Consider the following 144179-nt stretch of genomic DNA (forward strand, 5'->3'; position numbering starts at 1 on the left):
TATTTAGACTGGTTTATGGAATGAGTTTAGCTGTGGATGTGTTCCGTGTGATGCTTGGATGATGAAGTTTGAATTTATCTGTTACAATAAACGGCAAAGTTGAGGAATAAAGTTTAAGAGCTTTATTTTCCATCAGTAGAAAAAAATTTTTTTGATGCTGGTCAGACAACGTTGTTTAGACGCGTTTGTTGCGTCATATGTTCGGTTGCAAATATGTGATTGTAAATTTTAATGGTGGTCGGACCCACCTATGTGAAGCTATCCACAATAAGGAATAGCCACAATAGTGGAATTTGCGGTTTGCCTTCAAAATAAAGCTCTCTATGAAAGTTATGCAAATTAATACAAATAGCGGAATCATGGAATAGTTCATGCTAAATAAGGTTGGAATGTTATATAAAATCAACAAAAGACAATAATTTGTTAATTTGACAATCTGTTGAAATCACACTGGATGTATTAGACTTTAGAATTGCATTGGGGGCATACTTATTTCACTGTACAGCCTTACCTATGGATTGTGGATCAAGTCTACTCAGTGACACCCAGAGAACATTAGCGTTGTAGTTCTTATTGCGGGATTCTGAAACTACTGTGAATTGAGCCACATTTATTGTACCAGTAAACCTACAATGTGTATTGAACACTATTCCAGAGGAAAAACAATACATGTTTTGGAGTCTGATAACTCTGAGGAGGACTTAGGGGAAAAAAGCACTTGGGTACTGAGTAGACTGATACTCCATTTCATTGATCCCCATTCCTAAGGTAAGGCTGTACAGTGCAATATGAATGTCAATGGGGAGGTGATTTCCCACAGTCAAAGTCCCGCAATAAGAGCTACAACGCTAACATTTTTGTAAACTCTACACAGTTGTGTTCTGTGGGTGTTACTGATGTCGTGTCTTTGCTATCGTTAAATTGAAGACTTATAGTTTTTAATCATAGATTCCTGTAATTAGGGATTACGCGATCACTTGAGTAATAACGTAATTAATTAACTATGAATTCGAGGGCACCAGGGAAAGTTATTAGATTACAAAGTTATAATTTCCCAATATAACCTTTCAGATATTTTCATATCTGATCAATAGTCTTCTAATTAATGATTTATTTACTCTACCTCACGTCAGTCTCATTCCAAACGTCGTAAATCGTTGATTATCTGCACGAACCCAGTCTTCACTATGAGTCATCCATACAACAATTGTCTTAAATCATTTATTTATTACTAACTAATTAATTCACAGAAATGCATAAACAAACAAACAAACTTAAAATAGTTACATGAAATGATGGGAGCAATACGCCCTAGTGGGCTGAACCGGCATGGCGGCTGTTAGACAAAGGGAAAATGGCGTTCGACTAAGACTTCACTACAGAATCCATAATTATAACAATTGACATGCTATTCCTTTACACATGAACGCTCACTCATTCGGGAACAATTGCAATCAATATATATATAGTTACGCTCGGTGTGTGTGTCGTCTTGATCGTTGGAGAGAAGTTAGTTTCTGTTGGAGTTATTGTGGAGAGTTCAGAGTGACATTCGTTATAGAATGGATGTTTCGGCGGTTGTCTTTCTTCGCGTTCAATGATACCGAATTCCTAGCTGCAGACTAGTAGTCAATATCAAAGACTTGTTCTCATTCGTCTTAAGAGTTTAACCACGTGGTATGGTTAAAGATTCAGCAATGGTACTTTAATTAACCTTCGTTCTCCTCCTAATGGAGAAAAGCATGGTCTAAATCAGGGGTGTCAAACTCATTTCGCATCGTGGGCCACATACGGCCTAGGGAGATGTCAAGTGGGCCGGACCATTAAAATTATACCATACTCTGCTATAAATAACCAAAATATCATGTCTTTCCTTTGTTTTGGTGTAAAGAAGCACAAGAACATTAGGAAAATATTGAAATTTAATGAACTATCCTTTTACAAAACATTTCATGAAACACCTCATATTTCCTTAGACAAATGTGCAATTTACTTTTATCATTCACAAATATGCATTGCAACTGATCCCACTGATTGTACAAAGGCACAAAACTTTCATTGGTACTGAAAAATATAGTAATGCACTTTAAGATTAAATGAGACTTTTAAAGAAAGGAATTTTTAAACCACTTACACATACGCATATAAAATCTAAATGTAATCCCTGCGTACACCTTACAAACTAAGGAGAGTGATTTTAAATGTGTAATGAAGAAAGTGTTCGCCTGTCCTGTAAATCTGTAAACTTCATACATGAAACATACATACACATACAATACATACTGAAAATTTATGGAGTTGTATGAACAGTAGAATTCCATCACACAACTTTTGTTTTGAAGCTGCTGACTAACATTAAAGTGCACATTTTTTAAATCACCACAGTAAGGATTCATCTTCACAGAGCTGTATTCTTTCAATGCAAACAGTATCTAAGGCAGCATTTTAAAGGTACCGAAATACCGAAACTTGTTGCAAACACACCAAGCACGAAGGTTTTCCGTGCATCTCTGTAAATAAATAGGACGTGGTCCATTTTTCTTTGAAAATTCTACACTCCTTATCTACTTTTCTCCGTTTGGATAACGACATTTTGGCTAATGAGGGTGTAGCGGAGAGGTAGAGACCAAGGTATTAACAACGTCGTAACAAGCAGCAGATGGCGCATTGATACCGTCTGCTGTTTTCAGTCTGTCTCAGTGATGCGGCTTGTCTTCTACTCTGATGGAAAGAGTGCGCCCCTTAGCGGATAATCCATGAATTGCAGCGAATTAAAAATATTAATTCCATGTCTTTTATGCATTTTTTCCACTTTCAAATTATCCTGCGGGCCTGATCGAACCTCCTTGGGGGCCGGTTCCGGCCCGCGGGCCATATGTTTGACACCCCTGGTCTAAATGGTAATTTCTTAAAGTTGGCTTTTATTCAGATAGCAGAGAGGGGTGGTCCCATGGTCTCTGACCCATACTGGGCTCAGGGCGGTCCTTGGATTTAGTTCAAAACAAAAAGGTATTTGTATTCTTCTTAATTAAACAGTCCAAAATCATATTACACAATTATACAAACAGTATCATACTCACTCATTCATTTTATACAACAAACAGATGTAAACCTCATATCTGAGGTTATTATTTAAACAGCGGTATGGTAATGTAGCCAACCTGTCTCTCCTGAGTTTCCCACATGGGGACAAATGGACATGTTAATAGCTGGACTCTTCCCCCGATAATCCATACCTCCTCCGGAACATGAAATCTGTTCGTACCTCAAGTTCTGTGAGGTGGAAGAAAATTCCTTTGTCCTGAAAGTTTACCCTCTCTCTTAATACTGTTTGTGGTGGGGAGATTCTCAGGAATTTACGACATCTCTCTGTGATCACCGCATGGGTTGTGGTGGAAAGGGAGAGGCAGGGAGAGGGGGATGGGGTTTGCACAGTGGTGGGCCGTCAGGGCCTGCAAGGCCTTCTCTGCTGGCCTAAACATCATCAGAATATATATATTTTTTTAAATATATTTTCCCACAAATATGTATTAAATTATTCCCCAGAGTAAGAGTTATACTCTTCATTTCATAGCTTTCCTCTTGGTTGCACTGCTTCCAGCCCCAGGTTGAGATTTGGAGGGCTGGTCTTTACGTTAGATCTTTTATCCCATTATATTCAGCCATCATGTGTTGCCAGGGGTCTAAAATCTGCCCTCAGGCCTTCAGAATCAACAGTGCGGGCGCTTGTAGCTTAAAGTGAATGGAAATTAAAATTTTGTGTCAACCAATCAGCTTTAGAGTTGGCTATTGTACGCCTGCTGGCTGGCTCCAGTGTTACACAGGAGCCAGCTAGCAGGCGTAGGGCGTCCACGTCTTTTGATTGGATTACCAATATTGAGAGGCAGGTCCTATGGGCAGGTCTATGCAGATCTAGGAAACTAAATTTGATAAACGAATTAATTCGCGTTCTACTGTTTTTTGAACCCACACTGGCGGAAGGAGGAGAAGATATCGATTTGGTCGAGGATATAATTATAACGCCATTCTCAAGACGAACTTTTCAAGAAAAGTTAGACATTGTAAGGAGAGGTCGCCCGACGCCACAAAGCCTGTCACAGGCGGGAAAGGGGTTCGTTCGTTCGCCACTTTCAAAGTTTCAACTATGAGCGCTGTCAATAGCTCACAGGCTCCGAGAAGCACTGCAAACTGTACTGCTGGGAATGCCTATTATTTGCAAGTGATCGATTTGGTGTTTGGAGCCACACTGGCTTTGCAAACTTGAGTTGTCTAACCAAGGCAGCAACGAGACACCAAAGTACGGCTGGGCACTTACAAGCAATGGTGCTTTTGAAAACGTTTGGGGACACCAGAGTGGAGCTACAGCTCTCACTCGTCCTGCGTTATGTGACGGACACGGGAGTCAAGGAGCGATTTATCCGGTTTGAAGATGTGACAAGCGGCAAGCGAGCTGATGACATTGCCGCTCTTATTTTTCCGTTTCTTGGAGGAAAATGAATGTAGTCTGGATAAAGTTGTGGCACAGTGTTTTGATGGCGCAGCAGTCATGGCATCTGGACTCAATGGGGTGCAGGCTAAAGTTAAGGAGAGGGCACCGATGGCCTTATTCATTCACTGCTATGCACATCGACTAAATTTAGTACTGACTCAAGGAGCCTCAAAGCTTAAAGAATGCAAGGTCTTCTTTGCCAACCTCAATGGCCTTGCAGCATTTTTCTCACGATCCCCTAAGCGCACGCAACTGTCTAATAATCAGTCTTTGGTGAGTAGGCATACAATGCATGTTATTTTTTATTAAATGTGTATGTATGTTTCGCATTTTATTTCGTTAATATTAAATAGCCTATATATTAACAAAATAAAATGGCAAATAGCCTATGTTGCAAATTATTTGTTTTCTTTTATTTTCAGTGAATAGTTATGTGTCTTTATCATCACGGTGAAACTGCTTTGGGTGCGACAATGCGCTGTTTAGTGAACACACTGTATTTATTTTTTGGGGGACTTAAAGCTCAAAGTTTGTGGACCAGAAATGGATAGAAGAAGAATATTAATATAACTCTGTTGCACTCGACTATGTTCTTGCCTATTAGTTGAACTGTACTGTATTGTACTCTTCCCCTGCAATTCTCTGAAAAAAATGTCAATTTCAAGGTGACGCAACGCCTGGTTATACTGCGTTTCTGTCTAAATGTATAGTGTCTAGAGCCATGGGATCTAAATGACGGTAATAACAGGTGGATTAATTCGGGTGGGACTGTGTAGGACCTCACTGAAGGCCCAGGCGCCAGGCCCACGGCACGCTACTGGGTTTGCAGTACCCAAGCAGGCAACATCATGACACTGAGTAGACCGATACCACATTTCATTGCTCCGCATTCCAACAATCCAACCATGTTTAACATTATCTAGTCTAAATATGGCATGATTCCACCAATTGTAACCTTCTGCATCACTTTCAAAGATGGACTTTATTTTGAAGGCAAACTGCAAATTCCACTATTGTGGCAAGTCCTTATTGTGGCTAGCTTCACAACACATAACCCGCTCCAGTCAAGCCATACTAGCCAGATGAAGCTAGGTAGCAGCTTATTACGTTAGTTTTGGGCAACAGGGTAAAGTATCTGGCTAGCTAGTTATTTCAATAGGAGAACAACAAGTGGCTACCTAGCTAATACTTACTAACATGAATTCCTAAACCATTGCTAAGAATATTGAAAATGAATCCAGAGTCTACTGTTCATTGTTTTTAGGCTGGTTGCATTGGTGCTAGCTAGGTACCAAGCTAAAGCTAGCTAGATACCCTAGAAATTTCTAATAACATCTGTATCAAAGATATTTGCATACATTTTTGTATGCTCGTTTAATCCTGATCTAATTTCAAATGCTCACACGGCCATTTTCCCATTCGGTCGAACAAATAATGCCTCATTACCAACGCGGTATTGTACAGCTTTGACAGTGAGCGTTAATACAGGGCTAAGATTGAATCATACTACACCGGCTCCGACGCTCGTCTTATGTGGCAGGGCTTGCAAACTATTACAGACTACAAAGGGAAGCACAGCCGCGAGCTGCCCAGTGACACGAGCCTACCAGACGAACTAAATCACTTCTATGCTCGCGTCGAGGCAAGCAACACTGAGGCACGCATGAGAGCATCAGCTTTTCCGGGAAACAGTGTGATCACGCTCTCCATAGCCGACGTGAGTAAGACCTTTAAACAGGTCAACATACACAAGGCTGCGGGGCCAGACGGATTACCAGGACGTGTGCTCCGGGCATGTGCTGACCAACTGGCAGGTGTCTTCACTGACATTTTCAACATGTCCCTGATTGAGTCTGTAATACCAACATGTTTCAAGCAGACCACCATAGTCCCTGTGCCCAAGAACACAAAGGCAACCTGCCTAAATGACTACAGACCCGTAGCACACACGTCCGTAGCCATGAAGTGCTTTGAAAGGTTGGTAATGGCTCACATCAACAACATTATCCAGAAACCCTCGACCCACTCCAATTTGCATACCGCCCCAAAAGATCCACAGATGATGCAATCTCTATTGCACTCCACACTGCCCTTTCCCACCTGGAGAAAAGGAACACTTATGTGAGAATGCTATTTATTGACTACAGATAGGCGTTCAACACCATAGTACCCTCAAAGCTCATCACTAAGCTAAGGATCCTGAGACTAAACACCTCCCTCTGCAACTGGATCCTGGAATTCCTGACGGGCCGCCCCCAGGTGGTGAGGGTAGGTAGCAACACATCTGCCACGCTGATCCTCAACACTGTTCACCCACGACTGCATGGCCAGGCATGACTCCAACACCATCATTAAGTTTGCAGACGACACAAGAGTGGTAGGCCTGATCACCGACAACGACGAGACAGCCTATAGGGAGGAAGTCAGAGACCTGGCCAGGTGGTGCCAGAATAACAACCTATCCCTCAACGTAACCAAGACTAAGGAGATGATTGTGGACTACAGGAAAAGGAGGACCGAGCACGCCCCCATTCTCATCAACGGGGCTGTAGTGGAGCAGGTTGAGAGCTTCAAGTTCCTTGGTGTCCACATCACCAACAAACTAGAATGGTCCAGACACAACAAGACAGTCTTGAAGAGGGCACGACAAAGCCTATTCCCCCTCAGGAAACTAAAAAGATTTGGCATGGGTCCTGAGATCCTCAAAAGGTTCTACAGCTGCAACATCGAGAGCATCCTGACTGGTTGCATCACTGCCTGGTACGGCAATTGCTCGTCCTCTGACCGCAAGGCACTACAGAGGGTAGTGCGTACGGCCCAGTACATCACTGGGGCTAAGCTGCCTGCCATCCAGGACCTCTACACCAGGCGGTGTCAGAGGAAGGCCCTAAAAATGGTCAAAGACCCCAGCCATAGACTGTTCTCTCTACTACCACAAGGCAAGCGGTACCAGAGTGCCAAGTCTAGGACAAAATGGCTTCTCAACAGTTTTTACACCCAAGCCATAAGACTCCTGAACAGGTAATCAAATGGCTACCCGGACTATTTGCATTGATAAAAACGTGATAAAGACAGTGATAAAAACGTAATCTGTTTCAGTAGCTATAGTTAGCTAGCTAGTTACTAGTATATAGCTGGGTGTCATGTAAAATAACCCTAATTTGCAGTTAGCCTTCAAAATTAAGGTATGTAATTGACAGTGATGCAAAGAGGTGATTTCCCAGTCAATGTCCCGCAATATGAGCTACGACGCATATATTCCCGTTAACTCTTCACAGTTGTGTTCTCTGGGTGTCACCGAGTAGACTGATACCCCATTTCATTGCTCCACATTAACACTCCAACCATGTTTAACATTATCAAGTCTAAATATGGCATATCATAACTGCCATCGATAAAAGACAATACTGTTCCGCCGTATTCATCCACCTGGCCAAGGCTTTCGACTCTGTCAATCACCGTATTCTTATCGGTAGACTCAACAGCCTTGATTTCTCAAATGACTGCCTCGCGTGGTTCACCAACTACTTCTCAGACAGAGTTCAGTGTGTCAAATCGGAGGGCCTGTTGTCCGGACCTCTGGCAGTCTCTATGGGGGTGCCACAGGGTTCAATTCTCAGGCCGACTCTTTTCTCTGTATACATCAATGATGTCGCTCTTGCGGCTGGTGATTCTCTGATCCACCTCTACGCAGACACCATTCTGTACACTTCTGGCCCTTCTTTGGACACTGTGTTAACAAACCTCCAGACGAGCTTCAATGCCATACAACTCTCCTTCCGTGGCCTCCAACTGCTCTTAAATGCAAGTAAAACTAAATGCATGCTCTTCAACAGATCGCTGCCCGCACCTGCCAGCCCGTCTAACATCACTACTCTGGACGGTTCTGACTTAGAATATGTGGACAACTACAAATACCTAGGTGTCTGGTTAGACTGTAAACTCTCCTTCCAGACTCACATTAAGCATCTCCAACCCAAAATTAAATCTAGAATTGGCTTCCTATTTCGCAACAAAAAATCCTTCACTCATGCTGCCAAACATACCCTTGTAAAACGGACTATCCTACCCATCCTTGACTTCGGCGATGTCATTTACAAAATAGCCTCCAACACTCTACTCAGCAAATTGGATGCAGTCTATCACAGTGCCATCTGTTTTTTTCACCAAAGCCCCATATACTACCCACCATTGCGACCTGTATGCTCTCGTTGGCTGGCCCTTGCGTCATATTCGTCACCAAACCCACTGGCTCCAGGTCATCTATAAGTCTTTGCTAGGTAAAGCCCTGCCTTATCTCAGCTCACTGGTCACCATAGCAGCACCCACCCATAGCACACGCTCTACCAGCTATTTTTCACTGGTCACCCCCAAAGCCAATTCCTCCTTCGGCCACCTTTCCATCCAGTTCTCTGCTGCCAATGACTGGAACGAACTGCAAAAAATCTCTGAAGCTGGAGACTCATATCTCCCTCACTAGCTTTAAGCACCAGCTGTCAGAGCAGCTCATAGATCACTGCACCTGTACATAGCCCACCTATAATTAGCGCATCCAACTACCTCATCCCCATACTGTTATCTATTTTGCTCCTTTGCACCCCAGGATCTCTACTTGTACACTCATCTTCTGCACATATATCACTCCAGTATTTAATTGCTATATTGTAATTATTTTGCCACTATGGCCTATTTATTGGCTTACCTCCGTTATCCTACTTCATTTGCACACACTGTATTTAGACTTTTTCTCTTGTATTATTGACTGTATGTTTGTTTATTCCATGTCTAACTCTGTGTATGTGTTGCACTGCTTTGCTTTATCTTGGCCAGGTCACAGTTGTAAATGAGAACTTGTTCTCAACTAGCCTACCTGGTTAAATAAAGGTGAAATAAAAAAATAAAAAATTAAATCTAATTGGCATTCACATAACTCAGGTTTTCCACGTGGACGGGGATATTGGAAATGTAATCAAAGTTTACTGGAGGACAACTTACTTTTACCTAAGTATCTAAATACTTTATAACTGAATTTTTCCATCATAATATAGGATCAGCAAATCCCGTTATTGTTTGGGCGACCTTTAAATGTACCTTCAGGGGTCATTCGATTCAATATTCATCAATAATAAAAAAAAGCAGTTTCTGGCTAAAGAGACTAGACTAACAAGGGAAATCCATGAACTAATAGTACAGGTAGATAGCAATAAAAATGATACTACAGATACAAAATAAGTTAGAGGAAAAACAAAAAGAACTTGAGGAACTTATTCAAGAACGATCTAATGTAATCTATTACAAAAACAAAGCAAACTGAATGGAATATGGAGAAAAATGCACAGAATTCTTCTTGAATCTCCAATGCAGGAACGCTAACAAAAATAATTTGCAGAAACTCATTACTGAAGACAGTCATCTATGATTCTCCGAATGATATTTTAAAAGAGGAATCTAATTATTTTAGGCAGATGTTCTCTTTTCCCTCTCATCCTTTCCCACTGAATGAAGATTATGGTATGGAATTCTTTCCAAATAATATAAAAAATGGAAAATGAACAAATGTACAGAAAGATCAGTGCGAAGGCCAAATTAGAGTGGAAGCACATTTTAAGGCTATTAAATCCTTTGTCTGGAAAAACCCCAGGGCTTGATGGCAAGTATTTTTTGATATACTAAAAGCTCCATTGTTAGATTGTTTTAACTACTGCTAAAGAAATGGTAGTATGTCAGGTACTCAGCAGGAAGGCCAACTCATATTTGCCATCTAAAGACCCAGTCTAACAAAAAAACTGGAGGCCCCTTACACTTCAATGTTGTGATGCAAAAATACTAGCAAAATGCATAACTCTCAGAATTAAAAGGGTTTTACCAGGTATTGTTCATCCTGATCAGACAGGTTTTTTTACATGGACGATACATTGGAGATAATGACAACTACTAGAAATAATAGAACATTTTGAAACATAAGAAGCCAGGAATGGTATTTATACCATTCATTTTGAAAAGGCATTTGATAAAGTAAGCCTGGATTTTATTTATAAATGCCTGGATTTTTTCAATTTCGGTAAATCTCTTATAAAATGGGTAAAAATAATGTATAGCAACCCCAGGTGTAAAATAGTAAATAACGGCTACTGCTCAGAGTTTTGAACTGTCAAGAGTTAAACAAGTGTGTCCGCTGTCACCATATCTATGTCCTTGTCCGCTGTCACCATGCTTCACTGTACAGATAGTGCCACGTTTCCTCCAGACGTGACACTTGGCATTCACGCCAAAGACTTCAATCTTGGTTTCATCAGACCAGAGAATCTTGATTCTTATGGTCTGAGAGTCATTAGGTGGCTTTTGGCAAACTCCAAGCGGGATGTCATGTGCCTTTTACTGAGGAGTGGCTTCTGTCTGGCCACTACCATAAAGGCCTGATTGGTGGAGTGCTTCAGAGATGGTTGTCCTTCTGGAAGGTTCTCACATCTCCACAGAGGAACTCTAGAGCTCGGTTCAGAGTGACCATCGGGTTCTTGGTCACCTCCCTGACAAAGGCCCTTCTTCCCCGATTGCTCAGTTTGGCCGGGCGGCCAGCTCCAGGAAGAGACTTAGTGGTTCCAAACCTATTCCATTTAAGAATGATGGAGGCCACTGTGTTCTTGGGGACCATCAATGCTGCAGACATTTTTTGGTACACTTCCCCAGATCTGTGCCTTGACACAATCCTGTCTCGGAGGTCTACGGACAATTCCTTCGACCTCATGGCTTGGTTTTTGCTCTGACATGCACTTTCAATGATGGGATCTCATATAGACAGTTATGTGCCTTTCCAAATCATGTGCAATCAATTGAATTTACCACAGATGGACTCCAATCATAGTTATAGAAACATCAAAAGGAGCTCAATTTTGTGTCTCATAGAAAAGCGTCTGAATAGTTATGTAAATAAAGTATTAAAAATTTCAATTTTTTATAAATTAGCAAAGATTTCTAAGAAACTGTTTTGGCTTTGACATTATGGGGTGTTGTGTGTAGCTTGATTAAATAAAAATCTCAGCAATTCTAGAAAAAGGCTGTAACGTAACAAAATGTAGAAAAAGTCAAAGGGTCTGAACACTTTCCGAAAGGGCACTGTACATACATACTGTACACAGTAACAGCCAAAAGTTTAGACACACCTCTTAAGGGTTTTTATTTTTTACTATTTTCTAAAAAAACCTATTTGACTAATAGTGAAGAAATCAATACTATGAAATAACACATAAGGATGTAGTATTCAAAAAGTGTTAAACAAATCAAAATATGAGATTCTTCAAAGTAGCCATCATTTGCCTTGACAGCTTTGCACACTCTTGGCATTCTCTCAACCAGCTTCAAAACGATAATAGCCATTTACTATGCTACAGAGCATTAGAATGCCACACACTTTATAATGCAACCGCAACCTGGAATGCATTTCAATTAACTGGTGTTCCTTGTTAAAAGTTAATTTGTGGAATGTATTTCCTTAATGTGTTTGAGCCAATCAGTTGTGTTGTGACATGGTAGGGGTGGTATACAGAAGATAGCCCTATTTGATAGAAGACCATGTCCATATTATGGCAATACAGCTAAAATAAGCGAACAGAAAATGACAATCCATCATTACTTTAAGACATGAAGGGAAGTCAATTCGGAAAATTAAGAACTTTTGAAAGTTTCTTCAAGTGCAGTCGCAAGAACCATCAAGCACTATGATGAAACTGACTCTCAAGAGGACCACCACAGGAAAGGAAGACCCAGAGTTACCTCTGTGCAGAGGATAAATCCCTTAGTTACCAAACTCAGAAATTGCAGCCCAAATAAATGCTTCACGAAGTTCAAGAAATAGACATCTCAAAATCTACTGTTCAGAGGAGACTGTGTGAATCAGGCCTTCATGGCTGCAAAGAAACAACTACTAAAAGGACACCAATAGGAAGAAGAGACTTGCTTGGGCTAAGAAACACAATGGACATTAGACCAGTGGAAATCTGTCCTTTGGTCTGATGAGTCCAAATTGGTGTCTTTGTGAGACGCAGAGTAGGTGAACGGATGATCTCCGCATGTGTGGTTCCCACCATGAAGCATGGAGGAGGAGGTGCTTTGCTGGTGACACTGTCAGTGATTTCTTTAGAATTCAAGGCACACCTAACCAGCATGGCTACCACACCATTCTGCAGTGATACGCCATCCCATCTGGTTTGCGCTTAGTGGTACTATAATTTGTTTTTCAACAGGACAATGACTCAGCACACCTCCAAGCTGTGTAAGGGCTATTTGAACAAAAAGGTGTGATGAGTGCTGCATCAGATGACCTGGCCTCCACAATCACTCGACCTCAACCCAATTGAGAGGGTTTGGGATGAGTTGGGACTGCAGAGTGGGGGAAAAGCAGCCAACAAGTGCTCAGCATATGTGGTAACGCCAAGACTGTTGGAAAAGCAGGTTGTGAAGCTGGTTGAGAGAATGCCAAGAGTGTGTAAAGCTGTCCATGCAAAGGGTGGCTACTTTAAATATATTTTGATTTGTTTAACACTTTGAGCACTACATGACTACATAGTTATGTCTTCACTATTATTCTACAATGTATAAAATAGTTCAAATAAATAAAGACCCTTGAATGAGTAGGTGTCCAAACTTTTGACATGTAATCTGTCTATCCATCTACAAATTCACTTTTAACACCACTATAAGCCAAACGGCAAATGTTAAGGTTTAAAAGTGCAGAACTAAATCACAATCTGTGAGAGGAATGTCAAATTAAAACATTTATTTCTGTGTAAAAGAATTCATAAAAAAACTGAGCAGCTGATTTGTACAATCATAGACATGGCAACGAAGATATTGGGTCCCATTTTGACAGCTCTAAAAATGCAGACAGTCTACAGTATAACTGCAGCAGGTCACGATTTATAAAATTTTGAAAAATAAAAAACTTTTTTTTCTTTTAACAATATCCAGAGGGCTATCATTTGTACAATGTAAGAGTGCATACACTTGATGCAAGCTGCGGTATTCAAAATAAGTTTGAATCAAGTGCCATAAAAGGTATATGATCCGTAATTACGGTAACATCCCTGCACATGTGTGCTGCCAAAATGGCGCCTCCTGCATTTTAACATTTACCATCTTACTATCTGCCTTAAAATTAGATATGTTAGTCAACTCACAGCAGGTATTGTGGGTTAAAGCTTAGAATATTGAAAATGTGTTGCTAAAACCTGTTTCCTTTTCTTCCCAGACGCACACATTGACAACATTATCAGGCTAGTACATAGAGAAAAATATGAAAGGGTTCCAAGCAGGTCCAGAGGAAATGTGAAAGGCTTTACAGTGAGTGAGGCAGTGGGTTGGAGCTCGACTCTGGCTCCACTGTATACCATGCAGTATTTACAAAATAGTCTATATCCATCCAATTGAGTTGTGTTCAACCATCTCCAGCCACCCTCTTATCTTCTTCCCTATGGATTCTCTCTCGCACTTTGTCCGAGAGATCAGGCTGCAGGCAGTGGACGACGGAACAGCAAGATGTGGGGCTCTGGAGGGAAAGAGAAAAAGAGAGGAAGAGTGAGTGATTGTGAAGTTTAGAAAGTGAATGGAAACAAAAATGGCAGGTTGTATCCAATATATCTGTCCTTCCTACCAAAGTATGCACTAGTTTACTTCCCTTCACTGATTTGAAAGAAAACTCATTCTAGCCCATACCTACAGTGCCTTGCAAAAGTAAGCAAGGGGCACCACCAAGCAAACAGCACCATGAAGACCAAGGAGCTCTCCAAACAGGTCAGGGACAAAGTTGTGGAGAAGTACAGATATGGGCTGGGATATTTATAAAAAAATTATAATAAATTTAAAAAATAAAACACGGAGCACCATTAACTCCATTATTAAAAAATGGAAAGAATATGGCACAACAACAAAACCTGCCAAGAGAGGGCCACCCACCAAAACTTACAGACCAGGCAAGGAGGGTATTAATCAGAGAGTCAAAGAGACCAAAGATAACCCTGAAGGAGCTGCAAAGCTACACAGCGGAGATTGGAGTATCTGTCCATAGGACCACTTTAAGCCGTACACAGAGCTGGGCTTGTCTGAAAAGTGGCCAGAAAAGAGAGATTGCTTAAAGAAAAAATAAGCAAAGCAAACACATTTGGTGCTCGCCAAAAGGCATGTGGGAGACTCCCCAAACATATGGAAGAGGGTTCTCTGGTCAGAATGAAACTAAAATTGAGCTTTTTGGCCATTATGGAAAACGCTATGTCTGGCGCAAACCCAACATCTCTCATCACCCCGAGAATACCATCCCCACAGTGATGCATGGTGGTGGCAGCATCATGCTGTGGGGATGTTTTTCTTAGGCAGGGACTGGGAAACTGGTAAGAATTGAAGGAATGATGGGTGGTGCTAAATACAGGGAAATTCTTGAGGGAAACCAGTCTTCCAGAGATTTGAGACTGGCACGGAGGTTCACCTTCCAAAAAAAAAAAAAGTAACACGAGTGGTTTAAGGGGAAACATTTAAATGTCTTAGTCAATGGCCTACTCAAAGCCCAGACCTCAATCCAATTGAGAATCTGTGGTATGACTTAAAATTGCTGTACCCCAGCGGAACCCATCCAACTTGAAGGAGCTGGAGTAGTTTTGCCATGAAGAATGGGCAAAAATCCCAGTGGCTAGATGTGCCAAGCTTATAGAGACATACCCCCAGGAGACTTGCAGCTGTAATTGCTGCAAAAGGTGGCTCTACAAAATATTGACTTTTGGGGGTGAACAGTTATGCACGCTCAAGTTCTTTCTTTGGGTCTTATTTCTTGTATTAAAATAAAAAATATTTTTGCATCTTCAAAAAGTGGTAGGCATGTGTAAATCAAATGTTACAACCCCCCCCCAAAAAAAAAAATCTGTTTTAAATCCAGGATGTAAGGCAACAAAATAGGAAAAATGCCAAGGGAGTGAATAATTTCACCTCCAATGCTTTCAGATTTGTGGGAAGTAGTGAACAAAAGGAGATATTATTGGGACTCACCCTAAGTCATATTGTGGACACCTGATAATTATTTCATGTGTTCTAGTAGTCTCACGAGGTCATCCTTGATCCTTCCAAATATCACATTGACTCGATTATTGGAAATCTGGAGAACTTTAGTATTGGATTTGAATGGGAGCACTGGCTGTTAATGCTTACATTTGTTTGGCCTCAGAGTGGAATTTAAGTTTCCCTCAGGAGATGCATTAACTTATGTATCCTTGTTTTGTCTGTGCCTCTTTTCCTGAAGTTGTACAGAATGTTAAGTAGCCTGTGTTTACAAACACCACCAACGCAAAATGTTATTGGTTGTGGCAACAATGCTCTACTCAAAATTACAACCAACTAATTGCAGCATTTCCCAAAAAAATGGAAGAGGCAAGTGGAAGAAAGTAAGGAACTTGTCTGCCGGGCCTGCATTAAACACCAAAATTGGCTAAAGAAAATAGAAACCCAATGGGATGAGAGGACAACGATATAGAAAGTTGGATACCGCCCTACTTTTTAAATTTATCATTATTACCAGAATGTTAACCAAATTTGCACAAGTAATAGCGAATTTCCATGGAGGATGCTAGCAAAATTTGCTTAGGAGCGCAAATGAAAATAAAACAAATTGCAATGATAGGCAATCCAGCTCATAGTCAAACATATATAGGTAGGAGCTACAGAATGTAAATGTCCAAACTCACCAAAAATGACAATCAAATGTGAACGAGACATTGTGCAAATTAAAGTTGACAAACTTGTCTGAAGGAAAAACAGTAATGCCTCTGGAGCCGCATGTGTACAAGCTGTCTTTTTGGAATCTGGAGTTGCTAGGGCAATGGGTCTGCCTGCTCTGAAAAGTGGAGCAGCAGACGGGTCTTGAATGAAAAAAAAAAAAATGTTGCTTCATTATATCCACATAATTTCCCTGTCTCATGATGCCATCTATTTTGTGAAGTGCACCAGTCCCTCCTGCAGCAAAGCACCCCCACAACATGCTGCCACCCCCGTACTTCCTTGTTGGAATGGTGTTCTTCGGCTTGCAAGCCTCCCCCTTTTTCCTACAAACATAACGATGGTCATTATGGCCAAACAGTTCCATTTTTGTTTCATCAGACCAAAGGACATTTCTCCAAAAAGTACGCTATTTGTCCCCATGTGCAGTTGCAAACTGTAGTCTAGCTCTTTTATGGCAGTGTCTCCTTCCTTGCTGAGCAGCCTTTCAGGTTGTGTCGATATAGGACTCGTTTTACTGTGGATATAGATACTTTGTACCCGTTTCCTCCAGCATCTTCACAAGGTCCTTTGCTGTTGTTCTGGGATTCATTTGCACTTTTTGCACCAAAGTACATTCACCTCTAGGAAAACAGAACGTGGCTCCTTCCTGAGCAGTATGACGGCGGCGTGGTGTATATACTTGTGTACTATTGTTTGTACAGATGAACGTGGTACCTTCAAGCATTTGGAAATTGCTCCCAAGGATGAACCAGACCTGTAAAGGTCCACAATTTATTTTCCTGAGCTCTTGGCTGATTTTTGATTTTTCCATGATGTCAAGCAAAGAGGCACTGAGTTTGAAGGTAGGCCTTGAAATACATCCACAGGTACACCTCCAATTGACATCAATTAGCCTATCAGAAGCTCCTAAAGCCATGACATAATTTTCTTGAATTTCCCAAGCTGTTTAAAGGCACAGTCAACTTAGTGTATGTAAACTTCTGACCCACTGGAAGTGTGAATTAGTCTGTCTGTAAACAATTGTTGGAAATATTACTTGTGTCATGCACAAAGTAGATGTCCTAACCGACTTGCCAGAACTATAGTTTGTTCACAAGAAATTTGAGGAGTGGTTGAAAAATGAGTTAATGACTCCAATCTAAGTGTATGTAAACTTCCGACTTCAACTGTATATATCATTGAAGAGTGTAACTGTCTTTAGGACAACTGTTTTTTAGTAAAGATGTTTTTAACGTAATATGTAATTGTTGTACTGTATGTGTGTTTATAGTTTGGTTTAATAATGTGTTAGTGTATGTAAGTTGTTTTGTCTAAAACGTTGTTCCCCTTGCTGCAATTGGACCAGGTCTCTCTTGGAAAAGAGATGTTATCGCAGTGAGAAAAACCTGTATAAAAAGGTTAACAAAAAAAGTTAAAAAAAATAGAGGCAGTTGTACAGGTAACTCATCCAAAAGGGATTTGACTTCTCAAACACGCCAGCAAGTGAACACTATAGGATGCCCCATCTCCTTATTAATTAAGCCACTTAAGGGAGAAAAAAATTATAAATGCATAATTAATGTCTTGCTGAGTTTTGTAAACATATCTTGAACGCTTCTTGTAATTTCTGCCCAGCATCAGACTAATTTTGTGCTTCAGTTGCACTTCACACAGATGAGCAATCACAAATGGCCAATTTTATCAGCAGAAAGCACTCCGACTGATGTGTAGCTACTTTTCTCCAGTACATTTCTCAGTTAAAATGCAAGAATAATGTAGCCAACTTTGCTTAAAGTTAATTCTATGTAAAACAGAAATGATGGCCATGCATTGTTTTTGCAAAAAAGACCTTGCCTTATTGTTCGCTGATTTATGTGGCTGCCATCCAAATGGCAGCCGCGTGGCACTTCTGTTGTGATCTGATGAAAATGAAGCCATTTTCTGCAGAATGTGTTGCATTAATGTTCTGTGAAGAAACATGGTAGTTGCGCGCCCCTGATCACTCAATTTAACCTGATCACTCAATTTAATCTTTTTAAAAAATTCTGACTTTCGATATAAAAACGCAACCCGTCAATACACAGCTGGATTCACCTGCTCCTGCATTCTCCTGCTGTACTATTTACAAACAGACGTGACAGGCTCAACTTCGGTTAGCTTTGTAATGTAAAATAATATGACGGGTGAAAAGATCAACACGATCTGCTTTGTCTCCCAATATATTGCACAATTTGACAGCGGGTATTTACTTAAAAAGTAGCTACAACTATAAAATTGTATTAAACTTCAAATTAATAGTTTCAACGGTATTGAAAAACATACCGTGGCTATAATCAAATATACTGCCCAATCAGGACTTCATTCTTTGTGTGAACGGTCTCTCTAATGATGCACATAAGGCAAGCTCAAATAAGTTAGTGTGACACCCAACCATATGTTCAATAGATGCCCTGTCTTAGCCAACTAATATCTGTGTTTTAACATCATGGCTGAAATGCTTGAACAACGTCTTGTTTTCAGGTGACAGACAAGAACAGATTTGTATTTGGAGACAAAACAGTAGGAGTCAGACCTCATGATTTGCTGATGGCAAGAGACCAGTATCAAAGATAGCAAGTAGCCTATAATACAAAAGGTCAATCCGATGGAGGCTGAGCACCATCTTGTGTTACAAACAGGGATCTTTGAGCTCAACATGAATGTACTGTATTCTAGGGTTGGGCGGTGTCAACCTTTGTCCTAACATGATTATGTACCTATAAAAACATTGTGATATACGATGCCATCACCACTTTTGTCCAACCCCCAATATTTTATATAAATATCAAAAAACCTGCTAAAACGCAGTTGGGCTTTATCGTGAAATCGAAAAGCAATTGGAAGACGAAAGATAATGTTGAAAGCCTGGGCAGAGGCTAACCGCAAGAATTTGCAAATCTTCTCTGTGTCAGGGGCATAGGCACTGGGGAGCAAGGATCACCCAATCAAATTAAGCAAACAAAAATAAAACATTTATGACCTTTACTTGTCAGTGTTTCATAAAGTACATTGTCTTTTTACCTAAACATGCAAACACAAATCAGATAGAATTCATACAGGGATGCAAACTTATTTTCTTGCACTGAAACATGCAAAGAAAATCCCTGCTAGGGGGAAATGCAGGTTAACTAATTAAACAGAGAATATCTACATGATCAGTCTGTGTGTAAAATAAGTGGTTCATGTGAACCTAACTCAGCTAAAAAAAAATTAAGAAAGCAATCCAATGTTATTTGTTGCCTAGACTTTACTGAAAATGACACTCAAGTCTTGAGAAAAACACATATTGCAGTTAGCCATGATAACCTTTATAATAGAACGCGTGTGACCACACACACAATATATAAATATTGCACTTGGGGAAAAAACATCTTAAAGTAGAAGTAGAATGAAACAGGGATTCTATTTTTGCTCTATTATAGTGGCCACAAGGCTACATGTTCAAAAATAACATTCACACGAGTAAAAAAATATATATAATCCTCACACACACACACGTTACTGTCAAGTTCAACACAACAAAAATATCTTTGGGCTACACTGCACATTATTACATTGTACACTTTCTGCCTGTGGACATCTGCAGCAGAGCATAATACCCTTTGTTGGCACAATTGATCTCTTTCAGGCAGAGTGTACACCTGGCATACTCCTTTTTATCCACTGTATTGAAAAAGTGAGAAAGAGGGAAAGTGTGTAGTGTTTCTGTCCCCTCTATAGTGGCATCCAGCTTAAGCCAGGCCCAGCTCCAGCTACACTTGATCCCTGAATCCACTTGTTTAACAAGCAGCGCCTCATTTTCACCTAATTCTGAAAATTAACCACATACTGAACAGATGGTGGTTAGTTCGTAAACTAGTTTCACACAGATTGCCAGGGTCCAGTAAGCAACTAACGTTAACATGTTATAACTTGAGGAACGGCAAGGAGTCGTATACCAGTTAATAATAGTGAATTGGTTAGGTTACTAATGTTAGCTCATTTGCTGTTGTAACGTTAGCTGTCTGATTTTATTAGCAAGCTAATTTTCACACCATAACTTCTCAAATAATTGAGTTTATGTTGGCTAATGTTGTTCAACATTTCTCTGGCTAACTAACGGAGAATTCGATCCAGCTAGCAAAATACTTAACTATGCTAATACTTGTTCCACCACACTTTCTCCCTCAACTCAAACTTTCCAAATGCCAGTTGTTTTTCGGTTACAGCTCATGAAGTACGCTTCATCACCTACTCACTAACGTCTCCATGGTTAGGCTTCTCACCTAGCGTTACCTCTTCGTTATCGCTTCCTTTCCAGAGCGCGTGCTGATACTGTAACTAGTAAGTTGGTTGACTCTTCGTTCTTAAGTCGTGTGCTGCGCTGCATGCTGTTATGTTAACGATTGGCTGAGCCTTGGACACAGCCAGTATTACTCCAAACGCACATCACTCGTTCGCTTACAGCCAGTAGTGATCCAGAAATAAAAAGCCTGGAAATAAAATGCATTTTCCATTGATCTACACATCCTACCCCACAATTAAAACATAAAAATGAAATAGTTTGGTTGGATAAGTGTCCACCCCCCTTGTAATTGCAATCCTAAATTAGCTTAGATGTAAAGAATCACCTTCAAAATCACAATGTTAATTGGCCTCCACCTATGTTAATTTGAGTGATTCACATTTTCAGGATAAATTCAGCAGTTCCTGTAGGTTCCCTCTGCTGGGTAGTGAATTGCAAAGCAAACATGATCACCAAGGAACTTTCAAAAGAACTCTGGGACAAAGGCATTGAATATCCCTTGGAGCAGTGTCAAGACTATTATTAAGAAGCGTAAGGTATATGGCACCACCAAGACCCTGCCTAGATCATGCAAACCCTCCAAAACTGGATGACCGAGGAAGTAAGAGACTGAGCAGAGTGGCTACCAAGTCCAATGGCAACTTGTGCAGAGTTATAGGTTTTTATGGCCAAGGCTGGTCAAAGTGTGACCATATAACAAGCACTCCACAAATCTGGCATGTACGGCAAGAAGGAAGCCACACCCACACTACTCAAGAAAGCCCACCTTGAATCCCGTTTGAAGTACGCAACAAAATTGTGGCAAAAGGTTGTGAAACTTTTTGGCCTAAATGAGAAGCGCTACATTTGGCACAAAGCCAATACATTACCTCTACAGTGGAGCATGGTGGTGGCAGTATGTTATGGGGATGTTTCTTCTGAAACGGAAGTTCACCTTTCAGCATGAAACCGACCCAAAGCACCCAGTCAAAAAGGTACAGTGGAATGGCTATGGAATAAAAAAGTAAATGTCCTTGAGTTTCCCCAGTCAGCACCCAGACCTAAATCCAAGCCAAAATGTTTGGCAAGACTTGAAAATTGCTGTCATTTCCCAAGGAACTTGACAGAACTTGAACAGTTTTGTAGAGAAGAATGGTCAAATATTGCCAAAACTAGGTGTGCAAAGTTTGTTGAGAGTTTGTAGCGTCCAAACTATTATGACCGCTCTATGGAAAGGGGACACTCACGAACACGATGTGCTCCGTTTTGCACTACAGTCCCCACAAGTGTCAGAAGTCAGTACAATCGATGTGCCAACCTCTGTTTGGTAGCGTCCGAACCATTTAAACAAAATAAATGGGACCCCACTGTGGAAAGGGGATATTCTTACGAAAATGATGGCGTTCTCCGTAACACATTTCAGCAGCCTGTAGTGCCACTTCCGGAGAGGATGAGGCCTAATAGAAACAGTGCGTAATGACTGCTGCAGTACTTCAACAACTACAGTGGCAAGAACAGTATGTGAAACCTTTGGAATTACCTGGATATCTTCATAAATTGGTCATCAAACTTGATCTGGTCATCTAAGTCACAACAATAGACAAACAGTGTGCTTAAACTAATAACACACAAATGATTGTATTTCTATATTGAATACATCATTTAAACATTCACAGTGTAGGTTGGGGAAAGTATGTGAACCCCTAGGCTAATGACTTCTCAAAAAGTGAATTGGAGTCAGGAGTCAGCTAACCTGGAGTCCAATCAATGAGACGAGATTGGAGATGTTGGTTCGAGCTGCCTTGCCCTAATATATATATATATATTTTTTTTTTAAACAAAAGTTTGCTATTCACAAAAAGCATTGCCCGATGAGAACCATGCCTCGAACAAAAGAGATCTCAGAAGACCTACGATTAAGAATTGTTGATTTGCATAAAGCTGGAAAGGGTTACAAAAGTATCTCTAAAAGCCTTGATGTTCACCAGTCCACGGTAAGACAAATTGTCTCCAAATGGAGAAAGTTCAGCACTGTTGCTACTCTCCCTAGGAGTGTCCGTCCAGCAAAGATGACTGAATGCTCAATGAGGTTAAGAAGAATCCTAGTGTGTCAGCTAAAGACTTACAGAAATCTCTGGAACATGCTAACATATCTGTTGACGAGTCTACGATACATAAAACAAAACAAGAATGGTGTTCACCCAAGGACACCACGGAAGAAGCCACTGCTGTCAACAAAACATTCTGCACGTCTGAAGTTTGAAAAAGTGCACCTGGAAATTTTCTGTGGACAGATGAAACTACAGTCGAGTTGCTTGTAAGTAACACACAATACTATGTGTGGATAAAAAAAGGCACAGCACACCAACATCAAAACCTCATCCCAACTGTAAAGTATGGTGGAGGGAGCAACATGGTTTGGGGCTGCTTTGCTGCCTCAGGGCCTGGACAGCTTGCTATCATCAGAAAAATGTATTCCCATATTCCCAAAAATGAATTCCCAAATTGATCAAGACATTTTGCAGGAGAATGTTAGGCTGTCCGTCCACCAATTAAAGGTCAACAGAAGTTGGGTGATGCAACAGGACATCAACCCAAAACAGAAGTAAATCAACAGAATGGCTTCAACAGAAGAAAATACGCCTTCTGGAGTGGCCCAGTCAGTGTCCTGACCTCAACCCGATTGCGATGCTGTGGCATGACCTCAAGAGAGCAGTTCACACCAGACATCCCAAGAATATTGCTGTACTGAAAGAGTTTTGTAAAGAGGAATGGTCCAAAAATCCTCCTGACCATTGTGCAAGTCTGACCCACAACTACAGAAAACATTTGGTTGAGGTTATTGCTGCCAAACGAGGGTCAACCAGTTATTAAATTCAAGGGTTCACATACTTTCCACCCTGCACTGTGAATGTTTACACAGTGTGTTCAATAAAGACATGAAAACGTATAATTGTTTTGGTGTTATTAGTTTAAGCCGACTGTGTGTGTCTATTGTTGTGACCTAGATGAAGATCAGATCAAATTCTGACCAATTTATACAGAAATCCAGATATTTTCAAAGGGTTCGCATACTTTTTCTTGCCACTGTAGGTAGGCACATCATAGTGGATTACATAAAATTGATATTTATTGCTAAACGAAGGCCGGTGCTCTCTGGTGTGTAGTTATGTAAAATAAAAAATACCATAAGGCAAATAAAGAATGTATAATATCAGGTGATCTTTTTGTGGTTTACTACCTTCTTTCAGACACCCAGCTCCACCAACACCTTTGTCAACAAAACATTACTGTACCCCTATCACATGACTTTACCCGTGGCGATTAATAAAGTACTACTATATACACTCTTAAATTCATTTTACCATTAAACCTGTTCTTATTAGTTCTTAGTAGTTAGTTATTTACCCCCTTTTGAATACCCTACTACACAATTCACCCTACGCTACGCCCTTGGTTACTGTTGCAACCTTGGACATTTTCCCCGGAAGCAGAATTCCCCTTCTAACCACTGGTGAAATCGCCTACCAATGATCTCAAACCGTTTTCAAATACACAGTGAAAGTAAGACAGACTACCCTTGCGTATCAGGAGACTCTCTGGTATGTTGTGGTGGACAGTCATTACAATTGCTTCATGGGAACCTGGTGAAATGAAGGTTGTAGTGGGGCTAGGCACTGGATGGCTCTGAATGAATGCAATGTCAAATAAATCAAATCGCATGTCAACATGCAGCCAAAGTTACTAACCACTTTGAGCTAAGAAGTGCTCTGAAATTGTATCCTGATGTCGGCAGCAGATTAGTTGACTTCATAACACCTTAGCTACCATACGTTTAGGAAAAAAAAATACGTTATATTAACTGTCTAGCAAGCTAAAGTTAGCAACGTTGGGTGGTCAATAAGACAGAGCTAGCAAGCAAACAATGCAACAAATGTATAATTTCAGACTCGAAAAATAAAACATCAGTAGGCTCTGCATTTCAGGAATCACAGTAGCAAGTACCCACCGTGCACTGTTCAATTAATTATCCATTTAAATCAATTGGTTTTTAAATGAACTCTCCGTTTTTGTAATGACGCAATGGCTTTGATGCGTTTCAAACGTGAGCTTGTCCAGGATATTGGACTTCATGAGCATCCATTTAAGAGCTGCGATTTGTTGTCCAAAAATTCTGGGGCATGGCTTAGCGAAGGGTCAATAGCATCTGCTATTTTCAACCAATGTTTTTTTAGGTGGTGGAACAGCTTTAATATTGAGGATAAATTGTAGCTTCCATCAATGTAATTGTCTGCATTTCCAATCCCGCATTTATTTGAGTAAAAATATAAAAATATATTTGAGTAAAAATATATAAATATATTTGAGTATAAATATGAGTGTAAATATATTTGAGTAAAAATATATTTGAGTATAAATATATTTGAGTATAAATATGAGTATAAATATATAATATATTTGAGTATAAATATATAATATATTTGAGTATAAATATGAGTATAAATATATAATATATTTGAGTATAAATAAATAAATAAATGAACATGTATTTGATACACTGCCGATTTTGCAGGTTTTCCTACTTATAAAGCATGTAGAGGTCTGTAATTTTTTATCATAGGTACACTTCAACTGTGAGACGGAATCTAAGACAAAAATCCAGAAAATCACATTGTATGATTTAAGTAATTAATTTGCACTTTAATTAATTCCAAGACTCGGCATGTGGAAAAGAGGCACTCGCTGACTTTCAGTCGGACTCAGGAGGCGTGCACACCACCCACGGCTTACGAGTATGTTACTCGCTAATGTTCAGTCTCTGGATAATAAAGTTGACGAGCTCAGGGCAAGGATTTCCTTCCAGAGAAACATCAGCGATTCTAACATACTCTGTTTCACAGAAACATGGCTCTCGAGATATACTGTCTTGGTCCGTTCAGCCAGTTGGGTTCTCAGTTCATCGTGCAGAAAGGAATAAATATCTCTCCGTGAAGAATAAGGGTGGGGGTGCATGTTTCATGATTAACTACTCATGGTGTGATTGTGATAACTTACAGGAATTCAAGTCCTTTTGTTCACCAGACCTACAATACCTCACAATCAAACGCCGAACCTTACTACCTCCCAAGAACTCTCTTCGGTTATAGTCACAGCCGTGTATATCCCCCCCCTCAAGCCTATACCACAACGACTCAAGGAACTTCACTGGACATTATTCAGACTGGAAACCACATATCCTGAGGCCGCATTTATTGTAGCTGGAGATTTTAACAAAGCAAATTTGAGGAAAAAGTTACCGAAGTTAACACATTGACTGTAGTGCTCACACTGCTAAAAACACACGACCACTGATACTCCATCTTCCAGGATGCCTACAAGGCCCTCCCCCACCCTCCCTTCGGCAAATCAGATCACGACTTAATTTCTCTCCTCCCTTCCTATAGGCAGAAACTCAAACAGGATGCACCCGTGCTAAGGACTATTCAATGGTGGTCTGACCAATCGGAATCCGCGCTTCAAGATTGTTTTGATCACGCGGACTGGGATATGTTACGGGTAGCCTCCGAGAACAACAGACAAATATACTGATACGGTGACTGAGTTTCAGGAAGTGTATAGGAGATGTTGTACCCAATGACTAGTAAACCCCACCTAACCAGAAACTGTGGATATATGGCAGCATTCACCCAAAACTGAAAGCGCAAACCATCGCATTGAACCATGGCAAGGTGACTGGGAATATGGCCGACTACAAAACAGTGTAGTTATTCCCTCCGTAAGGCAATCAAACAGGCACAACGTCAGTACAGAGTCAAAGTGGAGTTGCAATTCAACGGCTCAGACAAGAGGCGTATGCAGCAAGGTCAACAGACCATCACGGACTACAAAGGGAAAACCAGCCACATCGGACACTGACGTCTTGCTTCCGGCCAAGCTGAACACCTTCACCCGCTTTGAGGATAACACAGTGCCACCGAAGCGGCCCGCTAGAAAAGACTGTGGGCGCTAGTTCTCCGTGGCCGACTTAAGACATGTACGCGTGTTAAACATCGCAAGGATGCCGGCCCAGACGGCAGCATTCTCAGAGCATGTGCAGACCAGCTGGCTGGTGTGTTAAGACATATTCAATCTCTCCCTATCCCAGTCTGCTGTCCCCACATGCTTCAAGATGTCCACCATTGTTCCTGTACCCAAGAAAGCAAAGGTAACTGAACTAAATGACTATCGCCCTGTAGCATTCACTTCTGTCATGAAGTGCTTTGAGAGACTCGTCAAGGATCATATCACTTCTACATTACACCCTAGATCCACTTCAATTTTCTTACTGCCCCAAAAGAACCACAGACAAAGCCGTCGCACTGCACATTGTACAAACATCTCAAGGATGATCAATGGAAACAGGATGCACCTGAGCTCAATTTCGAGTCTCATAGCAGTGTCTGAATACTTGAGTAAATAAGGTACTTCTTTATCTTTTTATAAATTTGCCAAAAGTTAACAAAAAAAACTTACCTTTGTCATTATTGGGTATTGTGTAAATTGTTGGAATTTTTTCATTTCAATGTAATACATTTTAGAATAAGTCTGTAACATTACAATGTGGAAAATTGGAAGGAGTGAATATTTTCCAAATGCACTACCGTTCAAAAGTTTGAGGTCATATAGAAATGTCCTTGTTTTTGAAAGCAAAGCACATTTTTTGTCCATTAAAATAACATCAAATTGATCAGAAATACAGTGTGGACATTAGTCATATACAACATTAACATTGTAGCGGGAATCGGCAGATTTTTTATGGAATATCTACGTAGGCGTACAGAGGCCCATTATCAGCAACCATCACTCCTGTGTTCTAATGGCACATTGTGTTAGCCTTCTAAAATGATAGCTAATCCAAGTTTATCATTTTAGAAGGTTAATTGATCATTAGAAAACCCTTTTGCAATTATGTTAGCACAGCTGAAAACTGTTGTTCTGATTAAAGAAGCAATAAAACTGCCTTTTTTAAGACTAGTTGAGTATCTGAAGCTTCAGCATTTGTGGGTTCAATTACAGGCTCAAAATTGCCAGAAACAAAGACATTTCTTCTGAATCTCGTCAGTCTATTCTTGTTTTGAGAAATTAAGGCTATTCCATGCGAGAAATTGCCAAGAAACTGCAGATGTTTTATTGCGTCTTTAAAATCAGAACAGTTTTCAGCTGTGCTAACAATTGCAAAAGGGTTTGCTAATGATCAATTAACCTTCTAAAATGATAAACTTGGATTAGCTAACAATGTGACATTGGAACACAGGAGTGATGGTTGCTGATAATGGGCCTCTGTATGCCTACGCAGATATTCCTTTTTTTTTTTTTTTTTTTTTTTTTTTTAAAAGCCGTTTCCAGCTACAATAGTCATTTACAAGTCTACACTGTATTTCTGATCAATTTAATGTTATTTTAAATGGACAAAAAAAATATTTAAAAGTGCTTTTCTTTCAAAAACAAGGACATTTCTAACTGACCCCAAACTTTTGAATGTTAGTGTGTGTGTGGTGTATAAATAAAAGTTTTAACTATTAGCCTAATGCACATGCATTCGACAGCGAGATAAACATTTAGCGCTGCTTTGGTGGAATTAGGTCTGACCTACAATCCGCTCTTGCGTTCCGTAGGCTATATAACAATTGTTGAAATAGGCTACAGCAAATAGGAATAGGCAAATGACTCAGAATGTCAGTTTTACACTGCTTGGCACCAGTCAAGTTATATATAGGCTAAACCATTGTCAGTCACATCAATGTCGTCACAGTCGACGATGGCTGTCCTAACCCATCGTAATATCGCCCAACTTTAATCTATTCATTAGTGCAAGTCGTAGCAAACCATAGCAAAACATTTTGCAACGAAAACCAATGTATTATTGGACAAATGCAGGTAGGTCCATTTCAGCTCATTTACTTCCAAGTGAATACACCCAATGTTACATTTATTTTTTTTATTTTTTATTTTACCGTTATTTTACCAGGTAAGTTGACTGAGAACACGTTCTCATTTGCAGCAACGACCTGGGGAATAGTTACAGGGGAGAGGAGGGGGATGAATGAGCCAAATGTAAACTTACATGATGGTTTGTAAAGCACAAAGTCACAGAGAATTAATTTGGCAACATGAGCTTTAAACATCTAAGGAGCAGCACAACCTAATCACCATTATTGACCCAAACTCAAGACCTGGGTACAAAATGAATCCCCCAGGTCAGAGATAGTTCCGAGTACAGTAAGCTACAGCGTTTGTATAACTCAACATTATGCTGCTGTATTCACCATGTCACCCTGCCTACTGTACTGATAAACCCCCCATGGCTATGCACCATAAGCACAACTGTAAAGTACAGTTCAGTGTTGTATTCCTCCATAGCCTATATGTTGCTGTATTCATCAGCACTTCACTCTTTCTACCATACTGAGCGTCAACACTAATACCGGGCTCAACATTAACTTTTTTAGCCACTTACAGGTCTGAGTATTCACTTGACAGAAAGCTGAAGTCACTCTCCTCGTCACCATTTTTTCCTATCCCCTCTTATTAGGCCTAGGCTACTATATTCATTTTAGGTAGGTTACACATTTCTAGAATATGGAAATAGGCCTTGGCCAACTACGCATCATTTAATTCTTCACTTTTCCTCAGCTGTTGCCTAAATTGTTACTCTTCATTCAATTTTTCCATCTTGGTATTGTTTGCTCAATTTCACTTTTTGTGGCCTATAATATTTGTCATTCAAAATACATCTGTGAATAGCATAGAATCTGACTTCTAAAATTATTCCCAACTTTAGGACATTAAAACATAGAAAAGTTTGGAAAATACTGTTCATAATTTGTCTTAATGCTGATGTTATTTTAGTTATGGAGCTGTTGTCTTATGCCTTGCTCAACTGTAAGGTTTGTAAAAATGTCAATTTTTTTTGGTCCCTCTCTTTAGGCCTCCCATGTTTGAGATGTCCTAGAACTCTGTTAGATGTATTTGTTCATGAAATAGTGCAGCAGGAGAACTCTACCATGCATTGAACTGAATAGGTGGCTTAAGAGGCCAAGTTCTATATCAAATGCAGAGAAAATGTGGGCTTCTATAAACAAGACACCTAAGTGTACAATATAAAAAATATACTGCGGCTATTGGCTCAGATCTGAAAAATAAGAAAAATAATTTGCCTGGATATTTTGCGCTGCTTTGGTGTGACTCTTAGCTCTGTCTACATTGTTCTCTTGCTTTGTGTAAATAACATTTATTGAAATAGGCTACAGTAATATACGCTTTTTAAAAATCAGAACATCAACCATGCACTGCCCCGCCTGATCCAATTATGATTGGAGTAATTGTCTGAATGTGATTTTTTTGTCCATTCCGACAACTGAAATCTACAGTGCATTCGGAAAGTATTCAGATCCCTTCACTTACACTTTGCTATTTTACAGCCTTATTATAAAATTGATTATATTAAATCTACACACAACCAATAATGAAAAAGCAAAATCATTTTTGCTCATTTATTAATAATAAAAACATTAGTACCTTATGTAAATAAGTATTCAGACCCTTTGCGATGAGACTCAAAATTGAGCTCAGGTGCATCCTGTTTCCACTGATCATCCTTGAGATGTTACAACTTGATTGGAGTCCATCTGTGGTAAATTCAATTAATTGGACATGATTTGGAAAGGCACAACACACACACCTGTCTATATAAGGTCCCACAGTTGACAGTGCAAGTCAGAGCAAAAACCAAGCCATGAGGTCGAAGCAATTGTCCATAGAGCTCCAAAACAGGATTGTGTCGAGGCAAAGATCTGGGGAAGGGTACCCCAAAAAAATCTTCAGCATTGAAGGTCCCTAAGAACACAATGGCCTCCATTCTTTATTTAACCAGGCAAGTCAGTTAAGAACAAATTCTTATTTACAATGACGGCCTACCAAAAGGCAAAAGGTCTCCTGCGGGGACGGGGATTAAAAATATGACAAAACGCATCATGACAAGAGACAACATTACATAAGAGACCTAAGACAACATAGCAAGGCAGCAACACAACATGGTAGCAGCACAAAACATGGTACAAACATTATTGGCCAGAGACAACAAAGTTCAAGGTAGACAACAATACATCACACAAAACAGCCACAACTGTCAGTAAGAGTGTCCATGATTGAGTCTTTTAAGAGATTGAGATAATTGTCCAGTTTAAGTGGTTGTTGCAGCTCATTCTTCTTAAAATGGAAGAAGTTTGGAACCACCAAGACTCTTCCTAGAGCTAGCTGCTAGACCAAACTGAGCAATCGGGGGAGAAGGGCCTTGGTCAGCGAGGTGACCGAGAAACCCCAGAGTTAATTTGTGGAGATGGGAGAATCTCTGCAGCACTCCACCAATCAGGCTTTATGGTAGAGTGGCCAGACAAGCCACTCCTCAGTAAAAAGGCACACAACAGCCAGCTTGGAAATCGCCAAAAGGCACCTTAAGTACTCTCAGACCATGAGAAACAAGATTCTCTGGTCTGATGAAACCAAGATTTACATTTTTGGCCTGAATGCCAAGCATCACATCTGGAGAAAACTTGGCACTGCTCATCACCTGGCCAATACCATCCCTACGGTGAAGCATGGTGGTGGCAGCATCATGCTGTGGGGATGTTTTTTAGCGGCAGGGACTGGGGGACTAGTCAGGATCGAGGGAAAGATGAACGGAGCAAAGTACAGAGATCCTTGAAGAAAACCTGCTCCAGAGCGCTCAGGATCTCAGACTGGGGCGAAAGTTCACCTTCCAACAACCCTAAGCACACAGCCAAGACAACGCAGGTGTCGCTTCAGGACAAGTATCTGAATGTCCTTGAGTGGCCGAGCCCGAGCCCAAACTTGAACCCGATCGAACATCTCTCTAGAGATCCCTCAAAATAGCTGTGCAGCGACGCTCTCCATCCAACTTGACAAAACTTGACGGGATCCGCATAGAATGGGAGAAAATCTCCAAATACAGGCATGTCAAGCTTGAAGCGTCATAAAGTGCTTCAACAGAAGTACCGAGTAAAGGGTCTGAAAATGTATGTACGCGATTAATTTTTTTAATGAATTTACAAAAATTTCTAAAACTTTTTTATTTTTCATTATGGGGTATTGTGTATATTGAGAGGGGGAAAAACTAGTGAATCCTTTTTTGAAAGGCTGGAACGTAACAATGTAAAAGTGAAGGGGTCAGAATACACTATGTTCTGGGTGCCCAACTTCTTTATTTTTGCCTAGGACAAGCCTTAATGACTAGCCCTGTAAAATCTGTCAGTGACTGTCAGTGTACCTGGTTGATGGATCATGTAGTGTATCCAGCCTTGACTCTGCTGGACGCCCAGGTTCCTCCACTCAGTCTCTGACATCAGATGGGTCTTGGGCACACGCTTGGCAATGTCCTTGGGCAGCATCACGTGCCTACAGACAGTGGAGAAATGGAATGGTACTTTACGTTGTGTCAACATCACAGGGCTGGGAAGGAAGATAGCTGCCAGGCAAGACGTGTCAATACTAGCTATATAGCTAGATCAAAACCATTTTGGAAGAAAGTAGTACCGTCAACTTACCTATACTCAAATTTCTCATCATCGTATTTGTCAGAGTAATATATCTGCTTCTGAGACATGATGCCAACCTGAAAGACAAAAGCAATCAGTTTAGTTAATAAAGCCCAAGGAAGATGAGTGAAGGAACGGATTAGTGGCGAACAAAAATGCAAAAAAAGAATAATGTGCTCGTGGAATCTAGTAAATCCATGCCTAGTTCCAACTTTTGTGGTTGGAGTGAAGGTTTTGGACCGATGGAGTTACCCGGGAGATCCATTTGACATCTTGATGAAAAGCACTGAGGATAACAAGTGGGCTTATTTATTTTTTGTGCGTCTAAGGAGCATGCTTTGAACAAGATTTCAGATTGGAAGGTGTCGTGTGGATCTGTGAAGGGCGCCTATCAAGGGGGTTCTCTGGAGTGGCGCTAAAAGTGAGTGCAAAGGATGTAACTGAAAAAGTAGCTGCAGTTGTAGCTGCAGTTGTAGCTGTATGGTGGCTGGAGAGAAAGCCCACTCATTCATTATTTTGGTCTTTAAAAGAAGTCTCACAGGTATTTTTGGGTTGTGAGATATCCTGTACAAGACATCGTGCCCAAATCCACGTAGTGTGACAAATGTAAAATATTTGGACGTGTCAATTGTATGTATAGGGGAGGATTGTAGTATGGCAGTTGAAGCGAAATACTGCAATTGTGGTGTCGGACATGCGCCCTAATTCCTAAAGTGCCCTGTTACGTGAAAGCGAGAGGTGACAAGAGTAAGCGCTGCTCAGCGCGTCTCCTATCCAGAAGCAGTCAGAAGAGGAACGTTGAAGAAACCATGTTAGTTAGAGACCAGGATCCTGGCATGTTAAAAAGGTGGACTTTGTATTGTTTATTGCATTGGTTATAAACTGCACAGTGCAAACAAAATAGTAAATCCGAGAAAATAGACATTGTTGCGACTGCAGCTGAAAGGTTAGGGACTCAGGGATTTTACATTAGAGGCATTACAAGGAACTATGACCGAAGGAGTGGGATGGGTTTATTTATGCATTTCTTTGTTTTGTTGCCATGTTTTTTCGTTCACTACCCATGCAATAGGTGGCGGCAATACACCTAGTCGGTTAGTCTGCCAACAAACCACATTGAAGTAAACGCCAAGAGAAGGCAATAGAAATAAGACATTAATTACAGGTTTGTCAGATCAATGCCCCTGCATAGCGCATCATAAACTAAGGTAGCATTATTTAGCTAAGGCGACAAGCTGTGGCTACTAGCTAGCAAACAAATCTAGGTCAGCTATTTATGACTACATCATACTATGTTGGACACATTACATTTTTAACAAAGCTTTAAAAAAAATAAAAAGTAGTTCAATGCATCCGCGGTGGAGCCCAGTTTCAAAATATTACCATATCCCAGCTGCATGCCGTAGTTTTGAAGTAATCATGAAAAAACAGGCCTTATTTTAGGGCATTTTTCACCCTGCCAGGGTGATGTGAGCCTGGACAGTGTATCTCGTCATCAAACCGTAGACCAGAAATAGTCATAAGTTGCCATTATTTTCCTACTTCCTCGTTATGCAGACATAAGCACACCTGGCACCATTGAGGTGCGGATGTTAACTTTCTACACGAGTTATTTTTCCAGTTTCGTCTTAAGAGCAGATTGTAGTGGTAAAATAAAAAGCGATACATTTTTTTGATGCCATTTACGCTAAATGGAATTCTAAGCTTCACTCCAGTCAAAACAGGCTCTGCGAACGTTCGACTCCATTAATTTGCTATGGGCTCGCGCTAGTGTTACAGCTTAGCCAACGTTCTTAAAGACGTTTTTGAGCCTTGGGTGAATTTTGACACGTTTTATTGTCCAGCCTAATTATACATAACTAGCTACTCATGTCAACCGTTGACTGTTCTAGCTAACATAGTTCTAACAAAATGCCATCCAACAACTGTTGAAACTAGCTAAATTAGCTGGCTAACTACTCTAGTTAACAATAAAAATGCATTAGCTAACTACTATAGCAGGCTTAGCTAGCTACTAGCTTTGACAACACATGTAAAGCACAAATCACCTTTATCCACGTGGCTTGTTCCAAATGATTGTACTGGTGATTTCCTAACAAGAATCTAGATATATCACAAAATAACTGTTGTTTGTAGAATATAGTCCTGCTTCTGATGTGGTCGATTGACCTTTTTCAAGTTTGCTGCGAGTTTCCCTCTCTAATGTTAGCTACTGATCCGGCCTTTCACCATTCAAAAAGCCACCGCTGCTTTTCATTGGTCAATCCTCTCACAGAAATGATCATGTGATTTACCTCGGCCCTGTTATTGGTTAGAATCTCTCTCTATTTATATATATAGATAGAAAGATATATATATAGATATATATATATATAAATGAGGAGGTTCGATTAATCCAACGATATTAGATAAACGAGATACGAATCCCATTGGCCAATGAATGGAGGAATGTATAACGCCCCACCCAGCAGACTGTCGACAAATCATCATGCTGCGTCATAAGGTTGTAGTGATGGGCATTTCGGTTCTTTTCCGTGAGCCGGCTCGTTCGGCTCAGCTCACCAAAAAGAGACGGATCTTTTGGCTCCCAAACGGCTCTTTAAAAAAATATATGTTTTGTATTTTTTCAAGTCAAGCACTTCAGAGGGTAGTGTGTACGGCCCAGTACATCACTGGGGCAAAGCTGCCTGCCACCCAGGACCTCTACACCAGGCGGTGTCAGAGGAAGGCCCTAAAAATTGTCAAAGACCCCAGCCACCCCAGTCATAGACTGTTCTCTACTACCGCATGGTAAGCGGTACCGTAATGCCAAGTCTAGGACAAAAAGGCTTCTCAACAGTTTTTACCCCCAAGCCATAAGACTCCTGAACAGGTAACCAAATGGTTACCTGGACTATTTGCATTGTGTGCCCCCCCCCACTCCTCTTTTACGCTCCTGCTACTCTCTGTTTATCTTATATGCATAGTCACTTTAACTATACATTCATGTACATACTACCTAAATTGGCCCGGCCAACCAGTGCTCCCGCACATTGGCTAACCGGGCTATCTGCATTGTGTCCCACCACCCGCCAACCTCTCTTTTTACGCTTCTGCTTCTCTGTTCATCATATATGCATAGTTACTTTAACGATACCTACATGTACATACTACCTCAATAAGCCTGACTAACAGGTGTCTGTATATAGCCTTGCTTCTCTTTTTTCAAATGTCTTTTTACTGTTGTTTTATTTCTTTACTTACCTACACACACACACACACGTACCTTTTTTCCCCGCACCATTGGTTAGAGCCTGTAAGTAAGCATTTCACTGTAAGGTCTACACCTGTTGTATTCGGCGCACGTGACAAATAAACTTTGATTTGATTTGATTTGATTAAGCCCGTCAGTGGTGACTCGATGAAAGATTTTTGTACTTTATGCCGTCGGGAATTCTCAATTGGCCATGGAAGGGAGAATGACCTCACTCAGCATGCATCCACAGAAATGCACAAGAAGGCCACGCTAGCTAAAGGTGCTAGCAATATCGGTGCATTCTTCGAGACGTCTACTGCGGGAAATGACAAAATCACGGCAAGTGAAGCCTCGCATGTGTACCATACGGTTAAACACGGACTCGGCTACAACGGCACCGACTGTCTTGTTAAGCTCAAGCTCAACGGTGCTTTGTTTCATGACTCAAATGTTGTGACGAAGGTGCACTTGGGAAGAACGAAAGCGGAGATGATTACAATGAATGTTTTAGGACCGAAGACTGTGTGGGATATTTTGGATGATCTGTCCCCGACCGAAGGTGAGCCCGTGTATTTCTCAGTTGCCAGTAATGCCTCAAACAAGGGAAATAGAAAGACGTTTCCAGTGTGTGTGAGATATTTCTCTGTGTCTGATGGAGTGCAGTGCAAGTTACTTGACTTTTATGAAGACAGTGATGAAACTGCAAATGGCATACATCAAGCTCTGATGAACTGTCTGGAAAAGCATGAACTGGATATTAGACACATCACAGCCCTATGCAGCAGATAATGCCAATGTCAACTTTGTAAAACACCTATCCGTTTACCAGTTATTGAGCAGTGCCAACAATCGCATTCTGAAAGCGAATTGCCCAGCTCACATAGCTCATAATGCCTGCAAGCACGCTTGCGATCAGCTGTCAGTGGATATTGAGACAATTGTTTTAATGATCTAAAGCCACTTCTCAGTATCTGCTTCCCGAAGAGAGGAACTGCGTGCATTTTTTGCCTTTGTTGACATTGAGTGGCATGAAATTCTGCGATATGTTTGCACACAATGGCTCTCTCATCATCCAGCTGTCGATCGTCTCCTGCAAAGCTGGCCAGCTCTTACTTCATACTTCAGGTCCATTGGGGAGACCTGTCCTGTGGCACTGAAGAGTATTTTTGAGTATGAAGAAAAAAAAGAAGCTGCTGAGATTTATCTGTGCTTTTCCCACAACGTGCAGTGTTTTTAACCAACCCGTAAAAAAGCTGGAGGAAACAACACTCTGCATCACAGATGTTTTACGAGGAAGTCCAAAAGTTCAAAATGAAGATGCTTCAGCAGAAACAGGACAGCTTTTTTGGATACCAGACCAAGCAGCTGATGGACAAACAATTGTCAGCACAAAGGTCCAAGCAGCAACATGACTTTGTGAAGTTCCATGACACTGTCATTACATACATTGACAAGTGGTTTGATTTCTCACCAGAAAATGTAATGGTGAGACTAAAACCGATCGGCCTCTATGAGGAGCTCTCCTTCACTGACCTGGAGCAGGTGGTGGTTGCCCTCAAAATGACAGAGACAGTCAGTATGGACCAACTCTATGAAGAGTTTTGTGCTAGCCGGGAGGACATACAGAGCCAGACAGGATACCACAAAATCCACCAGTGAGAAGTGGGTGGCAGTTTTCCAAAACCTAGGGAAAGCCAACTTGATCAACAAGCACAGAGCTGATCAAAAATGTACTTCAAATATCTGTGAACTGTGATTTGTCATGTATGTGATTTGTCATGTAAGGACTTCTCTCTGGCTATGCAAAAGGACAAAGGACTGCTTGAATCAGTCGAGCAGCAAAAAATATCCATGGAAAAAGTAGACTTGGTGAGTGACTCATGCCCCTCTTTTGCATTTGAAATGTTTTTTTGCTGTAGTGGTCCAAAGTGATTTCTTTGATCATTTGAGGTTTATTCACATAAGTTTACATAACGATAGTTTTAGTAAAGCTATAGACTAAATGGAATATAAAAATGTTTTGCCTTTCCAATTGAATGAGAATATTCACTGTATATTCATTCACACAACACCATGCCCACACCGCCGTGGCGCCGTGCACTGGCACGCTGCCTTTTGTCCCTTATTTGGTAGTGAGACAGTTGGCAACCCTACTCCTCAGCCAGAGCGTCCAGTGTGTACACTCCAAGAGCGAAACGCTCTGAATTTACAAACAAACAATCTGACAACGCTCTGATCTAGGTTGCAATCAATCAAATCAATCAATCAAATTTATTTATAAAACCCTTCTTACATCAGCTGATGTCACAAAGTGCTGTACAGAAACCCAGCATAAAACTCCAAACAGCAAGCAATGCAGGTGTAGAAGCACGGTGGCTAGGAAAAACTCCCTAGAAAGGCCAGAACCTAGGATGAAACCTAGAGAGGAACCAGGCTATGAGGGGTGGCCAGTCCTCTTCTGGCTGTGCCGGGTGGCGATTATAACAGAACATGGCCAAGATGTTCAAATGTTCATAGATGACCAGCAGGGTCAAATAATAATCACAGTGGTTGTCGAGGGTGCAACAGGTCAGCACCTCAGGAGTAAATGTCAGTTGGCTTTTCATAGCTGATCATCCAGAGTATCTCTACCGCTCCTGCTGTCTCTAGAGAGTTGAAAACAGCAGGTCCTGGACAGGTAGCACGTCCCGTGAACAGGTCAGGGTTCCATAGCCGCAGGCAGAACAGTTGAAACTGGAGCAGCAGCACGGCCAGGTGGACTGGGGACAGCAAGGAGTCATCAGGCATGGTCCTAGGGCTCAGGTCCTCCGAGAGAGAGAAAGAAAGAAAGACAGAGAGAAAGAGAGAGAGAATTAGAGAGAGCATACTTAAATTCAAACAGGACACTGGATAAGACAGGAGAAATACTCCAGATTTAACAGACTGACCCTAGCCCCCCGACACATAAACTACTGCAGCATAAATACTGGAGGCTGAGACAGGAGGGGTCAGGAGACACTGTGGCCCCATCCGATAATACCCCCGGACACTGCCAAACAGGCAGGATATAACCCCACCCACTTTGCCAAAGCACAGCCCCCACACCACTAGAGAGATAACTTCAACCACCAACTTACCATCCTGAGACAAGGCCGAGTACAGCCCACAAAGATCTCCGCCACCCTGTCTGCGTCATATCAAACAACGAGCATCACATACACCGGGAATCTTTCCCCTCAGCTGGTCAACTTTTATATTTACTGCTACCCAGTTATCACTCATTGGTGCCCTTTTCTTGAGAATGAAACAATTCACTTTTCTTGCCCCCATTCGTTTTACTCCGAGCGCATTATCCCTCTGACCAACAGAAACACAAACAATTATCACTTGGCCACTAGACCACTTACCCTCACCGATTCCACATTACTCAACTCTTTTTTTTCACCCACGTGAAACCACAAATGGATCAGCCAAAAGGCAAGAGTCCACTTTATCCATAAACTTCACTCCTACTGTCAATGACTCATCTTATTCCTGATCCTCGGTGTATATACCTCGGAAAGGTGTGGAAAGGTGTGAGTGCTACTATATTTATAGACATGATATTATTCAACCTTTATTGAACTAGGCAAGTCAGTTAAGAACATATTCTTATTCACAATGACGGCCTACCCTGGCCAAACCCTCCCTTAACCTGGACAACGCTGGGCCAATTGTGCGCCGCCCTATGGGACTCCCGATCCAGGCCGGTTGTGATACAGCCCCGGATCGAACCAAGGTCTGTAGTGACTCCTTTAGCACTGAGATGTAGTGACTTACACAGTTGCGCTCAAATCAGTGACCGGCTCAAATCAGTAGCCTACTAGTTGCATTTACAACTTGTTCTATTATCAATTGATTTGAGCCAGTCACTGTATGGCTGTGGATTGACTGCATTGTTTGAATGGAATGTTTGCATTGGCAGTTCATTTGAAAAATGTATGGTATCATACCTCTAAAACTGGCTGGCTAGCTAGCTAACACACATAGAGTGCAGATAAATTCTCCACATTCATTGTTTTACACTATCTTATCACACCACTGGCAAACCATGGTTGACCAAATCCCTGATCAACATGGCTGACCTTTCGACCGTCATAAGGTTCATGTAATTCTAGTATTCTAATTCCTAATTCACTGTAAATCGGGTCTAACAGTTCGTGCACATGTGCAGGACGTCAAATCAAAGGCACTCCTTCTGTCACGACTTCCACCGAAGGTGGCTCCCTTTCCTGTTCGGGCGGCGCTCGGTGGTCGTCGTCACCGGTCTACTAGCTGCCACCAATTCCCTCTTCCTTTTCTGTTGGTTATGTCTTATTGGTTTCACCTGTTTCTCGTTTGGGGTTTGGTTTAGGGCTATTTAAGCCTGTTATGCCCGCCTGCTTTTGTGCAGGCTTGTTTCTCTGTTCTGTTTTGTGGATGGTATTGTTTGTATTTTTCCGGACTGTTTGTGTCCTGTTTTGGGCTGGTCATTTATTCGCCTGTTGTTTTGGCATGAACTTTTCTCACCGGAATAAATACAGTTTTCCTTAAACCTCTGCTCTCTGCGCCTGACTCCGCACCCACCACTCCTAGTTACGTAACACCTTCGATGTAAAGTTGTTTTGTTGAAAATGAAAATGTGTCAGTTTGTCATTTTCATGAGGTTGGAGTAATTAAGACATTTGCTCAAATGTGGGTTGCCTTTTTTAGATTCTTTGAAAATGAACAACTAAGGAAGAACTTCACTTCTCTCATTGACTTCTCAAACTCCAGAAGCAGACACTCCTGACACTCCTGTGACCAACCCAGCTGTCACGTTCGTTGAATGGAGGAGACCAAGGCGCAGCGTGATGTGAATACATTCTTCTATTTATTAATGAAGAAACACTAAACAAACTATACAAAACGAACGTGCCGCTATATATAAACAAGTGCAGACACAGGCAACTGACCATAGACAATAACCCACAAACTAAACTGGAAAATGGCAACCTAAATAGGATCCCCAATCAGAGACAACGATCAACAGCTGCCTCTGATGCCACCATAGACCTACATATGCCTAGACTAACTACACACACCTAGACATACATAAACCCTATACAATACCAAAACCCCATAGATATATAAAACCCCTAGACAAGACAAAAACACACATGCCACCCTCGTCACACCCTGACCTAACCAAAATAATAAAGAAAACAAAGATAACTAAGGTCAGGGCATGACACCAGCAGTCTCTTCTCGGACCAGGAAATAACCTGGTTATGCAAACTCAACTAGGGGAGACCTAAAACAATAGGGTGCGTGGGGTTGTCTATAATCAAGGAGGTGATCTGTTCTGAATGAGTGTCCTGGGTCAACAAAGAAATAGGAACAGTAATGCGATGTACGAGCTCTGTCCCTATTGGACGATTATCCAGGGCTCGAACCGTGCTTCTACACCTGCATTGCTTGCTGTTTGGGGTTTTAGGCTGGGTTTCTGTACAGCACTTTGTGACATCAGCTGATATAAGAAGGGCTTTATAAATACATTTGATTGATTGATTCTCAGGGAATTTAACGGGAAAACACTAGTTGATTTGACAGACAAGGAGAGGAGACCTTGCCTCCTACCTGGGTTAGCACAGGAGAATTCCCTGGCTTGTCACCTTCTCGCCTCCTATGGGGATAGAGAACAAGTTAGGGAGAAGTGACCCCTTTCCCCACAGTAGAAGCAGAGGCCAAGATTCCTCCTTCTCCTATGCTCTGCCTCGGGCATACGTGCCGAGTCCGCATCCGTCGGCTCTGGCCAAGGAGCAGGTGTAGCCATGGACTCTGGATTCCTTGCAGGTTTCCTTCAGGACCGCAGGAGGTTGTCCAACCGGATCGCCATGCTGATGAGCTGGTCAAGTGACAAGATGTCATCACGGCAGGCTAACTGCAGCTGTTCCTCCTCCCGCAGTCCGCTGCAGGAAAACGGTGACCAGAGCCAACTCGTTCCAAGCCACGATGGTCTGGAACTCCAGGGAGAACTCCAAGGCGGTCCTAGCTCCCTGGTTTAGTAGTAGACACTCACCCTCTACTTGTCCCTCCACAGGATGATCAAACACAGAGCGGAAGAGGAGGGTGAAGCGCTCGTAGGACTCGACCTCGGTTCCACCCATCTCCCAGACCGCGGCACCCCAGTCCAGAGCCCATCCAGTCAGTGCCGAGATGACGGTGGCAACCCTGTCTCTTCCGGAAACAGCCTCAGCGTAGCGAGCGAGGTACAGGTTGCATTGTAGAAGGAACCCCTTGTATCTTGCTGGCAAGCCGTCGAAGCGCTCCGGGAGGGACAGGGGTATTCCGCGGACCGGCTCCGATGGAACGCAGGTAGGTCGTGGTGTGGGAGTTGGTACCGGAATCGGTGCTGGAGACTGGAGGGACTGCACATTCCGCTCCAATGCGCTGATAAAAAAATCTGTGCATGGTGACGTAGTACACACAAAATGTACTTTTCCGCTTAAATAAAACTTTTAGTATTGCATGCACATTTACTAAATGAAGAAAACCTATGTTATGCATGTATGTAATTGTCTTTAAAAAAAGTATTTGAACACAAAAGTCATGCATCTGTTACTTTCTGAAGGAGCACTAATGGTATCATTTTATACATATATTTATAAGATAGTCGAATGGACCGCTCTAAGTCCTCAAAGATGGAAGTCAGGCGGGAGGAGGCGAGATCTGCTGTGACCATTCTAGCCAATGAGAGGACACGTACACCATTTAACAGCAGGCCACAGAGAAAGATAGGACTCATCGGTGGCAGGTAGCCTAGTGGTTAGAGCATTAGACTAGTAACTGAAAGGTTGCAAAATCGAATCCCCGAGCTGACAAGGTAAAATTCTGTCTTTCTGCCCCTGAACAAGGCAGTGTTCCTAGGACGTCATTGAAAACAAGAATTTGTTCTTAACTGACTTGCCTAGTTAAATAAAGGTAAAATATAAATAAAATCGAGATAGATATAGGCTCCATTACAGTCTGTGATAGCATGGGCAGTGCCATTGAGGTTATCTCCATTTTAAAGTGGTCAATTATCTTCTTTTTCATTGGCTGATTGCTCCCAACTTACAGGAATCCCCAACCAGTTGACTACTTTAAAATGGTAGAATCCTTCAATGGCAATGTCCATGTTAAATCAGGTTATAGCCATGATGAGTCCTGTATCTCTATGAAAATATTCTCCCTTTTATTCATAATCTCATTATGTAGACTAGCCTACGCAAAGCCTTCCCGCACTGTATCTGCCAGCTGTTGGCTAGAGCACACGTGCCAAGACGAGTAGGCACATTTACTATTTAACGCAACAGTTTTCGTGACAAAACTATCGGTAGAGTTAAAAATGTGATGGAAACACATTGAACTTTAGATTTTTATTCGGTATATGAACTTAAGGAGGTCAAATGTGGTTTGGGATGAGATTTCATTGTTACAATAAATTACAATAGGCCTACAGGTTAGACAGAGACAAAACTGTACAGTTTATTTTAGAATCTGACGAATGTAGGGGGCAATAATGAAACAGATAGACAATCTCATGCAACAGGGTTGAAGTGGGATAGCCAGGCTGGAAGTCCCGACAAATATAGCTCACTGCAAACACGTCAATGTAAGGCTGGTTGAAGTTGCCTCCCCTCCCGTATATAATGTGCGCATGCAAGCATCTTATCATCCGCGAAGGAAGGGTCTGTATCCATTACCTACCACTTTCACCTGCGCGCGTCAATCAAGCAGTTTTCCTGACACAACACTTCACCCTGGTTGGCTGTTCTGTTTGAGGGAGGTGACGCAAACGGCCATATTGACATCCCATTGGAAAAGACAGTGTGAAGCATTGGAATGACGCAGTTTGGAATTCCCACATTTTCCGATGTTCACGACAGGAAAGCTGTCTGTAAAATAATACCAGGACTAATCGAGCTAAAACAGTGGAATTGAAGTGAAGTACGCGGGGTAAGAACATGTCTAATATTACTTTGGGGAAATTATTTTGTGTGGTCAACGCTATTGGAAGCGGAAGAGAGAGAGGTTAACTGTGGTAGTGATTGCATTCTGCCTTTGTTTACCATGGTAAGCTGATCAAAATATGCTGCATGTGTCTAGAAACATGTATTTCCTTTGAGTTTGGTGTCATGACTTCTACTCTTATTTCACCTCTCGCGGGAGCAAACGGGGACAATTCATACAACTGAAATGTAAGCCTCTGGCTAAAAAGAGAACATGTCGTCCTGGTTTTGTCGAAGACTAATCCTTGTTTCGCTACCAAGCTAACAACTAGCCTCCAGCCTAAGTTCCAACTGGATCTGACTTTTTGCTCATATCTGAACGGCACAGATACGATAGATGCAATTTAGGCTACAGCGTGAGGCCCTAATCAAGCAAGAATTAGTTTAGTTTATTAGGAGCCTCATTAGCTACTTCACGTGCAGCAGCTACTCTACCTGGGGTCCGCATAAAAAGTACAAATATTTTTGTTATTCTTTTAAACTAGGCAAGTCAGTTAACACATTCTTATTTAGAATGACAGCCAAGGGACTTTCTGAACTGCCTTGTTCAGGGGCAGAACAACAGATTTTTACCTTGTCAACTCTATTTTTACCTTGTCAGCTCAGGGATTCGATCTAGCAACCTTTCGGTTACTGGCCCGACGCTCTAAACCACTAGGCTACCTGCCGCACCATGAAAGCACAGAACAGTAATAGACAAGATATGACATTAAATAAAATACAGTTGAAGTCGGGAAGTTTACATACACCGTAGCCAAATACATTTAAACTCAGTTTTTCACAATTCCTGACATTTAATCCTAGTACAAATTCCTTGTCCTTAGGTCAGTTAGGATCACCACTATTTTAAGAATGTGAAATGTCAGAATAATAGTAGAGAATGATTTCAGCTTGTAGGCCTCTCCAGGTCTTACACCCACTGTGAAATTTGGTGGAGGATCAGTGATGATCTGGGGGTGCCTCAGCAAGGCTGGAATCTTTTGAAGGACGCATGAATCAAGCCACGTACAAGGTTGTCCTGGAAGAACTTGCTTCCTTCTGCTCTGACAATGTTCCCCAGCTCTGAGGATTGGTTTTTCCAGCAGGACAATGCTCCATGACACATCCAGGTCAATCAAAGTGTAGATGGAGGATCAAGACCCTGTCATGGCCAGGCCAATCTCCAGACCTGAACCCCTTGAAAACCTCAGGAATGTGATCAAGAGGAAGTTGAGCTGCTTGAATTTTTGCGCCAGGAGTGGCATAAAGTCACCCAACATCAATGTGAAAGACTGGTGGAGAGCATGCCAAGACGCATGAAAGCTGTGATTGAAAATCAGGGTTATTCCACCAAATATTGATTTCTGAACTCTTCCTAAGTTAAAACATTTGTATTGTGTTTAAAAATGAATATGAACTTATTTTCTTTGCATTATTCGAGGTCTGACAACACTGCATCTTTTGTTATTTTGACCAATTGTCATTTTCTGAAAATAAATGTCTATTTTTATTTGGGAGAAATGTTGCCAGTAGTTTATAGAATAAAACAAAAATGTTAATTTTACCCAAGCGCATACATATAGATAGTAAAACCAGAGAAACTGATGTGTGTGTGTGTGTGTGTATGACAGCAAAAATACTGTTTACACACTTCATATGTACATTTTAAAATACAGTTTAAATTGGATCATTAGAAATAGGAGAGGCGCTGTGATACGATATGTTTTTAAAGTTAAACTTGATTTTTGCCTGAGTAACCTCTTGTGCCAGACCATTCTATTATGACATGGCTCTACACATAACTAAGCGACACATTAAATGTATTTTTGGTGTGGGTACCGTAAAGAAACCCATAGTGGCGTGTCTGAAGTATATGCAAATAGATTATACAAGTGAGAATACAAAAAAGGATCAGTCTGTTTTTAAAATGGCCACTCCCTCTATCGCGATTCACTAACTATGTTTGCCAATGTTATCAATGTCTCTACATTTTTGCAATTTCTTACTTTTTGTAGGGAGTATAGGCATTTGTGTAGGTTACAGATTACAATTATTGCAGCTGGCGTTTAAGGTAGGCTATGCAGTCTATTTCTCAGATGGTTTTCTTAATTTCAAGTTCTTCACTGTAGCCCAACAATTGACATTTTGGTGTAATTGAATTTCTGATATGTTGGTTTGAAAAATGACTTTTCCAAAGCCGTGGTAATATGCTGTCGTGATATTTCTTCTCTACGGAGATACTTTATTAGGCCTATATGAATAGTTTGTTCAATTGCATAATGAGAACATGGTGCAAGTATATATGTAGAAACTGCAGACATTTTAAAACCACATAATGAGTTATTATTGGGTGATTCATAATGACATTTGTTACATGAGTCAGTGAATCTCTGTCATCTGCAGATAAGTTGTAGTTGCTGTGCTGAGCATCAAGGGGGCAATGTCTGACAGCAGCAGCACAGGCAGCAGCCGCAGTGGATCCTCGACCAACAGTTGGACCATGCTGTCCCCAGAGGTAAGATATACACCAGGGTTTCCCAACTGGTGGCCCCAAATTGTTTTATTTGCCCCCCCCCCAAGTTTTCTGAGCAAAAATAAGTACAAATAAAATACTTTTTGTTTCATAGTAGGACATACGATTGTAATAACACCAGGAAATCGGCTCCAAGTGATTTTAATTTAAGAAATCTGTTCCCAAGTATTCCCACGAATAATAGTGACACATGATTGTATACAAATGTAAGCAAGGTTTAAAATGATTGTTTTATGCAAACATTATACTGTATCTGTTTGGCCTTCTTGTAGTCAATTTGCAGTCTACAAATTATTTGTAATTGTGTTCCGGCCCCCTGACCATCCACCCAAGAACAAATCGGCCCGCGGCTCAATCTAGTTGATGATCCCTGATATACACCCTGTACCAACCTATGGTGTGCCAGCCAGACCTGGGTTTCAAATACTTAAATCTATTAATTACTTTGCCTGTTTGAGCTTGCCTTGTTTAATAAATCGATACTAAAGTCCCAAAACTGCAAACCCCGCTTATGACACTCCATGCTAGTTCTAGCAAATCTCTAGCCCAATGACCACTCAAACCTGCCCAAAAGGCCTGAAAACTAGTCAATTTTTTTACACTGCAAGAGAGGAGTTGCAGCATTTATCCAATAAACCCTTTTTCCATAGCATTATCGAGCCAATTAGGAAAGAATATCAACGAAACTTGTAACGACTTCAGACCCAATTTTTGTTTTATAATTTGAAATAAATCCCTTTTCTGCATGTGCATTTTGAAAGTATTCAGACCCCTTCACTTTTTCACATTTTGTTACGTTACAGCCTTATTCTAAAATGGACTTAAATCTGGGGGGGGTTTCTTCTCCATTATGACAAAGCAAAAACAGGTTTAGAAATTTTTACAAATGTATTAAAAATAACACTGAAATATCACAATCACATAAGTATTCAGACACTTTACTCAGTATTTTGTTGAAGCACCTTTGGCAGAGATTACAGCCCCGAGTCTTCTTGGGTATGACACTACAAGCTTGGCACACCTGTATTTGGGGAGTTTCTCCCATTCTTCTCTGCAGATCCTATCAAGCTCTGTCAGGTTGGATGGGGAGTGTTGTTGCACAGCTATTTTCAGACTTCGCTCAGGTTGGGCCACTCCAGGACATTCAGAGACTTGAGTGTCCCTAAGACACTCCTACATTGTCTTGGCTGTGTGCTTAGGGTTGTTGGCCTGTTGGAAGGTGAACCTTTGCCCCTAGTCTGTCCTGAGCAGGTTTTCATCAAGGATCTCTCTGTACTTTGCTCCGGTCATCTTTCCCTCGATCCTGACTAGTCTCTCAGTCCCTGCCGCTGAAAAACATCCCCACAGCATGATACTGCCACAACGCTTCACCATAGGGATGGTGCCAGGTTTCCTCCAGATGTGGTGCTTGGCATTCAGGCCAAAGAGTTCAATCTTGGTTTCATCAGACCAGAGAATCTCTTGTTTCTTATGGTCTGAGTCTTTAGGTGCCTTTTGGCAAACTCCAAGCGGGCTGTCATGTGCCTTTTTTACTGAGGAGTGGCTTCCGTCTGGCCACTCGACCATAAAGGCCTGATTGGTAGAGTGCTACAGAGATGGTTGTCCTTCTGGAAGGTTCTCCCATCTCCACAGAGGAGCGCTTTGTGTGACCATCGGGTTCTTGGTCACCTCCCTGACCAAGGCCCTTCTCCCCTGATTTTACAGTTTGGCCGGGAGGCAAGCTCTAGGTAGAGTCTGGTGGTTCCAAACCTCTTCCATTTTAAGAATGATGGAGGCCACTGTGTTCTTAGGGACCTTCAATGCTGCAGAAATGTTTTGTTACCCTTCCCCAGATCTGTGCCTCAACAAAACCCTGTCTCGGAGCTCTACGGACAATTCCTTTGACCTCATGGCTTGGTTTTTGCTCTGACATGCACCATCAACTGTGGGACCTTATATAAACAGGTGTGTGCCTTTCCAAATCATGTCCAATCAATTGAATTTACCACAGGTGAACTCCAATCAAGTTGTAGAAACATCTAAAAAATGATCAATGTAAACAAGATGCTCAATTGAGTCTCATAGCAAAGGGTCTGAACACATGTAAATAATGTATCTGTTTTTTATTTTTAATACATTTCTAAACTTGTTTTTGCTTTGTCATTATGGGGTATTGTGTGTAGATTGTTGAGAAAAAATATATTGAATCCATTTTAGAATAAGGCTGTAATGTAACAAAATGTGGAAAAAGTCAAGGGATCTGAATACTTACCGAATGCCAGGTGGTCCCGTGTGGCTCAGTTGGTAGAGCATGGCGCTTGCAACGCCAGGGTTGTGGGTTCATTCCCCACGGGGGGACCAGGATGAATATGTACGAACTTTCCAATTTGTAAGTCGCTCTGGATAAGAGCGTCTGCTAAATGACTTAAATGTAAATGTAATGTAATGAATGCACTGTATATATAAATCCGACAGGAGAGTTTGAGTGAAAGTTGGACAGAGGATCTCAATCTCTGCGCAATAAATATTTGGAAGAACTTAAACGGATGTTAGTGTATTTTCTGGCAATTGTGCCAGATGTTAAGCCTACACTGCAAAAAGTCAGCTCTCAAAAACAAGAAAAACGAGCAGTAAAATGGGGGAAATATTACTTAAAATAAGCAAAATTATTTGCCAACAGAACAGGAAAATTTCACTTGCCAGGATTTTTTAAAACAAGTAAAAATATATAGTCTCAAAGAACGCACAGATATCTTTAAACTAGTCCGGCCAGTCTAAAGACGAGATATAATAATTATTTTCTCAATATGTAGGAAAATGTGCTTAAATTTAGCATCCAATGCTCTTGCAATCGTCTTGAAATAAGGCTATATACCCTGGAATTTACAGAAAAATTGCATATTGTGCTTAAAATAAGTAACCCTCACTAAGATAAATGTACTTGTACTACTAGAAATGAGATTGGCTTGCTTAAAGAAGGAATGAATCTCATTTCTTTTCACTTTATTGAGTATATCCAGAGGCTGATATGTGCAGAAACAAAGGATGCAAAAACAACAAATGCCATTGGTGGTCAAGGTGAAAATGTAAGACCTATGGCAAGATAACAAACATAACCGTGCTTTAAACCTTCTTATAATAAACAACAAACGCCCTGCCTATTTATTAAAGGTTATCGGTTCCCGGATCGGCCGATACAAAGTTCTGTTATCGGGACCGGAAATGAAAAAATTGTATCGTGCAACCCTAGTCAGTAATGAACTTTTTCCACTCGGCCATAGCCTTTTTTATATGAAGAAGTCATGTCCTGGTTGTGGATGGCGTATGTGAGGTAAAGGTGTAATAACACGCCATGAGATACGTCACGCTGGCATAGATGTCCTCTTTTGGGAAGGTCACCACAGACATGGTTCCAATGGCCAGTATGCAGTTGGTTTCGTAGACAGTCACGACAGGGCTGAAGAGTGGTCTCGCCTGAAGAAAGGTGTTGGGGTCTTCTGCAGACTGACACACACACACAAAGAGCAACAAAAATTACCTAAAACAATTCACACTCTTTGTATGTTATGGTTAAGTAATGAAAATTCTAATACATGCACACATTTCTTACCTCAAGGATGTGAAGCATAGCCTCACTTGCATGTCCTAACTTCTTTGGAGCCACAGGTGATGGGAACATGTCTGGTAAAGCCTTCATCATGGCGATTGAGTGCTTCACTGTTAAACTAAAAGTCTAATTTGATTTACTGCAGCCAGTTATTGAAACAAACATTAATACTTTCATGGGAACATTAATACTTTCAAGTTCCCTCGATCGAGGATCCGCCGGAGTTCATCCATAACCTGACACACACAGACAGACCGAGACAGAGTCTTACACTATCTAGCTGGAGGCGTAGGAAGCATTAGCCTGGTTACTACCAGTCCGAAATTCTCGCGAGCTCACTGTTTTACATTTGGCCCGAAGTAGTTTACCTCCGTCCCTGCTATGGCTTCTCACGCTGCTCAGTTCCCACACCGTATCTCATTTGAGATTTGGTCTGGTGTTAACCAGGCTAAGGAAGCATAGGCCTACTTAAAATGAATACATTTGCTTACATGATCCAGTTCTCTGAAGCAGGGATACGCTTGAAGTATCTTGGTAGGTCTGTCCTGCTCCTTGGTAGCATCAGAGTCGATGAAGGCACGTCTTGCTTGGAATTCAAGGTCCAGGAGCTGGGAAACATCCTTCTGGTTGGGTCTGACCTTGGTTTTGTACATCTCCTGTAGAGTTTTATGTCTTGTGGGGTTTTATCTAAACCACGCCCAGTCTCTACTCTGACAGGCCGGCTCGGAAGTGGGAACTATCTCTGTCATGAGTATAATATACTATCTTTGTCAGGAACAAATCAGTTCTCTGTCTTATCCTGCGTGATGAAACATTGAACCCGTATATACGGAAATTGTATTTGCCATTTATTAACTTTTGAATTAAACAATTATTTTAACCAAGTTCAGGTGTGATATTGTTCCTATCTCAGTTGAACCTTCGCAGCCTTAACAGTCTCGCCTGGTTCTGTAGGCTCTCAGTAGTTTCTCATGCCAGAACACATAATAAATAATTTGGCTGCCAGGTATCCAATAGGTCCCAGAGGTGCCTGGTCTACACAGGTCTCATTCTTGACCCTGTATAAGACATAGATTTATTTAATGGTAATTTATAAAGGCAAAGAACACCACACTAACAACAACCTAACAGCAAACACCAAAACGACTACATCTTTAGATACATGTATTGTAATGGCCAGGAAATGCTTCTTTGTTTTACAGGAAACACTGCCTGCATGGTTAGATTAAATGTCTCCCAAATGTCAAAATCTAGCATTTACTCATGGTGAAAATGAGAGTCTCCAAATGGTTCTCCTTCTGAAGAAGTGCTCTGGCCCGGGAGAGAGATCACATAAATGCTCAGAGAGGCAGGGCAGCATGTCTGTGCTTATATTAGCAGCTGAAAAACACATTTAACCGCATGGTAAATAGTTAAGTAATTAGCAACTAATACATAGTTTATAGATGCAAAGTGTCAGGTTGATATAGGTTATGAGACATTAGCATACTGTCTTCCCTTTTCCGTTAATGCAGGAATGATTTACCAAGCTAGCTACTGTTAGCTAACAAAATTAGACTACCAGTATATCATTAACGTTGACGTTAATTACTTTAAACCAAAAGATAGTGCAAGCTAATGAAAATAACTTTAAAATTGACGCCCATATTGAAAATCTTAGTTACATTAATCTTTGCTTGCCTCGCTAAGATTGTAGACAATGACTGACACGTCAATAATTTAGCTTCGCCGTCTTTGGCGCCCTTTCTATTTATTTTCTATTGTCAACAGAAAGGGCGCCAAAGACGGCGACGCTAAATAATCGACGGTGTCAGTCATTAGGGCACATTTACACCTTAACACTATTTCTGGCAATAAAGCACTATCAATCGAACCAAAGTTCAAGTGTTTTCAATAAATGTCCGTTCGTTCAGTTAACTTCTAACAGTCAACGTTACCTAGTTAAAATTAGCATGCTAACTTGGTTTGCCAACTTTCCAATTCAAATTAACGTTAGCTTGCTAAGGAGAAAGGTAGACGGTATAAACATATTGACATTACCTTTTAACACTGCGGTTGATATTTGATCCATGCCCGGATATGTGTAATCCATTCCATCTTCATTCATGGTGTTAGATGACTCAAAGATTTGGACCGTCTTTGACTTTTTATTTATAGGCCTCCCTTATGTAGCTAGATAATGTGACTGAGTGATGAATATAAGCACGGCTGTGATTCGGTCGTAGGTACGAGGCCATAGGCCGAGTGCTGAAGATAATAATCAGTGTAACAGTACGACCTCGAGTGTGATGTTGCTTTTATACAACAGTTCTACAAACGCCATTTATTAGTTAACAGTAATAAGCACTAAAAGATTGATTTGTTTATTTGGCTCTGCTAACACAACTGGGCTGGACTGTTGCCAAGCACCACAAACATTTTCCTGCACACTAGCTTGCTACTTTGTGTAGGTCTACACACGTTACCGTCCTCCCCTGATGACCATTCATAATTTAACTCAAATGTTAGTGGAAATATGTTCATCTTTGCGGTGCGAAGTTTGTTAACTATCTAAGATAGATAACAATCGTTAATGTAATTAACGGTTACTAGAACACCTGTAAAGCGGAGTGATACATGTATAGTTAAAAGTCCGTGCTGTTACACTCTACTCCAATCAAATTACTTGGTCGTATTATAAATACCTGTGAACATAATTTTTATGTTACGCTCTTTTCATCGAAAGCAGTGGGACCGTTTTACATGCGTTTGCTTTTAGTAACGTTCAAGATGCTTTGGCGTTGCGTGATCTTCTGCGTTTTTATTACTTTTTCATTGAAACTGTTGTTGAGCCATATCAATAGGTTGCACAGTCGCAGCCCTGATTTCTGGTTGCTCTGTGGTATTGACGGATGCACTGAGAAATATAGAGTGTACAATTCCTTCTATCATCATGTAAAGAGAAGACACCTTCAACACCTACTTGAAGGCACCCGACCAGGTGAACAGCCATCGGAGGAAAGCCAAGTACCACCGGAACAAGTAAGTAGCTAGCTAGGATTTGTTCTTTCTTCTGGATTTAAAAAAAATCATTTTAATGAACTATTCGATTATTTTAGCTATAATGGCTAAAGCTGGGTTAATGTGAAAATAATCAATGATAAATGGGAACAAAACACTTAAAGCTCTATTGGTGAAACTAAAATACAATTTCAAATAATAATCTGTTTCTTTGATATGCGGTACACAGGACAACATTCAACCCGATCAGCTTCTAGCTAACTCCAGCATCACTGATCAGCAACTCAATACACCTGACTTGGATGAAGGGCAAAGGGGCATTGACCAACATGGCGCTGTCACAGTGCAACAAGTAAGTTACTCGGTCGGTGGCAATCTACTGAAATTGACCATATTTTTTTAAGTACTTGGCTATACTAATAGCATTCATAGTCTTCACAATCACTTCTGTCACAAACATTATACTTGTCATGAACTAGTAATGTCCAGCCTGCACATGTCAGGATAGAACATTCAATGTCAACTTTTTTTTTTAGGATCTGACAACACATGCCAATGCTTTTGTGATGTGCCAGAGCCAAGCATCGTCTCACAGGTAATATGCTTTTTCTGAGCAGAGCATAGCATTTGGTTTGTTATATTATGCAGAGAATCCTGTAGTGGTTCAGTGATGGTTGAGTTCATTCTCAGTGCTAGGTTGTCCACCTTACTATTGTTGATCCCTTATGTTAAGGAATATGTCATAAGCATAAGCAATTATACATGGTGTGTTCCAACCTCCATGAGCTTTCTCTCTCTCCTCTCTCACTCAGAAAGGCGTGAATGACATTGTTGCTGGGGTACAGCAGTATCCATGATCACTATTGGACAACCTCAGGAAGCAGATGGAGGGAGTGCTAAAGAAGCATTCAGGAAGCACATTAGGTCAGCTTGAAAAAGATGCAATGGATATATTTGACAATTTCATTGACCCCTTTGCTGACGTTGCAGCAACATTTAGACAGGACAGTGTTTTTAAGAAGCAGTTCAGCTGTTTGGACGCAGAAGAAATTCCAATTGCTCGAACCAGATGCAGGATGAAATGTAGAGGCTCAAAATACTTTTTCATCAAAGACAAATTATTTCATTATGTACCATTAGTCAAAAGTCTAGAACAGTTCTTATCACACCCAAGGATTGTGTCTATGGTTGAAAAGGGACCCCAGATGTGCAGGGAAAGTTTTTTTCATGACATTGTTGGTGCTCTTCTAAAATCACATCCCTTTTTTTCAGAGAAACCAAAGGCATTGCAGATGGTTCTGTACATCACTAGGATCCTTTGCCTCAAACAAGTTAATGGTGTACTACACCCTAGGAAATATAAATCCAAAATACAGGTCAAAAGTGGCTGATATCAGGCTACTTGCCATGGCTAGATCAGCAGACCTCCGTCAATCTGGTGTGGATATAATATTGAATAGAATCAAGGAAGACATGGATGCATTGTACAGTGGGGTTAAAATGCAAACTTAACGGCGAGAGAACGATTTATGGTGCCATGGCCTCTCTCTGGAGACACCCTGGCACAACATGAACTATCAGGGTTCAAAGAGGCTTTGCCTACAGTAAGTGCAGACAATGAGTGTTCTTTTAAGGACATGCAGTCACACTTCAATGAGGATGCATATTCTAAAAGGACATTGGAGAAGCATGTCAGACAGTGTGATGAAATAGAAAAGGCAAAGACGGACTTGCTTCGCAACAGCCTAAGAACAACCTATGGGATCAATAGAAGGAGCAAGTTAGTTGAATTCTCAGCCTTTGATATTATACAACAAACGCCGCAAGACATTATGCATGGAATTCTGGGGGGCATAGCCCCATTGGAAATCAAATGTGTTTTGAATCATCTTCTTGTGTCAGGACAGATTGATCTGGACTCAAGTGATTTCTGCTATTCTTGGTTTCCCTTATTCCCCTCTAGATGTTAGAGATCGGCCATCCCCAATTTCTGTTAGTACATTAACGTCAAGTGGTGGTAAACTAAAACGGTCATCTGGGCAAATGCTTCCTGCTAAGGATATTGGCATTTGTTTTGGAGAGTTTGGAAGCCAGCGTTCGAGGGCCCCTTGACTCTCCGGATGATACGGACTGGAGACCTGATGGGAAAATGCAGTGTCTTTAACACGTCTGAGAACAGTTTTGACAAAGTTGGTTCCCTGATCAGTTTGGATTGCTTTAGGGAGTCCAAACGTAGAGAAGAACTTCACTAGTGCCTTCACCACAGTCTTAGCCGTTATAGTACTGAGGGAGATAGCCTCTGGGTATCGAGTAGCACTGCACATTGTAAGTACTGGTTACCTGACCTGGCTTTCGGCAACGGACCTACAAAATCGATTTATCACTCGTTCAAACAGTTCCCCCACCACAGGAATCGGGCAGAGTGGCGCACGAGGAACTGTTTGATTCGCTTTCCCAGTGAGTTGACATGTTTTACAAAATTAGACCACGTCAGACTTCAAACCTGGCCAGAAAAAATGTCGAAGGACTCTGTTATAAGTCTTCGTGATCCCCAAATGTCCGGACCACGTCTGGTCATGGGCGAGTGACAGCACTTGCTGTCGGAACAGTGTAGGAACAACCACTTGACACACTTCACTCCAGTCACTAACTGTTATGAGCTGCCCATTTACGCATCAAAAATCCTGCTTCCATGAAGTCGGCGGTCTCCCTAGTTTTAGCCTCCTCAGTGGAAATAACCGAAGCAAAACACTTGAAGACTGTCTCCCTTTTGACATTCAATCACCACCTTGGGGGTGACGAACAGAATGTCATGTAATTGGTGCGCGATTTCACTTTCCCCTGCCTTAGTTTTTACGGGGGTAAAAACCGTCTGCATTGCAGAAGGAATACTTGGGGCATTGTCTTCTACCTCAACATTCTCAAAAATGGAACTAGACAAATCCACCACATCTCCGCAGGAAAAACATGGGGAAATGCTTGAACCAATTTATCATCTGTAGTTTTGATTTCTGGCTTGTCTACTACCTCTAACACAGGAGTGACGTTACCACCAGCGATATCATTCCCTAGTAGCAATGTGACTCCTTTTACTGGCAGTGTAGACACTACACCAACACGGAAACATCCTGATACCAAGTCTGACACTAAGTGGACCCAGTGTAATGGTACAGGTACGTTTTTTGTCTCTATACTCTGTAATATGACATGCGGGCCACAATACGTTTCAGGAGACCAGGGTAAAGCATCAGTAACGATTACGGACTGCGCCACCCCGGTGTCTCGTAAGATTTGTATGGGCTTTTGATCAGCTTGTTCTCCAGTTAAGATATGTCCCGGGTTCAAATCCCAGATGAGCCCCCATTATGTTACGCACGCCTCTTGGAGGAGGGAACGCAACACCCTGGGAGTGAAAGAGGTATGGGGTTGCAGGTGCGGGTAAGGATGGCAGAGAACTTTACTGTTAACAGGGAATGTATTTCCTTCACACGGTAATTTGGGGAAAAGGGGCTGGACGGAACCAAAGCAAAGAAAGTAAATGTTAGTCCTCTCTCCTACCTTACCTGCCTACTCACTACTTACCTAACCTTAACGCCACCTGGCGCGCTAACCAAAATACAGGAGGTGGTCTGTCCAGGTCTTACCTAGTGTGCATAGACAGAGTACACACTACGGGTATATGTATGCCCACAGGCCTCTTGCCTAAGCACGCCCAAGGTGCCTTCCCCTTCCCCCCTGGGAACAAATGAAATAATTACTAACTTTAAAGTGAACAATTTCAATAATCACAAACGCAGTCCTTTTGGCATACACATACCTCAGCAGGACCGGCTACATAATCCTTTACAGACAGAAACCGGGGAACATAACATATACACACATACACAATTGATAATTGAGCTAATAGAGATTGCACAGATAGTATTTGCACCTGTTCTTTCCATTGTGACTGTCTAGGTTGAAGTTACTCATTGAAAATCATTTGAAGCATTGGAAGGAGCTTTTTCCAGACTGCAATGTTACACCTGAACAGCATTATATGATACATTTGCCATCACAGATAAAGTCATTGGGTCCATTGGTGTATGGGTCCACATGTGTATGCGGTTCGAGTCTAAACATTGTTTCTTTCAACAATGCGCTTCCAAGCTCAATTGGAAAAAAATATTTTCAAGTCTTTGATCAATCAGAACCAAATATATGAAGCTGCCAAAATGTTGACAGTTCAATTCACCCAATTCTTTTCAAATGAAAGGGAGATGGGACCTGTATCAAAGGTTGAAGGTCTACAATATTCATGTGGAACATTGAGGGACTTCCTAGGTTTCAATGAAGTAAACCATGCTGTATCAGTTAAATGGCTTGTAAGAAATACATAACTCAGAAGTCCATGATCTTTGCAAAATAATTTGGACTGGTCAAAAACATATTTCTTGTTGATTCTAGGCTTTTATTGTTTGGAATATCAACCATTTCAAATGATATGCTTTGATAGAAACATCATGTCTTTTCAAGTTGAGGTCCCACACCTTGCACAGGCCACTGAGTTAGCGGATGCTGAAAAGCTGGTTGATTTTACCTCATATTACACAATTAGCAACAAGAGCCAAACTTATGTACAAGTCAAATACCATCTTGGGGCTGTAATACAATTGTACAACAGTTCAAATGACTCATAGTGTGTTCCCCAGATATGAAAAGTGTACTGTCTTTGTTCTGTACTGTATTTTGTCTACATGATTGCTGTGCTGTGTGTAAGATTGACAATAAAACAGTGAATTCCATGTGGTCATTATCTGTTCTTAATATGTGAAGCGATGAAAAGGATAAGATGCTTGAAATAAGAAATTCTGACTTTGACACAGCAGTTTTGTACTTGTCAGTGCTGATCAAACAGCTTTATAATTCTAGTTTCAAGCATTAAGTTACTCGGAACCAGTAATACAATCTCAGTAACAAGTTATATCTTATTAAAATAATAAAGGACAAAAAAAGCTTGAAACAAGTGAAATGCTCTAACATAACTGCCTGGTAAGAAGACATATCTTGTCAGACAAAAAACACGCATATATTGCCTTGATTTAAGGTATTTTATCTTACTTAGATTTCAATTTTTGCAGTGTATACAAACTGTTATAAATGGCTTGTTTGACCCCGATAGGGCGAATATGTAAGCTGAATGATTTAGCAGCTTGCTTAGTTCAAATTGACATTCAACATGAATAGCAAGGCGGTTTCGAGGTAAGTGCTTGTCGCCCAGTAACCTGCTGGTATAGGCTACTGAGGATGGTGGTGTAATTTTAATCAAACATAAATAATATGGCTAGGAACTGAATTTGCTTGTCAACAACAGCCAGTGTTTTATACATTTTTTTAACTGTAACCTAATCTGACTGTTACGTCAATCTAATTGTTTTCTAACAACTGATCGGCAAATGCGATAGAGCTTTGACGACTTCCAATTTAATTAACGAAACACGGCCATTAATAATTGCATATAAGCAAAGGGCTACAACAACAATAAACTGAAGTTATAGACTATTTAAATGGCACACATTGATTTGAGATGGCTCAGGTAATGGCATCATTTTGACATTTTATTGGATCAAATGATAGGCTCCAGTAGCCCACAATGGCATATAAATGAATAGGCTACAGATGCAAATGTATCATTCTCCACATTTTAATGTCAGTTTCATTGAGGACTTTTTCCTCCCATAACAGAAGCACGCAAGGGAGTTTCGTAACTTCCATTTCAAATGTACAGCCCCTCGAGACCCTAGAACTGAGCATGGGTAAAACACTCCGCTTGACACGGCTTATAAGCAAAGTCGACATTGGAATGGAATTGAAACCGCCTCCGAGCAAATGTATCTAATGCGCCCATAGTCGTTTCCCAGTGCTTTGTCGCTGTTATTTCTTGATGCGCATCAGTTCTAGGTTGTTAATGTTTTATGGAAAATTGGTAAAAAAAGAGGTCTCCGTAAGGACAATCTAAATGTCCTACAACTGGTAAGAAGTTCTCACGATTGCACGCGCTCTGCTCTGTCGTCACTCACGTGACTAGTGGACTCGGCTGCCTGTTGCAGCGCTCTCAACACACTCTCAGACAAGCCCTCCCCATCAGGCCCACACAGACACAGCAACAGCCTGCCTCACTGCCTTTAAAGAGAAATGTCATAGCGGCTGCAGTGCAACTTAGAAGTAGCCCAAAAACCCGCAACCAATACAATTTCACCCACGACATTGTTTTTCAAAGTAGCCCAATTTGTGGGAAACCGTGGCCATGGCAACCCTGCTCCAGGCATACTCGAGCAAATGCTCAAAAGTATTTGAAATTGAGGTCTGGTGCTGACACCTTGCCAAATGTTATGACAAAAGAATAGGCTGATCACCTCAACACAGCATTTGATTCAATGCTGTGAGTTTTTAATTAGATTTCCACTTTACCCACATATTCTGTATCAGTGGCAGTGTGAATGAATGAATGAATGGTGAGGTGAATAGACAAAGGTTGAGTTGACCATGAGAACCCTATGCCCTCAGGAAGCTGCTGAGAGCGTGGGTCCAGTGGATGATGGGACTGAGAGTCTTTGTGATGTCCCTAGTCTGTCAGAGGAAGTCACAGGTACCTGATCTCAATCTTACACTGACACTTTCTCTATGCTTTCTGTGTGGATTATTCTCTTATTGTCCAAATGTATGGATGTTGCATAATGAAGTTGTGTGGATGTTATTCATGTTATGTTATTAATGTTTTGTTGGATGCTGTTCCAGGGGCCACTGTGGAGTCTAAGCCAAGTGACCCGGAGACTCCAATACAAACAGTTCTGTCAGAGGAGGGCCAACAGGTCTGTACTGTGAGTCCCTGATGAACACATTGCTTTCTGAGGGTATCGTTCTCACAGCATGATCTTTCATCATACAACGTTCAAAATGGTGTCTTGTGTTATATGGCATAGGATGTCTATGGTTATAACTCGTTATTACCAATTACTATAAAGGGTTTGTGCATTTTATTCTCCTCTGATTCCCAGGTTTGCCAGGAAACGACTCCTGATATCTGCGAGGGCCCTGTCCCTTCCATCCCTACCCTGTTAAGCCCATCCCCGTCTAGCCATGCGCCCCTTGACCCTGACCTGGCGAGTCAGCCTGAACCCCCCATCATCCATGATATGGTAACCAGCTCCCCCACTGACAATGAGCAACTCGCAGCCATGCCCTTTGTCACTCATGTCGACCTGGTTGTGCCACTGAATGTTCCCTTCACAGAACCACCCCCAGAGGTTGAGCCTGAGTTAAGCCCTGTCCCTGAGAGCTCCAACCTTGTTACCCACACTGTTCCAGGCCCTGTACCTGAGAGTTTTGCCCTAGAAACTAGTGCCGAATCTGACATAAGCATTCACAGAGACTCTGTCACCCCAACGGGCTCCCAATCTGACACTGTCACTGATATTGGCCCCCTCCCAGAGAGCTCTGAGGAGCCTCTAAGCCCTGCCCCAGAACCCCATGCTGCTCCAGAAAGCCCAGCCCCTGATGGTCCTCCTCCAGAGACCATTGGTTCAGAGGAGTCAGCAGAAGAGCCAGCAGTGGAAAAGGAGGAGACTGAATTGCCTGAAAAAGTGACTGATATACCAAAGGAAGACGGTATGGATTTATACACTAGGTTGGAAATCAGAAAACATTTTCTGAGACATGGCATACAATTAACACTAGAACATCATGGTTTTTCATCCTACAAGTACCTGATAAAGAATGTTGTCTGGTGTCCCCTTTAGTCTACGCATCAGATTCCCCTACTGGGTTGTAATCAAACTGAATAAATACCATTGTACAAAATAAAAATTTGATTGAATGTAGTTATGTCTTAGGAATATTTAGTTTATATTGAATATTTGTATATTTTGAAGTACATAACATGCACGTACGAATATGTTCTGTATTATTCTACAAAGGTCTACTGCAACACGTTTTATTTGTACATTTGATGAGTAATAGAATCCTATCCAGTTAAAGAATTTGCCATGAACACCAATGGTTGATAAATAATGCAAAACAGACATGTGAAAGAAAATCAACATCAGAATCAGATGAAGACCCCACATTGTCATTGCCATAGTCGATTTCAGGCTCAGTATCCGAGCCTCCATCCGACTCCAGCTCATCCAAATTCAAAAAACACATGGGTGTTAACACACCGCGACTCAACGAACAGTTACAAAAACAAAATTTGCGTTAGAATTACACACAAGATATATCTACATTCAGAGCATTCTACCATCTAACACTTTTGTATAAAATTTTCAATAGCTTTAGTGCATGATTTTGTTTAATTTAGCTTATCATCGATCTTTCTGTTCTTCTCTTCTGTCCCTCTGCTAGAATCTCCCAGTAGCTTTGACTTTGGAAGAGCTGACACGAGTTCTGAGGAAGGAGTTGCTCTGAGGAGGAGATATGTGGCACCAGAAATGGCATCGGAAGATGAAGAGGTGGAGTTCAAAATGGCAGAGAGGAAAGAGAAGGGCTTCTCTATGAACACATGCATTGTGTGTGGCCTTGTCCTGCTCTGTCTAGGGTCCCTCTTCCTCTCCGGTGAGTTCAACCTTAACCAGATTTTGCTAGTGTAATCTTTTTCCATTTCTTTTCTTATGGAATGAACATTTTTTAATACACACACAGACTAAACAATGCGTCAATTTCATTCTTATGATAAAATCTATGACTTAATGCATTCGTAAGTATTCAGACCCCTTGACTTTTTCCACATGTTGTTACAGCCTTATTCTAAAACTGATTCAATATTTATTTTCTTATCAATCTACACATCAATACCCCATAATGACAAAGTGAAAACAGGTTTTTAGTTTGCTAATGTATTAAATATAAAAAACAGATACCTTATTTACGTAAGTATTCAGACCCTTTGCTATGAGACTTGAAATCGAGCTCAGGTGCATCCTGTTTTCATTGATCATCCTTGAGATGTTTCTACAACTTGATTGGTGTCCATCTGTGGTCAATTCAATTGATTGGACATGATTTGGAAAGGCACGCACCTGTCTATGTAAGGTCCCACAGTTGACAGTGCAAGTCATAGCAAAAACCAAGCCATGAGGTGGAAGGAATTGTCTGTAGAGCTCCGAGACAGGATTGTGTCGAGTCATAGATCTGGGGAAGGGTACCAAACACTTTCTGCAGCATTGAAGGTCCCCAAGAACACAGTGGCCAACATCATTCTTAAATGGTAGAAGTTTGAAACCACCAAACTGAGCAATGGGGGGAGAACGGCCTTGGTTAGGGATGTGACCAAGAACCCGAAGGTCACTCTGAAAGAGCTCCAGAGTTCCTCTATGGAGATGTGAGAACCTTCCAGAAAGATAATCATTTCTGCAGCACTTCACCAATCAGGCCTTTATGGTAGTGGCCAGACGGAAGCCATTCCTCAATAAAAGGCACATGGCAGCCCTCTTGGAGTTTGCCTAAGGACTGACCATGAGAAACAAGATTCTCTGGTCTGATGAAACCAAGATTGAACCCTTTGGCCTGAATGCCAAGCGTCACATCTGGAGGAAACCTGGCACCATCCCTTCGGTGAAGCATGGTGGTGGCAGGATCATGCTGTGGGTATGTTTTACAGCTGCAGGGACTGGGAGACTAGTCAGGATCGAGGGAAAGATGAACGGAGCAAAGTACAGAGAGATCCTTGATGAAAACCTGCTCCAGAGCGCCCAGGACCTCAGACTGGGGTGAATGTTCACTTTCCAACAGGATAATGACCCGAAGCACACAGCTAAGACAACGCAGGAGTGGCTTCGGGACAAGTCTGAATGGCCCAGCCAGAGCCCTGACTTGAACCCGATCGAACATCTCTGGAGAGACCTGAAAATAGCTGTGCAGCGATGCTCCCCATCCAACCTGACAGAGCTTGAGAGGATCTGCAGAGAAGAATGGGAGAAACTCCCCAAATACAGGTGTGCCAAGCTTATAGCGTCATACCCAAGAAGACTTGAGGCTGTTGTCACTGCCAACGGTGTGATAAACAAAGTACTGAGTAAAGGGTCTGAATAGTTATATAAATGTAATTTAATTAAAATTGTTTTTATAAATTTGTCCCAAAAAATTACCCCTTTTTCTTCTTTGTCATAATGGGGTATTGTGTGTAGATTGAGTGGGAGGAAAAACGATTGAATCCATTTTAGAATAAGACTGTTACGTAACAAAATGTGGGAAAAGTCAAGGGATCTGACTACTTTCCTAATGCACTGTAATGCCTAAAGTCTACAGCCCCCTTGGATTTCTTCACATTTTGTGTTACTAAGTTGGATTTTAAAAAATTGTCAATGATCTACACAAAATACTCTGTCAAAGTGTATATCAAAAAACAAACCTAATATAAATCAAATTGTATTGGTCACATACACATATTTAGCAGATGTTATTGTGGGTGTAGCGAAATGCTTGTATTCCTAGTTCCAACAGTGCAGTAGTAACTAACAGTTCACAACAATACACACAGTAAAATAATGGAATTAAGAAATATTTAAATATTAGGATGAGCAATGTTGGAGTGGCATTGACCAAAATACAGTATATACATATGAAATTAGTAAAACCGTATGTAAACATTAATAAAGTGACTAGTGATTCCATGTCTATGTACATAGGGCAGCAGTCTCTAAGGTGCAGGGTTGAGTAACCGGTGGTAGCCAGCTAGTGATGGCCTTGAGATAGAAGCTTTGTCTCAGTCACTCGGTTCCAGCTTTGATGCACCTGTACTGACCTTGCCTTCTGGATGACAGCGGGGGAACAGGCCGTGGCTTGGGTGGTTGATGTCCTTGATGATCTTTTTGGCCTTCCTGTGAAATCGGGGGCTGTAGGTGTCCTGGGGGGCAGGCAGTGTGCCCCCGGTGATGCTTTGGGCAGACCGCACCACCCTCTGTAGAGCCCTGCATTTGCGGGCGGTCCATTTGCCATACTAGGTGGTGATACAGCCCGACAGGATGCTCTCAATTGTGCATTTGTAAAAGTTGGTGAGTCTTAGGAGCCAAGCCGAATTTCTTGAAGAGGCGCTGTTGTGCCTTCACCACACTGTGTGTGGGTGGACCATTTCAGATTGTCAGTGATGTGTAAGCCGAGGAACTTGAAGCTTTTCACCTTCTCCACTGTGGTTTCGTTGATGTGGATTAGGGGCATGCTCCCTCTGCTATCTCCTCAAGTCCACGATCAGCTCCTTTTGTTGATGTTGAGGGAGAGGTTCATTTCCTGGCACCACTCTGCCAGGGCCCTCACCCACCTCCCTGTAGGCTGTTTAGTCATTGTTGGTAATCAGGCCTACTACTGTTGTGTTGTCTGTAAACTTGATGATTGAGTTGGAGGCCTGCGTGGCAACGCAGTCATGGGTGAACAGGGGGTACAGGAGGGGGCTGAGCACAGACCCTTGTGTGGCACCTGTGTTGAGGATCAGCGTAGTGGAGGTGTTGTTTCCTACCTTCATCACCTGGGGGCATCAGTCCAGGACCCAGTTGCAGAGGGCGGGATTCAGATACAAGGCCTTGAGCGTAATGATGAGCTTGGAGAGTACTATGGTGTTGAAAGATGAACTATAGTCAATGAAAAGCATTCTTATGTAGGTATTCCTCTTGTCCATATGTGATAGGTTAGTGTGCATTGCGATTTGCAGCGGCTGTGGACCTATTGGGGCAGTACGCAAATTGAAGTGGGTCTAGGGTGTCAGGTAAGGTGGAGGTGATATGATCCACCTTGACTAGTCTCTCAAAGCACTTCATGATGACAGAAGTGAGTGCTACAGAGCGATAGTCATTTAGTTCCGTTACCTTTGCTTTCTTGGGTAAAGGAACAATGATGGGCATCTTGAAGCATGTGGGGATGGCGGACTGGGATAGGGAGAGATTGAATGTCCGTAAACCCCGGTGGTCTTCAAAGTAAACACCCTTTGCTTTGATGATAGCTTTGCACACTCTTGGCATTCTCTCAACCAGCTTCACCTGGAATGCTTTTCCAACAGTCTTGGAGGAGTTAGCACATAGGCTGAAATTTTAGCTGCTTTTTCCACTCTGCGGTCCAACTCATCCCAAACCATCTCGATTGGATTGAGGTCGGGTGATTGTGGAGGCCAGGTCATCTGCAGCACTACATCACTCTCCTTCTTGGTCAAATAGCCCGTACACAGCCTGGAGGTGTGTTGGGACAAATGATAGTCCCACTAAGCGCAAACCAGATGGGAAGGCTTTTTGCTGCAGAATTCTGTGGTAGCCATGCTGGTTAAGTGTGCCTTGAATTCTAAATAAATCACTGACAGTGTCAGTGATGTTGAGATGTCTGTTGCTTGAACTCTGTGAAGCATTTATTTGAGCTGCAATTTTTGAGGCTGGTAATTCTAATGAACTTATCCTCTGCTGCAGAGGATATCTCAAGGTCTTCCCTTCCTGTGGCGGTCCTCTGAGAGCCAGATTCATCATAGCACTTGATGGTTTTTGCAACTGCACTTGAAGAATCTTCCAAAGTTCTTGACATTTTCCAGATTGACTGACCTTCATCTCTTAAAGTAATGATAGACTTTTTCTCTTTGCTTTTTTGAGCTGTTTTTGCCATAATATGGACTTAGACCTATTTGGTAAAAGACCATCTTCTGTATACCACCCCTACCTTGTCACAACACAACTGATTGGCTCAAACACAATAAGAAGGAAATAAATTACACATTCACTTTTAACAAGGCACCTCATGAAGCTGGTTGAGAGAATGCCAAGAGTGTGCAAAGCTGTCAAGGCATAGGGTGGCTACTTTGAAGACTCTTTTGGTGACTACATGATTCCATATGTGTTATTTAATAGTGTTGATGTCTTCACTATTCTACAATGTAGAAAAATTGTAAAAAATAAATAATCCCTGGAATGAGTAGGTGTGTCAACTTTTGACTGGTACTGTATATATTTGATGTCTGATTTGTTATTGTTACCCATCTACCAATCACTGCCCTTCTTTATGAGGCTTTTGAAAATATCCCTGGTCCTTTGTAGTGTAATCTGTGCTTGAAATTCAATACTTGCCTGAGGGACCTTTTTTTAAAGATGGACGGAGTAAGGGGTAGTCATTCAAAAATCATGAAAACCCCTATTTCACACAGAGCGATTCCATATAACGTATGTGATTTGTTAAGCCAAATGTTACTTCTGAAGTAATTTAGGCGTGCCTAAACAAAGTGGATGAATACTTATGCAACGACTAAATCAAATCAAATTTTATTGGTCACATGCGTCGAATACAACAGATGTGGACTTTACAGTGAAATGCTTACTTATGAGCCCATTCCCAAAAGTGCAGAGCTAAAAAGTATTTGCTAAGTAAAAAAGGAAGTACTAACAAAATAAAAAACAATAACGAGGCTATATACGAGGAGTACGAGTACCGAGTCAATGTAATTTCCTCACCATCTTAAATAAGCATGCCCCTTTCAAAAAATGTAGAACTAAGAACAGATATAGCCCTTGGTTCACTCCAGACCTGACTACCTTCGACCAGCACAAAAATATCCTGTGGCGGACTGCACTAGCATCAAATAGTTCCCGCGATATACAACTTTTCAAGGAAGTCGGGAACCAATACACGCAGTCAGTCAGGAAAGCAAAGGCTAGCTTTTTCAAACAGAAATTTGCGTCCTGTAGCTCTAACTCCCAAAAACTTTTGGGACACTGTAAAGTCCATGGAGAATAAGAGCACCTCCTCCCAGCTGCCCACTGCACTAAGACTAGGTAACACTGTCACCACCGATAAATCCACGATAATTGAGAATTTCGATATGCCTTTCTCTACGGCTGGCCATGCTATCCTCCTGGCTACCCCAACCCCGGCCAACAGCTCCGCACCCCCCGCAGCTACTTGCCCAAGCCTCCCCAGCTTCTCCTTCACCCAAATCCAGATAGCAGATGTTCTGAAAGAGCTGCAAAACCTGGACCCGTACGTATCAGCTGGGCTAGACAATCTGGACCCTCTCTTTCTAAAATTATCCGCTGCCATTGTTGCAACCCCTATTATCAGTCTGTTCAACCTCTCTTTCGTATCGTCCGAGATCCCTAAAGATTGGAAAGCTGCCGCGGTCATCCCCCTCTTCAAAGTGGGTGACACTCTAGACCCAAACTGTTATAGACCTATATCCACCCTGCCCTGCCTTTCTAAAGTCTTCGGAAGCCAAGTTAATAAACAGATCACTGACCATTTCGAATCCCACCGTACTTTCTCCGCTGTGTAATCCGGTTTTCGAGCTGGTCACGGGTGCAACTCAGCCACGCTCAAGGTACTAAACGATATCATAACCGCCATCGATAAAAGACAGTACTGTGCAGCCATCTTCATCGACCTGGCCAAGGCTTTCGACTCTGTCAATCACCGTATTCTTATCGGCAGACTCGACAGCCTTGGTTTCTCAAATGACTGCCTCGCCTGGTTCACCAACTACTTTTCAGACATAGTTCAGTGTGTCAAATCGGAGGGCCTGTTGTCCGGACCTCTGGCAGTCTCTATGCGGGTGCCACAGGGTTCAATTCTCGGCCCGACTCTTTTCTCTGTATATATCAACGATGTCGGCTCTTGCTGCGGGTGATTCCCTGATCCACCTCTACGCAGACGACACCATTCTGTATACATCTGGCCCTTCTTTGTACACTGTGTTAACTAACCTCCAAACGAGCTTCAATGCCATACAACACTCCTTCCGTGGCCTCCAACTGCTCTTAAACGCTAGTAAAACCAAATGCATGCTTTTCAACCGTTCGCTGCCCGCACCCGCCCACCCGACTAGCATCACTACTCTGGACGGTTCTGACTTAGGTATTTGTAGTTGTCCACATATTCTAGGTGTCTGGCTAGACTGTAAACTCTCCTTCCAGACTCATTTTGAACATCTCTTATCCAAAATTAAATCTAGAATCGGCTTCCTATTTCGCAATAAAGCCTCCTTCACTCACGCTGCCAAACATACGCTCTTAAAACTGACTATCCTACCGATCCTCGACTTCGACATGTCATTCGACATGTCATTTACAAAATAGCCTCCAACATTTTGTAAACTGTATGCAGTCTATCATAGTGCCATCCGTTTTGTCACCAAAGCCCCATATACCACCCACCACTGTGACCTGTATGCTCTCGTCGGCTGGCCCTCGCTACATATTCGTTGCCAGACCCACTGGCTCCAGGTCATCTATAAGTCTTTGATAGGTAAAGCTCCGCCTTATCTCAGCTCACTGGTCACCATAGCAACACCCGTAGCACGTGCTCCAGCAGGTATATCTCACTGGTCATCCCCAAAGCAAACACCTGCTTTGGCCGCCTTTCCTTCCAGTTCTCTGCTGCCAATGACTGGAACGAATTGCAAAAATCGCTGAAGTTGGAGACTTATATCTCCCTCACTAACTTTAAGCCTTAGCTATCTGAGCAGCTTACTGATCGCTGCAGCTGTACACAGCCCATCTGTAAATAGCCCATCCAACTATCTGCCTCATCCCCATAATGCTTTTATTTACATTTTTGCTATTTTGCACACCAGTATTTCTACTTGCACATCATCAGCAGCACATCTATCACTCCAGTGTTTAATTGCTAAATTGTAATTACTTTGCCAATACGGCCTATTTATTGCCTTACCTCCCTAATCTTACCTCATTTGCACACACTGTATATAGACTTTTCTATTGTGTTATTGACTGTACATTTGTTTATTCCATGTGTAACTCTGTGTTGTTGTTTTGTGTCACACTGCTTTGCTTTATCTTGGCCAGGTCGCAGTTGTAAATGAGAACTTGTTCTCAACTGGCCTACCTGGTTAAATGAAATAAAAAAATATATATAGCCTTGATATTTTGTTATTTTTTTACTTTATTTAATAAATATTTTCTAAACTGCATTGTTGGTTAAGGGCTTGTAAGTAAGCATTTCACATCAAGGTCTACACCTGTTTCATTCGGCGCATGTGACAAATAACATTTGTAATGTTATAAATAAATAGTCAGAGATTGTGCCAATGACCAAATATCTTCCCAACAATGTTATGCTCTGGTAGAGTAGTTAAAAATGGGCTTTGCCTTTTGGATGACCAAACATATGCAGGTGTGTTGATATACGTTACATAAGTTTGGAAAATGTGGTTTGATGTATTTTTTTCTTTTTTGACAGATGACTCGGATGAGCTGAGTGGGAAAGAACAAAACCAGGTCTGTTGCTCTATCCTACCTTCTCGGTCATCGTCACTTTCAACAATGTTGTATTGGGATGGAAGTTAAAGGAACTGGACAAACCTAGAGATAAGAATGTGTAATCGAATGATATAAAAGGGGCATGCCCCGGAATGCTGCCTAGACGGCCAGCATCCCGGAGTCGCCTCTTCACTGTTGACATTCAGACTGGTGTTTTGCGGGTACTATTTAATGAAGCTGCCAGACGAGGACTTGTGAGGCGTCTGTTTGTCAAACTAGACACTCGAATGTACTTGTCCTCTTGCTCAGTTGTGCCCCGGGACCTTCCCACTCTTTCTATTCTGGTTAGAGACAGTTTGCGCTGTTCTGTGAAGGGAGTAGTATACAGCGTTGTACGAGATCTTCAGTTTCTTGGAAATTTCTCACATGGAGTAGCCTTCATTTCTCAGAACAAGAATAGATTGATGAGTTTCAGAAGAAAGTACTTTGTTTCTGGCCATTTTGAGCCTGTAATAGAACCCACAAATGCTGATGCTCCAGATACTCAACTAGCCTAAAGAAGGCCAGTTTTATTGCTTCTTTAATCAGCTGTGCTAACATAATTGCAAAAGGGTTAGCCTTTTTAAAATGATTAACTTGGATTAGCTAACGCAGCGTGCCACTGGAACACAGGAGTGATGGTTGCTGATAATGGGCCTCTGTATGCCTATGTAGATATTCCATTTAAAATCAGCCGTTTCCAGCTACAATAGTCATTTACAACATCAACAATGTCTACACTGTATTTCTGATCAATTTGTTATTTTAATGGACAAATTTTTTTCATGCTTTTCATTTAAAAACAAGGACATTTCTAAGTGACCCTAAACCTTTGAACAGTAGTGTATATAATGCTGTGTTGATTGTCTGTGATTTGTATTCTGCTGGACAGGACTGGCTAAACGATCCTCAGGAGATGAAGGAGCTTTTGGATAAACTGGCACAAGAAAATCTGCAAATCTCCCAGTTAGAAACACAACTCCAGGTCAGCCCATGAACCATATAATTATTTCGGAATGGCTGTGGATCTGACTTTTTCAGGATCTCCAGTCCGCTGGACTAGAAGATCCGGAGCTTCCGACGCTTCTGCGCATATGTGGATCACGTTCTGCGCGTGTGTATATTCTTTACTTTACGGGCCGAGAACAGGCTACTCAGGTGAATGGTGCTCGTTTTAATAAAGTTGGATCAAAGCTAAATCAATGTCTGCAAGATCGCATAATGATGACAGTATTCCACATAACAGAATAAATCATTACTATTATATTTGGTTCTGTTTTGTAGAATACTTTGATCATTATGTGATCTTGCAGACATTGATTCAGTATTTAACGAGCACCATTCACCTGAGCATCCTGTTCTCTGCTCGTAGAGAATATACACACGCGCAAATTTTATTGGTCACATACACATGGTTAGCAGATGTTAATGCGAATGTAGCGAAATGCTTGTCATGCGCAGAAGCTTAGGGAAGCTCCGGATCTTTGGACTAAAAGATCCTACCTTACTAAGAATAAAGCAACGTTTCCCCCTCTCTGTTACAGGCCCATAAAGAGGAACTTGACAAATTACAATTCAACCTATTTCAATCCCACTTCGTAATGCAACATTTTTCAAAAGTATAGGCTCTGTTATCTAGTAATCATCTGCAGACGTCATTGCAACAGGGAGTTCTGTTTCGTCCTGCAGTGCAGAGGACCTGAGGTGTAACGCAACTGTAAATGTGTTAATGATTTGAAAACTGAGATGAGACCAGTTGAGAGCTGACAAATGACCATTCAAGATCATGAATGCAATACAGACCGCAATGCCTTCAGTCTTTTTATATTGGGAATCAACTCTTTAGTCATGTGCCTCGGCGCCTGTAGGGCCCATGCAAAGACTTTGAGGCTCGATGACTAAGATGTGCTGTACCAACAGATTGTTTCCCTGATCTGGATGACTAGGTCAGTGGAAAAAATAAGAAATGGCAGTGTTAGCTTTTATGATGGCTAATTCTCACTCGCCAAAGGGCAAATCCTGCCTCACCCTTGAATACTGTGACCATTATGTGATCTTGCAGACATTGATTGAGTTTTGATCTAACTTTATGAAACGAGCACCTTTCGCCTGAGTAGCCTGTTCTCTGCGCATAAAGTAGAGAATATACACATGCGCCGGAGCTTCGTAAAGCTCAGGATCTTTGGACTTAAACATCCTGAAAAAGTCTGATCCACAGCCGAATTATTTTACATTTATGTCATTTTAGAATCTTTATTTATTATTATGTCCTACCTTCCTAGAAATAATGCAACATTTTCCCCTCTCTGTTACAGGCCCATAAAGAGGAACTTGACTCCGTCCTAAATGCAGGATCCGCAAAGGGTAATGAAAACGGAAAAGGAGATCTGGAGCAAGAAAATGATATGAAAGAAGAGCTGTCATCCCTGCCTGGCCTGAAGGAGGAGCTGGAAACGCTGAGGGCTAGAGTGACCGAACTGTCCCAAATCACAGAAGGTACAGTATTTTAATTTCACTGTGAACACATTGTTATTCATTAGTCTTTCTTCCGTTGATAATATCCATCATTTGTTTGATAATCTATAAATATGTCAGTATTTTGGTTAATTTGAATAAGGCAGTTCATTCAGGAAGTGAACTGACATTCCAATGACTTCTAAATCAACTGAAAACTAGAAGCAATATATTTCAAAAGTTGTAAAAATGTTTTATTCAAATAAATTCCTAAATTGACTGCCTTCAATTTGAATTTACCCCAACCCTGTTCAAAGTGAAGTGTATGGTTCAGTGGAGGTTTAATTACTGTTGTGAATCTATTTTTTAACATGCATGTAACATAATTCTCTGGTATGGCAGCTGAATGCTGTAACTGTAACTAATGCACTTTTGTACATTTTACCTTTATTTTAGCGCCCCAGAAAATGTAATACTTCCAGGTCAACTGTAATATGAATACCATTGTAAAAGCACAATTGATCCCCTTTCCGGGTGGGGAAGCGAAAGCTACTGCGTCATAGTGAAAGGGGGGAGATATGTCGTGTGGGGAACCGGCTTTTTTCACAAGATTTGTCCAACTTATCACCTTTAAAATGTAAATAAAACACTATATAAAGAGTTTATATAATGTCTCATTACATACCTATTTGAAGGTTTGTGTCATTTGAATTGGGTTTTTAGGGCGGCGCTAAATTTATCTTCACAATTAAACTGGGTGTCATGGTTTTTGAGTCATGACGGTTCGCAGTGTTTACGCGAAAAATTAACAATTGATTGAATTAACTATTGATGAATTCACGAGTAATTAACTTTACACTCACCATTGATCATTTCTTGTTTTTAATCTGTGAGAGAAGCACTACACCTGGTGGAGAGAGGCTCTATGAAACAGAATGAGTTGCATTATGCTGCTGTACGTTACGTCGTGACACGTCACACTTTAACATACAGCGTCAGAGGGGTCAGTTTTTTTCAACTTTTCTCCAATAGTATTGGTCCATTACCATGTCAATCAATGCTGAATCCAAACTTAGTTCACACCCCGGATTTTGATGCCAACATTCGCTATAGTCCCATTAGTTTTCATTGCAGCCTTGTTTGAATGCCGCGATTGCCCACATATGTAAGGAACGGAGTTAGCTACCGGTAACTCACTGATTTTTGTTCTGATATTTCTACCTCAGCCAACAAGGAAACACCCCCACCTCCCTCAAGCCCAACTCCACCCCCTACTGGCCAACCTGGGATTAGCAACCAGAGTAGCACCACAGCAGGGCCCGAAAGGAGGAGGGATCCGAGAGAGGGGGCCAGGGTGAAGGAAGAGCTTCAGAAGCAGAAGGTGCTTTTGGAGGAAAGCAGGAAGAGACTGGAGGGGATGAAGAAGGATGGTGGGTATAAGAAGGATGGTGGGTACCAGAAGACGGTGAGGGAGAGCCTGGCTGAGATCCAGAAGAGGCTCAGTGAGCAGGTGGAGAAGATGGGGAACAGGATTGAGGGCAAGAAGAAGCCAAGGGAGAGCGGGAACAAGAGGGACGGGAAGAAAGCCAAGGACAACAGCAAAGACCACTGGAAAAAGGAGAAGAAGGAGTGGAAGGGAGAGAAAGACTGGAAACACTGCAAAGACAACAAAGACAAGAATGAGGGTGGATGCAAAGAGAAAGACAAGAGGAAGGACAAGGACTGGAAGGCAAACAAACAAAACTCTCATAAAGAGGCCTGGAGGAAATCCCAGGATGAGTGGGAGAGAAAGAAGAATGAGCGCAGGGTGGACAGGGATAAAAGAAAGCAGGAGAGGCCCTGGCAGTCCAGGAAAGACTACAAGAAAGAGTCCAATCATCACCATCAACACGACTCCAACCATCAGCAGCAACATCACCACCACCACCAGATCCACCAGTATGACCACACCAGCTTCTGGAAGCACCAGGAAGAGAAACTTGGACGCAACGTTCGCCCCCTGGCGGGCTGTAGCGGTGTTGAGGACTGCGCTAGCCAGGAAGGGCTCTTTCCTGTGGAACTGTCTGAATTTGAGGAGTTATTAGACGGCTACCTGAGCAAGCTGGAGAGGGCTACGCCGGACAGCAAAGCCGAGATTCAGAAGTTGGTCGGCATGTTTTTTCAAGACGGTGTGTTCGTCCATGACAAAGTTCTCTTCAGTGACTTCGCTGAAGATGTGGCGGACATTTTAGAGGACATGGCAGACATTTTGGAGGTTGATGGGCAGGATGATGAAGCCCTGGAGGAGGCGATGGAGGAGTTTGAGCGAGAAGCTTTGTGGAAGTTTGCAGCCACTGCATAGATAGAAATAAACCAGACAAATGGAACACCAAGATACAGCAATGGTATTACATGGTGGTTAACAGCAGGTGTTGTTGCCTTTGAAGGGCTTCCTGCATGAGAAGGAGTGATGCTTGCATCTCGTCAGTCCCTATGACAGTTGTGTGGAGTTGATTTACCTAAGTGTTGGCACTATTGAATGTCACAATTCAAGATCAACAATTAGATACACAGCAATGTGAACTCTTTGCTCCCACAACTGATTCCTGATCAGTCTCTTCTCCTTTGTTATGGTTAGGATCAGATCTAGTTGAACCGGTTCTGTATCAGCTCTGTTAGCTTCTGTTGTATCAGCTCTGCAAACATACATTTACATTTACATTTAAGTCATTTAGCAGACGCTCTTATCCAGAGCGACTTACAAATTGGTGCATTCACCTTATGATATCCAGTGGAACAACCACTTTACAATAGTGCATCTAACTCTTTTAAGGGGGAGGGGGGGGGTTAGGAGGATTACACATACAGTGCTGTGTAGGCGCTTGGCCCTTAGTGCTTGGTTTCTGGTTTTCACTAATTGTCTTACCCTTTTGAGTATAACTGTCAGCGAAAGCAGAACATTCTTGAACAATTTCAAGTTTTAATGTCACATGCACACGTACAGTGAAATGCCTTTCTTGCTAACTCAATACCCCACAATGCAAAAATCAATAACAATGTATTACTAGAAAAAAACTATAATAGGAAATATGAAGTACACAATTAAGTAAGCATACTATATACAGGAAATATTTTAAAGTCAGATCCAATACCATATTTTACATGTGCAGGGATACTGGAGGGATGGAGGTAGACCTGTATAGTGGTAAGGGGACTAGACATCAGGATATAAGAAACAGATTAGCAGCAGCTTGTATGTGAGTGGGTGTCAGTAGAAATGTATGTGTGAGTGAGAAAATTATGGAGTGAGTGTTTTGCGTGTGTGTGTAGGGCCCTGTGAATGTGCATAGAGACAGTGCAAATATTGAAATAAAAGGTCAATATAGATACAAGGTAAACTCAGATAGTCCGTGTAGCTATTTATCAGTTGTATTGCTTGGGGATAGAAGCTGTTCAATGAGCCTGCTGATGTCAGACTTAATGCACCGGTACTATTTATCAGTCGTATTGCTTGGGGATAGACGCTGTTCAATGAGCCTGCTGATGTCAGACTTAATGCACCGGTACTATCTGAACAGACGGGACGACGGCCCAGCGCTACTGCCTCAAATCTTTTTGACACAAGCAGTAGTTCTTACTTCTTATTAACGCTGAGACCATGTTTGTGCTGTCCTAATGTAGCAGGAATCGGTTCTAATATATTTCAGTGTACTATGTTGTGCTGAGTTAGCCGTAGACTTATACAGTAGATTGAGTGCAAAACCGTATTGGCAATTTGACATATCTGAACTATTGTTTTTGACACGTTTCTGATCATTTAGATTTTCAATGAGCACTGTTATCGGTTGCATTTTCCTTTTTAATAAAGTTATTTTGGTTACTGTGATGTAACCTGGAAAATACCCAATAACACGATTGTTGGATGTGTCTATATAAGAAAGGTTTAACTGGTGTTTTATCAAGCAATGCCATTTACATCGAGTTTATGCCAGATTTGAAAGTCAAACTAAGTACAAGGTTAGGATATTAGTACATATTAAAAGTCATGGTTGGTACTTTTACAAGAGAGTTGAATCTGTACACATTTCAGGATGACTGTTTCCCTTGTTTTTATGTTTCTCTGTTGTCACAATCACTATACACACACATTAGGTGTGAAGTGTTTTGCTATCCTGATATTTAATTCAAGTTTTCATAGCTTATTTGTGTGTTTTAAAGACTAATCCCTAATTTTGCTTTTCCTGGCCTCAACACATTTATGGGTTTAACTTAAAACCAACTCTAGCTGTTCAAATGTCATGTGTCTGTCCCAGACAGTATATATTGTGAAAAAAATTGCTTGAAAGTCTCTACCATTTTATTTCGTGAAGATTTTGTTTCTGCCAGCAATGTGCCTTTTATAAATCCATTTTCACACTTGGTTTCAGTGTTTGACAGGCAACTAAATTGGTTTGATTCTGTAAGCTTAAGAATTCATGCTATTTGTGAACTTGATTGGCTATGGTCCGGTTATTTTATGGTATTTTATGAAGAGAGAAAATGTAGGTTACTCCAATTGGGAATTTAATTAAATATAGTAAGTCATCTTTGTTTTTGGTTGAATTTAAAACCTGTAAATGTAAATTAAGCTTTTTTACCAAAGAAGTCTAGCTGATGTGGATAAAGACTTAAAAAAGCAACTTGAGAGATTATAAACAAACTGCATAAACTGAGGAAATTAAGTTTAACTCCCCAAATGCACACAATAAAATGTTCAGAGTATATATTTTTGGGGTATTCATTCAGTGGAAGATATATATTGTTTTATCAAAATGTTATTTTACAATGGCCATATAATTTAGGAGTCAGGACATATCCCAGTTTAGCATTTAATTGATACATGTAAAGAAAGTCCTGAATCCTGTGACTTGTACAATTTTGAGTTAAGCTGAATGAGTAGTCTCTGCAGCCATTTCTCCTTTATAGTGGGTTTGTGTTGGACTTTAAATAAATAAAAATCTGAATCTTGAATGATAATATATGTTGTCATTTTTGTACGAATGATATATTTTCCTCTGTCTAAAGCCTTGTTCACACTGGTAGTTTGAAGTGACTCAAATTAATTTTTTGGGGGGGGGTGATAAAATCTGTTAATTTTCTTGTAGTCTGAACAGCCAAAAAGCACATGGAATCTGATATTTCAAGCCACATTTCAAAACCACCTTCGTAGGTAGTTTGAAGTCAGATACAAATCCGATACCTGGCCATGCGACTTGTGACTGAACGGTCAAATCTGATTTATTTGCTGTCAAGTGGTTTTTGGACTCATTTGGCATTTCTTTTTGCTTGCTAGCTACTCTGTTGAGTTTGACAAGAACATGGAGGTTGTAGCTAACTAGCTTGTTAATTGTTTACAAACAAAATGAGTGAATGTGCTAGAAAGCTGAACAGCTACCTAGCTATAGCTGACTGCTGTGACTAGCCAAAAATGACTCCTTCTGATGTCACCTTAGCTTGCTACAGAACTTCTGAGGAATAGGAAGCACGAGCACCACCAATCAACCTGCACCACTGCACATACACCTGTCGTTATGGCTATGCTATGACAACAAGCGTAGCCATGTCAGCAAATGACTGCTGTCTGAACACATCTGATTTGGTCACTTGTAACTTGCTGTTTGGACAATCAGCATTAAGGCCTGTAGTGTGAACGAGGCTTAAGTGTGTGTCTCTTAGGCTACTGGCAGAGGGGGAAGTGCAGAAATGTGGGGAATTAATATTTTGTTGTGTCCATATTACTAGACAAAAGTATTTATGACACAGATTAATCCCTTGTAAGTAATAATTAAACCTTGTAAGCACCTCTAAGAAGCATGCACACAAAGGCATGTCCACACGCAGCACACACCATTGGCACTGTGACTGCTTCTGAAATGGCACACTACAATTCCTTTTATAGTCCACTACTTTTGACCAGGGCCATATGGGTAGTCAGTTGTGTAAAGCACTTATGTAAAAATATTTTGAAGGACTACTTAAGTAGGTTATCTTGGGGGGGGGATAACTTTTACTTCACTACATTCATTTTCCCTTACCCAAAAGTACTCATTACATTTTGAATTCTTAGCCTCTGATCTGGTGATTCACTAAACACACATGCTTAGTTTGTAAATTAAGGCTGAGCCTTGGATTGACGTCTGGTTTTCTTTAATATAAGGAATCTTAAATTATTTATACTTTTACTTTTGATACTTCTGTGTATTTTAGTAATTACATTTACTTTTGATATTTAAGTATATTTAAAACAAAATACTTTTAGACTTACTCAGGTAGTTTTTTACTGGGTGACTTTTACTTGAGTCATTTTCTAGTAAGGTATCTTTTTACTTTTACTCAAGTATGACAATTGGGTACTTTTTAAACCATTGTGGGTAGTAGTGGCCTATACAGGGAATAGGGTGCCGTTGGGGAGGTAACCTATGTGTGACTGAAGCAGTGAGTCTGTACCAGTCCTGATTAGATGAACTGATTAGTAAAGCTGTCAGTAATGATGAATGGTTCCTGTCCAACACTTTGAAACTGCCATACCTAACGTTCCACATCTCCCAAACACCTGATCAAGGAGAAGCTTTACTATTGGGCCTCCCCACTAGGCCTAGATACATAGTGAACAGGACTCCCATTTTAAAACCGGAGTAAACACCACCACACACCTTTTCTCAGAGATGCATACACACACACACACACACACACACACACACACACACACACACACACACACACACACACACACACACACACACACACACACACACACACACACGCTCTCTCTCTTGTGTTCTCGCTCTCTCTCTCTGATATGCATTCATTCGTGTGCAGACTTACACTCCTGGATCACTATCATTTGATGATGCAGCATTTTCTTCAAACCATTTTGTCATCATTGTAGGGTTTGAGAGATGTTATGTATGAATGCATCTATGCTGATTCAGGTTTGATTCAGGTTCCTGATTAAAATGAGCTGACAGAGATGTTATCCTAAGTCCACAACACTGCAAGGAAACCAACTGAAATAAATTGTCCTGTCAGCAATATTGCAATTTGCTGACTTTTGATCAAATGTTTATAACATCAAAACTACAGAATAATATTGAATTGGACTGTAGTAAACTCCCATCATATCAATATATTTGTTTATGTCCATTGGTATGTAAAAGTTGTATGTGCATTTGGGTCTGGGGTGATTGTGTGCCTTCCAGAAGTTGTGATGGAAAATTAGAAAGCTAGATAAGAATATCCTGATGGAAACTTGTTGCTTTTCCGCTGACGTCTGCGTCATCAAGGGGGGATGGAGACAATAAAAGAGGAGAAGAAGGATTGGAAAGACAAGACAAGGTTCTCCATACCTGCTGCAACCAGACCATACCTCATCAGGTGAGACAACATATGACTTGTTTTCCTTGAATACTGTTCTCTCTTTCTTCTCTCTGAATCTGATTTCACATGATTTTCTGTTTTTTTCATCATTTAGTTGCTGGCTTTATTTTAAAGTCTGCTTCAACATTTATTGACAATTCATAAGCAGTCCGGTTTCTTTCTCTTGTCATGTATTCGCAGTCAACTCCTTCATACAGACTCAATACAATGGAATCTGCCATCAATGTACTTGTCTCCCAGTTCAAGACCTTTGCTGGAAAGGATGGATCCTCAAACACCTTGAGCAAAGAGGAGTTCAGCAGCCTGGTGGCCTTTCAACTACCTACTTTTGTCAAGGTAAATCTTACTGAGTGCCAAATGGCACCCTATTTTCTATGTAGTACACTTCTTTAGACCGGAGCCTTATGGGCGCTGGCCAAAAGTAGTGCACTACATAGGGAATAGGGTACCATTTGGGACATGACCTTAGTCCTCTTCAGCACCCACTTCATACTTGGCATCCATTTCGCAATAAATTATCTAGAGCAGTGAGTGAGTGGCTGAATGACATGTGATATCAAGCATCATATACGTTAGTGATAGCAGGCCAAATCCTTTTCTGTACCACTTCTATTGCTTTCGGAATAGGATGCCATTTGGGACTCATGTCACCGGTATTTGCTCTGGCATGCTCACCAGGTGTTATGGCATAAACCTCCTTCCATTTTATTCTGCAAAACAACACTTTGCAACCAACGTTTGTGGAACTCAGACTCAGTGCCATTTGTTCTATAGTACTGTACTATTATTTACCATTAGATGGCAGAGTAGCCTTAACCATGCAGCTCATTGTTAACCCAGTCTGGGCCTGAATGGGTCACTGTCCACTTTCTCCTCTCTGATTGCCTGCAGAACGCCAGCGATCCAGCCGTGATCGAGCAGCTCATGGGCTCGTTGGACGAAAACAACGATGGGGAGCTGACATTTCTGGAGTTTTGGCAGCTGATTGGAAAACTTGCCAACAAGCAAGGGGGCTTTTAGCCAATAAAAAGACTTCATGGGAATCCGTTGGACTAAAGAGTGTGTAGCATTGTGCATTAGGCTACAGTCCAATGAAATGATCCTGTAGGTAGCTGTGTGGTAAACTTATGATCTGAATTGACATGCACAATTCTTTAGTTGATCATTTTCTAAAGCAGGTGACTTTGAATAAAAGGATCCATTGTCTTAACTCTCCTTCTGCCTTCTGTCTTCTTTGGTTCACTGGCCTCAGTATATGACATCTATTACTCAGGTGGATGCCTAGAGGGGGGGAAATGGGCCTGTGTTAGAAATGCCGGGCTCAATCTCTGGTCCCAGTCTGGCTCTGTCCACCACCCTCTTGTGCATTCTCTCATTTAGTGTGGGTCTATTACGACCTTTATTTAATAGCATAATTGGATCGTAACCCTAGACTGCTCCCACAACTACACCAGGTACAGCAAAACTATTCCATACGGGTTTATAATGCCTATACAAAGCTGCCAAGTGTTACACAGTGATGTAAATGCAGTCTACATCCCTGCTGCTATTTACCATCTCTGTGTCTCCATTACCAGTATACGTTTTTCCTAGGTCAACAACAATACATTGGATACAGGAGAGCTGCTTGGTGTCTGTACAAATACTCCCTGTCCCTGTACTCTATTGTTTAATGAAGATGTTTGTTTAGTGAAAAGTCAAAAATAGTGCACTATATGGGGAATAGGGTGCCATTTGGGACACATTGCCGGCTATTTTCTCTGGCATGCTCACCAGCTGTGTTATAGCATACACTTCCCTCCATTTTATTCTGCTAAGCGATGCTTCACAAGTTAGACATTTCCATTGCCATTTTGATACTGGGCAACTGTAGACTTTGTATCCTAATTAAACACAGCAAGGTGCCAGTGTGGGTGTGGCTGATGACAAATGACTGTGTCAACTCTGACAAACAATGACACACACTGATACAGCATGAAACACTCCCTCAGGGCGGGTGTGTCTACATGCATTTGACTGGTGTGGTCCTGGAGTGGTCTGGATATGCTCCTGAGGCAGTTGCCACTCCCATGAGCCTGGGTGTATGAGGGGGGTAAAGATCACTACTGTCCAAACATACAGTAGCCTAATGGCTAAACTTGTGTTAATTTAATCAAATGCAGCTGGAAGTCAATTTTGGATATAAAGGGTTAAAAGCAACTCAACACTCTAACCTCAATGTCTCCTCTACACAGCATTCTATGAATTCGAAATATTGGCGTGGAACAATACAAATCACACATGACATAAACTAGCACCACATACCAAAGATAATAGAACAAAGAGGAATTAGGTTCCAAGGTTGTGATACACATTTCTACCCCTCATAAAAAAAGTGTCTTATCTTTTCCACATTCCCCCTTTATTTGTCGCACTCTCCCAGGTACACGCCCTTTGCCTTGTCAGGAAAAAAAGTTTAAGAAAAAACTAAATCACGGAAGAGATTATGCAGCGCTAGTTTGGCAAGTTTATTTTGTGGTCTCAAAGCAGCAGAGATAGACGGAAAACTTGTCCTGTAGGAAGTATATGGTGAGTTATATATTTTGTCCATACTTTATTGAAAAGTTTTTGCACTGTAAACTTGCTTAAATCATTACGCGTATGCCACGTTTTAGATTCACCCTTGCAGGAACTTTCTATACGCTTTCATCAACGGACGGTGCCAACGACGACGCTTTTGGAGACTCCAAGACTCGTTTTTTTACGTAGCAAGTAGCGGATAACGTTTGAATTCAAAGGGGAAAAAACGATTTAACTACATGTAAGTGCATTATTTATCATAAACGCATAGCTATTCTTGATCAGTCATAGCGTGTGCACACTCAACCAAAAAATACCTGAGATAAGTGTGCCTCTTTTGTAAACGGATCGATCAGCTGTTATCTAGCCTACCATGAGCCATATGAGCCTGTCTGGTTTGTACAACTGGCATAAAATGTATGCACTATCCTAAAGAACATATAACCTATGGGTAAACCTACACTGTAAAGGGGTTACCGTGATTTTGACAGTAGCTTACAGGCAGCTCGGTGGCAAGTACAATTCTGTTTTTCATATTACAGTACACCCCTATACATTTTATATTGATGTGGCATTATAACCACATATGAGTTAAATTGGTACAGCATTCTCACTCACTGGTGCAACAAATATAGCGTTTTACAAGGCATGCCTCAAAATATGTTAATGAGATAGAAACAACAATATCATGCACCCACTAATGGTCAAAAGGTTTTTTTGCACTCCAAAAATATGGTACGGTACTGTATTCTGTGGGGCGGAATTACAGTACCACAAGAAATACAGCAATTATTTCCCCCCCCACAACATTTTCCCACAATGCACCATAATTTACAATATGCTGCATTAAAATGTTTCATACCTTTTTTTATTTATTTATTTTTATTTATTTTTATTTAACCTTTATTTAACCAGGTAGGCAAATTGAGAACACGTTCTCATTTACAATTGCGACCTGGCCAAGATAAAGCAAAGCAGTTCGACACATACAACAACACATAGTTACACATGGAGTAAAACAAACATATAGTCAATGATACAGTGAAAAAAAATAAGTCTATATACAATGTGAGCAAGTGAGGTGAGATAAGGGAGGTGAAGGCAAACAAATATATGTATAAATAAATAAAAAATATAAAAAGGCCATGGTGGCGAAGTAAATACAACACAGCAAGTAAAATAAAACTTAAAACACTGGAATGGTTGGTTTGCAGTGGAAGAAAGTGCAAAGTAGAGACAGAAATAATGGGGTGCAAAGGAGCAAAATAAATAAATAAATACAGTAGGTAAAGAGGTAGTTGTTTGGGCTAAAATTATAGATGGGCTATGTACAGGTGCAGTAATCTATGAGCTGCTCTGACAGCTGGTGCTTAAAGCTAGTGAGGGAGATAAGTGTTTCCAGTTTCAGAGATTTTTGTAGTTCGTTCCAGTCATTGGCAGCAGAGAACTGGAAGGAGAGGCGGCCAAAGGAAGAATTGGTTTTGGGGGTGACCAGAGAGATAAACCTGCTGGAGCGCGTGCTACAGGTAGGTGTTGCTATGGTGACCAGCGAGCTGAGATAAGGGGGGACTTTACCTAGCAGGGTCTTGTAGATGACCTGGAACCAGTGGGTTTGGCGACGAGTATGAAGCGAGGGCCAGCCAACGAGAGTGTACAGGTCGCAGTGGTGGGTAGTATATGGGGCTTTGGTGACAAAACGGATGGCACTGTGATAGACTGCATCCAATTTATTGAGTAGGGTTTTGGAGGCTATTTTGTAAATGACATCACCGAAGTCGAGGATTGGTAGGATGGTCAGTTTTACAAGGGTATGTTTGGCAGCATGAGTGAAGGATGCTTTGTTGCGGAATAGGAAGCCAATTCTAGATTTAACTTTGGATTGGAGATGTTTGATGTGAGTCTGGAAGGAGAGTTTACAGTCTAACCAGACACCTAGGTATTTGTAGTTGTCCACATATTCTAGGTCAGAGCCGTCCAGAGTAGTGATGTTGGACAGGCGGGCAGGTGCAGGCAGCGATCGGTTGAAGAGCATGCATTTAGTTTTACTTGTATTTAAGAGCAATTGGAGGCCACGGAAGGAGAGTTGTATGGCATTGAAGCTCGCCTGGAGGGTTGTTAACACAGTGTCAAAAGAAGGGCCAGAAGTATACAGAATAGTGTCGTCTGCGTAGAGGTGGATCAGAGAATCACCAGCAGCAAGAGCGACATCATTGATGTATACAGAGAAGAGAGTCGGTCCAAGAATTGAACCCTGTGGCACCCCCATGGAGACTGCCAGAGGCCCGGACAACAGACCCTCCGATTTGACACACTGAACTCGATCAGAGAAGTAGTTGGTGAACCAGGCGAGGCAATCATTAGAGAAACCAAGGCTGTCGAGTCTGCCGATGAGGATGTGGTGATTGACAGAGTCAAAAGCCTTGGCCAGGTCAATGAATACGGCTGCACAGTATTGTTTCCTATCGATGGCGGTTAAGATATCGTTTATGACCTTGAGTGTGGCTGAGGTGCACCCATGACCAGCTCTGAAACCAGATTGCATAGCGGAGAAGGTATGGTGGGATTCGAAATGGTCGGTAATCTGTTTGTTGACTTGGCTTTCGAAGACCTTAGAAAGGCAGGGTAGGATAGATATAGGTCTGTAGCTGTTAGGGTCAAGAGTGTCCCCCCCTTTGAAGAGGGGGATAACCGCAGCTGCTTTCCAATCTTTGGGAATCTCAGACGACACGAAAGAGAGGTTGAAAAGGCTAGTAATAGGGGTGGCAACAATTTCAGCAGATAGTTTTAGAAAGAAAGGGTCCAGATTATCTAGCCCGGCTGATTTGTAAGGGTCCAGATTTTGCAGCTCTTTTAGAACATCAGCTGACTGTATTTGGGAGAAAGAGAAATGGGGAAGGCTTGGGCGAGTAGCAGAGGGGAGGGCAGTGCTGTTGTCCGGGGTAGGGGTAGCCAGGTGGAAAGCATGGCCAGCCGTAGAAAAATGCTTATTGAAATTCTCAATTATAGTGGATTTGTCGGTGGTGACAGTGTTTCCTATCTTCAGAGCAGTTGGAAGCTGGGAGGAGGTGTTCTTATTCTCCATGGACTTTACAGTGTCCCAGAACTTTTTTGAATTTGTGTTGCAGGAAGCAAATTTCTGCTTGAAAAAGCTAGCCTTGGCTTTTCTAACTGCCTGTGTATACTGGTTTCTAGCTTCCCTGAAAAGTTGCATATCACGGGGGCTGTTCGATGCTAATGCAGAACGCCATAGGATGTTTTTCTGTTGGTTAAGGGCAGTCAGGTCAGGAGAGAACCAAGGGCTATATCTGTTCCTGGTTCTAAATTTCTTGAATGGGGCATGCTTATTCAAGATGGTGAGGAAGGCATTTAAAAAAAATGTCCAGGCATCCTCTACTGACGGGATGAGATCAATATCCTTCCAGGATACCTCGGCCAGGTCGATTAGAAAGGCCTGCTCGCTGAAGTGTTTCAGGGAGCGTTTGACAGTGATGAGTGGAGGTCGTTTGACCGCTGACCCATTACGGATGCAGGCAATGAGGCAGTGATCGCTGAGATCTTGGTTGAAAACAGCAGAGGTGTATTTGGAGGGCAAGTTTGTTAGGATGATATCTATGAGGGTACCCGTGTTTACAGAATTGGGGTGGTACCTGGTAGGTTCATTGATAATTTGTGTGAGATTGAGGGCATCAAGCTTAGATTGTAGGGTGGCTGGGGTGTTAAGCATGTTAAAATTTAGGTCGCCTAGCAGCACGAGCTCTGAAGATAGATGGGGGGCAATCAGTTCACATATAGTGTCCAGAGCACAGCTGGGGGCAGAGGGTGGTCTATAGCAGGCGGCAACGGTGAGAGACTTGTTTTTAGAGAGGTGGATTTTTAAAAGTAGAAGTTCAAATTGTTTGGGAACAGACCTGGATAGTAAAACAGAACTCTGCAGGCAATCTTTGCAATAGATTGCAACACCGCCCCCTTTGGCCGTTCTATCTTGTCTGAAAATCTTGTAGTTGGGGATGAAAATGTCAGAATTTTTGGTGGTCTTTCTAAGCCAGGATTCAGACACGGCTAAAACATCCGGGTTGGCAGAGTGTGCTAAAGCAGTGAACAAAACAAACTTAGGGAGGAGGCTTCTAATGTTAACATGCATGAAGCCAAGGCTATTACGGTTACAGAAGTCATCAAAAGAGAGCGCCTGGGGAATAGGAGTGGAGCTAGGTACTGCAGGGCCTGGATTCACCTCTACATCACCAGAGGAACAGAGGAGGAGTAGGATAAGGGTACGGCTAAAAGCTATGAGAATTGGTCGTCTAGAACTTCTAGAGCAGAGAGTAAAAGGAAGTTTCTGGGGGCGATAAAATAGCTTAAAGGAATAATGTACAGACAAAGGTATGGTAGGATGTGAATACAGTGGAGGTAAACCTAGGTATTGAGTGATGATGAGAGAGATATTGTCTCTAGAAACATCATTGAAACCAGGTGATGTCATCGCATATGTGGGTGGTGGAACTGTGAGGTTGGATATGGTATAGTGGTCAGGGCTAGAGGCTCTACAGTGAAATAAGCCAATAAACACTAACCAGAACAGCAATGGACAAGGCATATTTACATTAAGGAGAGGCATGCTTAATCGAGTGATCAATAAGGGTCCAGTGAGTAGAGGTTGGTTGGGGTCACGGCGATCCAGACAGCTGGCCGGGTAGATGGCTATCGGTAGCAAGATATCATAGTATGGAAGTCTATTTGTAGATGTCTCGTGCGTTTCCGTCGGTAGGTTAGTGGGGTTCCGTGTGGTAGAGGGGATCAATCCAAATTGGCAAAATAGATATAGTGACCCAAGAAAAAAAAGAAAAAAATAATAATAATAATAATAATTGTCCGATATACTTATTCAGATAGCAGCCGATAAGACAGTTAGCGGGCCCCAGATGAGCGTTCAGGTAACGTCGGGACGGAGGTGCCAGTTGGATAACTCCCTCGGGCAGATAACGTCGGCAGTCAGTCGTGAAGGCCCGGTGGGGCTCCGTATCTGCAGCAACAACAAAACAACAACAAAAAACGGGTCCGGATAGGTGGCTGTAGCCCAGGAATGGCTGATGGAACTCCTCAGCTGGCTAGCTCCGGAATGATTTGAGTTTGCTCCGGGATCGACGTAAGCCAGTAGTCACACGGTTTGCAGCTAGCTAGCTGCAAATGTCCAGAGCCTGCGGCTGAAATCCGGGGAAACTGAGAGAGAAAAAAGTCCCGGAATGCTCCGGTCCGAGTCGCGTTGCACAAAAGTGCCGGTAGATTATCGAGCTAAAGGAATAGCTGATGACCACAAAACGTGGGCAGCTGAAACACCAACGCTAGCCAGCAGACCGGCTAATTTCTGGGCAGCTACAGATTAGCTTCTGGCTAGCTATCGGATAGCTTCTGGTTAGCTTTCTGGCTAGCTTCTGAATTAGCCCCTGGCTAGCTTCCACGGTGGTTTTTCAGATTTGAGGTAAATAATACTTTTTTGTAATTGGTGAAGCGGGTTGCAGGAAAGCTTTTGCAGGGAAGCTTTTGTAGTTGAGTTCTTGGATAATAAAATATATAAAAGATATGCGAAGAAAGGTGTAAATATATATATATACAGGACACGACAATACGAAACAGAAATGACGTCTGAACTGCTAAGCCATCTTGGCTTCCATCTTGGATAGCAAGCTTTGATAATACAAAAAATAATTTACAGTTTTCCGTTACACTGTATGAGTAAGGGTGATAGACGCCTTGCTCCCGAGTGGCGCAGTGGTCTAAGGCATTGCATCTCAGTGCTAGAGGAGTCCCATAGGGCGGCACACAATTGGCCCAGCGTCGTTAGGGTTTGTCCAGGGTAGGCCGTCATTGTAAATAACAATTTGTTCTTAACTGACTTGCCTAGTTAAATAAAGGTTAAATATATAAAATAAGTTATTGTCATAGTCTACACACTACAACCTATTTCCTAAAAGATCTACAATGATGATAAATGTCCATAAGTAAAACCTGTGTAAACAACCAGAGCTCAAGACACTCTTCAACTGGCTCAGCATTCTCATTCTTAGATTGGTGCACCATTGATGTTCAGCAGTATTTTAGTAGACCTATGTGATAAGTTAGAGAGGCACTGCAAGCCTGTTCGGAGCAGTATATAGCCACAACCTACCTTGTTCCTCTCTTAATATTTCATGCCACACGAGCGGTAGTATTGCCATTACTCAGAACACATACTGTATCACATTCACCCATTTGGAAACACAACACTCAATCTCCTTTGGGCTCTGGAGTGAAACGGGAAACCTCTGTCTATATTTAATTATTTGCTGAGTCGTTTTTTTGCCTTTTGCTTCAAATAATAGGGATTAGTTGGTGTGTGTCGGAACTGAGGCGGGGTCAGAGCTGTCCTTGTGACATTGGCTAAATAATAGAAGCTCTGTGTTCATTAATCAGATATAGGGAGTGATGCGTCTCGACACATGCTGTCTGGCGACCGTTTGGAGATGAGGTCGGCTGTCACTGACCCTGACTGTGAGAAGGCATAGCCAGGTTGCAGCCAGGCAAGGCCACCAAGTAAATAATACATGTAAGAATAGAACAGAAATGGAAATGCAAGAGTCGTGACTGTACCAATGCTGTTTAACTCCTATGTGGATATATCAGCATGAATTTAAAATTGATTAAATTGTTGTTGTTTTTTTATCACTGGCGTATACACAATACCCCATAATGTGGAATTATTTTATATATATATTTTTTTTTTAATAAAAAAATTAAAAGCTGAAATGACTTGATTCAAGAGAGGCAGGACTAGAAGGCCAGCATCCTGGTCTCGCCTCTTCACTGTTGACATTGAGACTGGTGTTTTGCGGGTACTATTTAATGAAGCTGCCAGTTGAGGACTTGTGAGGCGTCTGTTTCTCAAACTATAGACACTAATGTATTTGTCCTCTTGCTCAGTTGTGCACCGGGGCCTCCCACTCCTTTCTATTCTGGTTAGAGACAGTTTGCGCTGTTCTGTGAAGGGAGTAGTATACAGCGTTGTACGAGATCTTCAGTTTCTTGGCAATGTCTCGCATGGAATAGCCTTCATTTCTCAGAACAAGACGAGTTTCAGAATAAAGTTATTTGTTTCTGGCCATTTTGAGCCTGTAAACAAGCCCACAAATGTTGATGCCCCAGATACTCAACTAGCCTAAAGAAGGCCAGTTTTATTGCTTCTTTAATCAGAACAACAGTTTTCAGCTGCGCTAACATAATTGCAAAAGGGTTTTCTAATGATCAATTACCCTTTTAAAATGATAAACTTGGATTAGCTAACACAACATGCCATTGGAACACAGGAGTGATGGTTGCTGATAATGGGCCTCTGTATGCCTGTGTAGATATTCCATTCCATTTTTTAATTTTTTTAAATTCACCTTTATTTAACCAGGTAGGCTAGTTGAGAACAAGTTCTCATTTGCAACTGCGACCTGGCCAAGATAAAGCAAAGCAGTTCGACACATACAACAACACAGAGTTACACATAGAATAAACAAACATACAATCAATAATACAGTAGAAAAATATATATACAGCATGTGCAAATGAGGTAGGATAAGAGAGGTAAGGCAATAAATAGGCTATGGTGGCAAATTAATTACAATATAGCAATTAAACACTGGAATGGTAGGATGTGCAGAAGATGAATGTGCAAGTTGAGATACTGGGGTGCAAAGGAGCAAGATATTAATACAGTATGGGGATGAGGTAGATTGGATGGGCCATTTACAGATGAGCTACGTACAGGTGCAGTGATCTGTGAGCTGCTCTGACAGCTGGTGCTTAAAGCTAGTGAGGGAGGTAAGAGTCTCCAGCTTCAGAGATTTTTGCAGTTTGTTCCAGTCATTGGCAGCAGAGAACTGGAAGGAGAGGCGGCCAAAGGAAGAATTGGCTTTAGGGGTGACCAGTGAGATATACCTGCTGGAGCGTGTGCTACGTGTGGGTGCTGCTATGGTGACCAGTGAGCTGAGATAAGGCGGGGCTTTACCTAGCAGCGACTTGTAGATGACCTGGAGCCAGTGGGTTTGTCGACGAGTATGAAGCGAGGGCCAGCCAACGAGATCATACAGGTCGCGGTGGTGGGTAGTGTATGGGGCTTTGGTGACAAAACGGATTGCACTGTGATAGACTGCATCCAATTTGTTGAGTAGAGTGTTGGAGGCTATTTTGTAAATGACATCGCCGAAGTCGAGGATCGGTAGGATGGTCAGTTTTACGAGGGTATGTTTGGCAGCATGAGTGAAGGATGCTTTGTTGCGAAATTGGAAGCCGATTCTAGATTTAATTTTGGATTAGAGATGTTTAATGTGAGTCTGGAAGGAGAGTTTACAGTCTAAACAGACACCTAGGAATTTGTAGTTGTCCACATATTCTAAGTCAGAATCGGCCAGAGTAGTGATGCTGGACAGGCGGGCAGGTGCGGGTAGCGATCGGTTGACGAGCATGCATTTAGTTTTACTTGCATTTAAGAGCAGTTGGACGCCACGGAAGGAGAGTTGTATAGCATTGAAGCTCGTCTGGAGGTTAGTTAACACAGTGTCCAAAGAAGGGCCAGATGTATACAGAATGGTATCGTCTGCGTAGAGGTGGATCAAAGAATCACCAGCAGCGAGAGCGACATCATTGATGTATACAGAGGAAAGAGTCGGCCTGAGAATTGAACCCTGTGGCACCCCCATAGAGACTGCCAGAGGTCCGGACAACAGGCCCTCCGATTTGACATACTGAACTCTATCGGAGAAGTAGTTGGTGAACCAAGCGAGGCAGTCATTTGAGAAACCAAGGCTGTCGAGTCTGCCAATAAGAATGTGGTGATTGACAGAGTCGAAAGCCTTGGCCAGGTCGATGAATACGGCTGCACAATAATGTCTTTTATCAATGGCGGTTATGATATCGTTTAGGACCTTGAGCGTGCCTGAGGTGCACCCATGACCAGCTCTGAAACCAGATTGCATAGCGGAGAAGGTACGGTGAGATTCGAAATGGTCGGTAATCTGTTTGTTAACTCTGCTTTCAAAGACCTTAGAAAGGCAGGGTAGAATAAATATAGGTCTGTAGCAGTTTGGGTCTAGAGTGTCTCCCCCTTTGAAGAGGGGGATGACCACAGCAGCTTTCCAATCTATGGGAATCTCAGACGATACGAAAGAGAGGTTGAACAGGCTAGTAATAGGGGTTACAATAATTTTGGCAGATAATTTTAGAAAGAGAGGGTCCAGATTGTCTAGCCCGGCTGATTTGTCGGGGTCCAGATTTTGCCGCTCTTTCAGAACATCAGCTATCTGGATTTGGGTGGAGGAGAAGTGGGGAGGTTTGGGCGAGTTGCTGTGGTGAGCGCAGGGCTGTTGACCGGGGTAGGGGTAGCCAGGTGGAAAGAATGGCCAGCCGTAGAAAAATGCTTATTGAAATTTTAAATTATTGTGGATTTTTCGGTAGTGACAGTGTTTCCTAGCCTCAGTGCAGTGAGCAGCTGGGAGGAGGTGCTCTTATTCTCCATGGACTTTACAGTGTCCCAGAACTTTTTTGAGTTTGTACTACAGGATGCAAATTTCTGTTTGAAAAAGCTAGCCTTAGCTTTCCTAACTGCCTGTGTATATTGGTTCCTAACTTCCCTGAAAAGTTGCATATCACTGGGGCCATTCGATGCTAATGCAGAACGCCACAGGATGTTTTTGTGCTGGTCAAGGGCAGACAGGACTGGAGTGAACCAAGGGCTATATCTATTCCTAGTTCTACCTTTTTTGAATGGAGCATGCTTATTTAAGATGGTGAGGAAGGCACTTTTAAAGAATAACCAGGCATCCTCTACTGACGGGATGAGGTCAATGTCATTCCAGGATACCCCGACCAGGTCGTTTAGAAAAGCCTGTTCGCTGAAGTGTTTTAGGGAGCGTTTGACAGTGATGATGGGTGCGTCGTTTGACTGCAGACCCATTACGGATGCAGGCAATGAGGCAGTGATCGTTGAGATCTTGGTTAAAAACAGTAGAGGTGTATTTGGAGGGTGAGTTAGTTAGGATGATATCTATGAGGGTGCCCGTGTTTACGGATTTGAGGTTGTACCTGGTAGGTTTATTGATAATTTGTGTGAGATTGAGGGCATCAAGCTTAGATTGTAGGATGGCCGGGGTGTTAAGCATGTCCCAGTTTAGGTCACCTAGCAGCACGAGCTCAGAAGGTAGATGGGGGGGGGGGGGGGGGCAATCAATTCACATATGGTGGCCAGGTTACAACTGGGGGCAGAGGGTGGTCTATAGCAAGCGGCAACGGTGAGAGACTTGTTTCTGGAAAGGTGAATTTTTAGAAGTAGAAGCTCGAATTGTTTTGGTACAGACCTGGATAATAAGACAGAAATCTGCAGGCTATCTCTGCAGTAGATTGCAACACCACCCCCTTTGGCAGTTCTATCTTGGCGGGAAATGTTATAGTTAGGGAAGGAAATTTCAGGGTTTTTGGTTGTTTTCCTAAGCCAGGATTCAGACACGGCTAAGACATCCGGGTTGGCAGAATGTTCTAAAGCAGTGAATAAAGCGAACTTATGAAACCAAGGCTTTTACGGTTACAGAAGTCAACAAATGAGAGCACCTGTGGAGTAGGAGTGGAGCTAGGCACTGCAGGTCCTGGATTAACCTCTACATCACCAGAGGAACAGAGGAGAAGTAGGATAAGGGTATGTCTAAATGCTATAAGAACTGGCCGTCTAGCACGTTCGGAACAGAGAGTAAAGGGAGCAGGTTTCTTTGCACGATAGCATAGATTCAAGGCATAATGTACAGACAAAGGTATTGTAGGAAGAGAGTACATTGGAGGTAAATCTAGGCATTGAGTAATGATGAGAGAGATATAGTCTCTAGAGACGTTTATGTGGGAGGTGGAACAACATGGTTGGTTAAGGCATATTGAGCAGGGCTAGAGGCTCTACAGTGAAATAAGACAGTAATCACTAACCAGGACAGTAATGGACAAGGCATATTGATATTAGGGAGAGGCATGCGTAGCCAAGTGATCGTATGGGTCCAGTGAGTGGTTGGGCTGGCTGGGGACATGGCGATTCAGACAGTTAGCAGGCCGGGGCTAGCAGTTAGCAGGCCGGGGCTAGCAAGCTAGCATAAGGGCCTTAGAGGGACGTCGCGATGGGGGAAAGTCTGTTTTTGCCTCCTCGTGCGGTGACGTCGATAGACCAGTCGTGGAATTAGTAGGGTTCCAAGTAGCAGAGGGGTCCAAGTCCAATTGGCAAAATGGGTATAGTGGTCCAAGAAACTGGCCGATGGATCAGCTAACAGTCCAATATGCTATAGATAGCTAGCAGGCCGCGGTTAGCAGAATGGGCCTTCAGGGGACGTCGCGCCTGAGGGGCCTGTTGGGATCCTCGGACAGATTATGTCAGTATTCCAATCGTGAAGGATCGACGGGGTTCCGTGCCCCGTACCGGCAGTAGAAGGGGTCCAGATATTGTAGCCAAGGAGTGGGCTTCAGGAGTAGCCCAGGAGCCCTAGCCGGGAGATGGGTCTAGCATGGGCTAGCTCCAGGCTAGTTGGTGCTTGCTCCGGGACGGAAACATTAGCCAGGAGTAGTCAACCCGGGTTGCGGTTAGCTAGCTGCCATGATCCAGATGAAAACGTTCAGAGTTTGCGGTAGGAATCCGGGGATATGGAGAGAAAAATAGGTCCGGTATGCTCTGGTTTGAAACGCGTTGTACGAACTGGCAAGAGCTTTCCGAGCTAAAGGTTAGCTGACTGATAGCTGGTAGCTAGTTAGCTAGCTAGCTTCAGTTGAGGTATTCCAGTTCGGAGGTAAATAGAAATACTTTAGGAAAAAAAACAGATCCACTCCACATTGGGTGAGGCGGGTTGCAGGAGAGTATTTTGAAGTTGAGGTTTAGGAAAAATATTAAAAAGAATGCGAAGATTTAAAAAGATATATACATATGGGACGAGACAAGACAAAGACAAAGACGTCTGACTGCTATGCCATCTTGGAAATGCAAGATAATCAGCCGTTTCCAGCTACAATAGTCATTTACAACATTAACAATGTCCACACTGATCACTTTGATGTTATTTTAATGGACAAAAAATTTGCTTTTCTTTCAAAAACAAGGACATTTCTAAGTGACCCCGAACTCAAACTTTTGAACGGTAGTGTATGTGTGGTCAGCATGTTAGTAACACAACAAAATGGTTGAGCATTTTGCAATGTCCTTTTGGTCTGTTTTGCCCTGTAGTTGCTGTAGTTTGGAAGCCTTTGTTAAAGCCTCTAGAAGTACAAGTGATATAAAACACCAAATATACAATAATATACTGTGTTTGTTAACACTTTACCCAGGAGCTAACCTGCTTGCACCAATCCCTTGTATTTACAGGTAAATACTGTGAAATACAAACCCCTCCCCCTCAATGAATTGTATTAATTAATTCATATTCTTATTGATTCCGATTATGATAGCAAATACTTTTTTACAGTATAATGCAGTGAATTTTACGTATCGTACTGTGTGTCATTACACTGGACTTGCTCTGATACTGTATTTATATTTCAGTAGGTGTACTGTAATATGAAATACAGCATTTTACTTGCCACCGAGCTGCCTGTAAGCTACTGTCAAATTCACAGCAACCCCTTTACAGTGTATGCTTTTTCTTGGCGGACGTGTGTGTGTAGTTTGTGTGCTACATTTAAATACTAAAGTTGACAAACGAGTGAGGTTGGTTCATTAAACGAGCAAACATCTCTCTCCACTGCTTTGGGGCAAGCTAGCGTGGCCTGTAAATTCTTATCCTGTTTAAGTGATCTCCTCTGACAGAAAGGAATGGAATTCCTGCATGGATATGTCACTCATTGGCATGCATTGTATCTTGTGCTCAGTGTGAGGGCCATCTTACACATACAGCTGTCTATTGTATAGGACACATCACGCATAACTCATTCAATCAGTCCAACACTCACGGGTTATATTACATACATACCGGATTACTCACATATAAAGTCGCATACAGCACACACTAACACGCATGCACGCACACGCACACATACTAACATATTCACTATGTAAAATGTCTGTCCCTCAAAAAATCTTACTTTTTTTTTAGTCACATGAGAGTGCATAAGGGCTGAGGAGGCAACAGAGATAAAGCAAGACAGATAAAGAAAGAGAGAGAGACATATAAAGAATGAGAGGTAGAGAGGCAGGTGGCAGGTAATCCCTGAGGTAATCTGAAACCTTGGCCCAATAGTGGCTTCAGTAGATCAGATGACCTATCAAAGATCAGAACTTCCATTGCGCATCGCTGCTTGTCTTTCAGTCAGACTCTCTCGCCCTCGTAGTTTATCGCACATCGCCTGTCCATTGCGTACCTACCCTATTCTACCAAGGAGTTCCAGACTCAACACCTGAAACGACAAGCCTTTGTGTATATCAAGGACATCCACCGTTTCTTTTTCCACTGTGGTGTCCTATCTTTATCTCCTTAAATTAGATTGTAGATTGTCATGGAAAGAATTTTGTCAAATGTGCATTGCCTGTGTCACTCGATCAATATCTCGCACCATCTCTGTTTTCTCTCGCTCTCTCATTCCTTCTTACCTGCTTCCTCTCCCCCCTTTCCCCCAATCACCCTGTTCATCCCTCTCTACCAAACCCTACCCCTCTATCTCGGGGCAGCGAGAGACAGCAGTCATGGAGTCAGCCATTCAGACGGTAGTGGGTGTCTTCCTGAAATCAGCCAAAGGGAAGGAGAATTTGGGAGGGAATGACTTCCAGAAGCTGGTGAAGAGCCAGCTCCACAACATCATGACGGTCAGTCAGACAGCAGCCTCCACACTCACACTGGTTATAAACCAGCTATAAACACTACACCTTTTTGAACTCTTTGATTGAGCTTCAGTGCATTTGGAAAGTATTCAGACCCTTTCTCTTTTTCCAAATGTTGTTACACTTTAGAATAATGCTGTAACGTATCAAATCGTTTTTTCCCCCTCATCAATCTACACACAAAACCCAATAATGACAAACTGAAAACAGTTTTTTCTTTTTTTTTGCAAATGTATTAAAAATTAAAAACAAATACCTTATTTACATATGTATTCAACCCTTTGCTATGAGACTCGAAATTGAGCTCAGGTGCATCCTGTTTCCATTGATCATCCTTGAGATGTTTCTACAACTTGATCGGAGTCCACCTGTGGTAAATTCAATTGATTGGACATGATTTGGAGAGGCACACACCTGTCTATATAAGATCCCTCAGTTGACGGTGTATGTCAGAGCAAAAACCAAGCCATGAGGTCGAAGGAATTGTCCGTAGAACCTTGAGACAGGATTGTGTCGAGGCACAGATCTGGGGAAGGGTACACAAAAATGTCTGCAGCATTGAAGGTCCTCAAGAACACAGTTAGCTTTCATCATTCTTAAATAGCACAAGTTTGGAACACCAAGACTCTACCTAGAGCTGGCCAAATGGCCAAACTGAGCAATCAGGGGAGAAGGGCCTTGGTCAGGGAGGTGACCAAGAACCTAATAGTCACTCTGATAGAGTGAAAGAAATGCTAACCACTCACATTAAAAAATAAGAGGGAAGGTTAGCATGGTTAGGGGTGACAATAATTTTGAAAATACAAACAATTATTACAATGAATGAAGCAAATAAAACAGGCATGGTGATAGGATGAGGACAATACAGTGTGAGTATGTTGAGCAGTGCGTTAAAACACAAAAAATATATATGTATCAAGAAATATTCACACACACACCTTTTTGAGAGAAAAAAGTAGTAATTGTTAACAAAATCTCTTTCTCTGAGCAATTTAATTAGTATAAAATAATATAAATTCCCATTTTTTTTTTAAGCGTTCGATATAGCTCAGTATTTGAATTAGTTATTTTATATATTATTGCTCATATTTATCAAAGGTGTCAATACATTTGGACGCCACTGTACATATACAGGTTGGAGAAGGGAGGGTGACCTCATACTGGGTGACCTGTAGCAGTTGTTGTGGGAGGTTAAGTACCCTGCTCAAGGGCACAACAGCAGGCAACGGTGTCTAGGATTTAATACCAGCAACCCTCCGGTTGCCAGCTCACTTCCCACCAGATTTTTCCCGTCAGACCTGGGATACAAACTGGCAACCCTCCGGTTGCTGGCTTATTTCTCTAACCGCTAGGCTGCCTGCTGCACTAGTAAGATATGTATGGTATGTATGGAATAGGAGACACTACAGACCAACATATAAAATAGGGTGTGTTGCACCAACATGGATTAACTCTTAAACTTGGTTAAATTAAGGTCTATCTATTAATCAGGCTGCACAAAACAGTACTGTATTTTGTGATGTAAGGGGTCAGTTACTACAGAGGTCACCTCTGCTGGCGTCACCTTTGAGTCACGTCTGCCCGTCTCTGTATCTACTCTGTACCCAGGACACGGACAGCTCCGAGGCGGTGAAGAAAATGCAACAGGGCCTGGACGCTAACCAGGATGGTAAAGTCAACTTCGAGGAGTACATGAAGCTGGTGGGCTACCTAGCAACCTCCCTGAGCGTGCAATGCACCGCTGCCGTGGCGACGCCAGCTGAGAGTGCGGCCGCCACAACAGAGACCAAGAATGCACCGGCACCAGCAGCAACAGAGGTAAAGGAAGAGAAGGCAGAAGCCGAGGCACAGCCAGAGGAGGCACAGGCTGAGACGGCCACAGCTGTAGAGGCACCAGCAGAGGCAGCCGTAGAGGCAGAAAAGGTGGAAGAAGCGAAAAAGGTGGAGGAGCCAGCACCAGCAGCAACCGAGGAGGAGAAGACAAAGGAGGCCTCATAGGAGTTTACCACCGGTCCAGTCCGGACATTACAATACACACCAACACCAAACTGATAGACACCTCACTACCCTAATACAAACAGGAGTGCTAATACCATAATAATAATAATAATACCATACAGTACAGTATATGTTGCAACACCACAATAGTACATTCATTTTCATTCACACATACATAAACCCAGTATTTGGTACTAAAATAAACTACACTACAATTACTTACATTGCAGCAGTACATGCCATTTCTATGTTGATATACTTCCCACTATATAGCACACTATACTTTATTATATGTGTATATATAATTCATTCTGCCATTCATTGATGTGAAATTTTGACACCCTCTGAAATTGACACATTTCCACACCTGTAGAGCTGATGAATCTTTATATACACTGACACACATGCAATACTAAATGTTTTTATATTTGCATTCCTTCTTTCTCCCTTTGCTCATCTACAATGACGCAATGCAACACTATACTACAGTACATTCCACAATGTACAGTCAAGTCAGGCCATCTCAAGTTGTTCTTCTGAGAAGCTTGTTTGGCTTAATGGCTTTGCATGATGCAAGCAAGCACTGATGCATGGTTGCATGACATTTGCTACACATCAAATTCTCGAGTGTTAAATTAACACTGACAGTGTTAAATCAACACAGATAGCGTTAAATTTAACACAGGTCCAGTGTCTATACAGATCCACACTTTTCAGTGTTAAATTAACACACTGCTCAGTGTAAAGCCTTATTTGCATATTTCCCAGAGGGCCTTGCCTTTCGAGTGAAGTTTAGTGTTACCACCCATGACTGTATTTGTTAGTGACAGAGACATGGCTGTTGCATTCATCCGTTTTCAGCCCTGTGGCCTCCACCAAGTGAGATCCTAAGTGAATACATTATCATACAGTTTTTATTATGCAACACAATATATCACGTATTTCCTAAAGGCCTTTTACCATTAAACAGTGACCTGAAACTCATGGTTTACAGGCCACATCAGGCCTGCAAGTCACATTATGCTGGCTTGCAAAGCGATGTGTAATTTCTATTGGAATCCAGCCAGAGTGGGGATATTAAACATTTAGAATTTTTATTGACCCTCATCCTGCATTCAGAACAACTGCTGGGTTGAGAAGATTAAGATATAAGACCACCTTAACCATCTTAACTGGAACAACCATTTCAGTAATGGTGCGGAAGTCCAAGTACCAGATTGGATTAGTTTAGAAAAATGTATGTTAGTTATATTTGAGAGGAATAAGATTAATGAATTAATCAATGTACATGCAAAAACATAGATATTGAAACAATTCTAAAAATCTGCCTGCAGTAGAGCATGCTGGGAAATATGATAATGATGGGCATGGTTTTGGTTTAACACTTGTTATTAACACCAACACTGGGATTCTTTTACACCAATGAGTGTTAATTTAACAATTACAGAGTGAATTTAACACATTCCTTAACATTAGAAATGTTACATTGACCAATGTGCTTTGCAAGATTGTCTAAGTGCTCTGCTCTCTCTGTCATTGAAATGAAGCTCTGACATGGCATGATATGACAATAAACAAATTGTGTTGCTAGGGTTCTTAGTTCAGACTAGTCTCTCTCTGTCGCTCTGTCTTTGCTTCGTCTATCTCATTTCCTGGAAAATCCAGGCAGGGCAGCATCTGGAGTTTATGGACTCCTCTCCACTACTAGCTAGCCGATAGCCATGGATTTGGAGCTGGAAGATCAGGTGTGGTGTGTCCTAATAATGGCCTTCTAGTAAATAATTGAGGGCCCAGGATGGAATCAACACCAGAACCTTTGCTAGGATCCTTGCAGCCCAAAATAGCCCTTAAGCAGCAGGCCGCTGACCCGGGGAGGCCACTAGAGGCCCTTGATATGGGTCGCGAGCCGTTTCCATGCAACCCAATCCACCAGGACCAGAACCAAGAGGAAAGAAAAATGAAACAGACACCCAAACTTGAAGAAAATGGGCTCTTATAGCCTGTTGGAAGCGTTACACCTGATGTGAAAAGTCACAACAGAAACTTGACCCTTGTATAGGTATTGTGTTTGTATTGTTTCTACACTCTTAGAAAAAAAGTTGCTATCTAGAACCAAAAAGCATTCTTCCGCTGTCCCTTTGAAGAACTATTTTTGGGTTCCATGTAGAACCCTTTCCACAGAGGGCCAAACGGGTTCTATCTAGAACCAAAACGGATTATCCTATGGGGACAGCAGAAGAACTCTATTGGAACCCGTTTTTCAAGTGTATTTTTAGTTGTTTTCCTCCTGGTTCCGCAACCATCAGGTTTGCTGGGTTACCTGGTCACACCCCTGTTCTCTGTGTTGAGAGACCCTGTTTGACCTGAACTTACATCCTAGTGCTTAAAACCATTGACTTAGCCATGGCTTAAAACCATTGACTTAACCATAGTGGGCACACCCTTGGACAAAACCAACACAAGAGTTACTTGATTACTGATAGCTATCTGTGACTCATCTGAATTTCCTGAGATCCAACGAGTTTGCCAGACTTCAAATACTATTTTAAATCTTTTAAATGCTGTGTGTGTTTGCTTTAGCCTGCCCGGAGTGCCAGATGGGCGGGGTTTGACGTTTTTGGACTATTCTATTGGTCCATTACACCAGGCAACCTTGGCAAATTATTTCAAAAAGTATTTTAACCCAGGTCCGTAAACTGATTTAACCCTTAAACCAGTAGTGTTACAGAGAGTACTGTTCAAAGTCTTGGCCTTAAAAACATGAAATATACTGAGCCATCAGACATCTGAAAACTATGTAGTGGGATTGTTATCAGCATGTGACTATTTTTTACTATCTAATATTATGTTCATATTATTACCTTTTATTGATAAAACAGCTACTATTATATGATATTATAACTATTATTACTCCAGCCATTCTAATGGCTTGCATTGTATATTATACTCTATTCGCAAGTATAGTACCAGTCAAAAGTTTGGACACACCTACTCATTCAAGGGTTTTTCTTAATTTTACTATTTTCTACATTGTAGAATAATAGTGAAGACATCAAAAATATGAAATAACACATAAAAAAGAAAACCATTGAATGAGTAGGTATGTCCTGAATTGGACCACTAACAAGTTTTGGAAGCCTTAAAATTACTCTCCAGTGAAATCTCACTTTTCAAAGCTCATATTCTGTTAACCCATACCCAAATAATGTTGTTGACTCGTCCTATACTCATTTTGTGGCCAAAGCATAAATTAGTATTAGAGGCCAAAACATAAATTTCCTAATTTAACGTGATGTCAAGTTGGCTTAATTTTTGCTGCCTGACTAAACTAACCAGAAGGGAGTGCTAGAAAGCTGGCCTTTTTTACAATACATTTTATGAATATTTTTAATGACCGGTTAATACGCCTGCACCATTCAAACACAGAAAACCTGCTTTTTAACTTTTTTACCATTTCTTGGAAGGAAAACTGTTTAATTCATATTGTAATTGATTATAGGTCATATTTAACAGAAATCTGGAAACCCTGTACAGTTACTTTAATGGAACGCAGGGGTTGTACTGTACAGTCCAAAACTCAGGTTATTTACACCCTAGTAAATATTTGTCGGATAGATACAGACAATTTGTTAATTGTAGTTTCATGTTTTTTAAATTGTTCCTTCATTAATAATGCAATCATGGGAAAAATCTTATGTTGCATCACGCATGAAACCACATTGCACCAACGACCGAGATATGGAGATATACAGTATAAATACTTTTTTATTATGACAGGTTGAGCTTCAAACCCTTCGGTGAAATACAGAGGATGTCGAATCTACTAATAAGAATGACATGTAATGAGGTCAAAATGTTGCACCTTGACACTTGTAAAAAGTCTTCCCTTTACTTATCCAAGCATTTTACTACACTCTCGCTCTTCTCTTACTATGCTACATTGCTTGCATGATTCATTTAAACTAAGGAAAGCAAAGGCTCATCTGGCATTCTTTACTCATCCGAGCATGCTTTTTTTTCAACTAAACCGAGTTAAAGAGCATATTTTGTACTGTAATATTATTTGCTGAGGAAACCAATGTATTTTATACAGTAATGCACAACGACATTACTTTACAGTTGTCCTATCTCGACTGTGAAAAACCATGCCACTCACTAGCAGTTAGCATCATGCTAACATCTCCTGCTAATGCTACAGAATGTACATAGGCCTCATCCACTAGCACAGTGTACTGTATGCATGAGCTAGCTGTGTACCCTCCTGCAGTTCCCCACAGTCTAATCATCAACACTTTGCACACCTGTGTTAGAATTGTGTCCACTCAAGGATGATGAAACTATGACACTCTGTACCTAAATGCAGGTAGGCTGACACTATAGCTTTGATAGACAATGTGACCTATCACACTGTGCCCTATCCCAGTGTATTCTAAGAACTCTGCTATGTACCAGGGTTGGGTTCCATTCCAACTCAGCCAATTCAGTAGATTAATTGAAAAATCCTCACCAAAAATAAACAGCAATTCTGTGAATTGGCTTATTAACATCAAATTGACCCCAAATCTGATTTGTACAGGATACACAGATGCACATTTTCTTTTCCGTTTCCAGGTCTCTTTTCCAGTGGTATACTATACTAAATAGACATAAGTAGTGTTTACAGGTAGACCACAAGCTCTATCACAGAGCCACTGCCATGCTCACCAAAAGCCATAATAAATGAACCACTATGCCAATGTTACACCTTCACAACCAATGCTGTATCATTTTCGCTAAGCTAGGCTAATAGTATTTACAGTATGTAACCACTGTGTAACGGCCCAAAATAAAATACTTTGACGCAAGCCTGTTGTCTGATCTGTCCTGATGCTACTGTTGTGTGCTGAGGTCAAGCACTCTGTCTGTATGTGTGAGCACCTGAGAAGAAAGGGAGGGAAGGGAGGGGGAGAGGAAAGAGTGAGAGAGAAATAGAATCAGGTATGTTGGTACGTAGGTGGGTAGGTGGGAGAAGGGAAGAAGACGGACGAGGGGACAGGTGATATTTAAGCCGCTGTCCACTCTCTCCTCATCTTTCTCATCCATCTTTCCTTGGCTCTCGCTCATCTCTCTCTCCCTCCCTCTTCACCAAAGACAAAGGAGGCCCTCCATCAGCACTAAGGTAAGATTGACAGTTTAGAGGAAAGTTGTGCCCTTCTCCTTATTTCTTCTCTGTAACTGATAACTGTTTTCTGGGATCAGCTTTACCCATGTTTTTATATATGTGCCTTATTGCGAATAGTGAAACACTTTTTCACAGTGAGATACCCAGGCGAGCACCTTGGTATCCAGAGCAATAAAACTTATGGGCCGATAATTTGAGCCCATCGCCTCAAACTACAATTGGTTTGCCTGTTGTAAAGGAGGTTTAAAACGTTTAAGTTGGACAGACCAAAACCTGTAAAGAAAATTGTTTTTTCTATATAATGCTCAGAAAGTCAGTTAGCTTGTTCCATCAATGCTAATATATGAAATATCTTAATTTTAAGACAATCTATGTAATATAATACAAAATTCTTCATCGAAATCAATCAGTTTTTTTGCATGGGCTGCGTCTCAATCTACCACATCCGTCTTTGTCAGCCTTCTTCACCTGTGGTGTTTAGACCATCAGACTTCCCGAAAATCGGTCTTCTCACGAAAACGTCTGTAGAGTCGGAAACGGTTTGGCCTACAAACTAATACCACTCTTTGGAAAGTTAAGACTCTCACAAACACGATGGTGTTCTCCGTTTTGCTCTACGAGTGTCATGGGACTGGTCTAAAGGTAACTCCATACTGGTTTTAAAAAATGGAAGGAAGTATGGAGGTAGTTTTGTGCCAACAACAAAAATGAAGTGAAATATATTTCCAAAAAACAAAAGCTTTCTTACATCTCCTAGTTAATAGGACAGACACCTCAAAACCTTATTCCTTATGATATTTTTTTGGACTGTTTTGCCATTTATGAACGTGTTATTCAATGTGTTTCTACGGGCTATAGTAGTAAAGGCCAAATTCTATATTTTTCAAATCATTTGTAAAAAATGTTTTTATACCGCCCAGAATTCAAAATCAAATAGCTAAATGATCCATGGTGTAACCATCTTAAAACAATTCCATCTGTGATCTTAGGACAGAGGTCTCCAACAGGTCGATCGCAAGCTACCAGTATCTCGCAGGCCACCTATGAGTTGCTCGCCAAACAATTCTGAAAGTACATGCAATTTTCACGTTCCACCCAAACTGTCGTAAACAACTCTCACAAGTATCAGACACCGCAAGCTCCAGGCTACTATCTAATCAAAGCAACATTGACATTATCCCACCCCTGGTTAGCCACTATTGGCTTAAAAAGCTACACCGAACACAATATCTGCCAATTAATTTCCAGCAATATTGCCCCTGTCTGTCTGTGTGGTGCGTTTGTCTATTACTCAGTGTGTAGCCAGTTGATGTGATAACCATCTTGTGGGTTGACATAAATACTTTCCCCAAAACCTTCTCAATTAAATGTTAACTGCAAAGTAGGCTTACCTTGCAGAAGTATATCAGGAGGAAGTATATCATTTGTATCTATTATTTGCAAACCTTGCCATGAAATGAGCAGCAGCAGTACAAAACCATCACTAGACCTGCATATTAGAAGGCTCATTTCACACTTGCTAGACACTCAATCACTTGCTTGACACTTAATTGAAGGGCCAGATTGTTGTTGTTTTTTAGATCAAAACTAAAAATGGACTTCTGATGTGATTTAAACATTGACATGGACTCAATTTCATTGTTTCATTATGGACAATTGTAATTTTAAGAGTGATCTTCTTAAGTGATAATGCCCGAGAAGCCGATGTTTGGAGGATATATTGGCACCATGCCAATATATCCTCCAAACACCGGCTTCAAGGGCATTATCACTTTTATACAACGAGTTACCAACATATTCAAATAATGATTGACATATTTTCATTAAAAACGTTATTTGGATGAATTTATTCATACTATTTCATCCTTCCACAAGATATAGTCCCGACTCAAATCTAGGGTTGCTACCCAAGCCGGCTGGTCGTTTGTTCTATTGGTTCCGTTGCCAGAGACGTGACCCAGTCGTTCGTTCTAAATGTTCCATTGCCATACTGGCTGGCAACCTTCTTATCCCTTGCTTGCTAGCTAGCCAACTACGGCTAACTTACAGTCACGTCAAACGTCAAAAATAATAACAGTAGCTGCATTTGCATTTGTTTAAGCTGTTTTCCAGTGACTTTTATTTGGATGCATCCGTACACAATGAGCTAATGAGGCGCGATTTCGCCTGGCATAGAACATGTGCTCACTCGTCAGAAGTGACACTGTTGTTCAGAGGAGCTAACCAACAACACAGCTAACACAATCACTTCAAACTGAATCTGGAAAGACTGCAAACTAGATGCAAATCATTTTATTTGACCTTTTTTCAATTGACATTTCTTTGTATATATATCCATAAAAATGATGCCAGCTGATTCATGATTTAGACTGGCTGAGAAAAGCTGCCTGCCTGTCTGTCTGTCTCAACCCGACCCCCGACCCCTACACGTTCATTACTAGGGGACAGCTGGAGATCGAATTTGAATATTGCAACAATGTTGCAAATGTCGGAGAGACAGAAGGCAAGGCTTATACAAATCTCCGCTGTTAAAAATGAAATGTTATTCTAAAAGAAATGTGAGATAATGTCTAGAAACTTTTTATAGTGGAGATCAAGGTTATAAATTGCCTGGCTGGGCTGATGAGACAGTGGATTGCACAGTCAGATGGAACAGAGTAAATAGGCATTTTAACATCATAGATTTAGCCGGTGGCAACTTGTAGAATAGACACCAGCTGGAATGCCCTTTAAAACAATCAGCATTCGGGATTAGACCCACCTATTGTGTAACGCCTGTCAATGAGACAGATGACCCCTATGACAGAAACATTTTATAATGCAGTTATTTGATTAAATTGAATTCCTTAGTTCTGTATTATTGATCACACAGTCAACATCTGCAAAGGAATATTTTTCAGAGTTTGGAATGACTAGAGACAGATTGTTGTGCGTGCGTGCGTGCGCGTGCGTGCGCGCGTGCATGTGTGTGTGTGTGCCTCGGGTTACCAGATCACCTGGCCTGAGTTCCTGATTGCCAGGTGGTTTATCTGCATTTTGACAGTTTTGTGTTTCACTTGTGGTTTCCTTCTGTCACATGATTGATATGATTGTGAAACCCTGAATCCTCCATCTGAAGTTACCTCAGTGACGTTATCTTTACTTAACAAGCTGCTTACAAGTCTGTCAACTGAGAGAGATTAAATTACCTATCTGTGTCTGTGTGTGCACAGTCTCTCCAACGAAACCAACTCAAGAAGATTCTAAGATGCCGGACACAATGTGTGTAAGACTGTTGCTTTTAAAAAGCTGTCTCTTCATCTTTCATCCATCACATCTTTCACATCAAACCAAGTAAGGTTACAAAACACTGTCCAGTGGCAACAGTATGTCGAGAAGGAATAGCTCATTTGTAGCCTGTAATTTAACCTCCCAATATAGTAGCCTAGGCCTAGAATTAGGACACCTCTTTCTCTAGTTTGCTGATCTTCTTCCGTCCAGCATGTATATTTCACTCTGTCTTGGTGGAGGCTTCACACCCATGTCCGTCATGTGACCGCACATGCGGTTTGGATGGAGCGTGCATCCTGTCATAGTGTCTGACCTATGCCCTTCCCTCCAGTATGTCCAAAGAACCCTCTTCCAACCTGGAGAATGCAATGCAGATGCTGATCAAAACCTTCCACAAGTACTCGGGGAAGGAGGGGGACAAGTACACTCTGAGCCGTGGAGAGCTGAGAGAGCTGTTAACAGAGGAGCTGGGGAGTTACCTAGGGGTAAGAGGAGTGTACAAGCCGAGCGAGAGAGACACACACACAGACACGCAAACATACACAAACACTCACTCATGGGCAAAGAAAAGACATGTACTGACAAGAATACACACAATTCTTCAACCCCTCTCCCTCCCTCTCCCCCTTCCTCTCCCCCTGTCCCTCTTCCTCTCCCCCTTCTCATCCAGAATGCCCGGGATGGAGAAGGGGTTGAGAAGGTGATGAATGACCTGGACGCCAACAGTGACGGTGAGGTGGACTTCACAGAGTTCATCATCCTCATGGGAGCCCTGACGGTGGCCTGCAACGACTTCTTCATGGAATATAAGCCCGAGAAACTCGTCCACACACCCTTCAAAACAAAGGAGGCAACGATAGAGGAGATTAAAGAGTGAAGGAAAGATGGGAGGAGGGAAGGGGGAGGTGGAGGTGAAGGGTGCAACTGTAGAGCAATAGTGAAAGAGTATAATTTATGGTTGTATGGTCATCTTCTGCAATTTCTAAACAGTGCAACTGCAATGTGTGAAAAGAGGCTGAGGGAACGCCACTGTGTTAAAGTAAGTAAAGTTTCGCTGACGGACAATTAGACAGGAAAAGCAGTGTTTTCCCTCTGCAACTATCCAAATACTTTTCATACCACAGTTAAGTCACAGGTCAGTTACTCTGTCCACAAATCCATGAATGGCACTGTATACCGCAGGGGTCAGCAACAGGCGCCTCGGCGGGCCAAAATCAGCACGTGAGTAATTTTATTGGGCCCCCACCCAAAGATTTTAGTGGATTTTACTTTTATTTTATTTATTTTTTGGCAACGTATGAAGACTGTAAAATCACCAGGAATTTAGGAAAAAATGTGTATAACTTAGGAAATCTGTTCCCAAGTATTCCCACGAATAAAAACATGTGATATGTGATCAATGTAATCAGTGACTGTTATTTTCAAATAATTCTTTTTTGGGGGACTATTTGTGGTCAATTTGCAGTGTACAAATTATCCTAATTATGCAGATCACCCTCTCAGACAAAAATCAGCAGTGGCTGAATCTGATTGCCTTCCCCTGGTATTCCCTGGCTGGCTGATTGCCTGGCTGATTGCCTTCCCCTGGTATCCCCTGGCTGAATCTGATTGCCTTCCCCTGGTATTCACAGTAGCATGTGTGTGTTCAGTTGTGTTCCCTATACAGCCTCAAATTCTAATTCAAATGTGCTTTGGTTATATATTCAGGATAGATTTCATTGAAAATTTTCATATTTTCAGTGGATGTTATTGTAACACACTACCACCAATGGAGTGAGATCGGGCCTGAAGCACAACAGGGTGATACTCTGAGTCTCATGAACATAAAGATTACATATCATAGATGTAGATATTATATGTATAGATATAACCTATTCAATCAATATTTCTGATACTTATTATGTATTCAGTGTTAAACATTTTAATATCATGAACCTTTTTCTTTGCACATATTTTGTAGTTACCAATGTGTTATTCTAAATATTAAACATAACATTTAACCAGCTATCAATCAACATTTGTTGGTCTTTTCTGTGTCAAAACTGTGAACCTTCCTAGCCCGACAGTGATACACACCAACTAAGTGTGAAATGGTTGATGAATGTGGGTTAACTACAAATCAGATGTAAGCCTTCAATAACCCAGGGCTGTAGAGTGCAAACACATCATAGAATACAAGAAAGCAAGACGTTAAGTGTGTAAGATGATCCACAGAATGGAGAGAGTTGGTCAGCACTGCAGTATATACACAGTAAGGGAGATTGGTTGTCACACTTCTACCTGCAAACAATGGTTGTGCTGCTCCTGGCTCATCCTCAGGTGAGGTCCCCTCTTCATTAGCTGTTTCCGCGCTGCTTACTACACCTTCTGAACACTATCGTGTTGATCATGCACGATCTGAGCCAGGTTGGCTTAAGGCGGTTACAAACTCCACTCCGTTGATCTATGTGCGTGCATGCACTTGGGTGGAGACATTTTTTGGGGGGGGCAGCAGACACTTTTTTCGTTGCATTCCCCAGAGAGGAAGTCTGCCTTGTGTAGTGTCTATCCACTAGAGGGCTTGGGGAGCCAGAGCAACTTACTTAGCAAAAGGGGCCAAGACACTTTTTTTTGACTCTAGCTAGTGATGACCTTTGAACTTCTGATCCGGTGTTCTGCCTGTTTACAAATACTAACTAGCTACATGTCAGCCTAGTCTGGTGTCATACGCTTTACGACACTACTTTTTATCCACAGGCGTAGAAGTGAACACGTCAATTGCTGCAAAATGAGCAGAAATTGGCAGAGATTTTGTGGATCGTTGCAATTCTCAGTTTCGTGCAGGAGCTGCCGATGGAAAACAATTTTTGGATCCGAGCTCTGGCAAACTCGGGCAGCAAGTACTAAAACTACAAAGGCTTTTTCGCAATGGTCCTGATGGCAGTCTGAGATGCAAGGTACAGCTTCACCATATCGACATCTCCCTCCCTCCCGATATGGTCTTGAGGGAGATGGGGGAATCTTCTCGCGAAGCAAGTTTAGCTCCTAACTCATTTCAGGCCAGCTGCCGCTACCACGGCCAGAGGGCTTGCCGGAGACCCAAACACCATGCCCATATGTCTTTGTCGGATACGAGGCATTCCCTCCGAGGGGAAACCGGATGCGACTATATCCAGGTAAGATACTCTAAATACAGTTGAAGTCGGAAGTTTACATACACCTTAGCCAAATACATTTAAACTCAGTTTTTCACAATTCCTGACATTTAAGGTAAGTAACAATTCCTGGTTTCAGGTCAGTTAGGATCACCACTTTATTTTAAGAATGTGAAATGTCAGAATAATAGGAGAGAGAATGATATATTTCAGCTTTTATTTCTTTCATCACATTCCCAGTGGGTCAGAAGTTTACATACACTCAATTAGTATTTGGTGGCATTGCCTTTAAATTGTTTAACTTGGGTCAAACATTTCGGGTAGCCTTCCACAAGCTTCCCACAATAAGTTGGGTGAATTTTGGCCAATTCCTCCTTACAGAGCTGGTGTAACTGAGTCAGGTTTGTAGGTCTCCTTGCTCGCACATGCTTTTTCAGTTCTGACCACAAATATTCTATTGGGTTGAGGTCAGGGCTTTGTGATGTCCACTCCAATACCTTGACTTTGTTGTCCTTAAGCCATTTTGCCACAACTTTGGAAGTATGCTTGGGGTCATTGTTCATTTGGAAGACCCATTTGCGACCAAGCTTTAACTTCCTGACTGATGTCTTGAGATGTTGCTTCAATATATCCACATAATTTCCCTGCCTCATGATGCCATCTATTTTGTGAAGTGCACCAGTCCCTCCTGCAGCAAAGCACACCCACAACATGATGCTGCCTTCCCAACGTGTTTCACGGTTGGGAAGGTGTTCTTCGGCTTGCAAGCCTCCCCCTTTTTCTTCCAAACATAACGATGGTCATTATGGCCAAACAGTTCTATTTTTGTTTCATCAGACCAGAGGACATTTGTCCAAAAAGTATGATTTTTGTCCCCATGTGCAGTTGCAAACAGTAGTCTGGCTTTTTATGGTGGTTTTGGAGCAGTGGCTTCTTCCTTGCCGAGCGGCCTTTCAGGTTATGTCAATACAGTAATCCCTCGTTTATCGCGGGGGTTACGTTCCGAAAATGACCCGCGATAAGTGAAATCCGCGAAATAGAAAACTTTTTATTTTTTTTACAATTAGCAACTATTACATGTATACAAATACAGTGACTCACGTGTAGGCCGTTTCGTCGACATTATGGGTTTAGGAGATGTTCGAAATTACAAGATAATTTGGCCAACTTAATGTAAATTTGCCAAGCTGTTTTATGTACGTACACATAACTGCACGAGACGACAAAATGATAGCACAATTCGTAGCATGTTTTGATACAAGAAGCGGGAGTGAGTTTTTAGCGAATCAGAATGCAGAGCACAATGCACCAAAAAAAAAAAAAAAATGCATTATGAAAATCCGCGAAATAGCGAATCCGCGATAAGTGAACCGCGAAGTGGCGAGGGATCACTGTATAGGACTCGTTTTACTGTGGATATAGATACTTTTGTACCTGTTTCCTCAAGCATCTTCACAAGGTCCTTTGCTGTTGTTCTGGGATTGATTTGCACTTTTCGCACCAAAGTACGTTAATCTCTAGGAGACAGAACACGTCTCGTTCCTGAGCGGTATGACGGCTGCGTGGTCCCATGGTGTTTATACTTGCGTACTATTGTTTGTACAGATGAACGTGGTATCTTCAGGCGTTTGGAAATTGCTCCCGAGGATGAACCAGACTTGTGGAGGTCTACAATTAGTTTTCTGAGGTTTTGGCTGATTTCTTTTGATTTTCCCATGTCAAGCAAAGAGGCACTGAGTTTGAAGATAGGCCTTGAAATACATCCACAGGTACACCTCCAATTAACTCAAATTATGTCAATTATCCTATCAGAAGCTTCTAAAGCCATGACATCATATGTCTGTAATAAAGCCCCTTTGTGGGGGAAAACATATTCTGATTGGCTGGGCCTGGCTCCCCAGTAGGTGGGCCTGGCTGCCAAGTTGGTGGGCCTATGCCCTCCGAGGCCCACCCATGGCTGCGCCCCTGCCTAGTCATGTGAAATCCATAGATTAGGGCCTAATGAATATATTTAAATTGACTGATTTCCTTATGTGAACTATAATTCAGTAAAATCGTTGAAATTGTTGCATGTTGCGTTTATATTTTGTCCAGTATATATTGTCTGGAAAGCTGTAGTATACACTGAATGTACCAAACATTAGGAACACCTAAGTCAAGTAGGTGAGTCTTAAATAGCCGCCTGTCATTTTTAATAGCCGGGCATCGGCACACATTTCAGCAAATAAATGCCTGTTTCAAATAAAAGCTGTGTTAATTGTTTACTAGTGATCTGTGATGGATTTGTTATTATGTTTCTGGTCATACTGGTCTCAATAAACAGTGGGGGAGTATTTTCAAGATTTTATTGAGCAAAAGCTGTGTGCGTTAAGGAAATAGACTCCTGGCTCCTGTCTCTAATAAAAGCTGGTTGTGTTCAGTGATTGAAGCAAATAAATAGCAAATATTAAAAGTTTTACGGTAAATCTCTTGGGGACACAGAGCGATTACCTGTCACGCTCGTTGAAATGAATGGACCAAGGCGCAGCGTGCGTAGAGTTCCACATATTTTAATAAATCGAAACTCACCAAACAAGCACAAACGAAACGTGACGTTCTGGACTGCTCACAGGCAGCTACACAAACACAAGATCCCACAAAGCACAAAGGGGAAATGGCTGCCTAAATATGATCCCCAATCAGAGACAACGATAAACAGCTGCCTCTGATTGGGAACCATAACAGGCCAACATCGACATATAAACACCTAGATGACCCACCCTAAATCACACCCCGACCTAACCAACATAGAGAATAAAAGCTCTCTATGGTCAGGGCGTGACAGTAACCCCCCCCCCCCCAAAGGTGCGGACTCCGGCCGCAAAACCTGACTCAATAGGGGAGGGTCCGGGTGGGCATCTACCGTCGGGGGCGGCTCCGGTGCGGGGCGAAGTACCCACTCCGCTCGTGGACACGTCATCAGAGGAACCGGACCGCGGCTCGTTGCCGGAGGAACCGGAACATGGGTCGTCGCCAGAGGAACCAGACTGTGAATCGTCGCTGGATGCTCCGAACCATGGATTGTCGCCGGGGACTCCGGACCGTGGTTCGTCACCGGGGACTCCGGACCGTAGATCGTCGCCGGTGGCTCCGGACTGGGAACCCTGGCTCCGGACTGGGAACCCCCGTTGGAGGCTCTGGACCGCAGACCGTCGCCGGAGGCTCTGGACCGCAGACCGTCGCTGGAGGCTCCGGACCGCAGACCGCCGCCGGAGGCTCCGGACCGCGGACGCCGGAGGCGGACCGCAGACCGTCGCAGGAGGCTCCGGACCGCGGACCGTCTCAGGAGGTTCCGGACCGTGGACCGTCTCAGGAGGTTCCGGACCGTGGACCATCTCAGGAGGTTCCGGACCGTGGACCGTCGTAGTCGTAGGAGGTTCTGGACTGTGGACCGTCGTCGGAGGTTCCGGACTGTGAAACGACGCCGGAAGCTATGGACTGGGAACTGTCGCCGGAAGCTCTGGACTGGGAACTGTCGCCGGAAGCTCTGGACTAGAAACTGTCGCCGGAAGCTCTGGACTAGGAACTGTCGCTGGAAGCTCTGGACTGTGGAGGCGCACTGGAGGCCTGATGCGTGGGACCGGTACAGGTGGCAACGGGCTGATGACACGCACCTCAGGGCGAGTGCGGTTAGGAGGCCCCGGACGTACTGGACTGTGGAGGCGAGCTGGATGCCTGATGCGTGGGACCGGTACAGGTGGCACCGGGCTGATGGCATGCACCTCAGGGCCAGTGCGGGGAGGAGGCACAGGACGCACTGGGCTGTGAAGGCGCACTGGAGACACAGTACGTATGGCCGGCGCAGGATATACTGGGCCGTGGAGGCGCACTGGAGGTCTGGAGCGTAGAGTTGGCACAACGTTTCCTGGCTGGATTCTCACTTTAGCCCGGCAAGTGCGGGGTGCTGGCACAGGACGCACTGGGCTGTGAAGGCGCACTGGAGACACAGTACGTATGGCCGGCGCAGGATATACTGGGCCGTGGAGGCGCACTGGAGGTCTGGAGCGTAGAGTTGGCACAACGTTTCCTGGCTGGATTCTCACTTTAGCCCGGCAAGTGCGGGGTGCTGGCACAGGACGTACTGGGCTGTGAAGGCGCACTGGCGACACAGTGCGTAGAGCCGGCGCAGGATATCCTGGACCGAGGAGGCGCACTGGAGACCAGGAGCGCTGAGCTGGCACAACCCGTCCTGGCTGGATGCTCACTTTCGCACGGCAAGTGCGAGGAGCTGGCACCGAGCACACCGGGCTGTGAATGCACACTGGAGACACAGTGCGTATCACCGCATAACATGGTGCATGAACGGTCACACGCTCCTTAAAGCGAGTGCGGGGAGTTGGCTCTGGTCTGAAACCTGGCTCCGCCAACCACCCCGTGTTCCCCCCCAAATTTTGGGGGGGGCTGCCTCTCGTGCTTCCATCGTGGTCGCGAACCCCGGTGTCGTCGTTGTTCCTCCCTCGCTGCCTCTGTCTGCTCCCATGGAAGGCGATCCCTTCCGGCCTGGATCTCCTCCAACGTCCAGGATGTCTGCTCCTCCTGGCAACGCTGCTTGGTCCGTTTGTGGTGGGATCTTCTGTCATGCTCGTTGAAATGAATGGACCAAGGCGCAGCGTGCGTAGAGTTCCACATATTTTAATAAATCGAAACTCGCCAAACAAAACAAACAAGCACAAACGAAACGTGACGTTCTGGACTGCTCACAGGCAGCTACACAAACACAAGATCCCACAAAGCACAAAGGGGAAATGGCTGCCTAAATATGATCCCCAATCAGAGACAACGATAAACAGCTGCCTCTGATTGGGAACCATAACAGGCCAACATCGACATATAAACACCTAGATGACCCACCCTAAATCACACCCCGACCTAACCAACATAGAGAATAAAAGCTCTCTATGGTCAGGGCGTGACATTACCTAACTATTTACAAACCAAAACAATTGAACCAGCACCTAATACAAAATACTTATCAAATGCACATTTGACCTTGACCAGGACCTTTCACTCAGCTGCCTGTCTTTATGAGACAAACATGTCTGGGCCAGCCTGGGTAAAGTAAGAAGAAGTGGGACACAGAGGCTAGTCGTGTCACTGGGGAAGCAGACAGCACAGGCAGATAAGAAGGACGGGGACAGAGGGCCAGGTCAAGCAACCACAAGATCTCAAACTGCCTCGTCCATCCGAGTCACAGTCAGACGGTCCTGTCTGTCACGCAAGCCTGAGGAGCTGGAGGGCCTGAGAGCACAAGGGAAAGATAATATCAAACACAGACAAAATAGATATTGTGTATCTCGTATATACATCAAACTGCAGTCCAACTGCCGCTCTAGACTAGGACCACATCCTACTGTATATCTAACACTTATCTTACTGTATCACTCAGAACTTAAAAAGGCCCACCTTGAACACTTTTAAGTAGTCCATCTTGATAGAACACCTTGATGCCTCTTAAGGCCTTTTGACCAGGACAATTTAGGACCCTAACTGCTGTATTGAATTTAAAAAAGTGCTTTGGTTGCTTTACCTTCTATTTTAAGTTAAACTGAACGAAGTAGGATTTGAAGAATTGGACCTCTGTAGCTCAGTTGGTAGAGCATGGCTCTTGCAATGGCAGGATAGTGGGTTTGAAAAAAATGTATGCACGCATGACTAAGTTGCTTTGGATAAAAGTATCTGCTAAATGGCATTTATTATGAGATGGCAGACAATTGAGGTACCAGACAATTGAGGTTCAAATACTGTACTGTATACCAGTGGTGTAAAGAACTGAAGTAAAAATAATTTAAAGTACTACGTTTTTTTATTTTTATCTGTACTTTACTTAACTATTTACATGTTTGACTACTTTTACTTTTACTTCACTACATTCCTAAAATAAATGATGTACAGTATCTGAATCTTAAATATAAAATATATTTTGATTTGTTAAACACTTTTTTGGTTACTACTTTATTTCATAGTTTTGATGTCTTCCCTATTATTCTAAAATGTAGAAAATAGTACAAATAAAGAAAAACCCTGGAATGAGTAGGTGTGTCCAAACTTTTGACCGGTACAGTATTTTTTACTCCATACATGTTCATTGACACCCAAAAGTACTCGATACATTTTGAATGCTTAGCAGGACAGGAAAATGGTCCAATACACGCACTTATTAACAGAACATCCCTGGTCTCCCCTACTGCCTCTGATCTGGCAGACTCACTAAACACACATGCTTTGTATGCAAATGATGTCTGAATGTTGGAGTGTGCCCCTGGATATCCGTAAATTTAAAATAAGGAATTTGAAATGATTTATACTTGTACTTTTGATACTGAAGTATATTTTAGCAATTACATTTACTTTTTATACTTAAGTATATTTTAAACCAAATACTTTTAGACTTTTACTCAAGTTGAATTTTACTGGGTGACCTTGAGTCTGGGTGACCTTGACCTACTTGAGTCATTTTCTATTAAGGTATCTTTACTTTTACTCAAGTATGACAGTTGGCTACTTTTTCCTGTGGATCCTGTTGATAGACAGATTATCAGACTCAGATATCACAGTGATGGAGTGATAAGGGAGAGGGGGAGAAACAGACAGTCTAGGCTTGAGGGCAGGAGAGACGGATGGTGTCAGTTTTTTTCTTCACGTTAAGTGTCTCTGATACCACTGGGTGTAATAATGCCACTCTTACACTTTGGCATTTTTCGTGATGCATTTACCTCAAGTGTACACAAAGTGACCTGCGTGCCTTTGCTGTTACCGTGTAGCTTAACTGTTTGTCCCAGGCCCTACACCCGATCCTCACTCTGCTGAGTCAACTCTACACCCAATCTCTCCCCAGACCCTTTCCCTTTATACTCGGAACAACACATTTAAACGTGGCAATAGAAACTGCTTGAAAGCTGACAGATTTAAAGCACTCAATGTCCAGCCCACCTGATACTGACAAAGTAAAACCATTTTCAACAACATAGACAGAAGCATTAATGAGGCAAGGGTAAACAAAGGACTATAGAGAGTTGGTGTGGGCAATACAGTAAGTGGGCATCATCTAAATAGCTCTATTTATTACATTAAGTGGATTATTTAAAAAAAATTAAACACACGTTTAGTCACTAATAAACGCTGTGTACTCTTGGATTGACAGATATGTTGAGTTGCCTGTACCGACCTTGATCATCCCATGTGTCCGCATACATTACTACCACAACATTTTCATCCCATATTACTTTCCTCACATATGAACTACTTCTAAGGCAGTAAAATCCCAACACACATGACTAAATCCAAAAACGTTCCTTACCCCGGGACACTTCAACGGGTGACTATCCAGGGAAATAAAGAAAAAGGAGCACTCTGTTTCTGTTTTTAGATCTGGTTGATCTAAGCAAGCATACGTTGCGGGGTAGTTCGCCTTCATTTTAGCCTTGAGTAGGAAAAGGTGGGAGGCACCTATATAACCTCACAGGAGAACGTCTCACTCGCCATGTCAATTAAACATGTCAATCAGAGCTGTCGATCATAGCAACTATACATGGGCTATTTAACCAAGTGTATAATGAGCATTTGAGATTCCTACAGGTACATTCCACTTGAATAAACTGGCTGGTGGGCAGGATTACATAGTATCAAATCAAACCAAAAATGCATTGGAACTTTTTATTTGGTTGGTCCATTTGTTAGCACCAGTGCAATGTGACAGGTAAGGTAAAATCAGGCACAGATCAAACATCAGATTATTTTTCACCAAATATCTCACCAATTTGCATGGGAAATTAACACGGGATCTGTTGACACATTTTCAGCCATATTCCTTAGCGACGTCATCTCTATATTTGTTTATCAGTAGTTACCACATAGAAAACTCCTTCAGCTTTCAACAACGTCTTAACTTGTTGATGCTCAGTCCTACAGTCACTGACTGTAGGCAAATTGGCCATGGTCAGGGTTTTACAGTGACAGACCACAAAAATCTAACCTGTCAAATCAGTGCTCAATCAACAATTCTATTAATGATGTAGAGATCGTTTGAGGTAAAAACCAGCATACATGTGGGTACTTGAAGACCAGGATTCGGAGCCTGTGGTTTAATGTAATAATCAAGGGATATTCAACCCCATAGGGAGACATTAGCCTAACCCATGGCACATTGCATTATGAATCACTCAATAGTTCACAGTGCAGGTAGAACACATAGTCACACAATTGTCACAGTTCACATTACAGTAGATAAGACGAGGAAAATTGGGTGAAGGGAGGATATTTCTCCTCTATATAAAAAATAAGGCTAAGAGCAACGACTTAAATGTTTACTGTGAGTGTAGACATGAAGTAGTCTTTGTAAAGTGTTGTATAGTAAGTAACGTTAGTCTTTGTCCTATACAGCAGTTGTGGTTGTCACATTCTGACCATAGTTATTGTGTGTTTTGCTTGTTTTAGTGTTGGTCAGGACGTGAGCTGGGTGGGCATTCTATGTTGTGTGTCTAGTTTGTCTGTTTCTATGTTTGGCCTAATATGGTTCTCAATCAGAGGCAGATGTTTTGTGTTGTCTCTGATTGGGAATCATATATAGGTGGCTTGTTTTGTGTTGGGGTTGGTGGGTGTTGTTTCCTGTCTTTGTGTTTTCTCTGCACCAGATAGGGCTGCATCGGTTTGCCACATTTGTTATTTTGTATCGTGTTCACTGTTTATCGTTTTATTAAACATGTTGAGCACTGGCTACGCTGAGTGTTGGTCTGATCCCTGTTACACCCTCTCTTCTCGTGAAGAGAGGGAAGGCTGCCGTTACAGTGGTTCTCCACAGGGATGTGTCCAGTTGGTGCAGCGAGCCAGCACATCCACCAGAGGGTAAGGGAGTCCCTTTACTGTTTTTCTTATCAAACAGCACAAGCTTGATCCCTTTGCAGCTTGATCCATTTCATGACAAATTATGATGAATGATCTTGTATTCTCTACACAGCTTTGAATTGAGAGTAGAATGTAGTCTGAATTTCTAACTGGCCGGGCTCTGACTAATTTGATCATTCATTTCTGCCCCGTTTGTACAGTCATGGCATGGGTTGAGTTTCTCCCAAACTCACATGCAAAACAGTAGCCTTGGCATTTTGAATTAACTGCATAAGAAAGATGAGGGAATGATAGTACAGCATGAGCAATTGCTCCTGGACCCAGCTCTCTGAACTTGTCTGTCTTCTGTTTATCCAGGAGAAAACAAGACTGAAAAACAACTGGTAATGATATGGAGTAAAATAATATGAAAGAGGGAGGGGCAAAAGAGTGAATGGATAATAGATGAAGAGATACGTTTTGAGTTTTTGGAGAACGGCATTTTGTTGGACATGCTCGTTAAAGATGACCAGAGGCATGGGGTTGTCGGGGTACACTGGACTATGGTAGGGGGTGGAGTCAGTGAGGGCGTGGTAAGGGGTGTAGCAGGGTCATGTGCTCGGCCTCGTTGAAAGGCAGCCGCTGAGTGAGGTAGCGGTGCACCCCCTCTGGAATGCTGGGTAACACACAGCTGCTCTGGTCCAGCGTGTAGCCATTCTCCTTAGTCTGGCCTACCATGATGTGAACACAGCCCTGGCTCGTACTGAGACAGGAGGATTTAAAAAAGGTAGAGTGGTGAAAAATTATGAATCAAATCAAACTTTATTTGTCATATACGCCGAATACAACATGTTTAGACTTTACCGTGAAATGTTTACTTACAAGCCCTTAACCAACAGTGCAGTTCAGGAAAGACAATAACGAGGCTATATACAGGGGGTACCCGTACTGAGTCAATGTGCAGGGGTACAGGTTAGTAGAGGTCATTTATTCATGTAGGTAGGGGTGAAGTGACTATGCATAGATAATAAACAGCGAGTAGCAGCAGTGTACAAAACCAATGGAGTTGAGGGGGTGTCAATGTAAATAGTCCGGTGTCCCTTTGAATAATTGTTAAGCAGTCTCATGACTTGGGGGTAGAAGCTGTTAAGGAGCCTTTTGGTCCTAGACTTGGCGCTCCAGTACCGCTTACCATGCGGCAGCAGAGAAAATAGTCTATGACTTGAGTGACTGGAGTCTCTTACAATTATTGGGGTTTCCTCTGACATGGCCTAGTATATAGCTCCTGGATGGAAGGAAGCTTGGCCCCAGTGACGTACTGGGCCGTACGCATTACCCTTTGTAGCACCTTATGGTCAGATGCCGAGCAGTTCCCATACCAGGTGGTGATGGAACCGCCGGTCAGGATGCTTTCGATGGTGCAGCTGGAGAACTTTCTGGGAGGATCTGGGGACCCATGCCAAATATATTTTCAGTCTCCTGAGGGGTAAAAGGTGTTGTTGTGCCCTCTTAACGACTGTCTTGATATGTTTGGACAATGATAGTTCCTTGGTGATGTGGACACCAAGGAACTTGTAACTCTTGACCCGCTCCACTACAGCCCTCTCTGTTAATGGGGGCCTGTTCGGCCTGCCTTTTCCTGTAGTCCACAATCAGCTCCTTTGTCTTGCTCACATTGTGGTCAGAGGTTGTGGTCAGAGGTTGTTGTCCTGGCACCACACTGCCAGGTCTCTGACATCCTCCCTATAGGCTGTCTCATCGTTGTCGGTGATCAGGCCTACCACTGTTGTGTCGTCAGCAAACTTAATGATGGTGTTGGAGTCGTGTTTGGCCATGCAGTCGTGGGTAAACAGGGAGTACAGGAGGGGACTAAGTACACACCCCTGAGGGGCCCCAGTATTGAGGATCAGCATGGCAGACGTGTTGTTGCCTACCCTTACCACCTTGGGACGGCCTGTCAGGAAGTCCAGGATCCAGTTGCAGAGGCAGGTGTTTAGTCCCAGGGTTCTTAGCTTAGTAAGGAGCTTGGTGGGCACTATGGTGTTGAATGCTGAGCTGTAGAAAATGAACAGCATTCTCACATAGATGTTCTTTTTGTCCAGGTGGGAAAGGGCCATGTGGAGTGCGATTGAGATTGCATCATCTGTGGATCTGTTGGGGCGGTATGCGAATTGGAGTGTGTCTAGGGTATCCGGGAGGATGCTGTTGATGTGAGCCATGACCAACCTTTCAAAGCACTTCATGGCTACCGACAAGTGCTGCTGAGTGCTACGGGGCGGTAATCATTTAGGCAGGTTACCTTTGCTTCCTTGGGCACAGGGACTATGGTGGTCTGCTTGAAACATGTAGGTTTTACAGACTCGGTCAGGGAGAGGTTGAAAATGTCAGTGAAGACATTTGCCAGTTGGTCCGTGCATGCTTTGAGTACACGTCCTGATAATCCGTCTGGCACCGCGGCTTTGTGAATGTTGACCTGTTTAAAGGTCTTACTCACATCGGCTACCGAGACCGTTATGACACAATCGTCCAGAACAGCTGGTGCTCTCATGCATGCTTCAGTGTTGCTTACCTCGACGCGAGCATAAAAGGCATTTAGCTCGTCTGGTCAATGGCAGCTCGCATCTGGGTTTCCCTTTGTAGTCCGTAATAGTTTTCAAGCCCTGCCACATCCGACGAGCGTCAGAGCCGGCATAGTAGGATTCAATCTTCATCCTGTATTTGCTTGTTTGGTGGTTCATCTGAGGGCATAGCGGGATTATCAACATAAGAAAGTGTCCTTTTACACTAAGGCTACGTATTATGAATTGTGTGGAATAGCAAGCCAAATTAGCATAAAGAGGTCCTATGCAAGGCAATGTACATTTATTTTTATTTTTTCACATTATGTAAGGTATCCGCTCTGAAGAGAATGAACAGGTGTACTAGTGATGAGTATACTCACCTGAGAGCAATGGAGTATTTGCTGGTTCCTGATACACTGTTCCTCACCAGGAAACTGGTCTCTTTGCAGGACTGGAGCTGAGACTCTGGTTCCTGGCGTGTTACACAGCCATGGTACCAGCTAGAGCAACCGAGGGACAGAGGCAAGGGGTCTGAAATTAGAGGACTGGAGGAGAGTCTCGAGCACATGAAGCTAACAAAGTACAAAGGCCTTACAAAATAGTAGATGAAGTGGTTCACTAATATCAACAGAATATCTGAAAAACAAATGGTAAGTTTGCAAGGAATAGGGGAGAGTGGGGTAAGTTGAGCCAAAGGGTTGGTTGAGCTCAATGACTGTATATATGAATGGACAAAGCCATCAATCACGTGACACCATTCATTCCAATGTGAAGACTGAAATACAGCAAATTAAATGTGTTAAGATGGCGTCTCATGGAGACATAACATGCGCAGTTTGAGCTACTCCAAGAAGTAACGTTACAGGCTAGCTCAGTGCTGCCCGTTCTCATTGAGTAACTCAAGTTGAAGGCCGACCGGGGTACTGCAGGCTGACATGAGCAACTAAATTATCCTTATTAAAACTTCTTCTGTGTGCATTTTTTAAATAGTCGGTTTAATGACATACATCTGGTTTATTAGAAGCAATTATTGGTACCATTGTCTTCAAAACATTTTTTATTTACACGAAGATTGACCACGAAGATTGCAATTTTTCCATTCACTATGTTTGGGGAATCCTATTTTCTGCCAGCAATGCCTGCAGTACCTCGGCATTGCTCCACTTGTTGTGCCACCAGTTGTTTCTAGGAAAACATACACAAAATGTATCATGTGACCAAATATTGTCACACCCTGACCATAGTTTGCTTTGTATGTTTCTATGTTTTGTTTGGTCAGGGTGTGATCTGAGTGGGCATTCTATGTTTGTCTATTTCTATGTGTTGGCCTGATATGGTTCTCAATCAGAGGCAGGTGTTAGTTGTTGTCTCTGATTGGGAACCATATTTAGGTAGCCTGTTTTGTATTGTGGGGTGTGGGTGATTGTTCCTGTTTGTGTGTTCCTGTGTTGTCACCATACGGGACTGTTTCGTTTATTGTTTTTTTGTTCTTTATGTTCAAGTATCCTTATTAAAATGGATACTTACCACGCTGCACCTTGGTCCTTCTCTCTTTCTCCTAACGATGGCTGTTACAAATATTTAGGAAGAGGTCATCATTTCATGTAGTCTGTTAAGGAAGAAGCGACATGGAAAAAATTGGTAAGAAAGTTCTCCAATAAACTATTTTCACAAAGTAGAAAGAATGTATTGTCTTACAAGTTTGATGATGCTTATATCTAAACCTCAGTAGATTGTTTTATACATCACTTGGGGTCTCTATAAGCTACAATATCAAGTTTTAAAACTATCATTAAAGTACACCATTGTAGCTGTGTGTGCTAATATAGTAAAAATGCATTGGGGTAAGTTTAGCCAATGGCCACCATACCCCATACAAATGATTATTACATTCTGTTATGTTTATGCATAATACGTATAGTATTTTTGCAATGTGTCATGCATATGAACTGAAAATTGTTATCCCCCATTGAGGTGCATGAGAGAAGGAGTCAAGGAAGTGAGAGAAGGGATGAAGTCCATTTGAGTAGTAATAAAGGGATGACATTTTTTTACTGAATTACACTGAAGAGATACATTGACAAAGAATATTTGCATGTATCTGTGCGAAAGAGAAGCTATGATAGAGTAGCAGAGGCAGAGAATGTCTTATCTGATGACATGGAGGCTGAGCTTGCTAAAGATATCAAGAATCTTGCGGACCAGTTTCATTAGTAGCCTCAAAATGCAGAGAACTTGCCTACGAATTGCCACATCGAAACAACATCCCTGTCTCAGACAAGTGGTCTAGAAATGGAAGGGTAAGTGATATTGAACAGAGATTATGTCTGAATGTAGGCATACATTTAAGTTATACAATATACCACACACCCATTCCATTAATTAAACTTTAACATCACTCACTGTCACAGGACACCATCACCCACTTATCCCAAGGCAGCTCAACTTACCTTGTCCCTATGCTAAACTTACCTCGGGGCAAGTTGTGCCAGAGACCACTTTCTTTGGACAAGCTATGTTTTCAAAACAGTTATGTTTACATTAATTCTGAATATTTCCAGGGATACATAACATCTTGAAATACAGTACCAGTCAAAAGTTTGGACACATCTACTCATTCAAGGGTTTTTCTTTATTTTGACTATTTTCTACATTGTAGAATACTAGTGAAGACATCAAAACTATTTAATAACACATATGGAATCGTGTAGTAACCAAAAAAGTGGTAAACGAATCCAAATATTTTTTGTATTTGAGATTCTTCAGTAGCCACCCTTTGTCTTGATGACAGCTTTGCACACTCTTGGCACACCTCAGGGCTGATGTTGGGCGTGGGAGAGGATTTCAGGATCTTGTTCAGTAGGTCATGTCTCTTGTCTAGACTATAGTACCAGGCAGAGCCTTGACAATCTGTTCCTTCTTCCACTCCCAGGGCAGCTTCTACTCAGCAGGGGGTCCGGGGGTCTAACTCTGGCCTGGTAACCGGCGTCTTCATGCTCCCTTCGTCGCCCTCATAGGACACATTGTAGATCTAGGGGGGGCATGGGTCGCCCCTCCTCCACCTCCCCTTCACCCCCCCTCCAGGACACACATCTTCAGCAGGTCCTTGAAACCCCTCCGTCTGATCTCTGTGAAAAAAAGCAGTGACTCCTGTTAAGGCTTCTGCCTGCTTCGATGGTGCCTAGCCGAACTCCCTTAAAAGACCTTCACTTGGCCTCCCGGGTGGTGCAGTAGTCTAAGGTTCTGCATCGCAGTGCTAGTTGTGCCACCAGAGATTCTGGGTTCGAGCCCAGGCTCTGTCGCAGCCGGCGACAGAGGTGAGGCTACAGTTGACTGTTCTGCCCCATTCCTAATCCTAATAACTACTTTTTATAATATGGACAAATCATGGTAAGATCATGTGTAGCTGTAATTTACATTTTCACAAACTGTTTGCAAACAGTGATTTATTTTAATAGCACACTAATGAATTCATTGTGTCAGACTGGGACCAGCATCTGGAGAGCGTCATGGAAAGCCTTCAACCCGATCTGCTTGCTGTGGGGACCCAGAGGAGTGGGATTCACAAGTACTTCATTGTGATTGACAAACATGCAATACCTTGTAAGTCACCAGACTCGCTTGTCTGTTTTGATGAGCTTTTGAAAGCTCATTTTGTCTTTGGTACCTCGTACAACCAGGATCTGGAAAATGTGTACAACTTCTTGCAAACCACAATTTATGAAACTGATGTTGATACCACTAAGGTTAATCCTAGGGTTGCAGAGTTGAGGTCTCGGATGCTGCATTGAGTTACTAAACGTTTTGAAGTTGCAAAGGGTTAAAACACAGCATAGGAAATAATATTTTTCATTTCACACAACGTTTTCATATCATTCATCTAAAATGTTGTCTTTTGCTTGCAAAAGCCCCCAGGGAAATGCTAATTCCTTGACAAAACACTTGAAGTTGGTCCACGGACTTTGTCCAGGAAAGACACTTCGTCTTAAATGTGGTCAGGCTGGTTGTTCACAAGTTTATGACACTTTCTGGGTTCAGAAAGCATCTTTATAAAGCACATGAACCTTGTTCTGATCATGGTGAAGGCCCCTCTACAGCTGAATAGGTAGCAGTAAGTCCTTTTGATGACTTGCCATCAACAAGTTCCCCTTCTGACTCAGTCCTTGTCAATAAGAATCTTGTAGACAGCTGCTCTGCAACCATAGCTGGACTTAAAGTGGCAGGTGTTGGTGAAACAACCATTAACTCTTTGGTCATTTCAATGGAAATGATGATATTCATATTCAAGCTAAAGAAGCTGTGAAGAAGTGTCTGTTTATACAGGAGCCTATTAAAAGTGACAGAGTTTTGAAAAAATAAATCCTTTTGGTGTATTAAATTCTGAAAGTAAGAAGGCAGTATTTTACAGAAAAGTGGGGAAGGGTAGACCCACTTGAGTACATTCTTGGTTCAAGATTTGATTCACAACGCAATCGGACTACTGGAGGCTATGATCAAATTGTTGTCACTGATACATTTGTTTACATCCCAATTTTGAAAACATTACAGTTTATTTACAAACACCCAAATATAAAGGAGATGATGCCGACTGATTCCAGTTCAAGAAGACTTTATGACTAATGTGATGGAGATCTGTTCAAGAGCCATGCTCTATTCTCAAAACAGAAGCATGCAATTCAGAGACAGCTTTTCTATGATGATTTTGAAACTGCAAATCCTCTTGGATCAAAACGGGGAATACATCAATTAGGAGCAATCTATTTCACCTTATGGAATTTTTCTCCAAAGTTCAAATAATTTCTGCTTAATATTCATTTGGTTGCTTTATTTCATGCCCAAGACGTTAAAACATATGACTTTTCGAAAATACTTGATCCAATTGTGTAGGATATTAAAGTACTTGAGAGGTATCTAATTATGGTCCCCTTGTATGATAAACCAGTGTTTGGAACTATTGTCCAAGTTACAGGTGACAACTTTGGTCTTCACTGTTTATTTGGTTTTGTTGAATCATTCAGTGCCAGATATTGTTGCCGCTTTCGTCTTGCTGAGAAAGAGGACTTTCAGACTGAATTTGATGAAGATTCACCTAAGATAGTTATGCGAACTCGAGCACCTTATGCAGAACACTGCCAAAAAAAGGAGACAAATCCCAGTCTTCCATATGTGATGGGTGTTAAACGTTCTTACATTCTAAACTCCTTGTAGTACTTCGATACATGTGAAAACTTCTCTGTCGATATTATGCGTGATATCTTGGAGGGAGTGGCACAATATGAAATTAAACTGCTAATACTCCACTTGATAGACAAGTACACAACATCAAATGAAATAGACAGGAGAATAAAGAGCTTGTCATGCCCTGGCCATAGAGAGGCTTTTATTCTCTATTTTGGTTAGGTTAGGGTGTGACTAGGGTGGGCATTCTAGTTTCTTTATTTCTATGTTTTCTATTTCTTTGTGTTTGGCCGGGTGTGGTTCTCAATCAGGCAGCTGTCTATCGTTGTCTCTAATTGAGAACCATACTTAAGTAGCCCTTTTTTCCACCTGTCTTGGTGGGAAGTTGACTTTAAGAGCACCTAGCCCTAGCTAGGTGCCCTAGCACTTAGCTTCAGGTCTGTTTTGTATTGTTTATTGTTCTGTCGGCGTCATTTAGAATAAAAGACAAAATGTACGCTAATAACGCTGCACCTTGGTCCTCTTTTTCCAAAGGCCGTGACAGAACTTCCCACCAACAACGGACCAAGCAGCGTGTCCAGGATTCATGGACTTGGGAGGAGATCCTGGACGGTAAGGGACCCTGGAGGCAGGCTGGGGAGTATCGCTGTCCACGGGAGGAGCTGGAAGCAGCAAGAGCAGAGCGGCAGCGTTACGAAGGGACTCGGCTAGCAAGGAAGCCCGAGAGGCAGCTCCCCAAATTTTTTTTGGGGGGTGGCACATGGGGAGTGTGGCTGAGTCAGGTTGGAGACTTGAGCCAACTCCCCGTGCTTACCGTGGCGAGCATCATACTGGTCAGGCGCCGTGTTATGCGGTGGAGGGCACGGTGTCTCCAGTGTGCGTGCACAGCCCGGTGCGCTACCTTCCAGCTCCCCGAATCGGCCGGGCTAGAGTGGGCATCCAGCCAGGTCGGAGGATGCCGGCTCAGCGCATCTGGCCGCCAGTACGTCTCTACGGCCCGGGATATCCTGCGCCGGCTCTGCGCACTGTGTCTCCGGTGCGTCTGCACAGCCCAGTGCGTCCTGTGCCTGCGCCCCGCATCTGCAGGGCGAAAGTAACCATCCAGCCAGGACGGGTTGTGCAGGCTCCTAGCTCGAGACCTCCAGTGCGCCTCCACGGCCCAGTGTATCCGGTGCCTCTGCCTAGGACAGGGCCTCCCGTATGTCTCCCCAGCCTGGTGAGCCCTGTGGCAGCTCAACGTACCAGACTGCCCATACGCCTCCTCTCTCCAGTGATGATCCATGGCACGAAGCCTCCAGTGATGATCCATGGCACGAAGCCTCCAGTGATGATCCATGGCAAGAAGCCTCCAGTGATGATCCATGGCAAGAAGCCTCCAGTGATGATCCAGGGCACGAAGCCTCCAGTGATGATCCAGGGCACGAAGCCTCCAGTGATGATCCAGGGCACGAAGCCTCCAGTGATGATCCAGGGCACGAAGCCTCCAGTGATGATCCAGGGCACGAAGCCTCCAGTGATGATCCATGGCACGAAGCCTCCAGTGATGATCCATGGCACGAAGCCTCCAGTGATGATCCATGGCACGAAGCCTCCAGTGATGATCCATGGCACGAAGCCTCCAGTGATGATCCATGGCACAAAGCCTCCAGTGATGATCCATGGCAAGAAGCCTCCAGTGATGATCCATGGCACGAAGCCTCCAGTGATGATCCATGGCAAGAAGCCTCCAGTGAGGAGTCAAGTCTGATGGCCTTGAGATAGAAGCTGTTTTTCAGTCTCTCGGTCCAAGCTTGATGCACCTGTGCTGACCTCGCCTTCTGGATGGTAGCGGGTGAACAGGCAGTGGCTCGGGTGGTTGTTGTCCTTGATGAGCTTAATGGCCTTCCTGTGACATTAGGTGCTGTAGGTATCCTGGAGGGTAGGTAGTCTGCCCCCGGTGATGCGTTGTGCAGAATGTACCACTCTCTGGAGAGCCCTGCGGTTGTGTGCGGTGCAGTTTCCGTACCAGGCGGTGGCAGAGCCCAACAGGATGCTCTCAATTGTGCATCTGTAAAAGTTTGAGGGTTTTAGGTGACAAGCCAAATTTCTTCAGACTCCTGAGGTTGAAGAGGTGCTCTTGCACCTTCTTCACCACACTGTCTGTGTGGGTGGACCATTTCAGTTTGTCCGTGATGTGTACGCCGAGGAAATTAAAGCTTTCCACCTTCTCCACTGCTGTCCCATTGATGTGGATAGGGGGGTGCTCCCTCTGCTGTTTTCTGAAGTCCACGATCATCTCCTTGTTTTGTTGACGTTGAATGAGAGGTTATTTTCCTGACACCACACTCCGAGTGCCCTCACCTCCTCCCTATAGGCTGTGTCGTTGTTGGTGATCAAGCCTACTACTGTTGTGTAATCTGCAAACTTGATGATTGAGTTGGAGGCGTGCATGACCACGCAGTCATGGGTGAACAGTGAGTACGGGGGGGGGGGGGGGGGGCAATGTTGAGGATCAAGTGGAAATGTTTCCTACCTTCACCACCTGGGGGAGGCCCATCAGGAAGTCCAGGACCCAATTTCACAGGGCGGGGTTGAGACCCAGGGCCTCAAGCTTAATGATGAGCTTGGAGGGTACTATGGTGTTGAATGCTGAGCTGTAGTCAATGAACAGCATTCTTACATAGGTATTCCTCTTGTCCAGATGGGATTGTGCAGTGCGATGGCATTGTCTGTGGACCTATTGGGGCGGTGTGCAAATTAAAGTGGGTCTAGGGTGTAAGGTGGAGGTGATATGATCCTTGACTAGTCTCTCAAAGCACTTCATGATGACAGAAGTCATTTAGTTCAGTTACCTTTGCCTTCTTGGGTACAGGAACAATGGTGGCCATCTTGACGCATGTGGGGAAAGCAGACTGGGATAGGGAGAGATTGAATATGTCCGTTAACACTGAGGATGCTCTGAGGATGTGGCTAGGGATGCCGTCTGGGCCAGCAGCCTTGCGAAGGTTAACACGGTTAAATGTCTTACTCACGTCGGCCTTGGAGAAGGAGAGCCCACAGTCCTTGGTAGATGAGAGAACACTGGGAGAGAAACGCCGGCAGGATCCGGGATCTTCAGCGTAGCACTCCAGAGGAGGTAAGCAGGGTTCTTGGGAAGCCAGGTAGATTGGGGAGAAACGCCCCTGGTAGTGTTTGTGGTAGTGGGATAATTGACAGTCTGGGGGGTTACTGTAGTGGCGGGCTGCCTCACAGACAATTTGCGGAATTGCTCCAGCAATGTGTTGAAGGCACGGTCCTGGCATTCCGCCAAGGTCTGGAATCCTTCCATAAGACTTTGAAGTAACTCCTCGTGTCTTCCAATGGTGACTCCCTGGGAGGAGACAACGTTGCGGAGCTGGTCCAAGTCTGCTGGGTCAGTCATGGCCAGATCGTACTATCACGAGTCAGGATATGACCCAGATGCAGACACAGGAGGTGGCTAGTACAGTTCTCAGATGATTTAATAGAAACACAGTAAAGGGCAGGTCAAGGGCAGGCAGAGGTTCGTGATCAGGTCAGAGTCAGGCAGGTACAGGACGGCAGGCATCCTCCGGGTCAGAGCAGGCAGAATGGTCAGAACTGGGAAAAACGAAAAAACAGAACTAGAGAAACAGGAAGGTGGGAAAGAACCTGGTAAGACCTGACAAGAGAAGACGAACTAGCAACAGACAAACAGAGAACACAGGTATAATTACACAGGGGATAATGGGAAGATGGGCAACCCCTGGAGGGGGGTGGAGACAAGCACAAAGACAAGTGTAACAGATCAGGGTGTGACAGTAACAAACAGTTACATGACCTACAGCAAGATCAAGTAGGTCAAGGGCAGGCTTCCCTACCTGTGTTCTTTGTTTGTCTGTTGCTAGTTTGTTTTGACCTAGATAGTTTGTGTGTATGCATTGATATGTAGGCTACGTGTGCCTTTTTCAAAAATGTATGTAGTTCTGTCCTTGAGCTGTTCTTGTCTATTGATGTTCTGTATTATGTTTCATGTTTTGTGTGGACCCCAGGAAGAGTAGCTGCTGCTTTCCGGAGAGTGCCCGGAAGTCGCAAAGAAAACAGGAGCTGCCTCCACAATTCCAGCACCATTTCAACTTCAACATCATCAAATCACCTATGCTTAGTCTAATACAGTGATAACTAAAATAAGCTAAATATGAAGGGCTGTTCATGGTTCTGATTTCTGTGTGTGCGTGCGCACAGAAAAAACATATCGACACCCTACTTGTAGAGAAATGCCAATGCCATCCTCCTCTCTTTCATGTTGATGAAACGATCTATCACTCTGTCATACAATACACACTTTTATTTTTTTATTCCAAATCCCAATCTCCATACATTGCTAGTTTAAGAAAGGGTTCAATTTAACTAGCTAGCTAGCCACCAGAGGACAACAGCACAACGAGATGCAACAATTCAAGTTGTTTCTGTCAATGACGTATGCTCTTAATGTGATTTGATAGGAGTGACGCCAAATCCAAACTGGCTTCCCGATACACTTTTTTATGGTGCGCAAGAACCATTCACTTTTGAGCTCACTCAGTTTAGTGTAACGCTGATTGGCTATTATTTTACATCAATCAATCAATATTTTTTTTTTACATCAGCCAATGTCACAAAGTGCTATACAGAAACCTAGCCTAAAACCCCAAACAGCAAGCAATGCAGATGTACAGTTGAAGTCGCCAGTTTACATACGCTTAGGCTGGAGTCATTAAAACTCGTTTTTCAACCACTCCACAAATTTCTTGTTAACAAACGATAGTTTTGGCAATTCAGTTATGACATCTACTTTGTGCATGACACAAGTCATTTTTCCAACAATTGTTTACAGACAGATTATTTCACATATAATTCACTGTATCACAATTTCAGTGGGTTAGAAGTTTACATACACTAAGTTGACTGTGCCTTTAAAGAGCTTGGAATATTCCAGAAAATGATGTTATGGCTTTAGAAGCATCTGAAAGGCTAATTGACATGATTTGAGTCAATTGGAGGTGTACCTGTGGATTTCAAGGCATACCTTCAAACTCAGTGTCTCTTTGCTTGACATCATGGGAAAATCAAAAGAAATCAGCCAAGACCTCAGAAAACAAATTGTAGACCTCCACAAGCCTGGTTCATCATTGGGAGCAATTCCCAAAAGCCTGAAGGTACCACGTTCATCTGTACAAACAATAGTACGCAAGTATAAACACCATGGAACCACACAGCCGTCATACCGCTCAGGAAGGAGACGCATTCTGTCTCCTAGAGATGAACGTATTTTGGTGGGAAAAGTGCAAATCAATCCCAGAACAACAGCAGAGGACCTTGTGGAGATGCTGGAGGAAACGGGTACAAGAGTATCTATATCCACAGTAAAACGAGTCCTATATCAACATAACCTGAAAGGCCGCTCAGCAAGGAAGATGCCACTGCTTCAAAACCGCCAGAAAAAAGCCAGACTACGGTTTGCAAATGCACATGGGGACAAAGATCGTACTTTTTGGAGAAATGTCCTCTGGTCTGATGAAACACAAATTGAACTGTTTGGCCATAATGACAATCGTTATGTTTGGAGGAAAAATGGGGAGGCTTGCAAGCCGAAGAACAGCATCCCAACCGTGAAGCACGGGGGTAGCAGCATCATGTTGTGGGGGTGCTTAGCTGCAGGAGAGACTGGTGCACTTCGCAAAATAGATGGCATCATGGGGAAATAAAATTATGTGGATATATTGAAGCACATCTCAAGACATCAGTCAGGAAGTTAAAGCTTGGTCGCAAATGGGTCTTCCAAATGGACAATGACCCCAAGCATACTTCCAAAGTTGTGGCAAAATGGCTTAAGGACAACAAAGTCAAGGTATTGGAGTGGCCATCACAAAGCCCTGACCTCAATCCTATAGAACATTTGTGGGCAAAACTGAAAAAGTGTGTGCGAGCAAGGAGGGCTACAAACCTGACTAAGTTACACCAGCTCTGTCAGGAGGAATGGGCCAAAATTCACCCAATTTATTGTGTGAAGCTTGTGGAAAGCTACCTGAAATGTTTGACCTAAGTTAAACAATGTAAAGGCAATGCTACCAAATAATAATTGAATGTATGTACACTTCTGACCCACTGGGAATGTGATGAAAGAAATAAAAGCTGAAATAAATCATTCTCTCTACTATTATTCTGACATTTCACATTCTTAAAGTAAAGTGGTGATCCTAACTGACCTAAACAGGGAATTATTACTAGGATTATTTGTCAGGAATTGTGAAAAACTGAGTTTCAATGTATTTGGCTGAGGTGTATGTAAGCTTCCTACTTCAACTGTATATTCACACAGGACCCCGGATAAAACAGGAGAAATACTCCAGATATAACAGACTGATCCTAGCCCCCCGACACATAAACTATTGCAGCATAAATACTGGGGGCTGAGACAGGAGGGGTTGGGAGACACTGTGGCCCCGTCCGACGATACCCCCGGACAGGGACAACCAGGCAGGATATAACCCCACCCACTTTGCCAAAGCACAGCCCCCACACCACTAGATGGATATCTTCAAGCCACCAAGTTACTACCCTGAGACAAGGCCGAGTATAGACCACAAAGATGTCCCCCACGGCACGAAACCATGGATACATTTTTCTGCATCATTTTTGGACAGAAAGTTTCAGATTTCTGCAATGTACTTAGATGGAAAAAAGTTGACCTTGAAACAGTCTTGATCTTCGTCAAAAGAGAGATCAGGGTCCAGAGGAACGCAGAGGTCCTTCACAGTTTCATTTGAGACAGCTATACAACCGTCAGATCCAACAGAAGATCTCTTTGCTTCTTGGGACCTAGAACTAGCATCTCTGTTTTGTCTGAGTTTAAAAGTAAAACATTTGCAGCCATCCACTTCCTTATGTCTGAAACACAGGCTTCCAGCGAGGGCAATTTTGGGGTTTCACCGTGTTTCATCTAAATGTACAGCTGTGTATCGTCCGCATAGCAGTGAAAGTTGACATTATGTTTAATGACATCACCAAGAGGTAAAATATATAGTGAAAACAATAGTGGTCCTAACACTTTTTCAAGAGTGGCTTTATTACTGTCACTTTTAGTGAGTTTGGTACACATCCGGTGGATAGGGAGGCGTTTATTATGTTCAACATAGGAGGGCCAAGCACATGAAGCAGCTCTTTCAGTAGTTTAGCTGGAATAGGGTCCAGTATGCAGCTTGAAGGTTTAGAGGCCATTACTATTTTCGTCAATGTGTCAAGAGATATAATATAAAAAAACTTGAGTGTCTCCCTTGATCCTAGGTCCTGGCAGTGTTGTGCAGACTCAGGACAACTGAGCTTTGGAGAAATATGCAGATTTAAAGAGGAGTCCGTAATTTGCTTAATAATGATCATGATCTTTTCGTCAAAGAAGTTCATGAATTTATCACTGCTGAAGGGAAAGCCATCCTCTCTCGGGGAATCCTGCTTTTTAGTTAGCTTTTGCAACAGTATCAAATTTGTTTAGAGGATTGTTCTTATTCTCCTCAATTAAGTTGAAAAATAGGATTATCGAGCAGCAGTGAGGGCTATTCGATACTGCACGGTACTGTCTTTCCAAGCTAATCGGAAGAATTCCAGTTTGGTGGAGCGCCATTTCTGTTCCAATTTTCTGGAAGCTTGCTTTAGGGCTTGGGTATTTTCTGTATACCAGGGAGCTAGTTTCTTATGACACATGTTTTTTGTTTTTAGGGGTGCGACTGCATCTAGGGTATTATGCAAGGTTAAATTTAGTTCCTCAGTTAGGTGGTTAACCGACTTTTGTACTCTGAGGTCATTGGGTAGGTGGAGGGAGTCTGGAAGGGCATCTAGGAATCTTTGGGTTGTCCGAGAATATATAGCACGGCTTTTGATGATCCTTGGTTGGGATCTGAGCAGAATATTTGTTGCGATTGCAAACGTAATAAAATGGTGGTCCGATTTGTTTTTATGAGGAAAAACATTAAGATCCATCATATTTATTCCACGGGACAAAACTAGGTCCAGAGTATGACTGTGGCAGTGAGTAGGACCGGAGACATGTTGGACAAAACCCACTGAGTCGATGATGGCTCCGAAAGCCTTTTGGAGTGGGTCTGGGGACTTTTCCATGTGAATATAATATTATCTGCCATGATTACAATGTCCGATAGGAATTCAGGGAACTCAGTGAGGAACGCTGTATACGGCCCAGGAGGCCTCTAATCAGTAGTTATGAAAAGTGATTTAGTAGGCTGCATAGATTATGACTAGAACCTCAAAAGATGACAATGCAGTCCTTTTTTTGTTTGTAAATTGAAATTTGCTATCGTAAATGTTAGCAACACCTCCGCCTTGCGGGATGCGCGGGGGATATGGTCACTAGTGTAACCAGGAGGAGAGACCTCATTTAACACAGTAAATTCATCAGGCTTAAGCCATGTTTCAGTCAGGCCAATCACATCAAGATTATGATCAGTGATTAGTTCATTGACTATAACTGCCTTGGAAGTGAGGGATCTAACATTAAGTAGCCCTATTTTGAGATGTGAGATATCACAATCTCTTTCAATAATGACAGGAATGGAGGAGGTCTTTATTCCAGTGAGATTGCTAAGGCGAACACCGCTATGTTTAGTTTTGACCAACCTAGGTCGAGGCACAGACACGGTCTCAATGGGGATAGATATGCTGACTACACTGACTGTGCTAGTGGCAGACTACACTAAGCTGGCAGGCTGGCTAACAGCCTGCTGCCTCACCTGCACCGTATCTCATTGTAGAGCTAGAGGAGTTAAAGCCCTGTCTATTGAAAGAGATTTACGTCAGTTCAAATCTGGTATCAGGACAAAATGTGATTCACAGTCACCGAATATACTTTAAGTATTTTAATTAAACTCAAGCGATAGAGTCTCTGGGTTCGCGCCCAGGCTCTGTCGCAGCCGGCCGCGACCGGGAGGTCCGTGGGGTGATGCACAATTGGCCTAGCGTCGTCCGGGTAAGGGAGGGTTTGGCCGGTAGGGATATCCTTGTCTCATCGCGCTCCAGCGACTCCTGTGGCGGGCCGGGCGCAGTGAGCGCTAACCAAGGGGGCCAGGTGCACGGTGTTTCCTCCGACACATTGGTGCAGCTGGCTTCCGGTTGGATGCGCGCTGTGTTAAGAAGCAGTGCGGCTTGGTTGGGTTGTGTTTCGGAGGACGCATGGCTCTCTCCCGAGCCCGTACGGGAGTTGTAGCGATGAGACAAGATAGTAATTACTAGCGATTGGATACCAGGAAAATTGGGGAGAAAAGGGGGTTAAAAAAAAAAAAGTGTATAATGGTAAATGCAATTTTCGTATATACGGGTTCACAGTAGCGTGCCGTGGGCCTGGCGCCTGGGCCTTCAGTGAGGTCCTACACAGTCCCACCCGAATTAATCCACCTGTTATTACCATCATTTAGATGCCATGGCTCTAGACACTATACATTTAGACAGAAACGCAGTATAACCAGGCGTTGCGTCACCTTGAAATTGACATTTTTTTCAGAGAATTGCAGGGGAAGAGTACAATACAGTACAGTTCAACTAATAGGCAAGAACATAGTCGAGTGCAACAGAGTTATATTAATATTCTTCTTCTATCCATTTCTGGTCCACAAACTTTGAGCTTTAAGTCCCCCAAAAAATAAATACAGTGTGTTCACTAAACAGCGCATTGTCGCACCCAAAGCAGTTTCACCGTGATGATAAAGACACATAACTATTCACTGAAAATAAAAGAAAACAAATAATTTGCAACATAGGCTATTTGCCATTTTATTTTGTTAATATATAGGCTATTTAATATTAACGAAATAAAATGCGAAACATACATACACATTTAATAAAAAATAACATGCATTGTATGCCTACTCACCAAAGACTGATTATTAGACAGTTGCGTGCGCTTAGGGGATCGTGAGAAAAATGCTGCAAGGCCATTGAGGTTGGCAAAGAAGACCTTGCATTCTTTAAGCTTTGAGGCTCCTTGAGTCAGTACTAAATTTAGTCGATGTGCATAGCAGTGAATGAATAAGGCCATCGGTGCCCTCTCCTTAACTTTAGCCTGCACCCCATTGAGTCCAGATGCCATGACTGCTGCGCCATCAAAACACTGTGCCACAACTTTATCCAGACTACATTCATTTTCCTCCAAGAAACGGAAAATAAGAGCGGCAATGTCATCAGCTCGCTTGCCGCTTGTCACATCTTCAAACCGGATAAATCGCTCCTTGACTCCCGTGTCCGTCACATAACGCAGGACGAGTGAGAGCTGTAGCTCCACTCTGGTGTCCCCAAACGTTTTCAAAAGCACCATTGCTTGTAAGTGCCCAGCCGTACTTTGGTGTCTCGTTGCTGCCTTGGTTAGACAACTCAAGTTTGCAAAACCAGTGTGGCTCCAAACACCAAATCGATCACTTGCAAATAATAGGCATTCCCAGCAGTACAGTTTGCAGTGCTTCTCGGAGCCTGTGAGCCATTGACAGCGCTCATAGTTGAAACTTTGAAAGTGGCGAACGAACGAACCCCTTTCCCGCCTGTGACAGGCTTTGTGGCGTCGGGCGACCTCTCCTTACAATGTCTAACTTTTCTTGAAAAGTTCGTCTTGAGAATGGCGTTATAATTATATCCTCGACCAAATCGATATCTTCTCCTCCTTCCGCCATTGTGGGTTCAAAAAACAGTAGAACGCGAATTAATTCGTTTATCAAATTTAGTTTCCTAGATCTGCATAGACCTGCCCATAGGACCTGCCTCTCAATATTGGTAATCCAATCAAAAGACGTGGACGCCCTACGCCTGCTAGCTGGCTCCTGTGTAACACTGGAGCCAGCCAGCAGGCGTACAATAGCCAACTCTAAAGCTGATTGGTTGACACAAAATTTTAATTTCCATTCACTTTAAGCTACAAGCGCCCGCACTGTTGATTCTGAAGGCCTGAGGGCAGATTTCAGACCCCTGGCAACACATGATGGCTGAATATGATTGGATAAAAGATCTAACGTAAAGACCAGCCCTCCAAATCTCAACCTGGGGCTGGAAGCAGTGCAACCAAGAGGAAAGCTATGAAATGAAGAGTATAACTCTTACTCTGGGGAATAATTTAATACATATTTGTGGGAAAATATATTTAAAAAAAAATTATATTCTGATGATGTTTAGGCCAGCAGAGAAGGCCTTGCAGGCCCTGACGGCCCACCACTGCGGGTTCACTGTATCACCGCGCAGGGTAAAACAGAGAACTCTGGAATGTGCTCACACAACAGTTTTTATACTATGACAGCTTTAGTTCCAACCCGTCCGTTGGCCTATCACAGTAGAGGCTGAGCACGGTTTAAACTTTGCTCAGCCTATCGCTGGCACTCGGACTGGTCCCAGTCCCTTGGTGCTCTCATCTGTCCACATCTGGTCGTTGCGTAGATTAGATCCGTCTTGTGTCTCCCCCCCGATTCTACACTCAAACAGTTCCTTATTTGGTATTGTCCAGTGTCCTACCCTCCCTGGTTGGCCTAGAGATATGCACCCCTCCTCTCTCCAGATTGACCACAGCTTGTATAGCCTGTCACTCTATGTTGATCAGTCTTTACACACCTACACACACACACATCTGTATTGTTTGTGTGTGTGTGTAACAAAACAATATTCATCTTCAAACAATATGGTAGCGGGCTATAGTGCATAAACATAAATCCTAACACGTATGTTCATAGATAAGATGAGGGCACCCCTCCAGCTAGGATGGAGTCCATCACTCCTCAACAGGCCAGGCTTGGTCCTGTTTGGGGGTGAGTCCCAGAAAGAGGGCCAATTATCTACAAATTCTATATTTTGGGAGGGACAGAAAACAGTTTTCAACCAGTGATTGAGTTGTATAGAGCTCATCACTCCCCTAAATGGGAGTGGGCCAGAGACAATTACTTGATGCCGACACATCTTTCTAGCCGATTTACACGCTAAAACTATGATGCGCTTGGAGACCTCTGACTGTTTCATCCTAACATTGTTGGTGCCGACGTGGATAACAATATCCCTATACTCTCTACACTCGGCAGTTTTAGCCTTAGCCAGCACCATCTTCAGATTAGCTTTAACGTTGGTAGCCCTGCCCCCTGGTAAACAGTGTATGATCGCTGGATGATTCTTTTTAAGTCTAATACTGCGTGTAATGGTGTCACGACTTCCGCGGAAGTTGGTGCCTCTCCTTGTTCGGGCGGCGTTCAGCAGTCGACGTCACCGGTTTTCTAGCCGCCACCGATCTACGTTTCATTGTCCATTTGTTTTGTCTTTATTGTACACACCTGGTTTCCATTACATTATTATTTATTCCCTATTTAACCCTCTGGTTCCCACATGGTTTTGCGCGTGTTTGTTCTGTGTTTAGCAGTCGCTACTATTTTGTGAGCTGGATTGTTTTCCCTGCGTGGAATTTATTTTGTTGTCGTCTTGAGGAAAAGTCCGTTATTACTCATCCTCTGTGTCCTGCACCTGACTCCTTCCCACCTGCTGCACATCGACCCTTTACAAATGGAGTCGCCAATGACTAGGGTTTTCAAATTGTGGGAGCTAATGGTGGGAGGCTTCATCATCTCAGACCCCGAAACGGGAGGAGGAGAGACCAGAGAAGGCTCGACTTCTGACTTAATTAATGGGGAAAACCGGTTGATAGTTTCTGTCGGCTGAATGAGAGACACTGGTTGAGCATTCCTACAGCATTTCCTTCCAGGAGCCATTAGAACATTTTCCAGCTGTGGGGACTGTGCGAGGAGATTTATACTACTATCTGTACTTATTGGTGGCACAGATGCTGTTTCATCCTTTCCTACACTTACATTTCCCTTGCCTAATGATTACAAGTCTGAAGCTGGGCTTGCAGCACGGCTATCCTCACAATAAGGCGATTGTTCTCCTGTATATTATGAGTACAGCGACTGCAATTAGAAGGCATAATGTTAACATTACTACTTAGCTTCGGCTGGTGGAGGTCGTGTAGAACCGTGTCCAGATAAAGCGTCCGGAGTGAAAAAGTTTAATGAATAAAGTTGGCCGCAAAAATATAAAACGGTAATTAAAACTCATAAAGTTGGCAGGTAGCAAAGTAACGTTAGCAGCAAACCGCACAGCAGCACGTAAACAAGTCCACAAGTATACTTTTTTATCAAGCTAGGCAGCTTCTTTACATTCAATGCTACGGGCGGCAACAATGTCATACTCTTTTGGATCAGACAGCATGAGATAGATGGCCTACACATACAGAGAAAAAGGGGCGCTGTTTCGCTCACTCGGATGCTTTCTCCGGTGAGATACATTCAGCCTCTTCGAATTGAAGGAAAACGATGAAACACAGAGAGACGAAGGATACATTATTTATGTATTTTCTTTTTTTCTTGGTAAAAGTTTTTCCCTTGGCATCCATGAAAACACGCCACTGTTTGTCTCCCAGTGTCTGTTGGAAAGCAGACTGAACCAGGTTTTCCTCTAGGATTTTGCCTGTGCTTAATTCTATTCCATTTATTTGTATCCTGAAAAACTCCCTAGTCCTTGCCAATGACAAACATACCCATAACATGTTGCAGCCACCACCATGGGTTGTGTTGGATTTGCCCCAAAAATAACACTTTGTATTCAGGACATAAAGTTCATTTCTTTACCAAATGTTTTGCTGTTTTACTTTAGTGACTTATTGCAAACAGGATGTATGGTTTGGAATATTTTTATTCTGTACAGGCTTCCTATTTTCAGTCTATCACTTAGGTTAGTATTGAGGCGCAACTATAATGTTGTTGATCCATCCTCAGTTTTCTCCTGTCACAGCAATTAAACTCTGTAACTGGTTTAAAGTCACCATTGGCCTCGTGGTGAAATCCCTGAGCGGTTTCCTTCCTCTCCGGCAACTGAGTTAGGATGACTGCCTGTATCTTTGTAGTGACTGGGTGTATTTATACATCATTCAACGTGTAATGAATAACTTCACCTTGTTCAAAGGGATATTCAATGTCTGCTTTTTTATTTTTACCAGTATTTACCTCTTTTTTTGTGATTGCACTTGAAATTTTCTGGATTGACTGACCTTCATGTCTTAAAGCAATGATGGACTGTCATTTCTGTTTGCTTATTTGAGCTGTTCTTGCCATAATATGGACTTGGTCTTTTACCAAATAGGGCTGTCTTCTGTATACCACTCCTACCTTGTCACAACACAACTGATTGGCTCAAACGCATTAAGAAGGAAAGAAATTCCACAAATGAACTTTTAACAAGGCACACCTGTTAATTTAAATGCATTCTAGGTGACTACCTCATGAAGCTGGTTGAGAGAATGCCAAGAGTGTGCAAAGCTGTCGTCAAGGCAAAGAGTGGCTACTTTGAAGAATCTCAAATAGAAAATCTATTTTGATAAATGTAACACTTTTTTGGTTACTACATGATTCCATATGTGTTATTTTATAGTTTTGATGTCTTCACTATTATTCTACAATGTAGAAAATAGTAAAAATAAAGAAAAACCCTTGAATGAGTAGGTGTGTCCAAACTTTTGACTGGTAAATCACAAATGCGCCTTATGCGATGCGCCTTAAATTATTTTTTAATGAAGGTGTATGATAGCTGTTGAAATGAAGAAAGGCATTTCCCTCCGTTTCTTTTCTATACACCTCAGTGTGCAAGCCATTGCCATCTTTAAAAAGAAAAATGTACCCCCTTTTTCTCCCCAATTTCGTGGTATCCAATTGTTAGTAGTTACTGTCTTGTCTCATCGCTACAACTCCCGTACGGGCTCGGGAGAGCCGAAGGTCGAGAGCCATGCGTCCTCCGAAACACAACCCAACCAAGCCGCACTGCTTCTTAACACAGCGCGCATCCAACCGGAAGCCAGCCGCACCAATGTGTCTGAGGAAACACCGTACAACTAGAGACCTGGTCAGCGCGCACTGCGCCCGGCCCGCCACGGGAGTCGCTAGTGCGCGATGAGACAAGGCCAAACCCTCCCTAACCCGGATGACGCTGGGCCAATTGTGCGTCGCCCCATGGACCTCCCGGTCGCAGCCGGCTGTGACAGAGCCTGGGCTCGAACCCAGAGTCTCTGGTGGCACAGCTAGCACTGCGATGCCCGCCATCTTTCTTAACCAAAACATCCAAAAAGGAAACATGCTCTTTATAAGACAGCCTACTAACATCAATTTAATGGACGGAATCCTGGAATTCATGAGACTGCACTTGTGAAGGTGGTAAATGACCTTTTAATGGCGTCAGACCGAGGCTCTGCATCTGTCCTCGTGCTCCTAGACCTTAAAATTGCCCTCGCTGGAAGCCTGTGTTTCAGACATAAGGAAGTGGATGGCTGCAAACTTTCTACTTTTAAACTCGGACAAAACAGAGATGCTTGTTCTAGGTCCCAAGAAACAAAGAGATCTTCTATTGAATCTGACAATTAATCTTGATGGTTGTAAAGTCGTCTCAAATTAAACTGTGAAGGACCTCGGCGTTACTCTGGACCCTGATCTCTCTTTTGACGAACATATAAAGACTGTTTCAAGGACAGCTTTTTTCCATCTACGTAACATTGCAAAAATCAGAAACTTTCTGTCCAAAAATGATGCAGAAAAATGTATCCATGCTTTTGTTACTTCTAGGTTAGACTACTGCAATGCTCTACTTTCCGGCTACCCGGATAAAGCACTAAATAAACTTCAGTTAGTGCTAAATACGGCTGCTAGAATCCTGACTAGAACCAACATTTTTTATCATATTACTACAGTGCTAGCCTCCCTACACTGGCTTCCTGTTAAGGCAAGGGCTGATTTCAAGGTTTTACTGCTAACCTACAAAGCATTACATGTGCTTGCTCCTACCTATCTTTACGATTTGGTCCTGCCGTACATACCTACAAGTACGCTACGGTCACAAGACGCAGGGCTCCTAATTGTCCCTAGAATTTCTAAGCAAACAGCTGGAGGCAGGGCTTTCTCCTATAGAGCTCAATTTTTATGGAATGGTCTGCCTACCCATGTGAGAGACGCAGACTCGGTCTCAACTTTTAAGTCTTTACTGAAGACTCATCTCTTCAGTGGGTCATATTATTGAGTGTAGTCTGGCCCAGGAGTGTGAAGGTGAACGGAAAGGCTCTGGAGCTACGAACCGCCCTTGCTGTCTCTGCCTGGCCGGTTCCCCTCTCTCCACTGGGATTCTCTGCCTCTAACCCTATTACAGGGGCTGAGTCACTGGTTTACTGGTGCTCTCTCATGCCGTCCCTAGGAGGGGTGCGTCACTTGAGTGGGTTGAGTCACTGACGTGGTCTTCCTGTCTGGGTTGGCACCCCCCCTTGGGTTGTACCGTGGAGGAGAGCTTTGTGGGCTATACTCGGCCTTTTCTCAGGATGGTAAATTGGTGGTTTAAGATATCCCTCTAGTGGTGTGGGGGCTGTGCTTTGGCAAAGTGGGTGGGGTTATATCCTTCCTGTTTGGCCCTGTCCGGGGGTATCATCGGATGGGGCCACAGTGTCTCCTGACCCCTCCTGTCTCAGCCTCCAGTATTTATGCTGCAGTAGTTTATGTGTCGGGGGGCTAGGGTCAGTTTGTTATATCTGGAGTACTTCTCCTGTCTTATCCGGTGTCCTGTGTGAATTTAAGTATGCTCTCTCTAATTCTCACTTTCTTTCTTTTCTCTTCTCTTCTCTTCTCTTCTCTTCTCTTCTCTTCTCTTCCTTTCTTTCTTTCTTTCTTTCTTTCTCTCTTTCTCTCTTTCTCTCTTGGAGGACCTGAGCCCTAGGACCATGCCTCAGGACTACCTGGCATGATGACTCCTTGCTGTCCCCAGTCCACCTGGCCGTGCTGCTGCTCCAGTTTCAACTGTTCTGCCTGCGGCTATGGAACCCTGACCTGTTCACCGGACGTGCTACCTGTCCCAGACCTGCTGTTTTCAACTCTCTAGAGACAGCAGGAGCGGTAGAGATACTCTTAATGATTGGCTATGAAAAGCCAACTGACATTTACTCCTGAGGTGCTGACTTGCTGCACCCTCGACAACTACTGTGATTATTATTATTTGACCATGCCGGTCATTTATGAACATTTGAACATCTTGGCCATGTTCTGTTATAATCTCCACCCGGCACAGCCAGAAGAGGACTGGCCACCCCTCATAGCCTGGTTCCTCTCTAGGTTTCTTCCTAGGTTTTGGCCTTTCTCTGGAGTTTTTCCTAGCCACCTTGCTTTTACACCTGCATTGCTTGCTGTTTGGGGTTTTAGGCTGGGTTTCTGTACAGCACTTTCAGATATCAGCTGATGTAAGAAGGGCTATATAAATACATTTGATTTGATTTGATGTAGCCTATGTAAAGAATTACTGCGATTCAAGCTCATCACCTGACCAAATCAGAAAAATGTAATCAATAAATCTCATAAACAATTTGATAAACTTAGAATAGGGATTATTATCGTACACAATGTCCAACTCAAATTTCCCTATAAATATATTTGCATAATTGGGCGATCCCATAGCATTTAGGTAATGACATCATAATGTATTTGTAATGCTTGTGTTTATCTTTATTGGATTTTCATGTTTCCCCCACAGCTCCCCCTGCTGGGATCTCTTGATTGGGCTAATACTGACTGTAACTATGTCCAAATGTGAGGTATTGTTGTTATGACATTGATTGACATTGCCCTTAAACGCTTAAAAAGGGCTAATACCCGAAACGTTCATGCGGAAATGTCAATGTATTTACCGGAGTGCTGTCCTATTTCTGTTCTTTGGATTATATATGAGGATACAGCACCCGATTTAAGTTGATATAAAGTGGAGTCGAGCATGTTGTTTATCTTTTCAAACACTATTATTACACACAGAGGGAGTCCATGCAACTAATTATGTCACTTGTTAAGCACATTTTTACTCCTGAATTTATTTAGGCTTGCCATAACAAAGGGGTTGAATACTTGACTCAAGAAAGACATTTAATCTTTATATTTTTTATTAATTTGTAAACATGTCAAAAAAACTAACACTTTGACATTATGGGGTATTGTGTGTAGGCCAGTGACACAAAATCTCAATTTAATCCATTTTAAATTCAAACTGTAACACAAAATTAGGAAAAAGTCATGGGATGTGATTACTTTTGTGTCCATCCTTAATTCATCGTTGAAAGTGGTCCGTTCTAGACTGCTCCATAACCTGCTGTTAAAGATGAGGTAATTCACAAATTAAGTAAACAATGTGTGTCATTTCTTGCACAAAATGAAGCAGTAAAACTACAGCTAGAAGTATTATGAAGTGTAATAACGTTTATTATTAACCTGGATGCAGAGAGTGACTAATTTAGAAATCTCGTGTTAGGACACCCCTACTTTCCCTCTGAGTTGTAATGTTCCCGGGTCCGCGTCTCCTGCCTGGCCCTCTTTGTCCGGCGGCGACAGTAGGCCGTGATTAATATGGCAAAATTTGCGTTTTTGTATGAATTATTATTTTAAGCTGTATCACAACATAAAGCATATACCATGTGAGGACTGGTATATCGGCAATGACACACCGGAGATGTTCATATTAACGGACTGCAGAGCAAGCAACGCCGGAGAAAGGGTATAGTTTGCTTCCCAATAATGCTAGCTAGCTTTTCGTAGCTAACTAACTCAAGTAGCTAACATTTTACTAGAGACCGGTTATTTTGTACCGCTTGCTATGAAGGCGAAACTGGTCAATTAACCAAATTGAATGTAGATTATTGATTATTATAAATCATAATCTACATGTTATCTATCACAAACATAGTAACTAGCTGGCGACTGACGTTACCCAAATGTGATAGCTAACTTTGCTATCCAGCTAGCTAGCCAACTATCTTAATTGCTAACTTTACTCATCTGTAACTAAGTTATTATTTTTAGAGGGAGGAGGGTAGTGTTATGCAACTTGCATTCTGGCAAACATTAGCCACAGTTTCATTCAGCCCGGCTCTTCATCTTGTGCAAGCTGGCTGCTGAAACTAACCCTGGCTAGCCACAGTTGTTGGCCACC

At 42.5% G+C, this 144179-nt stretch overlaps 6 protein-coding genes across 13 annotated transcripts in view; 5 read left to right on the forward strand and 1 right to left on the reverse strand.

Annotated features, from left to right (window-relative positions):
• Positions 1–13247: 13247 nt before the first annotated feature.
• LOC139558821 (cyclin-dependent kinases regulatory subunit 1) lies at positions 13248–34422 on the reverse strand. Its single transcript, XM_071374297.1, has 4 exons — positions 34168–34422; positions 32129–32196; positions 31852–31979; positions 13248–14030 (listed from the first exon to the last, which is right to left on the reverse strand). The coding sequence occupies exons 2-4, from the start codon at positions 32185–32187 to the stop codon at positions 13987–13989; spliced, it is 231 nt and encodes a 76-aa protein (XP_071230398.1). The 5' UTR covers positions 32188–32196; positions 34168–34422; the 3' UTR covers positions 13248–13986.
• An 8754-nt stretch (positions 34423–43176) lies between these two features.
• LOC139558823 (pre-B-cell leukemia transcription factor-interacting protein 1-like) lies at positions 43177–73558 on the forward strand. 4 transcript variants are annotated; one of them, XM_071374301.1, is made up of 10 exons: positions 43177–43331; positions 45767–45878; positions 59029–59110; positions 59260–59342; positions 59520–60129; positions 60865–61074; positions 68674–68711; positions 69625–69717; positions 71048–71228; positions 72413–73558. In XM_071374301.1, exons 2-10 carry the CDS (start codon positions 45804–45806, stop codon positions 73525–73527), a joined length of 2487 nt encoding a protein of 828 aa, XP_071230402.1. In that variant the 5' UTR covers positions 43177–43331; positions 45767–45803; the 3' UTR covers positions 73528–73558. The 4 variants fall into 4 exon arrangements, with proteins under 4 accessions (XP_071230402.1, XP_071230404.1, XP_071230403.1 ...); XM_071374303.1 differs by having other exon boundaries at positions 43193–43331; positions 59260–59333; XM_071374302.1 differs by lacking the exon at positions 43177–43331 and adding an exon at positions 43384–43448.
• Positions 73559–78490: 4932 nt separating this feature from the next.
• LOC139558824 (protein S100-A11-like) lies at positions 78491–79796 on the forward strand. The gene is made up of 3 exons (XM_071374306.1): positions 78491–78578; positions 78762–78917; positions 79473–79796. The coding sequence occupies exons 2-3, from the start codon at positions 78789–78791 to the stop codon at positions 79599–79601; spliced, it is 258 nt and encodes an 85-aa protein (XP_071230407.1). The 5' UTR covers positions 78491–78578; positions 78762–78788; the 3' UTR covers positions 79602–79796.
• Positions 79797–81013: 1217 nt separating this feature from the next.
• On the forward strand, positions 81014–98576 carry LOC139558822 (small ribosomal subunit protein bS6-like). 3 transcript variants are annotated; one of them, XM_071374298.1, is made up of 4 exons: positions 81014–81149; positions 81236–81381; positions 94837–94971; positions 96595–98576. In XM_071374298.1, the coding sequence occupies exons 3-4, from the start codon at positions 94852–94854 to the stop codon at positions 96982–96984; spliced, it is 510 nt and encodes a 169-aa protein (XP_071230399.1). In that variant the 5' UTR covers positions 81014–81149; positions 81236–81381; positions 94837–94851; the 3' UTR covers positions 96985–98576. The 3 variants fall into 3 exon arrangements, with proteins under 3 accessions (XP_071230399.1, XP_071230400.1, XP_071230401.1); XM_071374299.1 differs by lacking the exon at positions 81236–81381; XM_071374300.1 differs by lacking the exon at positions 81236–81381 and having other exon boundaries at positions 81032–81149; positions 94847–94971.
• Positions 98577–102004: 3428 nt separating this feature from the next.
• Positions 102005–107413, forward strand: LOC139558825 (protein S100-A1-like). Of its 2 annotated transcripts, XM_071374307.1 has the most exons (4): positions 102005–102142; positions 105358–105406; positions 105747–105900; positions 106086–107413. In XM_071374307.1, the coding sequence occupies exons 2-4, from the start codon at positions 105393–105395 to the stop codon at positions 106290–106292; spliced, it is 375 nt and encodes a 124-aa protein (XP_071230408.1). In that variant the 5' UTR covers positions 102005–102142; positions 105358–105392; the 3' UTR covers positions 106293–107413. The 2 variants fall into 2 exon arrangements, with proteins under 2 accessions (XP_071230408.1, XP_071230409.1); XM_071374308.1 differs by lacking the exon at positions 105358–105406.
• Positions 107414–143485: 36072 nt separating this feature from the next.
• LOC139559083 (pygopus homolog 2-like) overlaps positions 143486–144179 on the forward strand; it is a 15248-nt gene continuing 14554 nt past the window's right edge. The window contains exon 1 of one of the 2 annotated variants that reach the window (XM_071374778.1): positions 143486–144179. This exon is cut by the window's right edge and continues 298 nt beyond it. The gene's annotated coding sequence lies outside the window, so the exon portion shown is untranslated. The other variant, XM_071374779.1, reaches the window with a different exon arrangement.

The sequence above is a fragment of the Salvelinus alpinus genome, chromosome 29 (genome assembly GCF_045679555.1).
Source record: "Salvelinus alpinus chromosome 29, SLU_Salpinus.1, whole genome shotgun sequence".
Classification (NCBI taxonomy): domain Eukaryota; kingdom Metazoa; phylum Chordata; class Actinopteri; order Salmoniformes; family Salmonidae; genus Salvelinus; species Salvelinus alpinus.

What these genes read in the sequence shown, in the direction of transcription:
- LOC139558821 (XM_071374297.1), bottom strand. Translation starts at nt 32,187, where the DNA reads ATGTCTCAGAAGCAGATATATTACTCTGACAAATACGATGATGAGAAA. An exon ending in GATGAGAAATTTGAGTATAG is followed by an intron (nt 31,980 to 32,128) that starts GTAAGTTGACGG and finishes CACTGTCTGTAG; the next exon opens with GCACGTGATGCTGCCCAAGG. An exon ending in CTACATGATCCATCAACCAG is followed by an intron (nt 14,031 to 31,851) that starts GTACACTGACAG and finishes CTTTCCCTCCAG; the next exon opens with AGCCCCACATCTTGCTGTTC.
- LOC139558823 (XM_071374301.1), top strand. Translation starts at nt 45,804, where the DNA reads ATGTCTGACAGCAGCAGCACAGGCAGCAGCCGCAGTGGATCCTCGACC. An exon ending in TCTGTCAGAGGAAGTCACAG is followed by an intron (nt 59,111 to 59,259) that starts GTACCTGATCTC and finishes ATGCTGTTCCAG; the next exon opens with GGGCCACTGTGGAGTCTAAG. An exon ending in AGGGTCCCTCTTCCTCTCCG is followed by an intron (nt 61,075 to 68,673) that starts GTGAGTTCAACC and finishes CTTTTTTGACAG; the next exon opens with ATGACTCGGATGAGCTGAGT.
- LOC139558824 (XM_071374306.1), top strand. Translation starts at nt 78,789, where the DNA reads ATGGAATCTGCCATCAATGTACTTGTCTCCCAGTTCAAGACCTTTGCT. An exon ending in AACTACCTACTTTTGTCAAG is followed by an intron (nt 78,918 to 79,472) that starts GTAAATCTTACT and finishes GATTGCCTGCAG; the next exon opens with AACGCCAGCGATCCAGCCGT.
- LOC139558822 (XM_071374299.1), top strand. An exon ending in AGCTCCACAACATCATGACG is followed by an intron (nt 94,972 to 96,594) that starts GTCAGTCAGACA and finishes CTCTGTACCCAG; the next exon opens with GACACGGACAGCTCCGAGGC.
- LOC139558825 (XM_071374307.1), top strand. An exon ending in AGCTGGGGAGTTACCTAGGG is followed by an intron (nt 105,901 to 106,085) that starts GTAAGAGGAGTG and finishes CTTCTCATCCAG; the next exon opens with AATGCCCGGGATGGAGAAGG.